The sequence below is a fragment of the Panthera pardus genome, unplaced genomic scaffold (genome assembly GCF_024362965.1).
Source record: "Panthera pardus isolate Hobbes unplaced genomic scaffold, ASM2436296v1 HiC_scaffold_25, whole genome shotgun sequence".
Classification (NCBI taxonomy): domain Eukaryota; kingdom Metazoa; phylum Chordata; class Mammalia; order Carnivora; family Felidae; genus Panthera; species Panthera pardus.
The window spans coordinates 26,870,054-27,013,246 of record NW_026526821.1 but is presented as its reverse complement, the minus strand read 5'-3'; the positions used below and the strand labels follow the sequence as shown (position 1 = coordinate 27,013,246).

The 143,193-nt window shown below is 44.8% G+C and overlaps 3 protein-coding genes across 16 annotated transcripts in view; 2 read left to right on the top strand and 1 right to left on the bottom strand.

Moving 5' to 3' along the window:
* Nucleotides 1-44,370, bottom strand: part of BCL2L1 (BCL2 like 1) — a 51,113-nt gene extending 6,743 nt beyond the window's left edge. Inside the window, exons 1-2 of one of the 6 annotated variants that reach the window (XM_019458858.2) lie at nucleotides 44,261-44,370; nucleotides 42,026-42,719 (exon numbers count right to left, since the gene is read on the bottom strand). In XM_019458858.2, coding sequence (XP_019314403.1) covers nucleotides 42,026-42,589 — 564 coding nt within the window. In that variant the 5' untranslated portion in view covers nucleotides 42,590-42,719; nucleotides 44,261-44,370. The other 5 variants (XM_019458860.2, XM_019458857.2, XM_019458859.2 and 2 more) reach the window with 5 other exon arrangements.
* A 12,359-nt stretch (nucleotides 44,371-56,729) lies between these two features.
* Nucleotides 56,730-114,506, top strand: TPX2 (TPX2 microtubule nucleation factor). 9 transcript variants are annotated; one of them, XM_019458847.2, is made up of 18 exons: nucleotides 56,762-56,839; nucleotides 60,080-60,213; nucleotides 72,049-72,217; nucleotides 74,138-74,260; nucleotides 79,775-79,901; nucleotides 86,552-86,680; nucleotides 87,542-87,670; nucleotides 89,202-89,323; nucleotides 90,427-90,578; nucleotides 92,786-92,954; nucleotides 96,010-96,151; nucleotides 97,444-97,660; nucleotides 106,522-106,617; nucleotides 107,884-108,060; nucleotides 108,494-108,640; nucleotides 111,120-111,231; nucleotides 111,935-112,122; nucleotides 113,685-114,506. In XM_019458847.2, exons 3-18 carry the CDS (start codon nucleotides 72,112-72,114, stop codon nucleotides 113,793-113,795), a joined length of 2,247 nt encoding a protein of 748 aa, XP_019314392.1. In that variant the 5' UTR covers nucleotides 56,762-56,839; nucleotides 60,080-60,213; nucleotides 72,049-72,111; the 3' UTR covers nucleotides 113,796-114,506. The 9 variants fall into 9 exon arrangements, with proteins under 9 accessions (XP_019314390.1, XP_019314392.1, XP_019314399.1 ...); XM_019458854.2 differs by having other exon boundaries at nucleotides 72,046-72,217; nucleotides 111,956-112,122; XM_019458846.2 differs by having other exon boundaries at nucleotides 72,046-72,217.
* Nucleotides 114,507-129,490: 14,984 nt separating this feature from the next.
* Nucleotides 129,491-142,940, top strand: MYLK2 (myosin light chain kinase 2). The gene is made up of 13 exons (XM_019458841.2): nucleotides 129,491-129,595; nucleotides 129,692-129,791; nucleotides 130,262-130,790; nucleotides 131,709-132,010; nucleotides 133,572-133,677; nucleotides 134,278-134,371; nucleotides 136,604-136,713; nucleotides 136,798-136,939; nucleotides 139,448-139,518; nucleotides 139,663-139,791; nucleotides 140,585-140,737; nucleotides 140,930-141,062; nucleotides 141,975-142,940. Exons 2-13 carry the CDS (start codon nucleotides 129,740-129,742, stop codon nucleotides 142,053-142,055), a joined length of 1,902 nt encoding a protein of 633 aa, XP_019314386.2. The 5' UTR covers nucleotides 129,491-129,595; nucleotides 129,692-129,739; the 3' UTR covers nucleotides 142,056-142,940.
* Nucleotides 142,941-143,193: the final 253 nt, after the last annotated feature.

Below are 143,193 nucleotides of genomic sequence, written 5' to 3'. Positions count from 1 at the left end.
TGAGGCTGTCTGCATTCTCAGCTGAGGTGACAGCAACGTGGGGGACGTTTTCTCTTTGTAGCTGTGACCGCTGCCATGGGATTCATGCAGGAGTTTTCAGGGCCACTGGGGATAGGCAATGGCTAATGACTTCCATGGGAGGATCATGGACTCCCCCGCCAGCCAGATCCCCCACAAGTTAGTAAGACCAATGCACCTGCCCATTCTATAGTTTCACACGGCTAGTTTGTGGTAGAGCCTGGACTAGGAACTGGTGTCTCCCTAATTGGCATCAGGACCCTTTAGAGCAGTGAGCCAAGAACCAGGGTCCCCAGGAGAAGCCAAAGCTGGGACCACTTTCAAGATCCTGCCTCCAACAGTCCTGGCCACATATATGGAAGGGCTCCACCCAACATACTCCAGGGTGCTTTTCACCCGTGTGTCCTCTTAACTGGTCACTCTCCCCGTATCATCTTCCTCAGCCAACCGCTACTCAGCTTACGAGACTCCATGACAAAGGTCTCCTTTGTGCTTCCAGGGTTTTTGGACTTTCATTTACACCATAAATATGTCTTTAAAAAAATTTTTTTTTAACGTTTATTTATTTTTGAGACAGAGAGAGACAGAGCATGAGTGGGGGAGAGTCAGAGAGAGAGGGAGACACAGAATCTGAAACAGGCCCCAGGCTCTGAGCAGTCAGCACAGAGCCCGACGAGGGGCTCGAACTCACGGACCACGAGATGATGACCTGAGCCGAAGTCGGACGCTTAACCGACTGAGCCACCCAGGCACCCCTTTCTTTTTTTTTTTTTAAAGTGAGCTCTACACTCAATGTGGGTCTTGAACTCCCGATCCTGAGATCAAGAGTGCATGCTCTCTCTACCCACTGAGCCAGCCAGGCGCCCCACACCGTAACTATTTCTTGTGTGCTAACCATGCTCCAAGCCCAGTACTGGAGACACAGCAGTGAACAAGACAAAGAAGATCTCTGCTTTTATGGAGCTTCTGTTCTAGTCTGTGTGTTCTCAACGGGAGGGCTATCACTCCCAGTGGGGCAAAGCAAAAAATTCTTGGATATTACAGTGGTTTGTGGCTTTCCACGGGGTCACAGCACATAAAGAGATACGGAGTACAGCTGTGGTATTCAAATGTCACGGGAAGGCAACAAGGACAAGAATGTCGAAAAAGATGCCTGAGGCGGATGGCAATAGGAAAAAAGGTTGAGAAACACTGTCCTGGTGGAAAGCAGACAAGGTAAGAAGCAAGACAATTTCAGAGATAATGGGGTTTTGAAGATAGTAAGTCACGGGGTGGTGACAGAGAATAGCTGGGGGACTGATATAGGTGGAGTGGTCAGAGAAGGTCTCCCTGGGGAATTTGAGCTGAGAGCTGAATGGCAAGGTGGAAGTAGCCAAGAGAGGATAGAAAACCTGGGGTAAAAAAAGAGCCTGTTTTGGCAGAAGCAACAAGTGCAAAGGCCCTGAGGCAAGAATGAGAGGCAAGGTGTCCCTAGGCTGAGCCCCATTTGTGTGTCAGTTCCCCCCTCAGTCAGCGGGCTCAAGTCTGACATACGTCTGAAGCCAGGCCCATCCAGACAGGCACAGACGGACTAAAGCTAGATCTCTGCCCAGAGGCCAACTGAACAATGCAGGTTACCCTGCAGCCATCTGCAACCCTGGTGAAGTGAGGAAAAAGGCTGGCACAATGCCCCTCAAGCAGCGGCCCATCCACCCTGCCAGGGGCTGAAGTGCAGCACCCACCTGAGACTGATCAATCCTCTGATGCCCACCCTTCTCTCTCACCTCCCACGTTTCCATCCTTCTTCACAGCGGTGTGACTTTGAGCAGCCCAGTCCTCACTTGTTAAATAACAATAAAATAATAACAACTGCTAATATGGCAGCTGACCTTTATTACACATTTGAATGTTTGCTGTGCCGGGCACTGAGCTAAAGCACTTCACCCAGACTGGGCCATACTCCCTGATTACATGCACAATCACATACAGTTGAGTGACTATGTTTTGTCCTGTCTCCTCCACTAGATTGTGTGTGGTTTTATCCCTTATACCTCTAGAACCTGATGCTGTACCTGGAACACAGCAGGTGCCATTCTAAATGAATCTATTATATATATACACGTAGATTATATATATACACACATATATATACACATGATGTACACATCATTAGATGAACAAATGATTACTTTCGTTTAATCCTCGTACTATTTATCAATAGCCTCATTCTACAGATGTGAAAATGGAGGCTTCAGAGTTCACCTGGGATTTGTCAGAGTTCTGGCCTCTTGCTCATTCTGATATCTGATTCTGCCTTCTTCAGTCCCTGCTGCCCCTGCCCACAGAGAACCTGACCTACACAGTGGCAGTGGTGGGAGAGGATTCCTGAGCACTTACCCTGCAAGAAGGCACTCCTCCTGGTCCTTTGTGTGGATCAGTTCACTGAATTGTCCCCACACTGTCAGGCAGTGGGTACTGTTGTTAATTCATCATACAGCTGATGGCCCTGTGGCCCTCAGATGATCTGTGACTTGCCCAAGGTCACACAGCGGCTGGGTTGACTGCACTAGCAGTCTGGCTGCAGTATCTTTGCTCCCAACCTCCATACAGGACTATGCTTACTTTCAAAAGGACAATACTTTTCAAGCCCCATCATGGTCCAGGTGCATGCACTTGTATTACTGAAGGAGGACCTCAATCTACACCCAGGTAAACTGAGGCTCAGAGACACTGAGAGACCTGCCCAAAGTGGGTATGTGGGGAAGTTGGTTGCAAGTTCCAGCATGTGCAGCAGCAACCCCATTTCTGGGCCAGAGTTATAGTCCTGAGTCCCTCTCGGAGGGGGAAGGTTGCCCGAGGCCACCAGCTGAATGAATGAGCTCTGGCCCCCAGCCAGCTGAGGGGAACTGGGTGCCACAGGAAAAGGATGTGACGAAGACCAGGAGGGAAAGTGAAACCCTTCCGTCCTGGCTTCAGTGGGGAACAAGTGCTTGTGCCAGACGGGCCCTTCCTTCCTCTAGGGTGACTCTGGAAGGCCCAGGCCCACCACTTCCTTCCTGCTTGGTTATTTTGGGAAAGAGGTAGGTGGAGAAGAGGAAGGGGCTCCTAGCAGCCCAGAGAAAGTGCCAGAGACATCAGCACTGTACCTTCCCTTGGCCTCATCACGGCCCAGCATGGGCAGGCCAGGGATCCCTTGCAGAGTCACTTTCTGCTGCTAGCCTCAGTTTCCCTGAAGGAGAGGCTGATACATGTCTGCTGAATAGATAAATGAGGCCTTGTTAGGAGATCCCAGGGAGATGGCAGGAAGGGGGGATGGGGCAAAAGGAGAGGCCTTATCACTCTCTTGGCAGGGAGTTGCAGGCGGAGACTCGGAAGAAGTGAGGTTTGTGGTTGGAATCCACTTCCCTTGGCTTTCCCGGGGGAGCCGTTGGGGTCAGCAATGTGAAAGAAACACGGCCTTTCTCCTCTACTGGGAGTGGGCAATTCAGAGAGGCAGCTCAGGGCAGAGGCAGAGACGGGTGACCAGATTATGCTAGGGTGACCCCAGTCTAGCCAGCCCAGTTGTGGGCACCATACAAACCTCTGTACTTCAGAGCCTCAGTTTCTCCTGTTTTGACCTCCCAAGACAGTGGTGGTGAGATAAGGGGATAAAAGCACTTAGCACTTACTAAAAAGCAAGGTGACCTCGGTGTTACTGGCACAACAGTGTGTCATGGGGGGGGGGGGGGGGCGGGGGGGAGAGGAGGCTCAAGCCATCTGGGCTTCAGGGAATATCTGGAGGCATCCTTGCAGCAAACTTCACGTTAATCTTTCTCCAGTTCTGCCCCTGTCAGCTGCCAGCCTCTCCTCCCCCGCCTCCTCCCTCACCATTAGTTCTCAGAAGCTAAGCCTGACAGATGTGCTCATTTCTCAGAAAAGGAAGTGGTTGTGCCGGGAGGAGATAACACCTCCGCTGGGGAATTGAGAAAGCTATCGGGCCTAGCACTGCAAGCGTGGGCTCTCCACCTCCTCAGCTCAGAACCAGGATGCTAGTCTTAGAGGCAGAGACGTTTACTGGGGGCACAGATGCTCATTTAGAGGCTTACAACCTCCTTCCCTGGGATGACTGATATTTACTGAGAACTTACCGTGTACCAGGCATGGTGCTAAGAGCTTCATCATGTATATGAATTCACTTAATCCTAGCAATAACCCCATGAAGTGCTATTGTTACTTTCCATGTTACAGATGAGGAAATGGGCTCAGAGGTCAAGGGACCCTGCCAAGGACGTACGGCTCATATGGCAGAGTTAGGGCTTGTATGCGGCAGTCTGGCTCTAGAGCCCAAGCACTGAATGGCTCCTGGGAGGCTGCTGCATGTTCATATGCATTCGTTCCCTGGAAATCCAAGACCTCCCTCACTTTGCTGTCTCTCATCCCACCCCTGCTAACCCCCTACTGTCTCATGAGTGGATGGCCATAGCTTTTCATTCTTCTTCCAGTGTCCTGGGAGATAAGGTTCACCCTTGAAAAAGAGTCGGAGACTCAAAAGTGACCTCATAACATACCTACCCAACCTCTCATGTGATGCTGAAGCTCATCCCTAACATCCTGATTTCCCAGACAGGTTCAGAAAGGTGGAACATCAAGGTCATGTGGTAGGTGTGTTTCACTCCCGACGGTCCATCCTCGTGGGAGTTCGCAGTCATCTCTAGGGCATCTCTGCTTATATACTCATGGAGCACTTCACTTTTGGAAAGCTCTCTTTGCCTCTTTTCCTCTATCTCCCCCCACTGGCTGGCATCAGATATGGTCCTCTCTCCTCTAGCTCTGTCCCGAGGGCTGCCCAAGAAATCACCAGGGGCTGGCAGAGGAAGCTTTGCTGGCCTTGCTCTGGGCCCTGGACCAGGTTGTGCTCCTCTCTGAGTAGAATTTCCTCATTGGTAAAGTGGCAGTGCTATCTGGATGAGGCCAAGGCTCTATTTCTATTTCTTCTATTTCTCTACCAAGTTGGGCTGCCAGCACCTTACCCACTAAGTCTTGCCATTAGACTTGAGAGGTGTTAGCTTTGGACATTGTCTATAAAATGGAGATTAAAGATGTGCTTATTTCACAAGAACACTGTGAAGATTTAACAGTAATACACATAGAATTAGAATTCTGCATGGTGCAGAGCAAACTTTGAGTACATGTTGGCTATTACTACTAACAGTAGTACACATACTCTTAGAATTCTGCATGGTGCAGAGCAAACTTTGAGTACATGTTGGCTATTACTACTGGTCTTATTATTAGACCAGGGCTCAGCTTGAGTGTTAGAGCCTTCTCTGTGGTCTGCAAGACCCTGCAGGATTTCCTCAGCTTTGTCCAGGGCTAGGCTGCTTCATTCTTCACATACCATGTTCTCTTCAGCCTCAGGACCTGTGCCTATGCTGGTCTCTCTGCCAAGGTCTCTCCTATCTCTTAAGTCTTCACCTACAGGTTCCTTCTTCAAGGAGGCCTCCTGCTTTCTGACTCTAAGTCTCCTTCAGCTCTCTTACCAATTTGTTGTGCTGTTCATTTTTTAATTTAAATTCCAGTTAGTTTACAGTGCAGTATTAGTTTCAGCTATACAATTTAGTGATTCAGTGCCTATATACAATACCCAGCGCTCATTACAACAAGTGCACTCCTTAACCCCCATCACCCAGTTCCCCCATCCCCCCCACCCAACCATCAGTGTGTTCTCTATAGTTAAGAGTCTGATTCTTGGTTTGCCTCTCTTTTTTTCCCCTCTGATTGTTTCTTAAATTCCACATATGAGTGAAATCATACGGTATTTGTCTCTCTCTGACTGACTTATTTTGCTTTGAGCTGTTCATTTTTCACCATGAGCTCTTTCAGGCCTAGCCCAGCCTGGTCCCAGAGAAGGTGCTGATGAGTATGGCTGACTGGTGGACAGTGAAGAGGGTAAGGAAGAAAAGGCCAGCTCCCTCTCTTTTTATCCCCATCCTAACTGCCTGGTGAAACTGGAAGGAAGCCCCGAGACACCAGGTGATTGGGCAGGGTGACCAGAACTCCCTAGATAACCAAGTTCTTCCAGGTTCAGGAAGGATGATGAAAGTTTATGGGAAGGTTCTGGAAAAGACATCATCTGAATTGTGTTGAGGCAACAGGCAGGAGGGACCAGGGTTAGCAACCTACAAAGAATAGGGGCTTGGTCTCTGGGGCCAACCCTTTCCCTAAAACTCCTTCTTCTGGGATCTATGCCTCAAAGTACTCCACGGTCCAAAGCAGCCACCCCCCTCTTATTTCCACCCAAAGCTATCCCCACTACCTTGTCTGGTGCTGATCAACGCTGTGTGCTGTGAAGAGACACCAGGCCAAGAGTCAGCAGATGTGGGTTTTGTGTTCCAGCTCTATCAATGGCTCGCTTGGGTTGAGTCTCTTCCCCTGTCTGGGATACTGGGAAAGTCTGGGACTTTCCCCATCTGTAAAATGAAGGGGCGGGGGGGGGGGTCATCCTCAAGGGCTCCTACTGGTGCTACAGCATGAAGAGGATGAAAGTAGCTCACACACGGATGGATTAGTAACTACCTGAGTTCTCTCTGACGGGTATTCAGACGACCCAATAATTAGTGTGGAAGGTGAGAGGCAACATTCTGGAGTAGAAGGACTTGTTGCCATAAAAGAGTCTGATCTTCCTCCACCTCAGAGCCTGCTGAGTCTTGCCCTCTAACCTGTAGGATTCTAGGGGAAAAGGGCAATGGGCACATCTGTGACCCAGGGCAAGCTCCTCAGAGAGGCCAGATCTTGCCGGGCTTTGTCCCTGTGGCCTCAACCTCTTTCTTCACCCTAGCACTACCTCTGACTAGTCCAAACAAGTCAGGGTATTTTCAGCCACCTTTATCTGATCGGAAATGTTTGGAATTCCACAGCAGAAGGCCAACAGCTCCGGAGGATTTGAGGATGGGAGAAATCCCAGTAACACCCTTCCCTCCCCCCTATACATATGAATGCTCACATATACACTGCTTGAAACCAAAAACTCAGAGCTGAAGGCTCCCGCTGAGTTGCATTTCCTACATTCTGGTTCCTTCTGGTCTTCTCCTCAGTTCATTCTCACCCCAGTCCATGGGTTGCCTCAAGGTACAGAATAGCAAGATGCCTGAAATAGTGCCAGGAGAGCCGGACTACTGCCTCTGCAGCGGGGTGACACGGGGTGGGGGCCACCAGGAGGTTTACTGTTCACAGTCAACACCCAGAGCACCCATAAACTGCAGAAGAGCACCACCACCAGGAGGCCCCAAAGCAACTCGCTGTCCCACCTGATGTGACATGTGGATCACTCAAGAATTCATGTGTCATGATCTGTGGCTTACAGAGCTGTATACTTCAACTTCCTCCCTAAACAGATGGAAGACTGAGACCCAGAGGAGGTAAAGGGACTCCCCTGCAAGGCCTCCTGACCCTTGGAGTTGGACAGTGTGGGTTTTGGCTTCAGCTCTATGACTGCCTACTTGCGGGACCTAAGGCAAGACCCATTACCTTCCCAAACCAGGGTTCCTCCCTGAGAGCACTGTACTTAACATCACAGGCTTGGCAGCAAGAAGAAAATGGTCCATAGAACTCAATGAGTTAGCTGTTTCAAAAGAGGGGCCTCATTTGTGTTTCTCATGGTCCATCTCATTATTTACAGCTACAAACAAATACACAAAAACAGCTAATATTTACCGAGTTCCTGCCTGAATTCTCAAAATCTTACAAAGTAGGTGTTGTCCTTATTTTACTAAGGAAGCAACTAAGACTCGGAGAGGTGACAAGGCTTTGTCTGAGATCACCAGCTGCTGAACGAGGGGGTCTGACTCCAGGGCATATTAAATTTGCGAGTGCAATGGGGCAGATGCATGGGGATGTTACTAAGCTCTTCTTCCTTCCCCCTTTAACCCACATAGCTGCCTGCTATTTAGTGAAGATCTGCTACTCTTAGGCCATATGAACCAGAAATTATTTTGAGGAGATGGAAGAGAAGTAGCATGCTTCCTGGTGCCTCGTGGATGGGAAAGGGAGAGGTGTGCTGTGGCTGCTTAGAGCCCCCACCCCCCCCAACCATCAACCCATCCCCCGCAAGGCCAGTCCCTCCCTTTATCTGGCCACTATCTTGGAAACAAAAGTGATGCCAAGTAGCTCTGGCAGCACTCTTATATGAGTTTTCTTTTCTTTTTTAACGTTTATTTATTTTTTTTGAGAGAAAGACAGAGAGAGAGAGAGGGAGGGAGAGTGCGCGAGCACGACCATGAACAGGGGAGGGGCAGAGAGCGGGAGACAGAGGATCTGAAGCAGACTCCACACTCTGAGTGCAGAGCCCACAGAGCCCGATGCAGGGCTTGAGATCATAACCTGAGTCGAAATCAAGAATCGTTCTCTTAACCAACTAAGCCATCCAGGCGCCCCTTATCTGAGTTTTCTAAGACAGATCATGACCCCTTTGTGGGTTGAGCTGTGAGGTTTCAGGAAGGACCAGACAAGCTGTCCTGCTGGCTCTGGACATTCATTCACTCCATAAATCTTTATTAAGTGCCCACTAAATGCCAGGCACTATGCTAAGTACTGGGGATAAAGCAGTGACTAAATCAGATGAAAATTCCTACCTGCATGAGTTTACAATTTAATGGGAAGAGACAGGCAATAAATAAATGTGTCAGATGGTAGCAAGTGCTAAGAAGAAAAATAAATGAGAAAAAAGGGTTAGACAGAAACGTGGAAGACAGGAGAATTAGAACCCATAGTCAGGGAAAGCTTCTTGAGGAGGTAACAGTTGATCAGAGCCCTGAATGAAGTGAGGGTACAGGCATCACAAGGATGTGACGAAAGCAATGGGGACAGCAAACGCAAAGGCCCTGAGACAGGAACATACCTGGGCACTCTTGAAACAGGAGACACCAGTATGGCTAAAGGAAAATGAATGAGGGAGAATGGTAACAATGGTGTCTGGCAGTAGGCAAGGGTCAGACTGTGCAGGGCCTTGAATGCAATTCAAGAACGTGGTCTTGTCCTTTGAGTGACAAGGGAACACTGCAGGGACACAACCTAACTTTGGTTTTAATGGAGTCCCTCTGGCTGCTGGGTAAAGACTTCCAGGGGCAAGGGTGGAAGCAAGAGGTCTGGTGAGAAGGTGATGTAGTCATCCAAGAGAAATATGATAGTGGTTTGGCCAGGATGGTGCCAGGGAAGCCGGTGAGAAGCAGTCAGATTCAGAGTTTATTTTTAAAAGTAGAACTGATGGGCACTTGGCTGGCTTAGTTGGTAGAGCATGCGACTCTTGATCTCAAGGTCATGAGTTCAAGCCCCAACTGGATGTAGAGCTTACTTAAAAAACAACAACAAACTAACTAAAAAAACAACAACAACAAAGTAGAGCTGAAAGGATTTGCTGATGGATTTTGTGGGCTAGGGGAGTTGCTAGTCTCTCTGGCCTTGTTTCTCACCTACAACAGGCAGGGAAAGAGGCCTTTGAGGATGTTTTTCCAGTTTGATAACTCTGGGAACCCTACGGGATGAAGAAAGAGACAAAATCATTTCTGCCCTCATGGAGGCAAAGCAGTTTGCTCTCCAGGCCCTGAGGGCTGGATGGCAATGACAGGAGGAAGGCAGGGGCTGGACAGAGACAAAGGAAGGACAGGGTCTGCCTACACTGTGGCCTCCCACTTTCAGCAGACACATCAATCACCCAGCTACTAGGGACCTGCAGGGCCACGGAGTAGCCAGGCCCAGGCTGGGGTGGAGGTAAAGGGAGCTCGCTTTACATTAGGAGAGCAGGGGCAGCAGACCTGTGCTGGGTCCAGGGCGTACTAGACAGAAGGTGCTCAGTAGGTGAGTGAGTGAATGAGCAGTGCCTTGGGCCAGGATGTGTGTGAGAACTTCCCAAGTCGTTCCAAGGGGTGAGCCTGACCCAAGGGATTCATCTCCTGTCATTCCTTCTGCATTGATGACATTCTAGACGGAGTCTCAAGTTCCCATTCTTCATGAATGGCAGACCGTGAGGTCTGAAATCACCAAAGCAGCATTTTAGAGCTGAAAGGGCAGACACATCTGGTCCAGTCTACCCACAATTTCACCATCACTGTTTTGGCCTTCTCCGTGTATCATTGTTATTATTAACATTCCTATCAATTGACTCACTTTTAAAAACTTTAAATAAATGTATTGAAAACTCTCAATCCCTACTCTTCCCCCCCAAAAAGCCGTTCTTTCTGTAATCTTTTCCCTTTTTATTTATTTACTTATTACTTATTTTTTAAAAAGATTTTTTTTTAAGTCATCTCTACACCCAACATGGGGCCCAAACTCACAGTCCTGAGATCAAGAGCTGCATGCTCCACCGACTGAGCCAGCCAGGCGCCCCTGCAATCTTTCTCCTTTTTAGTAGCTGTTTTACTCTTCCAGGTGCTGAAGCGTGGGACACCTTGGAGTGAAACGGTAGCTGTTTCACTCTTCCAGGTGCTGAAGCGTGGGACACCTTGGAGTCATTCCTAAATATCCTCCCTAGTACTGATCTGTCAGCAAATTCCTTTGAAACTATATTCAGAATTTATCCAGAATCCTACTACTTCTCATTAACTCCACCACTGTCATTTGGTCCAGACCAACACCATTTTCTGCCTGTACTGTTGTAACAACCTCCTTACTGGTCTCCCAGCTTCTTACCCCCTGGCTATGGTCCTTTACCAGAGCGTCCACAGTCTGTCTGGTCAAAACACTCCACTGCCTTCCCATCTCACCTAGAGGAGCCAGAGTGTCCCGTGGTGGCTCGCACAAACCGTTACCTTCTACCTCTGCTCACTCCGTTCTAGCCACACTTACCTCCTCTGCTCTTCCTCAAACACGCCAAGCACACCCTTCTCAACTTGGGGCCTCTGTACTTGTTCCCTCTGTCTGGAATGTCCTCACCACAGATTGAAAGCAATTCAATGTATCACAGATCGATACATGGTTTATTCCCTCAAATCATGTAGATCTCTGTCCATGTGTCTCCTCCTCAGAAAAGTCCTTCCCAATCGCTCTTTATTTAAAAGAAACAGAAACCAAAAGAAAAAAAAAACAAACCAAACAACCCCCCAAACCCCAAATGCTGCCTTGCCACTCTCCATTCCCTACCACCACTCTATCTTTTTAGAATATAAACTCCATGGGGGCGCCTGGGTGGCGCAGTCGGTTAAGCGTCCGACTTCAGCCAGGTCACGATCTCACGGTCCGTGAGTTTGAGCCCCGCATCAGGCTCTGGGCTGATGGCTCAGAGCCTGGAGCCTGTTTCCGATTCTGTGTCTCCCTCTCTCTCTGTCCCTCCCCCGTTCATGCTCTGTCTCTCTCTGTCCCACAAATAAATAAAAAAACGTTGAAAAAAAAAAAAAAAAAAAAAGAATATAAACTCCATGAAGGCAGATATTCCCAGTAGCTAGAATGGTGCTTGGCACAGAATAGACACTCAGTAAATATTTGCTAAGTGAATAAACGAAATGAAAAGGCAACTTAAGTTATTACTACTATAACTCGAACACTAATATCATTTGCCGCACTGGAAATCAACATAAAATAAAAACACTATTAAAAGAATGTCCATTTGCTTATCACCTATAAGTTACCTTGAAGGTCAGTGATACATGTATCTATTGATCTTGGGCTCACACCTTTACAAAAGAGACACAGGAGGTCCAGAGCAGGAGAAAGCTCAGGACAGAAGCAGCCAGCCAGTTGGAGATCAGTCCAGAAGAACCACACAGGTAAACCCCTTAGTGCCTTAAAACCACAGCCCCACCCCCCCAGAATGTACACAAAGCAACTAAGTCTTGGGAAAGGTACAGCTAGGTTGAAGCAACAGAGCCTGTGTGAGGGGCCGGAAAAGTTCTCCTCTGGACCAGGCACAGAACTGGAGGCTCTGCTGGAGAGAACAAAGACAAAAGAGAAGCGTGCCAGGCTACAGCAATCTCATGGGGCTGCACTGTGGGGGACGGGCACGCACAAACCTGTAGGTGAGGTCCATGGAGACCAGACAGCTGAGAGCAAGAAATGAAAACAGGCTGGGTCCCAAAGGGTGGCAGCTTCAATCCTGTAAACACCAGACAGGCGTGGGGGTTCAGGTGCAGGCCTGGGGCCCAGCTGAGCTCAGGGAGTTGGATGGGACCTTCCCAGCCTCCTCTATCCCTGATGATAAGCTGAGTGGAGAAGAGGCACTGCCAATCCTACCACTAGGCACACACAGCAGACGTTCAGGGGGAAAGAGACAGAGAGCTACCCTCCTAGTCCTCACATTCCAGATGGTCTTCTCCAGCACCCTCCTAAGTCCCAGCCGGCTCCACCCACACAGGCCCTTGAGGATTCACTATCTGTGTGGAGGGGAACATCCTTTTCCCATCCTCATGGGGCTTAGCAAACATGGCTGCAGCTGCAGGGAGTAAAGCTAACTGCCAGGCCAGCAATGCTTGACCTACATCTCCATGGTTGGTTGCATGCAAAGAAAAATACCAGGGATTTCCGTTGGTGTTCACCAGATGCAGCTGCCAAGGGAAGGCTGGGCCTTCTGAAGGCCTGTTGTGAGGAGGGCAGGGCAAGTGGTAAGCTGGCTGGGAAAGATGATGGGGCTGGCCTCTAAATTATTTCCTGACTTTGAGGACCTCCCTAGATTTCAGAGACTCTATCAAATGTTCATCTTTTTTCTACCAAATCTTCCACTGAAGCTTTTTTTCCCTCCTATTCTAGCATATTACCCTAAGAATTGAGAGAAAGAGAGACACAGATAGAGGGAATGAGATTCTATTTGGAAAAGAACTCCCCAAACTAAACAGTTGTTCCAACTGTCAATTATTGGCATTGGAGGGAGGCTTTTCGATCTACACAGAAAAGAAGCAATTTGGAAGTTTTGCATGGTAATGTAAAAAGGGCTTGGGACTTTAGAGTCAGGACACATGGGTTTACTCCTGCTCTGCGGTGGTTCCATCTGGCTGCAGACATGTCAACAGAGCATCCTGGGCCTCACTTCTGTCATCTATCAAGTGTAGACAATGGACCAGATGATCTCTCTGGCTCTAGTAGTTTCAAGGCCGTGATTCTATTCCTAGGCCTTCCCCTTGGGCCCCCTCAGAGGTGCAGTGTCGCATAAGGGAAAAGCTCTCTTAGGAGACAAGAGACCTGAGTTCTAATCCCCAGGTTGCCTTTCATTAACTCACCGTGATCTTGGGCAAGTCACTTCACTTTCTTCATATGTAAACCAAATACTTGAAAGTGCACTGAGAAAAAGCACTACAAGAACTTTAGCGTTATTGTGTCTCCCTTGTGTCATTCATCCCTTAGCCATCTGCCTGCCTCCCTGGGGGCTTGTTCTTTACTTGGAATTGCCCCAATTTGCAAACCTTAGGATCCTAGAGACAGAATGGAGGAGGTAGGGATTCAAACCCAGGTGTGTCTGATTGCTGAGGCTAAGTTCTCTGACTATAGAAATGTGGAGGTGGCATGGATGGTGGAAAGGACTTGGGACTTAAAGTCAGAAGACCCCAGTTCTCTCCATGGTAAGACCTTCTCTGCTTCCTAGCATAGTCAGAGAGAGGCTCAATGAGATAATGTATGGACACAAAGAAACACTAGACAAACCTTAGTTAATGATCCTGCGCCGTTACTTTATGACCCAAGCCTGGGTTTCCCCACATTCAAAAGGAGAGCTTAAAGTGCAAGCCATAATATCTTAGGAATATAACAGCCCTATTTCTCGGCCTTTCATCCTCCATCTTGACCTCCCTTCTCATCCATATCAGGCCCATCCTTCCAGACTCCCATTACCTGGCCACCCAGCACAGAGCCCACAATGCCCTCCCCTCAGAGGCCGTGGAGGGTTCAGAGTCCTAGCTCTGACGCTTATTTGCTGTGCGACTCTGGGCTTATCACTCAAACTCTGAGTGTTTATAAAATGGGCAGAAGCCCTACCCCCGATAGTCTTCCATGAATGTTTGCTATTAATTATGTTATGCTTCCTCTTTCCTGTGAACCCTTCTGATTCTTTTAGTCTGTTCCATTTACTTTGGTACTTGCAGTCTTATGATTTAAGTTATTGAGAACTAGGCCTGTACTTTATACTTCTCTCCCACTGGAGCAATACATGACAGGTGTTCAAAGAACACCTGCTACACAATTGGTCCTTTCTAAGCCAGTATGGGGGGGGGGGGCATCATCAATCCTCAGGCATCACGTGGCAGCCTGCTCTTTGGCTACCCTATGCTAAGTACCCTATACTGGGGTAGGAGTTGGGTGTGGGGGAGAGGGTGAATGGAAGCTAAAGGGCACTCTTCTCTAAAGCATTCAGTGTGAGCCAGACTCACCCTCCCGAGAGAGAACCAAATGATATGGACAAGTGGAAGAGGAAGAGAGAGCCAAGGGAAGACCATGGACACCAGAATGACTGATTGTGAGTCTAGCGGATTGGATCTGCATTCTGTTCTTATTAGCATTTGACCTTGGGATTATTACTTAACTTGTCTTATTCTCAGTTTTCCAATTTGGACAATGGGAACAATAATGTTTCCCAAGCAAGATTATTGTGAGAGTTAAAAATACAACACAGGGTACCTTTTATATAGCATATTACACACAATAGGTACTCAATAAACAGCAGCAACTATATTGTCATTAGTATATTAATCATAGATGGGTTTTGTCTATAGGCACCTCTAATGGTCAACACATGCACATAGAGAACCAGTGATTTATGGCTCTCTATAGCAACTGGAGCTCTGGATGGAGAAAGTTCTCTTCATGGAATCCTAATGAGATTGGACATTCTTTCCATGGAAAGAAGGGAGGCAGCTCAGTACAGACAGACCATAGGCCTCAAATGGACATATGGGGGTTCCCCCTTGGGGACTCCATAGTTTCCTGGCTGTGTGTTCTTTTGGCCAGTTATTCTCTCTGAGCCCAATTCCTCACCTGTGTTAGACTCTAAGACCGTATGTTATTCCTCCTGAGAGGCAGTCAAGGGTGTTCTTTAAGAGCATAGGTGTTAGAGGATTTAAACCTGGGGTTAAACTCTGCTCTGCTACTTACTAGCTTGGGCCAGTGACTATGGCACATTATTTAACCTTTCTGAGCTTTATTTAGTTTTCTCATTTAAAAACCTTCCTTGTTGGCTTCCTTGTGGCTGTATTTGCCTGTGCTTGACACATAGTAACCATTTTACTTGATACATGAAAGTGTTATCTTTGTATCCAGGACCCAGCACTGTAAGGCACTCAAATAAACCTGCTGAATCAAACCCAGCCTCAGTGGAAGGGGTGCATAGAGAAAAGATGCTCCTGTAAACTGGCACCACTGCCATATTCCCACGTTGGCAATATCTATCAAATCATAGGTGCACCTATCCTTTGACCTTGCAATTCCACTTCTTAGGAATTTATCCCCCACAGATAACCCCATATTCATACATGGATGGGCCAAATGACAAATATGACAGGGCTATTCACTGAGTATCACTATTATAACTGCAAGAGACTGCAAAAAAGTGCCCACTAATGGGAACTAGTTAAATAGAGTAGAGGGGCACCTGTGCGGCTCAGTCAGTTGAGCCACTGACTTTGGCTCAGGTCATCATCTCTAAGGTTCGTGAGTTCGACCCCCTCATTGCGCTTGCTGCTGTCAGTGAGGATCTGCTGCCCACCCCCCTCCGAACCTCCCATGCTCAAGTGCATGGATTTGCTCTCTCAAAAATAAATAAACATTAAATAAATAAAGTCGAAGATAGTACCATGTACAGAATACTATGCAGCTATTAAAAAGAATGAGAAAGCTCTCGATAGACTGATATGGAATGACCTCTGAGACACTGCTAAGTGAGAAATCAAGGTACTGTGTGCATAGCACACGACTATCTGTGTAAAAACTGGGTGAAACATATGGGCATTTGCTTGTGTCTACTGAGTCTATTCTCCTAGCAAGGGAACTGGGCAGCTAGGAGACGGGTGGGAGGGAGGCATTTGTTCCTTTTGAATTTTGAAACACTTGAATATATTACCTATTCCAAGAAAATACATCAAAATTAAAGAGTGGGAGAGAAAAAATTTGATTCTCCCATGATATGCATTTGGGGCTCCCCAGAGACTGACGCTTTGGCCAGTTATTACACTATGAGAAGAAAAATGACAACTCAGGTATTTGCATCCTAGGATGCCAAAACAGCATTGCTACTATGTGATTAACTGCACTAGGGTTGCCACCATCTCTGACCCTTTGTCTCAGGGTCCTGTTAAGATGAGGGAGGACCAGCATCTGTGAGGACGCTCCTTTATCCCCCGGGTTAAGGCTATCCAGGTAGAATAACAGGGAAAGAAGGCTCTGGTTAAAATAAAAATTATCCCTAATAGCTCTGGAAGAAAAAAAGGAAGGGAGGGAAGCTAGTCCTGGAGGGAGTGGGGGTGGTCAGGCTCTTGGTGCATCCCACCTTCATTCCCAGTCCCTCCTGTTTTTCTTAACAACTAATCTCCTGCTTTCCTGCTGAGAACACTACTGGGGACTCCTGGTAGTATATGGGAGACCCAACTGGCTCTGGAAGAAATACAAATGGCTGATAAAGTATAAGAAAAGATGCTTTACTCCATAAGTAACTCTGGAAATAGTCCTTGGATATTTCATTATGAGAATATTTATACACGTACAAAAGTAGACAGAATGATAAAACGAACCACCATGTACCCATCACTCACTCAGCTTCAACAATGATCAACTCAATACCAATGTGATTTCATCTGTTCCCAAACACTCTCTTTCACCCTGGTATTATTTTGTAGCAAAGTCCAGACATAGGTCAGTATGTATTTCTAAAAAAGAAGGAATATTAAAAAGAAAAAAAAAAAAAAAACGCAATACCATTATATCTAAGATCTGAAAAATCAAAAAAATCTTGGAAGGGCTTTAAATGTGATCAAAACTCTTTTCCAAAGAGGGCACCTTTGTTCAATATGAAATTTTAATGCAGTGTACATAATAAGCTCCAGGTACAACTCAAGTTATAAATAATTCAGATCTGTAGATGTTTAAAACCCACAGAAATAAAGGTATCCCGCCAGCAAAAACTTTAAGGTGACAAAAGAGTCAATTCTAGATCTATTAAGGACTTAAATGTGAAAAGCAAAACTTTAAAACTTTTGGAAGAAAATATAAGCACATGTCTTTAGGACCACAGGTTAAGGGAAGATTTCTTCAACAAAACATGAAAGTATAAATCACAGAAGAAAAGACTAAGCTGCATTAAATTAAGAAAGTCTAACAATCAAAAGACACATATAGAAAGTGAAAAGACAAACTATAAACTGAGAATCTAGATTTGTAACACATGTAGGCAAAAGATTAGTATTTAGAATATATAGAGAGTTCCTACAAATCCCTAAAAAAGCCAATCAAAAGAAACAGAGCAAAGACTTAAGCAGGTATTATACAAAAAAAGGAAACATGAATGATCAATAGAAGTAAGGAAAGCTTCTCCACCCCACTTGTAATCTGAGAAATGCAAATTAAAACCACAAGATACCATCTCATACCCACCAGGTCTACAAAAATTTTAAAGTCTGACCATATCAAGTATTAACAAAGATGTAAAGCAATGGAAACTCACATGCTGCTGGTGGCAGCGTCAACTCTCACCAACACAGAGCTAGGAAAGCAATCCAGGCATGACCTTCCATCAGGCAATTCCACTGCTGGGTGCATTCCCTACAGCAATGATGCTCAAAGTGTGGTCCAGGATCCCAACCCAGACACACGGAACCAAACACTGTGGGGGGTGGGGCCCAGCAACTTGTGGTTTAACAAGGCCTCCAGGTGATTCTGATGGGCAGTCTAGTTTCCGAACCACTGCACTGGAGAACATGTGCATGTGGAGGAGACATACACAGGGCATTCAAAACCGCATTTGAAATAGCGAAAACAAGGGAACAGCCCAAATAACCACTGCCAGTAGAATGGATACACGGACACATAATCATACAAGGGGATATGAAAGCGAACCAACTACAGATGTACACTTAACACTGATGGATCTCACCACGTTGAATAAAAAAAAGCGAAGTACAGATGAATACACACATAGTATGTTTAAATGAAACTTAATAGCATGCAAAATACTCTCTATATAGTAAAACTGTTTTGTTTTTTTTTTTTAAATGCAAGGGAATGGTAAATACAACTCTCAAGAGAATGGGAGGAGATGGCTGTGACTAGAGACAGCAACACAAGGGAGCTCCAAGGTGTTCATGAATGTTTGAGTTCTTTTTTTCCATTATTTAAAAATATTTAGGGGCGCCTGGGTGGCTCAGTCGGTTAAGCGTCCGACTTCGGCTCAGGTCATGATCTCGCGGTCCGTGAGTTCGAACCCCGCGTCGGGCTCTGGGCTGATGGCTCAGAGCCTGGAGCCTGCTTCCGATCCTGTGTCTCCCTCTCTCTCTGCCCCTCCCCCGTTCATGCTCTGTCTCTCTCTGTCTCAAAAATAAATAAAAAACGTCAAAAAAAAAATTTTTTTTTTTAAATAAAAATATTTAAAAATTTTTTAAGTTTATTTTTTGAGAGAGAGACAGCACGTGCATGTGGGGGGGGAGGGGCAGAGAGAGAGAGAATCCCAAGCAGACTCTGCACTGTGAGTGCAGAGTCCGACACAGGGCTCGAACTCAAGAACCATGACCTGAGCCACAATCAGGAGATTCTTAACCGACAGAGCCACACAGGTGCCCCAATGTTTGAGTTCTCAAACTGGGTGATGAGTTTACAGGTGATCATTTTTCCTATTCTTGAAACCTTATATACACATTACATACACTGTTGTATTTACAATAACTTTCTTAAACAAACAAAAATGGTGTGCTGGAAAATAATGCAATTCTCAGTGAGAACTGCAACCACTAATTCTCACTACATGTGTGGTGTCCAAAGGGTTAAGCCTATTTCTTGGCCTGTGGGTAGGAGGGCAGGCAGCAGCTGGGGCACAATGGGAGTCCCCGGCTCCAGCTGGCTCCAGGCTGAATCCGCCTGGATCAAGCACCACGCCCAGGAACTGGCACCTGGGGAGGGAGGCGGATGGGGCTCTGGACAGGTGGCACCTGAAGCCCTTGGTGACCTGATACATGTCAGGGACTCGGTTCAGTCAGATAGATGGCAGTTTCCTCCTACTGGAGCCTCTCCATCTGGTAAGGAAGTGTGTTGGTGGCAGTTGGGGCTGGTGAGAAGGGGAAGAGGGTCTGGGACTCACGGTGGGGGTGGAAAAGGAACTGGGTGGGCTGGGCTCAGATACCAAGGGAGGCTGCTGGGATTAGCACCTGCTGAGAATGAGATTAAGTTTCTTGGGAAGGGCTCATCTATCTAATGCCCCCTGAAAGCTGTCTCCCTGTGGCTTTTCTCTGCTGGACAGATGGTGTCTGAGCTGCCTCTTGGAGGGTGGGCTCCTTGAGGGGGTGGCGGAGGTGGGGTGGGACCTGCTGCCTGCTCGGTCACGGGATTCCCTGCCCTGCACAATAATAATCAGAGCTAAAATCTTACTGAGGACTTAGTGTATGCCAGCACTGTCCTAAACCCTTCAGAAACATGAAGTTTTCGCAGCATCCAACTGCCTAAAGCCGAAACAGGTTTACATTTGAGGAAACTGAGGCTTGGTGAAGTCAAACACTTGCCAAAAGTCAAACAGCAAGCAACCTAGGACTTGAATGCAGGCAGTCTAACTCCACTGGCCATGACATCTTCCCCTTCTCATTAAATGGCAGCAAGCTCCTTCCAGTTGCTCAGGCCAAAAACTTGGGACTCCTCTCTCACACCTCTTATCCAATCATCAACAAACCCAGTTGGCCCGACCTTCAAATTATACTGAAGCTCTGACTTCCCTACTCACTACTTTTGCCACACCTCCATCCTGATACAAACTCCTACTGTCACCCAGCCAGCTTCTTACTGGTCTCTTGCTGCTGTCCATGCTCACCTGCCCAATTTCTGATTAGTCTCTTGCTTCTGCCGTTGCTTGTACAGTGAAAACAGAGGCTTTGGTTTGTTCACTCTGTGTACTGAACCTATAGCTCAGTGCCTAATGCATGGCAGGCATTCAGTAAATACTTGTTGATGAACAAATGAATGAATGACCAACATCTCTCAGGAAATGACTCAGATTCAGAGCGGAGGAGTGCCCTTAGCTTTCCCAGCCCTGATGACCTTCAAGAGCCCCAAGGCAGTGGTCAATGTCCTGCCCTATTATGAAATGTCCTGGGTGCATAGCATCATCACTGTGTCATTCACTTGTGCCTGCACACACGCACACACACAGGGACACAGGAGCAGGGCTGCTTCTGAGAAGGAATAAGCCTAGGCCACTTATTTCTGGGGGACTGTCCTCCATCTGTCCCTGCACTGTATACACTTCAGTTTTTACTCTCACGAATGATGAGTCATTGGAGGGTCTTGAAGTGAAGAATGACAGGACCTGATTTCTATTTTAGAAAGATCACTAGTTGTGGGGAGCCTGGGTGGCTCAGTCGGTTGAGCGTCTGACTTCGGCTCAGGTCATGATCTTATGGTTCGTGAGTTCAAGTCCCACATCTGGCTCTGTGCTGACATCTCAGAGCCTAAATAAAGCTTGCTTTGGATTCTGCGTCTCCCTCTCTCTCTGCCCCTTCCCCACTTGCGTGTGCGCATTCTCTCTCTCTCTGAAATAAACATTAAAAAAAAAAAAAGATCACTGGTTGCTATATAGATATCAGATGGGGGGGGGGGGGGGGGCGGCAGGCAAGGGCAGAAGCAGAGAGACAGCTGATCCAGTTACCCAGGTGAGAGAGGGAATGAGCAATAGCTGGGCCTTCCCACGTCCCATTTCTAGTCTTTACCCAGGCTAGTTCCCCTGCCAAATTAAGAAACAGCAATAGCACATACTGGAGAGGGACTCTAGTCAGTGGTTTCCACTATTAATTTAGCACTTAAAAAAATTTTTTTTACATTTATTTATTTATTTTTGAGAGACAGAGAGAGACAGAGCACAAGCGGGGGATGGGCAGAGAGAGAAGGAGACACAGAATCTGAAGCAGGCTCCAGGCTCTGAGCTGTCAGCACAAAGCCTAACGCGGGGATGGAACTCACAAACTGCAAGATCATGATCTGAGCCGAAGTCAGATGCTCAACCGACTGAGCCACCCAGGTGCCCCATTAATATAGCACCTTAATAACCCCTTCAATAGCCCCGTGAAGTGAGTTCTAACAGGACCCATGTTTTACAGAGAAAACAGAGGCTCCGAGAAGTAAAAAGTCAACTGTCAAAGACTACACAGCAGATGATCAGCATCCATCCACAAGTGTATCCAAGCTCCAAAGTCCAGTTCTAAGCCCACCTTTTCCCTGACCTTAACCCAATGGGCTGGCTCTCTTTTGAGAACCTATCTAAAGGGCTACCATTTAATGAATACTCCCTGGGTGCTGGGTGCACTGCTGAATGCTTTCCATGTGTTACGTAATATTCTAATGACCCAAGGAGCCAAAACCCTGGTGAAATCCATTTTACATGTGAAAACAGTAAGGCTGAGAGAGGCAAAGTCACAGCACAAAGAAGCCATCTGTTGTCCTACTTACCTGGCACTGAGCCATCTTTTTATTACTTTCTTTTGATTGTTTTCCTTTCTTAAATGTATTTCACTTATCTTTCTCCTTTATGACCACTGGGTCAAGAGGCGAAGGCAGGTATTTCAACAGATCTTAGTGTGGCGGCTGCTCTGTTCTGAAATCTAAGGTTTTTGTCCCCTTGACCAGACTCTAAATGCCAGAAGGCTGAAGTCCACAAATAACATTTTGTTTGCCCATCCTACAGTGCTGGGCCTGGACCTTGGACTTAGGTGAAAGAGATCAGAAGGGTCCGGAGTTCTTGCCGAGGTCACAGGGCTCAGGGAAGGTGGAAGAGGGGCACCTGGGTGGCTCAGTGGTTAAGCATCTTTTTTTTTTTTTTTCCCAACGTTTATTTATTATTGAGAGACAGACAATGAGCATGGGAGAGGCAGAGAGAGAGGGAGACATAGAATCTGTAGCAGGCTCCAGGCTCTGAGCTGTCAGCCCAGAGCCCGACGCAGGGCTCGAACTCACGAACTGTGAGATCTCATGACCTGTGAGAACTCATGAACTGTGAGATCATGACCTGAGCTGAAGTCAGACGCTTAACCAACTGAGCCACCCAGGCACCCCAGCATCCGACTCTTGATTCTGGCTCAGGTCATGATCTCAGAGTTGCGAGACTGAGCCCTGTTTGGGCTCCACACTGGGTGTGGAGTCTGCTTAAGATTATCTCTCTCTCCCTCTGCCCCTCCCATTCCCACACATGCTTTCTCTTGCTCTCAAAAAAAAAAAAAAAAAGAATTAAAATTAGAAAAAAATTCCACACTGACACAGAAATAAATAAATAGATAGATAAATAGATAGATAGATAGATAGATAGATAAATAAATAAATAAATAATAGAGGTACTACAAACATTCACCCTCCTGTGAATCCTTCTATTCCCCAAGAACACTGATCCTTTAGCTTGGGAAGCTTTGAGGACAGCTTTCTCCAAGAAAATGAACCTTCCAGCTCTCTAAAAGTGGAAGCACTGTTCCACCCAACCCCCTGCAGACAGGTGGAATACCTGTACCCCAGCCTCATTCTGAAGAGACTTGCAGAGCAGAAAGGAAGGAGCAATGACTTTCAGTTCCTGTTAAAGTGTCTAGAAGCAGCAGCTGATTCAGCTAGATGATGTCACCTTCCCAAACCTCCTGACCAGCAGCTGAGATGGTAAAAGCAGGAAACTGGGGGATACTCAGCTGGTTAAGTCCGAACATGCCTCTGGCAAAGGCCAACAGTAACCCCAGGCTCCAAAGGCATCCTCAAGATGAGCAAAAAGAGTCCTCTCAGTTGGCAAGGATAGTAGGTATCATTCAAGACCCTTATCCCAAGCTTCTTCCACTACCCTGTTTTTGCTAAGTGGCTTTCTGCACATCCTGAACTAACAATGCTTCATTCATTCCAAAGGTGGGGCAACGGAAAGAATTCTGGTTTTAGAGCCACACCAATCTGGATCTGAATCCAGGTTCTACTGTGCACAAGCTGCAGGATCCTAGGCGTGGAACGTTACCATTCCAGACCTCAGTCTCCTCACTGGAAGAGAAACTGGGGCCAACAGACCATGTACCACACAGGCTGGGTGGCAGAATTAAATGAGAAAATGCACAGAGTACCTGACACGGCTATCGACAGGTGCTCGATAAATGGCAGTCACCCTTATTCCCCTTGGATGTCTGTGAGGGAGGTGTGAAGAACATCTTCATCTACAACATTTCAAAAGGAAACAAAGGCCCAGACTGGGCACGCCGCTGTCAGAGCTGAGTATCTGCACTGGCCCAAAGCTTGGATGAGCCAAGTGCACCCCTGCCTTGCTTTTCTGTTTGCAAAATCTTTGCTTCAAATCTTCCCAGGCTGCTGGCTCTTTCCCCTTAACCTAGGTTAACTCGGGTCAACTGTCACCTCCTTAAAGAGGCTTTCCTTGATCTCCCTGCATAAAGTTGCTTCCCTAGATACTCCATTACTCAGTTTCATTTTCTTTACATTGTTTAACCTTCTATTTGAAATGATTTTATTTGTTTTACAGGCTGTCTTCCCCACTAATATAAGAGTTCTGTGACAGCAGCGTCCTTGACTGTCTTGCTCATCACAGCACCCCCAGCACTTAGCACAAAGCCTGGCATGTAAATGGTGCCCAGTGAACATTTGCTGAATCACCAAAATGAAGGAACGCACCCAGGATGGTCAGAGTCTCACCTGACAAATGCCCCACACTTACTCTTCTGTTCACTGTCCGTTCAAGGTCCTGGCTCCCATTTCAGATGCTGGCACTGCTACCTGGGAATCAGTGGACCGACAGGCAGCCAGGATGGGCATCTATGCCTGGCAATGACTCATCTATTGGGATACCAGGGCTGCCGAGGAGGGCCTCAGAATCTTTTCTTGGCACTTGAAGCTTCCACAAATTTGGCTCCAACTGACCATTCTGGCTTTATCAACTAGTAAGAGAGGGGCCAGTCCACACATACTTCCAACTGGACTACTGCTGCTCATGGGTCTCTTCTCAAGAGTCCATCCCAGTTGGCACATCTTAGCTCACATGACCCCCTGCTGGGAGCACCAGTTCTTCTCCCTCTCTATGGTAAGCTCCAGCTTTAATGGCCCCTCTGCTGTGATGTGCTTCTTTTACTTGGCATTTAGCATTTACTGGTGGCTTTCACAACATCTCTTTTCATGTGATGTCTTCTCTCTCTAATTTGGTTCAAAGTGTCTTAAGAACTGGGTCTTCAGGGGCGCCTGGGTGGCGCAGTCGGTTAAGCGTCCGACTTCAGCCAGGTCACGATCTCACGGTCCGTGAGTTCGAGCCCCGCGTCAGGCTCTAGGCTGATGGCTCGGAGCCTGGAGCCTGTTTCCGATTCTGTGTCTCCCTCTCTCTCTGCCCCTCCCCCGTTCATGCTCTGTCTCTCTCTGTCCCAAAAATAAATTAAAAAAAAAAAAAAAAAAAAAAAAAAGAACTGGGTCTTCAGTTGGGTGATATCTCAACTAATCTCTTAGGGAAAAGGCTCTCTTTGAGACAAAGTTGGGGTTGAGGCAAGGGCCAGGCTCCTCCCTGCTGGACTGGCTCTTTTGGTAAATGAGAAGGAAGAGATCATGCTGCCTTAGTCCAGGAGTCCAGCTGATGAGGTGGTGAGGAAGCCAACAAATCCTGGACTATTATATGCAGTCGGGACAATCTCAAGGTCAAGTGTGTGAGAGGATTTTATTTTATTTATTTATTTTTAATTTTTTTTTTTTAATGTTTATTTATTTCTGAGACAGATCATGAGTGTGGGAGGGGCAAAGAGACAGGGACACAGAATCTGAAGCAGGCTCCAGGCTCTGAGCTGCCAGCACAGAGCCTGACGTGGGGCTTGAACTCACAGACTGTGAGATCATGACCTCAGCCGAAGCCGGACTCTCAACCGACTGAGCCACCCAGGCGCCCCTGGGATTTTATTTTTAAAGTAGGCTCCATGCCCAATGTGGGGATCAGCCTCGTAACCCCAAGATCAAGAGTTGCATGCTCCACCGACTGAGCCAGCTAAGTGCCTGGTGATTGGATTAAAAAATAAAAAACCATTTTCAAGAATCTGGGCATAATTTAGTAATCAATCATAACAACAGTAGAAAAACTGCTCAGTTCAAAGAGACTCAAGTATCCATTTCTGTGGACCCTATTTTAGTTCTGGCTCTTGTTTTCTTACCCATACTTTTCTTTCACCTGACATCTCTAGCTAAATCCTTCTAGTTACATGAATTTTCCTAAGTTGCATCCAGCTCTTTGTAAAACAGAATGGGGTTCCAATAAAAAAAATAAGAGTCTAGGTTTTTTTTCCCCTTTTTTTTTTGAGAGAGAGAGAGAAAGAAAAAGAGCAGTAGTGGGAGAGAGGGGCAGGAGAGAGAGAGAGAGAGAGAGAGAGAGAGAAAGAGAATTTTTTTTTATTAAAAAAAATTTTTTTAATGTTTATTTTTGAAAGAGAGGGAGAGACACAGAGCATTAACAGGGGAAGAGCAGAGAGAGAGAGGGAGACACAGAATCCAAAGCAGACTCCAGGCTCTGAGCTATCAGCACAGAGCTCAACACGGGGCTCAAACTCACAAACTGAGATGATGACCTGAGCCGAAGTTGGACGCTTAACCGACTGAACCACCCAGATGCCCTGAGAGACACTCTTAAGCAGGTTCCACACTCAGTGAGGAGCCCAACATGGAGCTTGATCCCACAACCCTGGGATCATGACCTGAGCTGAAATCAAGAGTCAAATGCTCAATCGACCAAGCCGCTCCTCTAGTTTTCTTGTAAATGCTATAATAGTGTACAAAAAATGATGTTCCAAACAACTCATTATGAGAAGCAACAAAGATAATGCAAGTAAATCACTAAACACAGTGCTTGGCACTTAGCATTCAAAAGATGAGCTGAAACAACACTCTCAATTCTTATTGGCTTCACTTCTCTGGGCCTCAGTTTTCTCATGTGTAAAATGAAAACAACATCTCAAGTTTGTTCATTTGCTCAGTCATTAGTCATTTGTTCCAAAATCATTCACTGAATGTTTACTACCTGCAAGGAACAGTTTTAGAGTTTTAGGAACTACAGATAAAATAATGAACAAACCAAAGTCCTTATAATCATGACACTTGTATTCCAGTGGAAGAAACAAAAACCAAGTAAACACACAAAAGGAAAATGTCAGAGATCAGTGCTATGACAAAAAATACAAGCAGGTGAAAGACTAGATAATGTAGCAGGTAAAAGACTAAACAAAGTAGCTCAGCTACTTTAGACAAAAGGTCAAAGAGAACCTCTTGGAGGAGGTGACCTGGGAGCTGAGTCAATGGAAAGAACCAGCAAGGCACACACCAGGGCAGAGCATTCTAGGTAGCGGAAACAGCAACTACAAAGGCCCGAAGGCAGGGACAAGTGTGACGGGAACAAGGAACAGCAGAAGCCTCTGTGGTCAGGGTACAGAGAGGGAGTGGAGGAATGGATGGAGGATGGGAGAGGCAGCCAGGACCAGATCATGCAAGTCTTAGCAGACTTGGTAAGGACTGTGGGTTTTATTCTAAGTGGGTAGAGGTTGACAAGCAAGAATGTGGTAAGATCTGGACCTGGTTTTTAAAATTTTTTTTTCAGTTTATTTATTTATTTTGAAAGGGAAAGAGTGTGGACACGCATGTGCACACACACGCACACACACAAACACACACCAGTGGGGGAGGAGCAGAGAAAGAGAGAGAATCCCAAGCAGGCTCCTCGCGGTCAGTGCAGAGGCAGATTCCACTCGAACTCACAAACTGTGAGATCAGACCTGAGCTGAAACCAAGAGTCAGACACTTAATCAACTGAGCCACCCTGCCCCCCTCCCTCCCCACCCCCCCCCAACCTGGTTTGGCAGTAGTGTTTTTTTTAAGGTCCCTTCCCAGCTCCAAACTTCTGATTCTTTCCCTGTCATTCTAGGCTCCCATGAACTAGCTGCATGAGCAAGAAAGATGCACCCTCCTCACTGGAGAGGGCGCAAAGAGAAGGAGTGCAAAGAGAAGGAGAGGTTTCTGCCTAGGGCAGTAGTAGGGAATCTGTGCCACCTTGTTCTGCAGAAGATGGAGGGAGTGGCCCAGTCAGGGAGGGGTGGGAATCCCAGCTTGCAAAACATCCCCAAGCCACCTGTATTGTTTTTGCCTCCTGTGTGGAAGTTTCTGCCAATGACACAGTGCTCTGGAATGCTTCCCCCTCTCCCCCCCAACCATACACACACCCAACCTTCCGTTTACAGAGACACAGTTGTACTTTGCATTCCTCCCAGGATTTAGTTCAAATCTAGCCTACAGGAAATGGTCGATAAAGAGCTACTGATTGATTAATGAAGATGGGGAATATTCTCAGCCATTAAGCACATATTAATGAGTACTGTGAGTACTATGTTGGTCTTTGGGGATGGAAGGTGATTAAGATGGGTTTCTTGCCTTCACTGAGCTCACAATTCAGCAGATAGGCCAAAACCACAGACAGCTACAATGAAGGATACAAGAGTAACAGCAGCAACATTTACTGGGCCCTCCTTATCCAGAGGTAGAACACGTGGGCTTTGGAGCCAGCAGGCTTGGGTTCAACTCATGACTTCACCACTTAGTAGCTGTGTCTTTGGGCAAATTCCTTAAACTTCCCTATGCCTCACTTTTCTCCTCTGTAAAATGAGAATAATAAGAGTACCTACCTCAGTGCTACTGTTTTGAGAATTCAGAGAATTAATACATATGAACACTTAAGTGGAACTGCACAAAAAATACTATTGTTAAAATTACTCTAACATCTGTGTTGAGCTTGACATGTATGATCTCATTTCATCCTTATGAAAAACTGAGGCAGGTATTATTATTTCCACTTTTCAGAGGCTCAGAGAAGGGGAGGAATGTGCCCAAGGACAAGCAGCTGGTACGTGATGGAGCCTGGATTCAAATTCAGCTGTGTCTGACTCTATAGCCCAGACTGGGTGCCAACGGCAGGCTTTGCCCTGGAGCTCCATGGGCTTCCCTCACTGAGGTTTGGAGTACTGATTTCGAAAGCCAACTTCCACCACTAACTCAAACCAGAAACTGCCCCCAGGTGCCCACACACCTGCATGGACAGGCAGGCAGTTTCCTCTAGGTTGGCTTCTTGTCTGGCCCTATACATCTCTCAGTTTCGTCACTTAGCCACCAGCCTGGGGCCTCATGCCTGCACCTGCTGCTTGACCCAGTCCCAGGAGACCCTGAACTTAGACTTGGGCTCCCTCACTAGACCCTGCCCCAAAGGGCTGTTTCTGAGGACTCCCTGAAGATTTCCTTGATATGGTAACCCCTAGGGTTTCATATGAATGTGGGTGCTGTGAACAAAGGGAAATTTTTCTGGCTGAGTAGCAGACGGAGAAGTGGGTAGAACGAGGGGTGGATGTTCTTGTTCTGAATCAGAGGTGAGCGTGGGGTGAGGCCCACTGTGCCTCATGGTTTTATGTTTAAGCAGTACTGATCCTGGCTGGGTCAGATCTCCCACTCAGCAGTCCAGCCGAGGCAGGCGAGGACATCCTGGGGTTAGGAGGGAACACTCATTTCTACTTCCCATTTGAGTCACACTCAAGAGTTCTGGCCTTGTCTGGTAATTTGACTACAGAAGGCAGTAATGGCTTAATGTCACTAAACCCTCAGCCACCAAGTGCTAGGCCTCATCATAGTTGATGACAGCGAGAGAGACAGTTTTCAGCCTCGGTAAGTTCAGGGGGCCTTGCTTTCGGCTTCCTCCCAACAATCCTGTGAAAAGAGTATTATTTCCATTTTATGGATGTTCAGACTTAAAGAAGTAAAGTAACTTGTCCAAATTCGTGAAGCCAGATAAGCGAGCCAGCTATTGCTTCCACTCAAAACATGCTTGTTGGCTGAATGAATGAACGAATGAATGAATGACACAGCTATGGCTGTGACCTCGTCAAGGAACAGCAACAAGACCAAATATTTATAGTTCTCAAAGTGCTTTTTCATCTATCGTCTCCCTGGGCCTCACAGCTAGCCCACGAGGGAGGCAAGGCGGGTGTTATCTTTCTGCAACAGATGAGGCAACGGGCAGAGCTTGGGCAAGAGGCTTATGGCCACACAGCAAACAAGGAGTGGAGCCATCCTGGAAAAACTCAGAGGCCTCACAACACTTTGTTTAATCGTTCAAACATGTCACACACCTACTATGCGCTAGGTGTGCTTCTCTGCACTTCTATTTTTATTTTATTTAAAATATTTTATTTTTAAGTACTATCGACACCCAACGTGGGGCTCAAACTTATAACCTCAAGATCAAGAGTCACACGCTCCAGATGGAGCCAGCCAGGCGCCCCAACTTCTATATACTTTAAATATTCAACTCACTAAGCCTTCCACTCAGTCAACAAATAATGATTGAGTGCTTTCTATGTTCCAGGTTCTGTGGCAGGTTCTAGGGACACAGCGGTAAATAAAGCAGAGGAGGAGGGCCCTGCCTTCCTGGAGGTACTCAGCAAAGATCAAATACGCCCTATTGCCAAATGCCAGGTTAGCCACGATTACTGTGAACAGAGCATGACTTGGGGCACTTGTGGAGGAGGTGGAGGACAAGGTTATAGACCACTGTCCTCAGCTTCAGGATCTTAAAATCTCCAAGCTCTTGGTTCAAAGGATATCCACATACTCTCTCAACCTAGAAATTTTCTCTTGGAGAGTAGCGCCAATAGTGACCACAGCAACTTGACCACCTGTGAAGACACTCTGATAATAATAGCAGTAATAGTAGCTGTCATACTTAGTATATTTACTATATGCCAGCCCCCATGCTAAGTGTTCCATGTATCTTACCAGTTATTTTCATGCTCCCAAGAGTCTTTCAAGAAAAGCACTATATATTATTACCTCTTTCTTATAAATGAGGAAACTAAGGCTAGGGGAGATAAGTAATTTGTCCAAGGATAACTATAGGGCAAGTAGGCTCCAGTACTGGTTTGCCAAATTTTGTGCCTCTTAACAGTGATGAAATTTGTCTGAAGGAGGCCATGGAGAGGCAGACACCAGGAACACCAGGAGCAGCTACTGCCTGGCAGGGCTGGAGCCTCCAGAGCCCCCAAAAGATTCTTCTTCACCCCCTTCCATCCAGCCTTAACAACACACAGATGAGAAGGTAAGGAGGAAATGGTTAGGTGTGCTCAAGCTATCTCCAGGGGCATAGGAGTCTCCCTCTCTACAGAACCTCCAGGTAAGAAGTTTGTGACCTTTGTTTGCCACCCATCAACCCCCCAGAGAGAGAAAGAAGTGGGCATGGGTGGGGGCAGGGGAGTCTTTTCTCCCTTGGGTGGGTGGAGGGCACATCAAGGAAGAAGGGAGAAACCTGATTGGTTCCTTCCTTTCTTGGACAAGAAGCCCGTACATGTGATACAGTGCATATCCTTCACATGGAACCCCCTTGGGGGAATGCCAGGGCACCTTTTGGACCTAAGAAGCCTCAGAAAGGAGAGACTGGTACAGCCCTAAATTGCAAGCTAAGCTAACAATTTCTAAGCATTGTAACTAGGTCATCAGGTTCCTAGAGAAGCCAGCTGTGGCTGGGGGATGGGGAGGGCAATTTTGTAGTCTACCAAGATCCCTACTTCCCTTCAGGCCCCGCCCTCCCTGAAATCTGCACCTGCTCCCAAACTGATCCCTTCCCCCAGCTGGGCCCAGCTGTCAACGGCTCCCAAAGCCCTGCCCCTGCCTTCCATGGGCCAGAACCATGGAGGCCTCTTGGGCAGGAGGTATCTTATTGCCACCTGAGCCCTTCAGAAAGGGGGTTGTACGACAGGGAAGAAGTGGCCTGTCATGGTGGGTATTTCTTGCTCCATGAGGGCAGCAAAAAAGTTGGGCCCCTTTGGGCCTTCCTAGGGTACCTTCCTGGCATTGTTGCCACAGGTGGCAGGAGACAGGTGATGTTTACCCTACTGACACAAGAGTTGCCAAAAGGCTTCAATCAAGCCTTTGAATCTGCACCTGCCCCAGAGCCCCAAAATAACAACCCGGGCAGCCTACCTGATCCACAGGTCACAGGTGCCTCTGGCTTTTATCTCCCTGCAGTTTTCCCTGCTGTGTCCCAGCTGGCAAGAGATTCTCTTTCCCAGGCGTCACCGGAGACCTGGCTGCATCCCTCTGGTATTGGGCCTCTCCCCACTGGGCCCACCTGTACTGTCAACCATCCCTATCCCTCTGCCCAGAGACTTCTGCCATCAGTCACTGCTCCCTTTTCCCTGACCAGCTTTACTCACAACCCAGACCCTCTTCAGCCAGTCTGCCCTCTCGCTACCTCCCAAACGCATCATACACTTTCTACCCTCCAGATCTGCCCGAGTGGTTCTTATCTACCAAGGCTGCCCTTGCACATTCCTTCCAACTACTGAAAGCCTTCATGGTCCACATCTTCCTAATAGGTAATAATGATGCCTAACATTGACTGAGTATACCGCGTCAGGCACTGTGCTAGGTGGGCTACAGGGTCACTCACTCATTTAACAAATATTTGCTGAGTGTCTCCTACATGCCAAGCACTCTGCTAGACGCTGGGGATGAAGGAAAAAAATGAGACAAAACTCCTACACTCTAGGGGACTTAGATTTTACTGGAGGAGACAGACGGTAAACATGTAAACATGGGTGGCTTCTCCAGAGGTGATAATTTCAGTCGAGACTTAAATGGTAAGATGACAGCCCTGATCAGATCTAGGAGAAGAGTGACCCAGGCTGAAGAAAAAGCAATTCCATGAGAAAGACATTACTACTATTATCTTCATCAAGGGATGACTCTTATCTTCACTTTACAGCTGGGGAAACTGAGGATTCAGTGTGCATTGCATTGCACAAAGCCACACTGCTGAGAAGGCTATTGTTCAAGCCTATGGTGATCTTTCCCCTCCTGACACTTTCCACTATTGGCGCAGGAGAGGGTCTGGGTTGGCAGTGCAGTTGGCAAGGGAGAAGGCGCATATTGATGATGCAGCCTGGGAGTGGAGGCCTCTGGACCGAGTCATCAATTGAATAGCTGATGGTGGAAGTGGCCTGGTTTGGCAGAGTTCCAGGGCATCTGTGGGATGCAGCCAGTGGGTCTGTCCTCTTCTGCTTCTGGAAACGACAGCACAGATTTGGCACAGTTTGCCTGGAGCCATTCACCAAGTGTTTCGGGTCTATTCCTCCTGCTGCAAATGAGTTTGCTTCCTTAGGGACAGAGACATTTTTGTCACCTAACCTGCATCTAATAATAACCTCATGTTCATTGAGCAGATGCTGGCCAAGCCCTTACCCAACCTCAGGCCCTGTGCCAGGAACTCAGGGTAAAATAAGCCAGTCCAGACCTGCAAAGAAGCAATGACGCAGTGGCTTGAGGGTAGGCTTTGGCACCAGATACATCTGAGTGCGAGACCCAGATCTGCCTCCTGTAAGGTATGTTAGTGTGGACATATTATAGAGCCTCTTTTTTTTTTTAATTATTATTATTTTTCAACATTTTTATTTTCTTTTTTGAGAGACAGAGACAGAGTGCTAGCTGGGGAGGGGCAGAGAGAGAGGGAGACACAGAATCTGAAGCGGGCTCTAGGCTCTGAGCTGTCAGCAGAGCCCGACGCGGGGCTTGAACCCCAGAACTGTGAGATCGTGACCTAAGCTGAAGTCAGACACTTAACTGACTGAGCCACCCAGGCGCCCCTATAGAGCCTCTTGAAGCTCTGGATTCTCTGTCTTGACACAGTTGTGAGGACCAAACAAGATGATTAACGTCAAGGGCATAAATGTAGCACTTGGCACAGAGCAAACACTCAACACACAGTATCTGTTATTATTATTAAAAAGCACTTTTAAATTTCACTTTCTTGCTTAAGCCTCCCTTACTCTGATGAGTTGGTATTACTTCTCTCAGATTTAAGGGTGAGAACTTGAAACTGATATGCCTAGTACTTATGTAGTAGAGCAAGAAATCAAGCTAAGCTTCAAGTCTGAGTCCGGAGTTTTATCTATGGGTGTGTGGAAGGTGATCAGTACACACCAACTATAATGAACCTTGCCTGGTGTGTCTGGCGATAGAGGGGGTAGACGGGTGATACATATAGCCTGACTCAGATGGTAGAAGGATACTAGCAAGGCCCCAGGTGTGGGGCACGGAAACAGACCACTGAGGGATGGGACCCAGGTCTACTCACCCCAGTACCCACAGTATCCCCAGCACTTAGCACATGTAAAGCATTCATCAGTACTTGCTGCTTTAACAAATGAAATCAAACTCTAAGGACAGCTCCAAGCAATGAACAGCCTTAGGGAAGGCAGACATTATATATAACATTCAGGCCTTAAAAGCCAGAAAAAGACTTGTAAGACTGACGCTGCCATTAACTGTGGGACAAGACTCCTGGCCTTAGTTTCCTTCCTGAAATGGGTCTAAACATACCCACCTCACCTACCTCGCTGTGAAATGATGTATACAAAGGAGGCTGGTAAATGACACAGCGTTCACACGCACATAAAAGCTACTATCATCACGCTACAGACTACTAAGGCAGTAAAGTGTTAAAAGTGTCACCTCGAGTTTGAAGCCCAGGTCGCCCTGGTATTAGCTTATGAGGCCCAGAGCGTGTCACTTTTCTCCGAGCCTCAGTTTTTCTCAACCATAGAATGAAGATAACCTTGTAGGGCTTTTAAGAAGGGTAGAGAAAAAGAACACAGGGTTTGGAGTAAGATCGTCTTGGTTTCAAATCCTGACTCTGCCTCCTGCTAAGTAAACCCTCCAAATCTCAGTGTCCTATAATGGTAAAGTTGTCAGGACAGTAACAAAGAGATGATGTTGGTAAAAGGCCTGTCACGTAAGTGGCACTGGATAAATACCCACCATCGTCTAAACACTGGTACAATGGGGGGCAGGGGCCGAGTACTTAAAAGTGGGAGCTTGGAAACTACTCTCCCAGGCTTTGCCACTTACTACCTCTACCTGTGCTACCTTGCGTAAGTTGCTTAACTTCTCTGTACCTCAGTTTCCTCACTTGTAAAATGGGGTTAATAACAGTACCAACTTCAAAGTGCAGCTAGACGAATGGAATAAATAAATACATATAAAGCCCTCTGAACAATGCCTGGCATAGAGTAAGCACTTGATAAATGTTAGGTGCTATTAATAGTAATGTTAACAATAATATTAATCACCAAGTGGAATAAGAGGGAGGGACTGTTTAATCCTGGGATGTGGGCATCCCATGGAATAATTCCAGGGAAGTCCCTGGACAGCTCTGTAGTCAAGTTTTCAGCTGCTGAGAGAAAGACTCTTCCATGGAAAGGACAGGAGGCTGGGGGGCGGGGGGGGGGGGGGGGTTCCTGAGCAAAAGTCTCAATCCTGCTGACCAGGAAGCCAGCCTCTGGGGAGACAAGTCAGGCTCCTTGGAAGGGACACTGTGTTCCTGGCTCCGCCTGGCCTGACCGGGGAACAAAGGCACGTGTGTGTGGCCAGGGAGGAGGGAGGGGAATGTTTCCCTTTCAAGAGCGGAACAAAGGATCTGAGGCATAGTTGAGTGCGTTCCAATCCCCTCCCAAGCTAGCTCCCATTCCTCAGATGATTGTCCAACAAGGTTTTCAACCTTCTAGCTTCCTCTTGAAAGGTGAAGGGGGGAGGGGCTGACTCCACTTCACTCCATCCTCTGTCATCAGTCTCCAAGAGGCAGGATTTATATGTGCCAAACCTCTAAGATCTCTCTTAGGAGTCTCCATCCTGTGCAGGGGGGATGGAGTGGGGGGGGGGGCGGGGGGGGGGTAGGGACCTCAGGGGAAACTCGGGGTTAATGGATGACACAAGGCACTGCAAGTGACAGGCTTAATGTCCCTCTAGGGGGAGTCCCAGACTGAAACTGCTACTGAGTGATGGAGCCTGGGAGAGAGATGGAGTTCTGGCCAGCCCCCAGAACTGTTCTGACAGAACTAACTGGAAATGCATTTTCAAATCTTAAAGGGTTGACCAAGGGCTGGGGAGAGAAGCTAGGTGAAGGGTGAAGGGGGAGGGAGCAAAGAAAGTAACTGACAAGAGGAAAGGGAGGGACACGTCCAAAAAAAGTAGTTTGTGGGGAGGGGGGAGTCTTTAGGGACATTACTTTCCAGTTTCTACACTCTCACCAGCAGGAATCGGCTGCAGGGCTGGGACAGGAAGCAGTCCATGGAAGTCATTGCAATGGCATTTCCTGAAGAGCGAGAGAAAAACCTCTAGTTCCGAGGGGAGCTCTGGAGTCTGCCCAAAAAGCCTTGTAGCTTGGAGCTAGCTGTAAGGCTCCAGCTTGGCCTGAGAGTCTCATCAGGGATGAAACCAAGTACCAGAAGGTCCCAGAGGCAGTTTCTTTCTGCAAAAACACTATTTGCAAAAATCAATATGTAATAAATGGGAAGCCAGAAGGAGCCCTAGGATGTGGCTGCTGTTTGCTGCTGATACTGACAGTCACTACTCTGAGAACATTAAGAAGTGGATTAACTCACTGAGTCTTCAGAACAAGGCACTATTATTGCGGCTATTTACAAGTTAAAAGACTTGTCCACGGTCACACAGCAAGTAAGTGGTCAAGTGATCCACAGATCCAAACCCTGCCTCTTCCTCCCGATGTGTAACCTTGGGCAAGCCATTTCACCTCTCTCAGCCTGATTTCCCTCCGGCTCACCCCGCTGCGTGGCTATATGCATCAAAAAGGCAAGGTGGATATGAAAGCGCTTTGGAAGTTGCAAAGTGCTACATAAATGTAGAATATTATTACTGTGGGGTCAGTGACAAAGTACCCTGTATTGACACTGGAATTACTTAATTTTTATAGCTCAAGTGCTGTAGCTGTTGATAGGAAAGAGCCATCCTCAAATGTAATTAATATGCCTTAATGGTGGAATTGGCCACAAGGCTTAAGGCCAGTGACAACCAGATTCCTACCTAGACTGTCCACTTCAACCCTCTGTCCTACAGATTTGGGGGAAACTGGAGCCTGGGGGTGAAGTGAGTTGGCCAAGGAAAGACAGTGAGTCAGAGCAGAATGACAGAACAAGGATCCTGACTCTATGACCAGTGCTTGTACCACCACAGCACAGAAACACCATGGACTCCTACCATGACAAAAACACTGCTAGGACCCTGCCCTGAGGATGTGCTGGAGGGGCATGGAGCCCAAAAAAGGAGAATGCATGCTGAATGGGTTTCTGACTTGAGTTCTGGGGTAAAAATGATAGGAATTATGCTAACAACATGTGCCAGGCTCTACACATCTTGGGCATGCCTCATAAGGTCTTTGTCATGACCTGATGAAGCAGATATCATTTGCCCCAAGGTTCAGAGAATTCAAGAAGCTTGCCCAAGGTCACACAGCTAGATGTGGGTGAGCTACGACCTAGGCCCAGACAACATTTCAAACAGAAATATTGCTAGAATGGAGGAGAACCATTCAGGATACCGCATTTGGACAGAACTATCGCTGAAGAACATCTAGCTTATTTAGCCTTGATTTCATGACCTCCTAGCGGTTAAAAAATGTGGCCTCCATCAACATGCCATGTGCAAGCTTGGCCATTTGCTCTTAGTCCCTTCTTACAATTCCCACTTCCGTCTCCTGATCCAAACCACTATTCTTTCTAACCTGGCAGTTGCACCAACCTCATCACAGGGTTCCTGGCTGCAGCCCTTGCAGAATTCAGATCACTTTACCCGTGCTCCAAACTTTTTTCTGGTCTCTCACTCATTCAACCACAGCCAAGTCCTCATCGTGGCCTGTAATGCCCTGTGCAATCTGGCTTTTGGCCACCTCTCCCCCTTCAATCCCAACCACTCTCCCTCTTGCTAGTTCTTCTCCTGCCACTTTCTTCAGGTTCGGGCTCAAATATTACTTTTTGGTGAGGCCTTCCCTAACCACTCTTAAAACTGCAGCCCCACCTCCCTTGCTAGGCATGCCCTATACTTCAACCTGCTTTATTTTCTTCACAGCGCTTACTCTCACTTGATATGTTATATACGCATAACGACATGTTTGTTGTCCGTCTCTCCCCGCTAGAATGTGAGCATCACAAGGGCAAAACTTCATTTTACTTAAGGCAGTACCCCTAGTACCTAGGACAGCCTGTGCATAGAAGCTCAATAAACACTGTTTGAATCAATGACTGAACCATCAGGTAAAGGAGTTTCCATTACTATTATTCTGGTTTCTGGTTTGATAGCTGTGTTTCTTCAGAAATTTAGTGGGCATCTCTTTCATTAGGTGCCTGCTATGCCCAAGACCTCTGGTCAGTGCTGAGGAAACAAGTATGGGCAAGACGCAGACTTGACCTTCAGGAAAACTCCTAAATCTGGCAGAGATGTGATTGTGTTAGAAATGTCTTCTTTACACTCATTTAACACTACCACTGTTATTTTTCTCTCATTTATTCGAGTTCTGCTGGGTATTTTACCAATAAAAAAAGGCTTAGGCCCTCTTCCCAGATATTTGAAACTGGTGATCATATTCTCCTGAGTCTTCTCTTCCCCAGGCTAAACAAAAAGACCCAGTGGGATTGTCTGACTCAGGTCTGCCAACTGGGAACGGGGAAGACAGACTGTCGGCTATAGGGACAGAAGAGAAGTGGCTCCAGGAGCAGAGTGACTCCTTCAAAGAAAAAAGAGGGAGTCCCGAGGGAGGACTCTGTGGAATTAGGTTGGAGGTTGGGGGTGGGGACAGGGCCCTGCTAATTAAGGTAGTAGGAGATTATGCTTCTGTCGAAGAGCAGCTCACTGGGAATTACCCCTAAATCTATCCAGGCTAAACCCGGACAAGACCATAGTTGCTGAAAGAAAGCCCCATGATGGAAGGCTGTGGCTACTCAAAATTGCTGAAGTCCATCGGACTCAGGACAGATACCTGCTGGGGAAAGGACAGCTGACAACCGCTGCTTCCTGCAGCCCAAACAAATGTGGTGACTGTCCACACAAAAGAAAAGAAAATCTTCTGGGTTCTGTCGAGACCCCCTGAAAAAACACCTGGGTAATTTTCTAGCAGAGGCTGAAGGGCTCCATGGGACCACTGGGGAAATTAGTCCCAGGAAGTCTGGAAAATTCTGTGATGGTGACAGAATTTTAAAAGCAACGTCAAACGCACATCCAGAAGAACTGGGTGTTTTGAGGTGGAGTCCCTGAGATATTTCTACCTCACTTTGGGACCTGAATGAGATTACTAAAAATTTCCACGTTTGGGGTTTCTAATGGGGTTTCCCCAAGAAAACCGCAGAACTGCCAACAGCTGCTGAGATCTGCAAAGGTCACTGAGGTGCTTCAGCTAATCATATACCCATGCCAAAGAAGCCAGAATAGGCAAGAAGAAACCTATAGAAACTAGAAGACCACAGAGCCATGCAACCTGGGAAAGGCCAAATTACGCTTCCTCTCCCCACACACTGTTCATTGCTCTCAGCAATGGTATTTCCATCAGGCTTAGGGGTTTCCCAGGCACAGAGATCCCAAAATGGCCTAGTCTACCTGGGTCCTCACCCTAAAGCTGTCCACATTCCCACTGAAAGCCCCAGAAACACTCTGTCCTACAGAGAAGGTCACACACATCATATTCCAATCTAGATGATTATCTCAGGAGCTGGCTTTGTTTCTTGAGAAACTCTGAGGCCAAAGTTCAGTTTTCTGAGGAAGAGAGCCCACTCATTAAAGAGGTGCTTCTTCTATCCTACAATTAAAGGCCAGGAAGGGCTTTTGTTCTAGATCCTTTACTAGAGTCCAGCTATGGCAGGTGGCTATCATTATTCTATTTTACAGGTGAGACAGACGGATGGACAACAGAGACAAACAGGTTCAGCATATTGCCATGTGACTCCAGTAAGGCCGTGGTGTGGCTATGACTGAAATTCCAGTCCTTGGAACCCACCCACAATTAAGTAGACAGATCTGAAGCAGGCCACCTTCTCCCCACATGCACACGATTCTTATCTAAGCCTGAGAGGGCTTAACAATGAAAAAACTAACAAGAAGGTCACTCTGGCTAGGCAAAACCTTTAATGCCCACTTGAGTTTTACCAGTGCCAGAATCAGACTACCTGGGACCTGCTATGGCCAACAAAGGCACTGTTCTACCTGCACAATGCCAGCATCACAGACCAGAGTGAGTACCTCCACAGGCATGTTTTGTTTGGCCTTACTGCATCTCTGGCTTTCTGTGCCAGCATGTCTGGGTCACTTTATTACTCCCAGGACAACCTGATATGGGATGGAAAAGACTTCAAGCTTTGGAGTCAAGCTGACCTAGGTATAAACTCTCACTCAGTCACTTAACTGGTTGAGGGATACCAGGAGCCAGTCATTTAGCTATCAGGAGTTTCACATGTCAACTGGGAATAAACCCCCCTACCTTGGAAAGTTACTGTGTGGGTTCTATGAAATAGCATGTCATTTCCACGAGGGAAGATACCACGTGCAGCTTATGGCCAGCACAGTGCCTGCCTCATGGTAGATGCTCAATAAATTTTGGTTGCATAAATAAAAGACCCAACACAATGCCTCATACATAAGATGTACTCCATAAAGGTTCATTTCCTTCCCCTTTCCGGTAGGGATGCTAAATTTAGAGCATACCCCAAGGTGGTAATGGCCCATAAGTCCTACACTCGTGGATCCACCACAGCCTCCAGGAAGGTTTTGAGATGCCACTGCAGCAGCCAGTCTGTGCAGCTCAAACAGGATGGGTGGGTAGCTTCTATCCAAAGGATCCCCAGCCAAATGTTCTTTATGTCCTGGCCTCAGGGAGCATGTGTGCTGAGAAATGGTGCTGACATAACTTGCTCTTCTGCACACAACCCCTCTGTTCACCAAGAGGAAGTAACATACGGTATGTTGTCTAACGGGCTCTGAAAATCCTTGAGCAAAGAGACAGAAGATGGAATTTCAATCCAGGGGCGATCTGATGAACTCACCCTATGCTGCTGTGTCTAAAACCTCTTTCTACGTACAATACCGGGTGACTGGCAATTCTCTGATCCACGTAGCCCTCTGCAGAGGCTGGCCGACGGAACAGGCTCCTCTCCCAGACTGTCTTTTGTTAATAGCTGGCAACAACCCACCTGGTATTAGCACCACTGGCCAAAGACAATAGTTGGGCAAGGTGGGCATAAGGCCCAAGTCTACTAGGAGATGCCTCAGAGGGTGTGTCTAAAGCGCTGGAATCCCATCCCTCCTGGAATCAGCTGAACAAATATTTGCCCCCAAAGAGAATCAAAGCAGGAGGGAACGGCGAGGTCATCACACAAACCAACAGGAACTATTTAATCATTTATCCCCCCAGGGAGTTCATTTACAGAATGGCTTTCAAGTCTGGTCGGCCTTAGCTGGAGAGCTCTCCACCTTTACCTCCCCAACCCCACCCCAGTCATCTGACCTCTACTGACTTGACCCCTTTGTATTTTACAAGAACTAGCAGCAGGAAGAGTTAATGAAGTTGCAAAGAAATGGGAAATAAGACGGGGGAAGGGTTCCAGGGCAAACTAGGAGGTCTCTTGCTCAGAGGTAAACTGAAGTGCCACGCCCTAGGCCCAGCCTATGGATAATTTGCATTCTTGACATTCCAGAGTCCCCGATGCAAGGCCCCTTCCACCTCAGCTCCTTCAATAGATGACTTATTTCCTAAAGCCTGCTCAATTTTCTGGGTATTCTGAGGGGACCAATACCTCTCATAAGCCCTGCACCTCCCCTACGCAGGGAGAGAAGCAAGGAAATTAGGACCCATCTCACTGTGGAAGAGCAAAAACTGCCTACGATGACCATTGGTAAAGAACCTCTCACCACTGTCTCCTCCTAATTTGGTGATGGGCAAGAGAGTTCTTCCTCCCTAAGAAAGGAATGAGGCATGACTCCTGGGCCTAGAAAGTGCGTCTGGAACCAGTAACAACTACTACTATGGAAACTTGCTGGTGCCAGTCACTGCGCACATTAGCTCCGAGATTTACAATATCCTACAAGGCAAAGAGGGCTTGCCACATTTTTTTAGTGGAAGAAACCGAGGCTCAAGGTAAACTGGCCTGTCCAAGGTCACACAGCTGGTTAAGTGACCGGGCTGGCACTCAAGCCTAGGTCAGTCTGTTCCCGAAGCCTGTCACTGAATCTCAATGTCCTGAAGACCGGGTTCTTGCTTTGCCAGCACACAGTGCTCCATGAAGAGGCCCCAGGGCCCTGGCCGGAAAGCAACAGGCAGAACAGCTGGAGCTCCCCAACCGACCCCAGGCAGCGAGGTGCAAAGTCCCCGGGCTTAATGCGTGACACAGCAAGAGCTCGGCAAACAGGCCAGCCATGCAGAAAGTTACACACTTGGGAGCAAAGGAACATAGGGGAGCAGCGCAAACACGGCCAGCCCCCTGGCACAGCTTACATTGCCCTAGAATCTGACCATCCTCAGCCATCCATGCCAGTGGGAACTTCTGCCTGGCCGTGCCCTGTTCTGAGAGGAGAGGAACATGTATGCAAACTCTGAAATAAAGGGGAACTTGAGTTGTGGGAGGGAAGCCCAGGACAGGACTGACATCCCGGGGGGAGTAAGAATGGAGGAGCTCACAGGCGTTACGCTCAGCAGCCCTTTCTGTGGTGAGGGGAGCACTGACTGGACTCACTTCCCACTCGCAAAGATTTGGGGCCAAATAAACACACAGGCTGTTTTCTTCCGCTGGGAAACTGGAACACGAGTATGAAAGAGCGGGGCCGTGAGGGTAACCGGAATGAAAGCTGCCTGGTCCTTCAAGATCTAGGTCATCTGTATTTGAGAACAGCTAACCTCTTGTGGTGCAAGGAGGCCGGTCACATCTCCTTAACAAACAATACCTCCAATAATCACCCGGCACGACAGTATGGAGAAGCAGGGGAGAGGCTGTTAGGGATCTCTCTGACCAGAAGCCAAGAGAAAGGGACACACAAGGGGCGTGGTCCTTACCCAGCCGCCGTTCTCCTGGATCCAAGGCTCTAGGTGGTCGTTCAGGTAAGTGGCCATCCAAGTTGCGATCCGACTCACCAATACCTGCATCTCCTTGTCTACGCTTTCCACACACAGTGCCCCACCGAAGGAGAAAAAGGCCACAATGCGACCCCAGTTCACCCCATCCCGGAAGAGTTCGTTCACTACCTGCTCAAAGCTCTGATATGCTGTCCCTGGGGTGATGTGAAGCTGGGATGTCAGGTCGCTGAATGCCCGCCGGTACCTCAGTTCAAACTCATCCCCGGCCTCCCTCAGCGCCTGCTTCACCGCTGCCATGGGGATCACCTCCCGGGCATCCAAGCTGCTGCTGTGGCCAGTGGCTCCATTCACCGCAGGGCTGTCCGCCAAGTGCCAGGATGGGTTGCCATTGATGGCACTGGGGGTCTCCATCTCCGATTCAGTCCCTTCTGGGGCCTCAGTTCTGTTCTCTTCCACATCACTAAACTGACTCCAGCTGTATCCTTTCTGGGAAAGCTTGTAGGAGAGAAAGTCAACCACCAGCTCCCGGTTGCTCTGAGACATTTTTATAATAGGGATGGGCTCGACCAGTCCATTGTCCAAAACACCTGCTCACTCACTGAGTCTGTTCTCTGCTTGGTGGTTCTCTTCTGAGATCCAAAGCCAAGATAAGGTTCTGATGGAAGAGAAAGAGCTTCAGGAAAAAAAAAAATTAATATGCATGCCATTTACCCTACAATATCCCATTCCCCCTGGAGGTACCAGAACTGGTTTCTTTGTGGCTCTTAGGAAGGTCTGGGTCTAGCTTCCAGGAGACTTCAATGAAGTCAAATTGAAAGCACCAGTGGGCTCTTTCTGAATCATCACACAGGCTTTTTTTTTTTTTTTTTTTTTTTTTTTTACTCCAGCCACCCCTTTTTCTCCGAAATGCCTTCCTCAGAAAGTCACCCGCACGGGCAGTCTGCCCCCCATCCCCACCCCCGCACCACCTACATTCAAATCCGTCTCAGGCGACCGCAGGCAGGTGCAACCCCCGGAAGATCTTTTGTAACATAGGTCGGGAGAAGAGGTGGCAGCCGGGATGCCGGCAACTCAGCCGGCCTCACGGCGGCTGGCAAAAAAAGGAGCTCTGGCCGGAGGGATCATGCGACCCGGCAGGCTGGGAGCCCAGAAGGCGATACAGGAATTACGAAGCTCAGGAACCGGCCCCCTCGCTTGCTTCCTCCTCCATCGCCCGGATCGAGGGCGGCCACTCGGCAGCGGCCTCCTGCCACCCGAGAGCCCAGCCCCCTCGCTCTTGCACGCCCCTTGGCTCTCCGCCTACTGGGAGCCAGGAGAACTCTCCCGGAGGTGGCTGGTGTGGGGTTTAGGTTTTTTGTTGTTGTTGTCGTTTCTATTTAAGTACCAGCCCGGGGTAAGGCTTCCGAAACCCTGAAGGTACTTCTCAATGGGGTTCAAGGTTTCGAGAAGGGACAGAAGGAGGGGGAAACTGCCTCGGATCTGCGGTCTGACTTCGGAAAGGCCATCCCCGGGCCTTTCCGGGAGGCTGACGGCCGGGGACCCCCCAGAAACACCGCCGATTTTCTTTGAATTCCCCAAAGGCCCTGGACGTAGCGGCGGTGGTGGGGGATTGCCGGGTCCTCCATTCCCCGCACGGACACAATGGCCGCCGGCGCCCTGCACAAAGAGGGGGTGAGGGTGAGGCTCCGGGCCTCTCCTCAGGTCAGGGAGAGGGCCTGAGGCCTGCTCGAACGTCTCCCCCCCACCCCCCGCCCAGCTGAGACCACGTTTTCCTGAGGACAGGCCCAAGGTGGCTTCCTGGCGCCCCCGGGAGGCCTTGGGGGCCGGGGGCTGCACCTCTCCGGAGCCCGGGGCGGGTGGGCTGCGGCCTGGTGGCTTCTCCCGCGCGCTAGGCCGGGTACCCGCCGGGCCACCGCCCCGTTGCCAGGCAACCGCTCTCCCTCAGGGGCGCCCCCTAGCCCTTTCAAGAAGGAGGGGTCTCGCCCCCGGCGGTCCGCCCCGGCGTAGCCAATCTGTAAGTCCAGTCGGCACGGAAGCGGGACGGCGAGGGCTCCCATTGGGCGCAGCGCCTGCCACGCACAGGGGAGGCGGTGCTCTCACCTGCGAGCCCCGCGAGCCGTGGGGGGCCACGTCCCCCCTTCATCGGCCAGGTAGTTTCCAGACGCGAGGGCTCTTCGTAGCCAAGTTCCGCGCTGCGGACCCGGGCCGGCCTACCTGGCTGACGGCTCGTGCTGTCTCTTCCGAACGAGCCGGCCTCAGTTTCCCCTGAAGAGACCGGGGGAACTTGCAAGCTCAGTCACTTCCGGTGCCGCGGCAGCGCGCGCGAGCCCGAGACGCAAAGGGAGTGCGCGCCTTGAGGACTGGCGTCAAGACCTGGGAGGGAGCGCCCCCTTGCGGCAGATCTGGGGAATATGGAGACGCAAAAAAAAAACAAACCCAAAAAAGTCAACGTTTATATTCACATTTCGGTGCGTTCACTTAGTCAGTGTCCTCTATCTGTGTTTATATATCTAAAAAGCGTCGCGTTATAACTAAGAACGTTGTGTCTGGGATTCCAACTCTGTCAGCTGGGGAAGTTATTCAACTGCTCTGTGCCTCAATTTCCTTAACTGTAAAATAGGTGAAAACACAACCTCCCTCATTGAGTTATTGTGAGGATTGAAAGAGTTGTTGTTTGTAAAATCTGTAGCACAGTGTGTGGTCCATAGTATATGCTGCATAAATGTATTCAACAAATGTTTATTATTTGGGTTGCTGAAGATAGAAACAAGACAAGACATGATCCCTGCTTTCATGAAGACTTAAACCCTTGAGCTGGAGACAGTAAACAACTAAGAAAATACACAAACAAGGAAATTTCAAATAGTGACTAGTGCTATGAAAGAAGTAAATCAGGTTATTGTCATAGAGTGAAGGGAGTGTGCTGCTTTAGACTGGGTACCCAGGGATGTAAACCCTGCCCTGCCAGCCCAGTGAGAGAGGCATTTGTTCAACAATTGCTTATGTGGGATGGCCAGGGGTGGCCTCTTGGAAAAGAGACCTAGAACCCAAGACTTAAAATATAAGAAAATGATGACCCATGGTGAGAAACTAGAGAACAGCAACCTCGGTAGAGGGAACAGCTTAATGCAGAATGTTCTTCAGAACAGGACGATGTTGGCATGTTCCAGAAACTGGAGAAGCAAGTTGAGGGAGGAGAAATGTGGCATGGCAGGAGGTTGGAAAGTTGACCATAGAAGTGAGTTAGACTTGAGTCTAAACATTGAGGGGCTCCTGGGTGGCTCAGTCGGTTGGGCGTCCGACTTCGGCTCAGGTCACGATCTCGCGGTTCGCGAGTTCGAGCCCCGCATCGGGCTCTGAGCTGATGGCTCGGAGCCTAGAGCCTGCTTCCGATTCTGTGTCTCCCTCTCTCTCTGCCCCTCCCCCGTTCATGCTGTGTTTCTCTCTGTCTCAAAAATAAATCAACGTTAAAAAAAAAATTAAACATTGAGAGGTGTTTTGTGTTAAATTAATTAATTAAAAATAGGTATACGGGAACACTGAATATTAGAAATATACAAAGGGCTCCTGGGTGGCTGAGTTGGTTAAGCAACCAACTCTTCATTTCGGCTCAGGTCATGACCTCATGGTTTGTGGGATCAAGCCCCACATCAGGCTCAGCGCTGACAGCGCAGAGCCAGCTTGGGATTCTCTCTCTCTCTCCCTCTGTCTCTCTCTCTCTCTCTCTCTCACTGCCCCTCCCTCTCTCTCTCTCAAAATAAATAAATAAACTAAAAAAACTACTTTTAAAAAATAAAAATATACAGAGAGCATAGAATGAGAAAAGTAAGTCCTCTTCCCACGTCTGCTTTCCAATCCACAGCTCCCCCCACATCAATCACTTTCTTCTGTAGTCTTTGAGAGATGGTCACTGTATTCACAAGCAAATTATGTGTACAGATTTTTTACACAAATGCTAGCTTGCTATAGACACTTCTACATCTTGCTCTTCTGGCTGAGCTCTACATTTTTCGTCTGCCTCGATTTTTAAAAAAAAAAAATTTTTTAACATTTTATTTATTTATTTATTTTTTTTTTTTTTAAATTTTTTTTTTCAACGTTTTTTATTTATTTTTGGGACAGAGAGAGACAGAGCATGAACGGGGGAGGGGCAGAGAGAGAGGGAGACACAGAATCTGAAACAGGCTCCAGGCTCCGAGCCATCAGCCCAGAGCCTGACGCGGGGCTCGAACTCACGGACCGGACCGCGAGATCGTGACCTGGCTGAAGTCAGACGCTTAACCGACTGCGCCACCCAGGCGCCCCAATTTTATTTATTTTTGAGGCAGGGAGAGACAGAGCATGAACAGGGGAGGGTCAGAGAGAGGGAGACACAGAATCTGAAACAGGCTCCAGGCTCTGAGCTGTCAGCACAGAGCCCGACGTGGGGCTCGAACTCACGGACCGCGAGATCATGACATGAGCCGAAGTCGGCCGCTTAACCGACTGAGCCACCCAGGCGCCCCTGCCTCAATTTTTAAAATTAACACACAACTTTATATAAATACCTGCCTTAATTTACTTGCCTAATAGTCTCTTTGGGTACATTTGGGTAGTTTCCATTCCTTTCTTATTACAAACAATACTATAACTCATCCATTCGTTATTTTGCGTACGTGGGAGTTTATGTTAGGTACATTCCTGGAAGTAGAATGCCAGTAAGTGAGTACACGAACTTGTTTTTGTTTTGTTATAATGGATATTGTCAAAGTCCTCTCCCATCAGTTGTACCAGTTTGTCCTCTCCTGTCAGTGAAATATGAGAGTGCCTGTCCTCACATCCTGAACTGCAGCGTGTTGCCACTGAGATAGATAAAAACGAAGAGGCACTTTTATTTTTCTTTCTTCTTTTTATTTTTTCACCAAGAGTGAAGTCGAGCAATTTTTCGTATTGATGAGTCTTCTTCTGGGGGGAGTTTGTTGTGGTGAATTCTCTATTCATTTCATTTGCCCTTTTTTTCAGTTGGTCTTTCCATTGAGCTTTGTCTCATTGATTTATAGGCATTTTTATCCTTTTTTTCTACATCTAAGCTGTAAATATTTTTCCAGTTTATTTATTACCATGGACAAACTTTTACTTCGTGTATATTTTAATGTATCAGTCTTTTCCTTTGTGGCTTCCAGGTTCTATGTCATTCTTAGGAAGACTTTCTTCAATTCAATATTAGAAAAAAAATTCTCTGTACTCATCTAGCTTTTACTTGGCTTCATATTTTATATTTCAATCCTGTGCCATCATAAAGTCACTTTGGTATATAGGCTGTGAGGCAGGAATCCACAATTTTTTTTTTCCAAATAATACCCAGTTACCCCATGACTATCATCTTTTCCCAACTCATTTGATATGTCTGTATTATCATAATCTACATTCCCAAGTGTATGGGGCCAATTTCTGAACTTTCTATTGTGTTCATTGGGAGAGTTTTAAACTGGGGCAGGATGTGATCTGCTTTCCTTTTTGAAACCTCCAGTGTCAATATGAAAATTATCATCATGGAAGTCTATGATGTGCTTTGGGGGTCCAGCAGAGGGCAGATCAACCCAGCCCAGAGACATGGGCTTTATTGAACTGGTCCTTAAAAGGAGAATAGGATTTTGCCTGGAATAGAAGGGAGGTAAGGGGCATTTTAGGCAGCAGGCACTGCCTGAGCAAAGGCACGGAGGTCTAACCTGAGAGTCAATGGTGTGTTCTAGAAATAAATTGGGATGGCTGAGAAGGGAGTGGTGGTAGCAGAGACTGAATGTAAATGTGTAAATGCGTGTTCAGGACACTGCATAGACACTGGAGGAGCCAGCCAGGAAAGGACGTGAAGAGATTTATATTTTGGAAAGATGGATAGAGCCTTTTGGGAAGGGAATTTTGCAATATTTACCAAAAGCCTTAAACACCAGTCTGGGAAGATCATTGAGAAATGATCTTTGATTGGAATTGAATTTAAGAAGTGAAATGCATCCAAAGATTTATCCACAGAGATGTTTGTGCAAGGTTATTTATTTATTTATTTATTTTTAATTTTTTTTTTAATGTTTATTTATTATTGAGAGAGACAGAGACAGAATGTGAGTGGGTTAGGGGCAGAGAGAGGGGGAGACACAGAAGCAGAAGCAGGCTCCAGGCTCCGAGCCGTCAGCACAGAGCCCGACGCGGGGCTCGAACTCACGAGCTGTGAGATCATGACCTGAGCCGAAGTCGGACGCTCAACCAACTGAGCCACCCAGGCGCCTCTGTGCAAGGTTATTTATAACACCAGAAAGAAACATTAAAACTAAGAAGGGCAATAAATAGGGTGACGGTTTGCATGGGTTAAATTCCCACATTAAGATTGTTAACTGAGGTATATTTAATATAGTGGGAAAAGGCTCCAAACATAACACTTAAAAATTACAAAAATTGTGATTTATAAAAATATATATTACATGCAAGATGTAGTAGAAGGAATTATACCAGAGTTCAAAAGGTAGTTATTGTTGAGTAGTCAAATTATGGGTGATTCTCTCTTTTTTTAAATACTTTTCTGTGTTACCTAACATGACTACATTGTTTTCATTGGAAAACACTGTTTTTTTAATGATTAATTTTTTAATTTTTTTAACTGTTTATTTATTTTTGAGAGAGAGAGAAAAACAGAGTGCGAGCAGGGGAGGGGCAGAGAGAGAGGGAGACACAGAACCCTTAGCAGGCTTCAGGCTCTGAGCTGTCGGCACACAGCTGCACGCAGGGCTTGAACCCACAAACTATGAGATCATAACCTGAGCCAAAGTCAGACACTTAAGCCACTAAGCCATCAAGGCTCCCTGGAAAACATGTTTTTAAAAACATGTTTGCTGAGATTTAGATGATGAGGTAATGCTTGTGGTGTAATGTTAAGTGAAAATAAAAGTATACAAAATTAGGGGCTCTTGGATGGCTCAGTCAGTTGAACATCCAACTTCAGCTCGGGTCATGATTTTGCAGTTTGTGAGTTTGAGCCCCGCATGGGGCTTACTGCTCTCAGTGCAGAGTCTGCTTCAGATCTTCTGTCCCCTTCTCTCTCTGTCCCTCCCCTGGTTGTGCCCTCTCTATCTCAAAAATAAATAAAACATTAAAAAAACTTTTTTTTAAGTACACAAAATTAGATATGTGATACAATCTCATCTCTAAATACCATGCATAGGAGAAAGGCTAGAAAATCAATGTGATAAAGACAAAACCTTACACAGATGCGAAAGAGAAATGGAACAGAGTGGTCAGTAAATCTGAAAAGATGCTCAACCTCACTAGTTGTCAAGGAAAATGAAAACTAAGACCTCAGTGAGATACCATTTCACACCCACCAGACTGGCAAAAAGGAGAAAATCCAATAAAATCAAGTGTGGTTCCAAGAATATGGAACAACTTTGGGGGAAAAAATGGATTACTACCTAATAGAATTGATGATGCCCAGCAATTCTATTCTTTGATACGTGCTCTAAAATAACCCTTGCACATGTACTGATTCAAGTATAAGAATATTTATAGCATCTGAATGCCTGGCTGGCTCAGTTAGAGGAGCATGTGACTTGATCACAGGGTCGTGAGTTTGAGCCCCATGTTGGGTGTAGAGATAATTAAAAAAAAAAATTTTTAAAAGAACATTTATAGCAGTACTACTTATAATGGCAAAAATTTGGAACTACTCAAGTGTCCATTATAGCAAAATGGTTTAACAAATAGTAGTATATTTATACATAGTAATATGATACAATCAGAAAATAAGTGGATTTAGTTACATACAGCATGAAAGAATCTTAGAAACATGTTGTATGAAAAAATTGTAAGAGAATAATGAAGTATGATTCCATTTATACATAGTTTGAAAACAGGAAAAACTAATCTACATACTACGGAGGATTTGTGGTAGCCAGCCTCATCCAAGATGGCCCCCAAAGATCCCTCCCTCCTGGTATTCACGTCCTTGTGTAGTCCCCTCCCACAATATATCAGAGCTGTTCTATGTTACTGATGGCAAATGGCTGAGGTGATGGTATGTCACTTCCCAGACTAGGTTATCTCCTTCTCTCTCTCATCACGCACTCTGGGGGTAACCAGCTGCCATGTTGTGAGCAGCCGTACAGAGAGGCCCATGTGTGGTGAGGAACTGAAACCTTCTGCCAACAGTCATGTGAAACTCCTCCTGCCCCAGCCTCCAGGTGATTATAGCCAACAGCTTGACTACAACCTCATCTGAGACCCTGAGCCAGAACCACTCTGTTAAGCTGAATTTCTGACCCTAAGAAACTGTATAAAGATAGTATTTGTAATTTTAAGCTGCACTGTAGCTATAGATAACTAATACAGGGATATATACCTATGTGGTAAAATTATTAAAAAATGTAAAGGAATAAGAAACACAAAATTCAAGATAGCCATTGCACATTAACAGGGGTGGGCTCAGGATGAACTGGGGAATCAGATACGATTCAAAGTTTGAAAGATAATGGAAATGTTCTTATTCAATTGAATTGTATATGTATATTCAGAATTTGTTGCCTCATTTTTTATACATACATATATTTGTATTTGTACCTACTCAATATCTCATACAATCAATTTTAAAAATACTGGAAGGATGGGGCATCTGGGTGGCTCAGTCAGTTAAGTGTTTGACTCTTGCTTTCTGCTCAGGTCATGATCTCGTGGTTTGTGAGATAGAACCCTGCTTCAAGCTGTGTGCTGGGATTCTCTCTCCCTCTCTCTCTGCCCCTCCCCTGCTTGCATGCTCTGTTTCTCTCTCAGAATAACTAAATTTTTTAACAAAATCTTAAAAAAACTAAACTAAAAAAAAAAGACTGGAAGGAAATATATTACAAGTAAGAAAGCATTAGTTTTAAAATGAGAAATTAAAATAAACATATAAAAATACAAAAATACATAAATATGTGCATGTAAGGATATAGATATGAGGATTTGCTATATTTATGAAAAGATCTCTGAAAGATACGTACTTATCTTTTAACACTAATTTTTTAACTGAGGGAGAGGGATTGGTGATGGGGTGTGGTAAGAGGCATAGGGCTTTTTCACTTTTACTTCATGTATGTTTATGAACCCAGATGGATCTCGCTGCAAATCTTAACTCTGGTATGTGGCCTTGGGCCGTTCATGTCACCTCTCTTGAGCCTCCGTTTTTTCCATCTGGAAATTGGATATAATTGCACCTACCTGGCAAGGTTGTTGCAAAGATTAAGTGAAGTCATGGATGTACAGCACCTTATATATACCTTCCACTCTGTCATAAGCATTTTTTTTTTTTTTTTTTTGTAATTTAAAAACCTATTTAAACAGAAAAGATCTCACATATTGAAGTATCTGGCCTACGGACCAAGCCAGTGGCCACTACAAATGAAGAGGATGGAATTTCAAGGGGTTCTCTCTCTTTCCTCTTCCCAAAAGACAAAGGCCCCACTTGAGCCTGGCTACCACTGATTTTACATGAGCTTACTGAAAAGAAACCCTTGCATCAGCGGTCACTCCCTCCCCCCCACCCCCAGCACTAGCAACCATCAATCTACCTTCTGTCTTTATGGATTTGCTTCTTCAGGAAATTTCTTGTAAATGGAGTCATACTGATTTGTCCTTTTGAGTCTGGCTCCTTTTACTTGTATGTTTCAAGTTCATCTGTGTTGTAGTATGTATCAGTACAACTGATTTTGTTAAAAAATACTACTCCTTTGCGTGGATTTACCACCCCTTATGGATCCATTCATCAGTTGGTGGACATTTGGGTTGTTTCCTATAGTCTGTTGTTTTTAATCACAGATTCCTAAGATCTCTATAATCCTTCCCCAAGAGGAATTCCACATCAGCCATGAAGAAAAAGACCAGGAAACACCTGTAGAGCTCCCTTTGCTTGGGTGGATGGGAACTATGGAAGACAGAGTGGTGCCCCCTTCTCAGGGATCCTTTGGATGGCTGTCACCAATGGCTCACGCTTGCAACTTTCTCCAGGCAAGTGTTCTTGGGTGACTGTAGCCACTCTGCCTGGAGGTATTTGAGAGTTAGTCACCACCCATAGCCAATGACTGGCTGGTGTCTATTCTCCATGAAGTAGGAGGACTCCATCAAGCCGGAAGGCAAGTACAGATTTTTGGTTTGGTGACCACTGGTTAGATGTCGGAGGGACTGACATCTAATGGCACAGAATGAAGGAGCAGATTTGGGGAGGCAAAGGTAGAAGTTGGTTGTTTTCTTCTCTCTCACTTTCAAAAAATAAGAGTTTGAAGAGTCTGAGTAACTTTCCACCCCACTGGCTCTTCCTCCTCCTCTCTCCTTCGCAGACTTCTCTCCCCTACCATACTTCCATTATAAAAAACAATAAATTCAAATCACACAAATAATACATGGCCACATTCTTTTCTAAAGCAAAGATAAAACCCACATTATCTATCCTTTCTGTCCACAATCCAGTTTAATTCCTTCCCTCTGAAGTTCCCACATTTGTCAGTTTGTTGTGAATTCTTTCATACCTTTCTGTCATATATACATCTGTGTTTAATTTTTTAAATTTTTATTTATTTTTGAGGGGGGGCAAGCAGGGGAGGGGCAGAGGGGGGTGGGGGGGACAGAGGATCTGAAGCAGGCTCTGTGCTAACAGCAGAGAGTCCTATGTGGGGCTCAAACTCACAAACTGCAAGATTATGACCTGAGCTATAGTTAGATGCCCAACCAACTGAGCCACCCAGGCGGCCCATACATCTGTGTTTAGAAGAGGCAATGTAGGGCAATGGTTAAGGGTTTGGCCTCTGGAGTTGGACTTCTTGTGTTCAAATTCTGGCCTGTCACATTCAAATCGTGTGACCTTAGAGAAGCTGTCTACCCTCTCTGAGCCTCAATTTCCTCAATCTATAAGGCGAAAATGAGGACATTACCTACCTCATAGAGTTATTATTAGGATGAAATAAGTTAATAAGTATAAAGTACTTCAAACAGTGCCTGGTATATGGTAAGTGCCAGGTAAGTGCTAGATGTCATTATTTATACACACCCACAGAAAAAGTACAGCATTGTTTTGCATATTTTTTTTAATTCAAATTCAGGTTAGTTAACATACAGTGTAGTATTGGTTTCAGGAGTAAAACCCAGTGATTCATCACTTACATAGAATACCCAGTGCTCCTCCCAACAAGTGCCCTCCTTAGTGCCCATCACCCACTTAGTTCATCCCCCCCACCTACCTCCCCTCTAACAACCCCTAGTTTGTTCTCTGTATTTGCATGTTTTTAAAAAACATAATGGTTTCAGGGGGGCCCTGGCTGGCTCAGTCTGTGGAGCATGCGACTCTTGATCTTGGGTAATGAATTGAAGCTCCACGTTGGGGATAGAGTTTACTTAAAAAAATAAATGTAACAAAACCATAATGGCTTCAGAATGAATTCATATCAATCAGCAATTTGTTTTTTAACCAAAAATGTGTCTCAAAAATACTTCCCTGTCAGTCCGGATCAATCGAACTCTTTTTGAACTGATGCTTAGTATCCCATGTTATACCCAGTTCATTAAAATGCCTTCCTACTTACGGACATTTAGGTGGTTTCCAATTTCTCACAACTACAATGCAGTAGCCTACTAATTGATTTCCCTTTTTCCATTCCTGTTCTCCTTCCCTCTGTTTTCAGCACAGTAGCCAAAATTATCCCATTAAAAGCAGAGAGCTGACCAATGCTCAAAACCCTCCCAGGCCTCCCACCTCATTCAGAGTAAAGATCAAAGTCTTCACAATAGCCCAGTTGGTCTGCCAGAATATCTCCTGACATTCTCCTCCTTGTCCAGTTGATTCAGCCACCCTGACTTCCTAGCTATTTCTAAAACACGCCTGCTATGCTCTTCCTTCAGCTATCTGGATGGCTCACTCTTCACCTTCTGCAAGTCTTTGTCCAAATGTCCCTGAACTACCCTACTTAAAATTACAACACTCCTTCACATGGAGGCCAAAACAGTGACGGTGAAATTGTGGGTAGACTGGACCAGATGTGTCTGCCCTTTCAGCTCTAAAATGCTGCTTTACTGCTTCCGATTCTGTGTCTCCCTCTCTCTCTGACCCTCCCCCATTCATGCTCTGTCTCTCTCTATCTCAAAAATAAATAAACGTTGAAAAAAAAATAAAATGCTGCTTTGGTGATTTCAGACCTCACAGTCTGCCATACAGGAAGAATGGGAACTTGAGACTCCGTCTAGAATGTCATCAATGCAGAAGGAATGACAGGAGATGAATCCCTTGGGTCAGGCTCACCCCTTGGAACGACTTGGGAAGTTCTCACACACATCCTGGCCCGAGGCACTGCTCATTCACTCACTCACCTACTGAGCACCTTCTGTCTAGTACGCCCTGGACCCAGCACAGGTCTGCTGCCCCTGCTCTCCTAATGTAAAGCGAGCTCCCTTTACCTCCACCCCAGCCTGGGCCTGGCTACTCCGTGGCCCTGCAGGTCCCTAGTAGCTGGGTGATTGATGTGTCTGCTGAAAGTGGGAGGCCATAGCGTAGGCAGACCTTGTCCTTCCTTTGTCTCTGTCCAGCCCCTGCCTTCCTCCTGTCATTGTTATCTGCCCCTTGGGGCCTGGAGAGCAAACGATTTTGCATTTACCACCTCCTAATATACTACATCATTTATTTACCTTGTTTAGAGTCTATCTTCTCTAGTGGAATGTCAGGTTCCCAAGGACAGAGATTTTGTCTGTCTTTTCACTACTCTATCCTCACATTCAGTACAGTGACTGACACATGGTAGGTGCTCAATTCATGCTGTAGTAACCGTGCCTCTGTACCTCTATGTGAAAGTAGATGAATATCTCTTGGAACTAAACCTAGAAATACAAGTCCTAGGTCACAGGGCATACATGTTTGATATGGGTGAAAAATGGTACCTTCTTGCTTAAATTAAATTTAAATTTATTTTAAATTTCAGTATTACTAGTTGAGGCCAACCACCTTTGCATGTCTTTTCTTTTTTAATTTGAAGGTCCAACTGGCTTTATTTTTAAAAATTTTTTTTTCAGTGTTTATTTATTTTTGAGACAGAGAGAGACAGAGCATGAATGGGGGAGGGTCAGAGAGAGGGAGACACAGAATCCGAAACAGGCTCCAGGCTCTGAGCTGTAAGCACAGAGCCCGACGCGGGGCTCGAACTCACGGACCGTGAGATCATGACCTGAGCCGAAGTCGGCCGCTTAACCGACTGAGCCACCCAGGCGCCCCCCAACTGGCTTTATTAAGGGGTTCATGAATCTGGCAGCATCCCATCTACCAAAGAGAGGTAGTATCCCTTTGCATTATCTTTAATGGCCAATTTTGTTTCTTCTTCTAAGAACTGCCCATCTTCCTCATTTTTTTTTTTTTTTTCCTGTTGAGTTTTGGTCCTTTTCTCACTGATTCATAGGAGATTTTTTTATTTATATATTGGGTTCTAATTCTTTGTACTATGTGTTGGAAATATTTCACTCAGTCTTTCTTGTTTGTTTTCCTTTTGTCAAACAGAATTAAACAATTTTTTAATGTTTATTTATTATTGAGAGACAGAGGGAGATAAAGCACGAGCAGGGGAGGAACAGAGAGAGAGGGAGACACAGAATCCAAAGCAGGCTCCAGGCTCTGAGCTGTCAGCACAGAGCCAGACGCGGGGCTCAAACTCACAAACTGTGAGATCATGACCTGAGCCGAAGTCAGATGCTTAACCGACTGGGCCACCCTGGTGCCCCTATTCAATATGAGTTTTAGACTCAACTTGGCAAGTTCCATGACAAAACGTTTTATATTGGAAATTTCATCGGAATTGCCTTGAACCCTTCATATGGAAAATTAAAAGCTTTACAATATTGGACCTCCCCACCCACTAACAAAGTATAAAATTTTTTACTTATTTTTATAGTTATTCAACCAAGCTTTACAGGTTTTAATTTTCAGATAAAGGTCTTAGGTATCTTTTCTTAAATGTTGTAGTTTTTATTTCAGCGATCTTCCCCCCTTTTCGCTTCTATTATTTTCTAACTGATTATCGATGATCTTTAGGACCAGATGTCCTTAATTCAAATTCCACCTCCTCCATTTATTGATTTTTAGACACATTCACTCAACTTCCCTGAGCCTTTGTTTTCTCTTTTATAATACCAGGATGACAAAGCAAGGGACGTAAATGGAATTAAAAGGGAAGGACCAAGCAATCATAAACGGCGAGTTTAAGCCAGTAACGTCAGGGCCTGGACTTAAGGAAGACTTTGAGAGACTCCTCTCCTTGGCAGAGAAGCTGAGGGCGAGTCTATGTTGTACACAGGGGACTTTATGTTAGAACGAAGAGAATTTCGATGAACATTCAAGGCACCATACACCACTATAGGGAGAATAATAAATATTTTTCTTCGGTTAAAGTTTTGGGGAGGTCCAGGTGCGCGCCGTTCTGTTACCTGAAGCGACTCCTCATCTCCTCAGTTGGTACCACCTCTCCCGAATAATTTGTAGTCGAGCATTCTGGGCTTTGTAGTAATTTCCTTATTAGAGTTGTTCCACGGGGCTCGCGCAGTTGCTTGAGACTACATTTCCCAGGAGGCTCCCGGGCCGGTTGTTTGCTTGTCCCTCAACATGACTTCCGGCGTCCCGGCGCACTGCTGGGCCAATCGGGAGGCTAAGACTGCCCATTCCTGGCCCTCTGATTGGTGCATTCGACCAGAGAGCCTGGGTTCAAATTTTCAACGGTACTGAATGAGGCCCGCGGCGGGTGTTCCGGACGCTCGGTTGTCAGAGCTGAGGTGAGGTGAGCCTTGGGGAGAAACGGGGAGCAGCTGGGGGTGCGGGGCTGCTTTCTCTGCTGCTGTCTGCTGCTCTGCCTGGTTCTCGAACGGCTGGAGGTGGCTCGCCTCTAAGCCCGTAGTGCGGCCCGAGCGTCTTGGCCCGGGCTTCACAGGAGGCGGCGGTGGTGTGTGTGGGCTCCGTCTTGGCCGGGCCGAGAGGGAGCTAGACTTCGGACCACCGCTTTCTTGGTGACAGGATTTTCCCGTGAAGTGTGGCCGGACCGAGGCTGGCGGGCTGCGTCTCGAGGTAGAGACGGAGGCCGGCCGTGGGAAATAGGGGGAAGGAGGGTTGGTGGGAGGTTGTAGGCTAATAACGGTAACGACCATTGTTACCACGAAGGGATGAAATAAGCATTCACTGGAGTGAGCACTCTGCGTGCGTTTTCTCGTTCAATTTTCGCACCAAGCCGATGAAGCAGGCGCTGTTCGTAACCCCCACTTTATAGAGGAGAAAACAGGCCCAGATTTCAAGAAATGGGTGCAACAGTAGCCCCGCCCTCAAGGAGTGTGGCTTGGGTGGAGGAAAACTGATGTCGGCACAGGCAACTGCATTTAAAAACTATTGTGTAAGAAAGAAAGGTAATAGATACGGTGTGAGAATTGCGGGACAGTTTAATTGCAATTGGAGTTGTCTTTCTGTTTGGGGTTTAAAATTCATCCTGTTTTATCTGTATCTGCTTAGCCCTCCCCCTTTGTAACGAATAACTTAGGTATTCTTTCCTTTCTAATTTTCTATCCTAGAACGTTTATAGGTTGGAGAGGAAAGGAAAAGTGTGAGCCAGACTATAAAAAGCAGCCCCCCCCCTTTTTTTTTTTTTTGATGTATGGTTTCTTTGTCTCACATACAGTTTTCTAGTAGTTAAGTACCCAGGACTTTCCCCAATCAGTCTTGCTTAGGACCAGACAGCGTCCATCGCTCTCCTGATCTTACTCTGAGGTCATTGCTTTATGTACTCCCAGGTTCATTCCGTTTTACCTTGTCTTGACATCCTATGACCTTTCTTTGTATTTGTCTCACTCATCGGATGCCAGAATTTGAATTATTTACTACTATGATAAGGATATTCTTCTGTTGTGTCGTCAGTGTATCCTATCATAACCCCTGTCCAGCCACCCCTAGATCAGCCTTGGTTGTTTTGGAGTAACACTGTTGGTGTGGTGTGTTAGCTCAGCGTTAAGTTGCCACTCTCGGGATAAAAGTTACTGTTGCTCCCAGCTCACTTAGCTAATTAATTGACTTTTTGAGGGTGTACCGTGTGCTCAGACTGGTATTAGATGCTATGGGTATTCAGATGTATGATGTTCTCGTGGGTTTTCTGGTATGTTTGAGGACAGAAGACTGATCCAGATTGACACGTGACAATCTGAACAAGACGCGACCGAATTGGAGTCCTCTAGTGTTATGTATCGTAGGCGCCCTGGCAATGTAGAGGTGAGGGAGATCAGTGAGGCTTCAGACAAGCAAGGCGTGTCTTTGTGAAGCAGAGAGGACACATACTGGCTCTTGGTAAGCAGAGTGTGGTTAGACAAGAACTAGAACAGTCTTGGTGCACAGAAGTTGCCCACTTAATATCTGCTGTATTGGATAGGCAAGAGGGCATTATCTAAATTGACTACACAACTGCAGATATGAAAAACTGGATGACTTCAGCTAGGTCGGTCAATTTGTTTAAATTTTAAAATTATTTATTTATTATTATTTAAAAAAAAATTTTTTTTTTTAACGTTTACTTATTTTTGAGACAGAGAGACAGAGCGTGAACCAGGGGAGGGGCAGAGAGAGAGGGAGACACAGAATCTGAAACAGGCTCCAGGCTCCGAGCTGTCAGCACAGAGCCCGACGCGGGGCTCGAACTCACAGACCGTGAGATCATGACCTGAGCCGAAGTCAGACGCTTAACCGACTGAGCCACCCAGGCGCCCCTAAATTTTAAAATTATTTAAATGATGCTTAAGTCTGTGTATTCCAAAGTTAATAAAGTTGACTTATCCTGCATTTGCAATTAAGCTTCTCCGGGAGACAGGATTAGGTGAGAAAGTCCTTCTTTTTTTTTTTTTTTTTTTTTTTTAATTACTGATTTCACGGTGAATCACACCTTTACTCTTTTTTTAAATTTTTTAAATTTTTTTTTTTTAACGTTTATTTATTTTTGAGACAGAGAGAGACAGAGCATGAATGGGGGAGGGGCAGAGAGAGAGGGAGACACAGAATCAGAAGCAGGCTCCAGGCTCTGAGCCATCAGCCCAGAGCCCGACTCGGGGCTCCAACTCACAGACCGTGAGATCGTGACCTGAGCTGAAGTCGGACACTTAACCGACTGAGCCACCCAGGCGCCCCGAAGGTCCTTCATTTTTTGTTTAGGTGCCAGGAGATGATGAGTTCTTCTATGTCCCCTATATATTTTTTCCTTTCAGCCTCTCCTGGGTCTTTTCCCTAATCCTTTTTGAATTGCTGGTGAAGGAAGGAAGAGGAGAGGCCTAAATGCCCTTTGGCAAACTGAATTGTCTTTGCAATGAGTAAAGTTAGGAAACAGAATTAATTGACTACAGGGAGACTGAACAGCCCATTCAGTTCTGTAAATAGATCTGTATATGAGACAGACATAGAGCTCAGAGGTTTTAAGGTACTTGGTGCAAAAAGTATAGATAACTGGGAGGGGTTCTGGGTTTGTTTGCACAGAGAAACTTGATTGGGGAGCAATTAAAGATTAGTGAGAAAGGAGCTTACTTTGGAAACATATAAAAAATACTATATCTACTCATTTAAATAGAAAAAGGTAGTAAAAGTTTTTTTATAAGTGTGCCTACTTATAAGTGCCTACTTTATAAGTGTGCTTACTTACTATAAGTGTGCCTACTATTTGTCCTGAGGTTTGAATAGAAATGCACTCTATTACTCCTTGGTGTCAGTGTTCCTAAATTGCAAGATTTGGAAAGGTAGTTTTAAAGTGGGAATATATAATGTCAAAGACCCCAGAAGACAGCAAATGTATACTAAAATTTAAGCTGAAATGACAAGTTAAGAAGTTTGGCATTTGGGGTAGATTTATGCTATTTAGAACTTAGCTCTCAGAAGCACTCTTTGGTTTGGAGAGTGGCTGGCTGTCTCTGGTGTTATGCAGCCCCTTCCTATTCTCTGTTAACCATCTTTACTACAGAGATCATGAACCTGTTATATCACCTTTCTGTTTCTTCCAGGTTCTTGATAACAAGTACTTGCTAGACTTCAGGACTTCAGAAGAGAGGTGAAAGAGTACGTTGCAACTCTGAGTCAAGTCTATAGGCAGGTGGACTGACTGATGGATTAAACCACAAGTAAAGCTGAGTCTACAGTGAGTTACATTAAAAAGGAATAAGAGGTAGGGCGCCTGGGTGGCTCAGTCGGTTAGGCATCTGACTTCGGCTGAGGTCATGATCTCGTGGTCTGTGAGTTCGAGCCCCGCGTCAGGCTCTGTGCTGACAGCTCAGAGCCTGGAGCCTGTTTCAGATTCTGTGTCTCCCTCTCTCTCTGACCCTCCCCCGTTCATGCTGTCTCTCCCTGTCTCAAAAATGAATAAACGTTAAAAAAAAAAAATTAAAAAAAAAAAAAAAGGAATAAGAGGAACATTAATATATTAGCATCAAAAGTGTTTAACTTTAGGGGCGCCTGGGTGGCTCAGTCAGCTAAGCATTCAACTTCGGCTCAGGTCATGATCTCACAGCTCGTGGGTTCGAGCCCCACATTGGGCTCTGAGCTGACAGCTCAGAGCCTGGAGCCTGCTTCGGATTCTATGTCTCCATCTCTCTCTGCCCCTCCCCCCTTACGTTCTCTCTCTCTCTCTCTCTCTCTCTCTCTCTCTCTCTCTCTCTCTCTCTCTTTCTCTCTCTCTCAGAAAATAAATAAGTATTAAAAAAAAATTGTTTTAAAGTGTTTAACTTTAGGGGTGCCTGGTTGGCTCAGTCGGTTAAGTGTCCAATTTTGGCTTAAGTCATGATCTCATGGTTTGTGGGTTCCAGCCCTGTTTGGGCTCTGTGTTGACAGCTCAGAGCCTGGAACCTGCTTTGGTTCTGTCTCCCTCTTTGCTCCTCCCCTGCTTGGTCTCTCTCTCTCTCTCAAAAATGGGTAAACGTTAAAAAAATATTTTAAAGGTGTTTAATGTATCTTAAAAAGTAACATATTTGGGGAAAAATTATTTTTTCTAAGTTTATTTACTTAGAGCGAGTGCAAGTTGGGGAGGGGTAGAGAGAGAGAGGGAGAGAGAGACTCCCAAGCAAGCTCCACACTGTTGGCACAGAGCCCGACCCAGGGCTTGAGCCCACAAACCATGAGATCACGACCTGAGCTGAAATCAAGAGTCGAATGCTTAACTGACTGAGCTACCCAGGCACCCCAGAAAATTTATTTAATATGGAAAAGCAAAAGAAATAAATATGATTCACTATTCTACCTCTTAGATAAACTATTGCTAACATTTGATAGATTTCTTTCCAATTTTTTTTCTGTGCCTGTATTTGGTTTTAAAAAGTCATACACTAAAAACTTTCATTATTTTTTTTTCAACCTGATTAGGTTATGAACATTTTTTCATGTCAATAAAATTTGCTACAACATAATTTTAATGGCTACATGGTAGTCCATTAGATGGTTCTACCATAGTATTTTATGCAGTGAAATCCTTGGTGAAAAGAATGCATATTTTCAAGACTTTGGTACATAATACCAATTGCCTCATGGGAGAATTGTGCTGATAAACATACCCACTTAGTAGTGTATATTCACACAGGCACAAATTTATATTTTTAAACTATGTAATACATTCACGTGGCACAAAAATAAAAATAATATAAAAATATTTATAGTTAAAAATCTTCTGTCACTGTCTGTCTCACTTCCTGGCATTTAATAGGTAATCAGTTTTTGAGGTTCTTAGGTACATGTGTATCTACATCCCAAGAAACATACCCTTTGAAGGATGTAAATCTTTACAAGACTGAGTGACTGAGGTTTGACTAGGATTGTAACCTCCTGTAGCCCCACTGTCAACCCTTACAAAACTCAGCTTCTTGTGTTGGAACAGCAGAATACTTGGATATTCTACAAAGATTTCCTTTTAGTATTCTACAGAGATCTGTGTTATTATTTGGTAATAATATTGCCATTATTTGGTAAATGGCATCATTGATTTTTATCAAGGTCCTATTAGTTGTATAAGAGTAGATTAGGGTTTATAAAGTTCTGTGGATAAATTAAATAAAGCAGAACTGAGTTTGTAATCCATAACTCACAAGTTTGGGAGAGAGTCGATAAAAAAAACTACATTTGCTTGAGGTTTCTGGACAGTGATGAATTACAACAAGTGTCCATGTGTCCTGTGCTGACTTCTGAGTGCTTAGACAGTGAGGGATTGTCATTGGATTTTAAATTGACCCAATTTTGGAAGCTTCATGGATCTGTTTCGGTAAACAGATCCAATTTCAACGTAGAAGTTAGCAAACATAAATGTGGAAACACAAAGTCCATTTACTTCCTTCAGACTTAGTTTGTGACTTTGATTAACAGTTAAAATGACATGCTGGATTATGTTGCCATTTACTGACTCCTGCTAATCCCTTATGTACAAAAAAAAAATGTAGGTAAGATGAAAATAACTCAACTCTATTTAACTTGTGGTTTGGTAACAGGATCTCTTTTCCCTTGTGAAAGTAGGAGAGGGTGTCCCTGGGGGAATGGCACCATTTGGGATGGGACCATTTACTAGCTACGCTTCTAATGAAGTCTTGACTTACTTTGTTTACTATGTTACCAGTTGTTTAAGTCATGATTTTTCTTCCAATAGGAATAGGTTAAGATGCAGCTCCCAAACTGGATAGTGAAGTGCTTGAGAGCATCTGTCACACCAAAGTCTTTGTTTTATTTAGGAGCTGCCAGTCCACTGTTCCAGCTTTCCTTAGAACTTACCCTTTTGCAGTTTTCCCCCACCTCCCCTGAACCTGTGCTTTTTGATTTATAGAGCTTGTCAAGGCTAGTTATTTTTGGTTTGAGAGTGAAGAGGGACAGGACATGATCGAGGTTAATTTCAGGCGAATGTGGAAACACATTGCTTCTTTTGCAATCTTCCTCGGTTGTGTGCTTTTTCCCTCATTTGTTTCCCTTTTCCATTTATCTCTTCCCTTAGAAAAAGTCAGTATCATCCTTGTAGAACTCTGTAGGTCTGTCTGTATCTCCTTATCTTGTTGTTGCTGTTGTTCTTTGTGCATTTTTTTCTTTCTTTCTTTCTTTCTTTCTTTCTTTCTTTCTTTCTTTCTTTTTTCTTTCTTTCTTTTTTAAAATTTTGATTTCAGTATAGTTGACACATAATGCTACATGAGTTTCAGGTGTACAACATAGTGATTCAACATCCCTGTAGGTTATGCTATGCTCACCACTGTTTGTATCTTTTATGCATCACTTCCACCAGGTACCCTTCTCTGACCCTCCTGTTCCCCTTCTCTGCACTTCCATAGTGCCTTTGGTTTTCTTCTGTTATATCACAGATCACCCTGTATCACAATTGTCTGTATTTTCCACTCAAATGTGAGTTTCTTAAGGGAAGAGACTCTTTATATGCTTTTAGTCTTTGTTTTTTGGAAACAAAAATGAGCTATGTGATATGATGATGGCACTTAATAGGCAGTTCTAAAAGGAAGCTAAGTGGTTCATAATATGGGAGAGGCTTTTTCCTCAGTTCTGTTGCAGGATTATTGGTCTGAAAGAGCTATTCACTCAGATGGTTTCTAGTTTTGCAGGAATCTAGAGCTGTGGTAGATTCAGATAATTTTGAAATGTGAAGCTGATTCTCTTCCTTGGCAGTCTGATTTGTTTGGGAGAATGTGGTTGACGCATGTGCCTTTTTTCTTTCTTTCTTTTTTTTTTTTCTTCAGTGAGACCTGTTGACAGAAATTCAATCTTGATAAAGGGGTGCAGGAAGGCATCCAGTTCCCATCATGCCTAGGTCTCTTTCATTTAAACAGTTGGCCCAGACTCTGGCCTGTTCCATTTCCCACTAGGCCTTGTGCTTTTTAATTTTTGAAGGTTTTACATCTTAATTTTATTATTTATGGGAGAAGCAGTGTGGTAAAACTGGCATAGCCGAGTAGTTACTTTTGGTTTTGTTCATGTGCTTGTGCTATCACCTTTTATTGAAGAGTCAGACTTCTCAATGGATTTGTATTTTGCTTACTTTTTCCCCTTTTTGGGGGAGTTGGGGAGGTGGGAATGGTCTCCTGAGTTGGCCATACTGGACCAAAAATAGCTTTTAAAAGAAGCCTCTTTTTTTTTTTTTTTTAATTTATTTATTTTGACAGAGAGAGAGAGAGAGTGTGCACAAGCAGGGGAGGGGCAGAGAGGAAGAGAGGAAATCCCAAGCAGGCTTCACCTATTGTGGGGCTCATGCTCATGATCTGCAAGATCATGACCTGAACTGAGATCAAGAGTTGGATGCTTAACTGATTGAGCCACCCAAGCATCCCAAAAAGCTTTTTTAAAAAATGGTCATGTTAGAAAAATAGTATTTCAGTTTTAAAATTTCACCAAAATAAAGATTAAGCATGTTTAGGTTTGAGCCCCTTGCCTTTTGACCCCCATCAATCAAATGCACTCCTAGACCTCAGAAGACATTTCTCCTTCTGATGCTTAAATACTGTATTCATGGTTTCTTTTACTCTATAATATCCACTGAGAGGTTCAGACTAACTTCCGTCTTATAAATAGCAAAAACTTTATATGCAAGAGTACAAACTAATAAAAGAGAAATTAAGAGGCGGTGATTTACTTTATGGGATGATTTTAGCTCAGAGCTTTCCCGGTGTATGTATGTATTTATTTATAATTTTTTTAATGTTTATTTTTGAGAGCGTGAGCAAGCACACAAGCAGGGGAGGGGCAGAGAGTGAGGGAGATACAGGATCCGAAGCAGGCTCCAGGCTCTGAGCTCTGAGCTGTCAGCCCAGAGCCCGACGCCGGCCTTGAACCCATGAACCATGAGATCATGACCTGAGCCAAAGTCGGATAGCTAACCAACTGAGCCACCCAGACCCCCTATCCAGTGTATTTAGAATAGGGTTTTTAATTTAGCAGTGTTCTTCTATGAACAGCTTCTCAGGATGCTTAGTTTTGTGTAAAGCAGAGTTAATTTTTGCATTTGACTGACAGTATGATTTGGTTATCTACCTCATCTTTGAAGGAATATTGTAGGAAACACCTGTACATTATAGCGACCTGAGATTTTGGAATCCCACAGACCTGGTCTTATAACTTAACACTGCTACATACTAGTTGGTGATCGTGGAGTGGCTTAATTACTCTGGGCCTGTTTCCTTATTTGTAAAAAGGTGATGATGATATCTACCTTGTATATTTTTAATGCACTTTAAATGTGATGGTTTCTTAATTTTAAAAATGTATTTATTTTTAAATTTTTATTTATTTAAGTAATCTGCACACCCCCTGTAGGGCTCGAACTCATGACCCTGAGATCAAAAGTCCTGTGTTCCTCCCACTGAGCCAGCCAGGTGCCCCAAATGAGATGATTTATGTAAAGTGCCTAATAAAGTGGTTGGCCTGTAGTAAATAGTATTTGGAAGTTATTATCTATAAATGGTTTTATCCTTTGTGCCTTGACATTTCACTTTGATCTACATAAATCTCTATTTTTTAAAATAAATATGAGAGGAAATAAATAAATAAATAAATAAATAAATAAATAAAAATATATACTCACACGCACACAAAGAGGCACCTGTCTGGCTCAGTCGGTAGAGCACACAACTCTTGAGGTCATGCCCTACATGGGGCATTGAGATTACTGAAAAAAAAAATTAAGTAAATAAGAGAGGTTAGTGGATAAGGACACATCCTTTAGGGCCTACTTGAATGCAGATGCTGGCTCTGCTCTTTCTTAACTGTGTGATCATGAGTAAGTAGTAAATCTCTCCTTGCCTCAGTTTCCTTGTCTATAAAATGAAGACAATAATAGTACCTACTTCATAGGATTTTTGTGAGGATTTAGTGAGTTAATTAATACATGTAAAACATCGCCAGGAGTGTCTGGCATGTCATAAGTACTCAGTAATTAATAGCTATTATTATTTTTTTTTTTTTTATAATTTTTTTTTTAACGTTTTATTTATTTTTGAGACAGGGAGAGACAGAGCATGAACAGGGGAGGGTCAGGGAGAGGGAGACACAGAATCTGAAACAGGCTCCAGGCTCTGCGCTGTCAGCACAGAGCCCAACGCGGGGCTCGAACTCACGGACCATGAGATCATGACCTGAGCCGAAGTCAGCCGCTTAACCGACTGAGCCACCCAGGCGCCCCAATAGCTATTATTATTTTTAAGTTTATTTTGACAGAGAGAGAGAGAGAGCATGAGCAGTAGAGGGAGAGAGAAGAGAGAGAGAGACAGAATCAATCTTACTTAAGTAGGCTCCATGCTCGGTCCGGGACCCAGACACAGGACTTGATCCCACAACTGTGATCATGACCTGATCTGAAATCAAGAGTCGGATAGATGCTCAACTGACTGAGCTACTCAGGTGCCCCATTAGCTATTATTTTTAACTTTTTTTTTTCAAGTTTGTATACTTAAAAAAATTTTTTTTTTAATGTTTATTTTTGAGAGAGAGAGAGAGAGAGAGAGACAGAGACAGAGACAGAGCGTGAGCGGGGAGGGGCAGAGAGAGAGGGAGACAGAATCTGAAGCAAGCTCCAGGCTCTGAGCTGTAAGCACAGTGCCACCTGATGCTGGGCTTGAACTCGTGAACCTCAAGATCATGAGTCAAAGTTGGAAGCTTAACCGACTGAGCCACCCAAGTGCCCCACAAGTTTGTGTACTTTTTATTAAGTCAATACTCAGGAGCATTTTGTTTTTATAAAGAAACATTAAAAAAAGAAATAATGTGTAACATTTGGATAAGTGAAGTTAGTAGCCAATTTCAGACCCTGTAAATGGGAAACTTTATTTCCAAAAATCAATAGACTTAACAATTATTGCTGGATTACCAAGTGTACTTAATAAAAATCCCAGAAAGTGCAGTGACTTATGGACTGTAAATGCCACTTTAGGGGGAAATAAGTACTGCTTAACCAGTTCTATAAACTGAAAAGATATTCATTTATATAATAAGATGTATTCAAAGAGTTCATATAGTGAAAAGTCTTCCCCTGACTCAGAACTCCTAGCTTTCTTCCCAGACCCAAATACTGTTAACACTTCTGTGTCTCCTTCCACAATAATCTATGTATGTACAAAAGTATACATGAGTATATATTACCCCTTTCCTTCTTTTTAACATGAATGAGAGTATGCACTTATACATTTTACTTTTCTCACCTAATAGCCCTTGGAGCTCATTGTGTACATATGACCACATACGCAAAGTTATCTAATATTAAATTCTCTAATATTTTATTATAGGATTGTACCCTAATTTATTCAAGCAGTCTTCTATTGGTGGAATTTTTGTTTTTAGTTTTTTGGCTTTTATGAACAATACTATCGTGCACTTTCTTATACTTACGTATGCATAAGTACATATCTGTAAGATAAAGTTTTACACTTGGCAAGACCTCTCAAAAACATGCACTTGCTCTCCAAAGAGGGTAGCCATGTAGCTCCATAATTTAAAAAAGAAAAAAGAATGTGAGGGGTTATATTTGAATACTTTCCAGGTGGTTTTTTCAGTGGCATGCTTTGGTGGAATCATGGTTTTTAGGAAGCTAAGTGGGGTTGTTGCATATTACATTCCTGCCTCTTCCCTCCCCCAGCTTTAGTTGTCTTCATTGCATTACTGCCTGGGAAGTGTTCCCAGTGACCTGGGTTAGGCATTAAGATCATGGGAATCCAAGATTTTCCCATGTCTTCCAGCATGTTTGTTCACAAGAACGGGAAAACTTCCTTGCAACAGGGGAATTTTAACCACTGTCCGTCACTGGGGAATCTTTCAGTGAGGGTCCTTTGAATAAAGATATGGTCAAGGGGAGGAGAGGCAGTGATATCTTATAGTAGTGCATTGTATAGTACTTGAAGTGCCTTCTCATGTTTATGGGAAGTAAGTAGGCAGAAAGATACAGTGCCTCTCCTGTTGTTCTATACATGTAGTAAATGTCAGAGACAGGTCTAGAATTCTGGACTTCTTTGTTGGGATTGTTTTGGGCTATAAGTGACAGAAAATGTGACTGTAATGGCTTATTCAAAAAGAGTATTGTCTGGAGGTAGATGGTTGCTGATATTTGATCAATGGTCAGTAGCTCAGCAATATCAGGGCCAGTGTTACTTTTTTGGCCATCCACTTGTATACGCGATAGCTGCTCTATCTCTAGCTATTACATTTGCCTTTAAGGCAAGAAGAAGGGTTGAAGGGAAAGGGCAAGAACAAGGGCTGTGGCTATATCAGGAAAGTAAGTTTTCCTGTAAATCCCTCAGCAGATTCCTACTTCATTCTCATTGGCCAGAACTGTTCTGGCTACACTAAGCTTAAAAGGTGACTTTTGTTATGGTGTGCTTCCTACTATTTTGATGATGTTCAATGAAACATATTTAATCAGTTTGACTTAAGTGATATTAATTTCTAATTCTCTTTTTTTTTAACGTTTATTTATTTTTGAGACAGAGAGAGACAGAGCATGAACGGTGGAGGGTCAGAGAGAGGGAGACACGGAATCTGAAACAGGCTCCAGGCTCTGAGCTGTCAGCACAGAGCACGACACGGGGCTTGAACTCACGGACCACGAGATCATGACCTGAGCCGAAGCCGGCCGTTTAACCGACTGAGCCACCCAGGCGCCCCAATTTCTAATTCTCTTTATATTTAGAGTTTATAATTTAAATATTGTATATTATCTTATTTTTTGAGTGCACCAGAACCTTAGCTCCTATCTAGATTTTAAATTCCTTTGTGTCTGAGACTAGATCTTCTACTTTTTGTGTAAGACATAGTCTCAACTTGAGTATTAATGAGAAAGGAACTCCGGTATCATTAAGCCCATATTTAAGGCCCCTAGTGAGTGTATAAGAGTGGACTGCTAACAAATAACTTAGTGAGTTAAATTGATTAATGAAGGTAGACATAGAGAGTGAAAACTTTAAAATGAGAATAATAAAGACTCCTCTATTCAGGGCAAAAGACTATGGAGAATGGATTTACTTGGATATGCAGTCCTCTTTTCTATGCAAATAGAGGCCATAACTATGTTAATATGCCTCTTTAGTTCATAGGGTGAGAGGGCAGAACAATGTGGAAAGAACATTGTGTTGATGTTAGGAGCCTCAGTTTTGGATCTAGTTCTGCCTTTACATAATTGTATGATACTAGGCACATCATTCTCTCTTCAGCTTCCTCTTCTAGAATGGGAATAATAATTGCTGCTTTACGGGATTGTTGGAGAGTATTTGAAATACTGTGTATTTACTACTTCATGGCACCTGGCATGTATAAGTACTTTTGGTAACTGTTTTTACCATGATCATTAGTATTATTGTTGTGTTGATCTTGGAAGAGCCTTTTTTGCTGTAATTAATCCTTATCTATAAACTGCAAAAGTTAGTTATTAAGATTCCTTCTGATTCCAAAATAATCATGTTTCTACACTAAGTACCTCAACTGGGGCATTGTTATAAAGGTATCTGTGGAGTTCTGGCTGCATTGAGTTCATAGGAGAGACCATGGAAAGATGAAGTTCTCTGGTGTACGGATTGATGTCACTATGTAAACCAAATAATTATTAGAATAAATGTTTCTCAGGCACTCAAGTACCTTCTGAATTACCCCAATCCACTGAGAGAAGCTAACGAAATACTGGCCAAACCACTGAGCAATGAAGTTGGGTGTAACTACTCTTATGATTTATCTCAGAGCATAGGTATAGTTGTATACTATAAAGACAATGAGTGCTGAGGGTTATTAGTGCCCAGAATTGGTGACATTGTGGGGAACTGGCATAACTCTGGTGATATAAGTTCCTTTTTAGGAACGGTTTTACAGTTTGTATCAAGAGTCAGCAATTCCATTTTTAAGAATTTCTCTTAAGGGTAGGGGTGCCTGGGTGGCTCAGTTGGTTGAACGTCCGACTTCAGCTCAGGTCATGATCTCGTGGTTCATGGGCTCGAGCTCCGCATTGGGCTCTGTGCTGACAGCTTGAAGCCTGGAGCCTGCTTGGGATTCTGTGTCTCCCTCTCTCTCTGCCCCTCCCCCAGTCATGTTCTGTCTCTCTCAAAAATGAATAAACATTAAAAAAAAAAAGGAATTTATCTTAAGGGCATACTTAAGGATGTGTACAGAAATTGAACTACAAGGATATTCTTCTAGTAGTATCTTTAAAGTGAAAATATTGAAAAATGCCTAAAAATAGGGGATACGTAAATTATAGTATCTGTCAGTTGACAGCTGTCATCAAGCTGTCAGTTGATGAAATATCTGTATATATATATATTGACATGGAAAATGCTCACAGTATGTGAAGCAGATTTCAAATATATGTGTGTATATAGAGAAAAAATGAGAGAGAGAGAGGGAGACAGACTGGAATAGTGTGGTATTATAGATTATTATTTTTTATAGAAGCTTTTTTTATGATTTCTTTAACGAGCATGAATTTTTATAATAAAATAAAGGCTTAAAGGTACTTAATTTAATAAATGTGTATGCAAGTAATTAGTGGTATCTACTTCTCTTCCAAGATACAGAATACTTTAAAGTACATGTTGTTCCCTGGATGAAGACAAATGGCTCATTGGATTTCATAGGGAAATTATTTGCCAGTGAGTGTGTCCTTCAGACTGTTTTTGAAACTACTTCCAGATATTTGCTTAACCGTAAATGGCTAGAGTGGGGGCTGACTTTAAACCTACACAGGTTTCTACGGGAGAGTGTAAAACTTTGTACACCGGAGCAGGGATGGGCCCATACCTTTGACTTGTTTCTTTGACCTAATTTACATGTCGTGCCTTTTATGTGTGTGTGTGTTTTGTTTTTGTTTTTTTTTTTTTAAGATTTTATTTTTAGCAATCTCTCTACCCAGCGTAGGGCTCAAACCTACAATCCCGAGGTCAAGAGTGGCATGCTCTACTGACTGAGCCAGCTAGGTGCCTCCTTTTATGTATTTCTTTCTTTTTTTTTTTCAATTTTTTTAATGTTTGTTTATTTTTGAGACAGAGACAGAGTGTGAGCAGGGGAGGGGCAGAGAGAGAGGGAGACAGAATCTGAAGCGGGCTCCAGGCTCTGAGCTCTCAGCACAGAGCCCGACGTGGGGCTTGAACTCACAAACCGAGAGACCGTGACCTGAGCTGAAGTCAGACACTTAACTGACTGAGCCACCCAGGTGCCTATGAAAATATTTCCAGGGAAAGAAAACCTGTAGTTGGCAAAACGTACTAAGTTTTTACTAGGTATAAGATACCGTTCTGAGAACCTTGATGGATGAGGTATACACAAGTGAATAAAATCCGTCCTTGTCTTCAGGAATTTACGGTCTACTAGGAGAGGCATTTGCATAGTTAACTAATATAAAATTGAATGGTAAACAAAGCATTATGGCTTTGGAGAGGTAGCAATTAGTATGATAGGTAGAAATTGGGGAAGTTTGTAGAGAATTGAATTGGACTTTGAATAATGAGTAAGATTTTAGTTAGTAGGTGTAAAATTTAATGGTGTGTTTCAGAAATTGGGTTATTCAGGGCAGAGAAAGAGTAGTGGGATGTGGGAGAGGCTAGAAATGAAAAAATGGTAGGTTGAGGGAAAATAAAATAATGAATGTCAAACACCTAGTATGGTACTTTGCCTGGCATGTTGTAGGCACTTATCAAACTTTGCCTCCTCCTAATTCCAACACATTTATCTTCAGGAATATTTTCAAGTTACCAAAAAAGAAAAGTTAACTTTGGGGCACCTGGCTGGCTTAGCCAGTAGAGCATGAAACTCTTGATCTTGGGGTTGTGAGTTTGAGCCTCATGTTGGGTGTAGAGATTGCTTAAGAAAAAAAAATCTTTGAAAAAGAAAAGTTAACTTTTAGTTTGGTTTGAAAAATAAGGTGTCTTGTCCAGGTTATTTTCAGAATTGCAAATGTGGTAGTAAAATCAAAGTAATTGCTGGGGAATCAGTACCTTAGATTAATGCACAACCAAGTTTCTGAACCATTTCTTTTCATTAGAAGGTGATCTGTTGAGAAGAGTGAGTACTGGGAAAAACCTGCTCTTCTGTGCCAAGGCAGGGGACAATGTCACAAGTGAAAACTTCTTATTCCTACGATGCTCCCACGGACTTCATCAATTTTACCTCTTTGGATGATGAGGAAGATACCCAAAACATAGATTCTTGGTTTGGTAAGTGTCTGCTTTTTCAGGCCATTTTAAGGGTTAGTAGCTTGGTTTGTTCTGAGTACCTTTCTTTTTTTTTTTTTTTTTAATTTTTTTTTTTTTTTTTTTTTTTTTGTTCTGAGTACCTTTCAAAAAAATAGTAGGAATTTCAAGAAAATAACTAAAATATAAATTACTTTCTACACCAAGATATTTTATCATTTATGATATGATAGAAATAATTGAAATGCCCAGTGTCTTAGGAGTGGGCTATCAGTGTTATTTTGCAGTTAGGAATAGTAAATATTTAAGCATTAGGGATATATGGAAAAATCCAGATGAAACAAAGTTGAGTGAAACTCTAAGATTCAAAACATGTCTGTAGTGATAGCAGCCACATAAAAACTTGCTCTACTGTCATTGGGCATAGAATCTAGTATTACAGTTAGGATACTGACATTGATACAGTCTACCCATCTTACTCAGATTTCCCCAGTTTCACTTGTACTCATACTCATTTCTGTAGTAAGTTCTATGCAATTTTATCACTTGTGTAGGTTTGTGTATCTACTCCCACTGTCAAGATACTGAACAGTTCTAACATCACAGGCATTCTTGTGTTGCTTTTTTATAACTACAGTTACTGCCCTATTGCTTCCCCTCACTGATTCATTTTTAGCTGGAGGGATTATGCTACTCAGAACCCAATCCCCAAACAGAAATGGGATTGCCTGGTGTTGAGTCATATGATTTGATGCAAACCCTGACACCAGGCCAATAGTAAATAAGGATGTGATTATGTTTTTATAGTATTTTGGGATAATATGGTGAGACCAGTGATATGTCAGGCTAGTAGTTGCTAGGGTCTCTTCATTTTATTCTTTCTCGTATACTTATCTTCTGTATTAAAAAAAAAAAAAAATGTGATGGGAGAAAAAAAATGAGTCCATTACAGCTGCACTTATCACTTACAATGCAGTGTCCACGTGTGGTGGCACATGCCCTTCTCTTGCAAAAGGCCTTTAATGGTATCCGTTGGAGAAGGGGTCTGTTGGAAGTGGTGTGGAGGAAAGGTGAAGAGGACCAGCTGCCCTCTAAGGATCTTCTCACGTCCTTGCATTACTGAAACCTTGAGGAAGACAACCCTGGGTTGTCTATCTTTTTTTCTAATTTTCTTTAAAAACAAGATAGAAAATATTTGTACAGCGAAACTGGTAAATACAATGTCGAAGAAAAAAATTAATCCTACCATTCTTTCAAAACCACCTTAGTTCTAATACATTATTTTCTAATTCTCTTCCAAATAATCATATCTTTTTATACAGTTGCACTCTGATTGTACATGCACAGTGTTATTGCTGGAGCTCACCACATTCCTGAAGCTTCTGTTTGTTGGTAGGCAGTTGGTAGAACGGATGTTTCACTGCTTTGCCCTCACTTTTGGGCACAGGAGAACCTAAGGTCAAATCCCTTGGGAGAGCCTAGCTCTGTTCCATCCTCACACACCCACTTCTTACCAACCAGTTGAAAGAGAACCTCAACTCAAATAGACCATAAGATGTCTCTTGTAAGCCCTGCAGATCTTAATAGCTACAGTTTCCTTTAAGAGGAACATGGTGTATTTAGGTGGTAGATTAGGCCAGTTCATGCTTATATGGTCCTAAATGTGTATCAAACAAAGATAAGTAGCTATTCACAATGCAGAGTCTGCACTTCTCCTTTTCTGTAATACATTGTTCAGTGTTGCCAGTGTTACAGTGATAGTTTTTATAGTCTCTATCTCTGACGTATAATGTGTACTCATTTCATTTTGATCACAAGAACTTTGTACTTGCCAAATGTGCTGGAAGCGTACTAGTAGGGGCTTTAGGCCCCATTTACAAGTGCATAGGACTGATTTATTTTGCTTCCTTGCTGATTGTTTAAATGATGCTCTTTTTTTCACAGAAGAGAAAGCCAATTTGGAGAACAAGTTTCCTGGGAAGAATGGCATAGGAGGGCTTTTTCAGGGCAAAACCCCTCTGAGGAAGCCTAATCCTCAGCAAGCTATTGTCACACCTTTAAGACCAGGTAAGAAAGAACATCTTAGGAAAAAGCTCTTTGGTAGAATGGTGGAACAGTGTGTTATGGGCCTGAGGGATCTGGGGGAATTATGTAAATGTTGTATCCTTTGGTTTATTATTGGTGAAATGGGCCAGTTTCACTTTATGGTGAATGTGACACTAATGATGTACTACACTTTTTTTTTTTTTTTTAATTTCTTGGAACTTAAGCTAATATAGACTTTTACTGCCAGATATAAAACTCTTTTCTTTTTATGACAAGATTTAACATAACATAACCTGAGTCTGGCTGGGAAACAAAGCAGTAGGAGAGAAGAATGTACTGCTTGTCATTGCACAAGAATTCTTTGAGTCATGTATCTGATTCTAAAAGATAATTGGCATTTAAACTGGTGGTTACTAAGTCTGCAGAATATTTTCTATTTGATCAGAACAAAAGAAGCATTTTTAAGAGATCATAAATCCTTAAAAATTACTTTTTTGAAGTAACAGCCATATTTAGATATGATTCACATGAACAAATCACCCAAAGTGTACATTTCAGTCTTAAAAAAAAGTTTTTTTTTTAATGTTTTATTTTTTGAGAGACAGAGACAGAGCGCAAGCAGGGGAGGAGCAGAGAGGGAGGGAAACACAGAATCCAAAGCGGGCTCCGGGCTCTGAGCACAGAGCCTGATGCAGGGCTCAAACCCACGAAAAAGAGATCATGACCTGAGCCAAAGTCAGACACCTAACCAACTGAGCCACTCAGGCTCTCCATCAGTGTTTTTCACAGTACAGTCATAGAGTAGTTGTACAACCAATACCACAATCAATTTAGAACATTTGAAAATTACTCTTGATGGATGAATCTGAAACTGGCTCCAATTAGACCGTTAAGTAGAGGAGTCATACCAGGAAATAGCTGTATTTCTAGCAAACTTTTGTAATTTACAAAGTCTAAGCTGCTAGGATGACTTTCAAATAATTAACTCATGAGTACAGATGATATCTATTGAATTTGGGATTAGGGCAGGGACCCTGAACTTTTGCATCCATTGTCTTAATTGCAGAAGGGGTTAGAACTGTATGGCATGTTTCACTTGCCATGCTTGGAATGCCTGTGGCCTCAGTGTTGCATCCTCAGGTAAATTACATTAGTTCATTAGGCATGGCAGATTTTCTGTTGCCTTGGTGGTCTTTGTGCTCTTCTTGAATTGAAAGAGTATGTACTGTTACCTAATTTGTCTGGACCACTTTCAGTTGAAGACTGTTTTGTCAACAGTGTGCCCCAAAGCAAGAAACTTCTGTTGGGTCTGTCATGTGGCAAAAACCATGCACATTGCTTACGTGCATGCCCCTTAGGCCCCTCAGAGTCTGTGTTCTTTCATATTACATATTTTCACCTGTCTTATGAGTGTTGTTGCCTCTGCATTCAATTCCTAACGTAATTGAAAAGTTCCTATTCATCATTCAAGGTCCAGCTCAAATACCCTTTTTTCTCTGATTCCTCTTACTGTGTTCTCAAAGCACTTTTCATACCTCTATTTTAATTTCAATTTTCTTTTGTGTTGCTAATACAAAAAAAATAATTGATTCTTACATATTAATCTTTTATCCTGCGACCTTCTAAACTCACTAGTTTTAGTAGTTTTTTTTTAATAGATTCCATCAGATTTTTACATAGATCATATCATCTGCAAATATGCCTTTTATTTCTTTTTCTTGCATACTGTACTGGCTAGAACCTTTAGTGGGATGTTGGATAGGAGTGGAAAAGGTAGACATGCTTGTCTTATTCCTGTGCGTTCAGGCTTTTACCATTAAATATGATGTTAACTGTAGTTTTTTCATAAATATCCTTGATCAGGCTGAGGAAATTCCCATCTATTCCTATTTGCTGATAATTTTTTATTTGGAATGGATGTGAGATTTTGTCAAATGCCTTTTCTGCTTATATTGAGATGATTATATGATCATTTTTCTTTTTTTGGTCTGTTACTGTGTTGAATTACACTGATTTTCCAACGTTAAGCCAACCTTGCATTTCTGGGATGAACCCCAATTGGTCATGATGGTATTTTTTCTTTGTATGCATTTTTAGGTTGTTTGCTACATTTTTGTTGGGAATTTCTGTATATATTTTTCATGAGGTATATTGGTCTGTAGTTTTCTTTGTGATACCTTTGCTTGTTTTGATAAATACCTTACTCTAAATATTCCCTTCTCTTCTTTTTTTTTTTTTTTTTTTTTTGGAGGAATTTGTGTAGAATTAATATTAGGTCTTACTTAAATGTTTGGTAGAAGTCACCATTAAAGCCATCTGGGTCTGGACTTTTCTTTGTACAAAGGTGTTTTTTTTTAATTTTTTTTAACATTTATTTATTTATTTTATTTATTTATTTATTTATTTATTTTTTAACGTTTATTTATTTTTGAGACAGCGAGACACAGAGCATGAACAGGGGAGGGGCAGAGAGAGAGGGAGACACAGAATCTGAAACAGGCTCCAGGCTCCAGGCTCCGAGCTGTCAGCACAGAGCCCGACGCAGGGCTCGAACTCACGGACCGTGAGATCATGACCTGAGCCGAAGTCGGATGCTTAACCGACCAAGCCACCCAGGCGCCCCAACATTTATTTATTTTTGAGACAGAGAGAGAGAGAGAGCATGAACAGGGGAGGGTCAGAGAAAGAGGGAGACACAGAATCTGAATGAAACAAGCTCCAGGCTCTGAGCTGTCAGCACAGAGCCCGACGCGGGGCTCGAACCCACAGACCACAAGATCATGACCTGAGCCGAAGTCGGACGCTTAACTGACTGAGCCACCCAGGCGCCCCTGTAGAAAGGTTTTTAACTACAAATTCAAATTCTTTAACACTCTCATCTTGAGTGAGTGTTGGTAGTTTGTATCTAAAATAATTTGTCCATTTCATCTAAGTTGTTGAATGTTCATAATGTTCCCTTATTATCCTTTTAATATTTACAGATTCTGTGTGGTATCACCTCTTTCATTCCTGATCTTGGTAATTTGTCTCTGTTTTCCTAATCAGCCTGGCTAGAGATTTATTAGTGTTACTGATTTTCTGAAAGAACCAACTTTTGGTTTCGTTGTTGTTGTTTTTCTATTGCTTTTTCTATTTCATTGATTTTCATTCTGATCTATTAGTTCCCTTCTTCTACTTACTTTGAGTTCAATATGCTCTTTTTTTTTTTTTTTAAAGTTTCTTAGATGGCAGCTGAAGTCATTGATTGGAAATCTTTCTTCTATAAATTTCCCCCTAAGTACTGCTTTAGTGGCATCCCACAATTTTGGTGTGCTCTGTATTCATTTTCATTCCATTCAAAATACTTTTAATTTCTTTATTGCTATCTTCTTGATCCATGTGTTTTTTTTTTAATTGAGATATAATGGACATACAACATTGTGTAAGTTTAAGGTGTTGATTTGATATGTTTATATATTGCAACGTGACTGACACCTCTATCATATCACATAATTATTTCTTTTCTCTCATTGTGAGAACAATGAGGATCTTGTCTCTTAGCAACTTTGAAGTTTATAATACAGTATTGACTATAATCTCTATGACTATTATTGTTGACTGTAATCTCCAGGATTTATCTACTAGTTCCAAGTTACCTAAGTGTTATTTAGAAGTGTGTATTTAATTTCCAAATACATGTGGCAGGGGGTGGCAGTTCCAGAAATCTGTTACTGATTTCTCGAGGGATTTAATTCCATTTGGTTAAAGAATATATTTGTGTGACTTGATCTTTTTGTATTGAGACTTGTTTCATGGCCCAGAATATGGTGTGTCTTGGTAAATGTTCCGTGTGCACTTCAAAAGAATGTATATTCTGCTGTCATTGGGTGGAGAGTTACATAAATGTCAATTGGGTCAAGTTGGTTGATGTTGCTCAAGTCTTCTATTTCCTATTGATCTTCTAAGTGTACTATCCATTATTGAAAATGGATATTGAAATCTTCAACTATTATTGTTGAACTGTTTTTCCCTTTAATCTTGTCAGTTTTTCCTTCATGTATTTGGGGCTTTGTCATCATGTATGTATGTGTGTGTGTATATCTATATATACGCATACCACATATGTATGTATGTTTGTAACTGTTACATTTTCTTGATGAGTGGACTGCAACATATTTTTGTTAATGAAGTTTTATTGGAATACAGCCATGCACATTTGCTCATATATTAAGACTACTATATTCTTACCGATTTTTCTGTCAACTTGTTCCATAAATTAGAAGAGAGAGATTGAAATTTCAGACGACATTTATGGATTTGCCTATTTTTCCTTGTACTTTCTGCTTTTTGTATTTTAAAACTCTGTTATTAGGTACGTAAATATTTCAGTTGTTACCGCATCTTGAAGAATTGACCATTTTATCATTTTGAAATGATTGTCTTTATCTCTGATATTCTTTGCTCTGAAATCTGCTTTGTCTGGTACTAATATAGCCATCCCAGCTTTATTTTGATTAGTGTTAACATGGTGTGTTGATATTTTAAGAACATTTTTTGTAGGGAGAATATAAATTTTTTTATTCTATTTTAAGATTTTATTTTTGAGTAATGTCTACACTCAACATGGGACTCAGACCTACAACTTTGAGATGAAGAATCACATGCTGTACCTACTGAACCAGCCAGGCACCCCTATAAAATTTTTTATGTTAAATATTTTATATTAAATTTTTAAAATTTAATCCTCTCTGATTTTAAATGGGGTAAGTGCCTCTGTTATAGCCTTGACACAATATATTATCATTTTTTTGTTTCTTTTTCTCCCCTCTAGGAAAAAATTTCTTTAGGCGATGAGCCAAATGATTGTTCTCTGGAATAAATAATGCATGAAATGTGTTTTCATAGCCTGACTTTTCTTCCCTGTTATCTGGTTGAATTTTTTGTCTTTTGTCAAGGCTCTCAGTTCATAAGCTATACTAGAAAATGCTGTTTCTTCCATGAAGACTTTTTTTTTATTATTCTTGTCTCCTTATTCTTATAGTACTTTTTTGTTTCTGTTTCATGATGGCCATAGTAACATCAGAATACGTTATGATAAAATATCTCCTTCCCCTTTCCACCCTTAGATTCCCTTTTCCCAAATGCTGTATTTTTAAACTCTTAACTGTTTTTAATTTGTGGAGGAGAGAAAAACCAATGGTTATACCCATAATGCCTAATAATATGATTATATCAGCATTAAAAGGCAGAGATACTTTTTTCTGAGGTGAATGACTTAGGCTGGCAGATAGGCCCTGGATACTTTGTTTCTGCTTCAAGCAAAGTAGATTTTATAAATTCATCTTCTGTATAAGATTTCACTGGAACTAAAGGTTCCACTGCTTAGAGGGGCTTTATACACACACACACACACACACACACACACATAATTTTAAGTCTAGAATTCTATGTTGTCATACACACACACACACACATGCACATACATATAGATGTGTCTCTCATATCTAGCTTACTTCCTTGGAATTTGAGTGCTGACTAGTTTTTGCTCTTCCATAGTTGACAACACTTACTACAAAGAGGCAGAAAAAGAAAATTTGGTGGAACAGTCCATTCCATCAAATGCTGCTTCTTCCCTGGAAGTCAAGGGAAACACCTCAAGAAATACTCCAGCACAGCCACAGAGGTAAGACTGTTTTAGGGCTCCAAAGTGGTTTTTATGTTAATAATGTTCACAGAATAGTTACTGTCAGGGTACCTACTATGTGTCTCATACTATATTAGGCTCTTTATTTTACCTCATTTAATCTTCATAACATTTATGAATTGTAGGTAATATGCTTAACTTATTGATAAGGACTTAGAGGTACTAAGTTGCTTAAAGTTTACTGGTTCCAGAACCCTTGCTATTTGCACTATCAATGGATTGCACTTTATTTGTGTGGATATATGACAGACTTTTTTTTTCCTATTTATATATTATAAGTAAACTTCATAAGGGCAAGCATTATGTATCCTTACTGTGCCTAACAGTGTCTGGCAGGAGCAGAAACTGAATATTTAAATGCTTGATGAATGAATAGATGGGTGGGTTAAGCTGCAATCTTGGCACTGGTGAACTTAAAACATTTAATGTCTTTGAATGTTGTATTTGTGTCAGTATCTTTTTTTTTGATAACAAAAATACCATGTTTGGGAGCTGTCAGTATTAGTTGCCTTCAGATGGCACTCATCAGAAGAATATTCAGGTTAGGTTTTTTTTGTTTTAAACTTTCAACATCTAATAATTACCATCCACTCATAAAGTTTAAATTGTAAGACCGTTTATTGCTTTATACTTTGATGTTACCTAGAATATCCTCAAGGAAGAAGGATGACAGATAATATTATTTTATATTCAGAAGTGATAAAACTACCATTTGCAAAGCCTCATGCTGGTATAAAGGTATTACCTTTTGAGATTGGTATCATACAAGCTTATCCTAAACTTTTTTGGTAAAGAAGCCCATTTTAATAAAAAGAATTCTATGAAATTTCAATGAGCTAGGCATATATCACAAGAGTCTTAAGAGATTGCTACTGGTTGATTCTATGGTTTCTGTTCCATGTTTAGATTGTAAATTGAGGCCTACAGATTCTTATAGATTGCTTCAGAATCCTGGAAACTGTTAGTGTCTTCACTTCTCTCTTCTGTATATGTATATGATTGCTAAAATTGTCTTTCATCCTGATTGAATGCTGAATGCGTTTTGGAAATGACAGTGTGAGAGGAAGCCAGCTACTATTAGAGACCTGAATGGTTTTTTGTTTTATTTTTAAGGCAGGTACTTCTACCACTCAAAACTTCAGTTTACTGAGAATAATCATATCCTCCAGGCTCCTTGTAAGAAAGGGCCAAATAAGATGGCATGTGACAGTACTTTGTAAATGATATTGCATTATGAAAATGCATAATAAGTAAAACATTAGTGCCATTAATCTCAGATCTCAGATTTATCTGAGTCCAGAGTTACCTAATCGAGAAAGGAATGGCAGATGGAATAGGAAGGTGTAGATAGTCATACAAATTCCATTTTATTTTATTTTCACATGGTCTCAATGGATAGGCTAAAACATGTCCAAAACTTCTTTGACACAGAATAGTTAAGAGTCAGTAAGGCCTTAGTGTGTAATAATAATTTTTCCATGGAGGTGTTGCTTTACCATAAATACATGTTTTAATTTTTGGCATCTCATCCCTCAGTCATTTCTCCCTAAAGACACCCAGCAGTTCTTCTCTTGACTTCATTAACATCATTGCTGAATTTAAATAATGTCCAAAATGGTCGTGTGTTCATGTGTTTTGCCTTCTTCCTTTCTAATTTGTATGATTCCCAGTCCCGTTTTTAAAAATTAACTAGTTTTGGGGTGCCTGGGTGGCTCAGTCTGTTGAACTTCTGACTTCAGCTCAGGTCACGATCTCACGGTTAATGAGTTTGAGCCCCGTGTCAGGCTGTGTGCTGACAGCTCAGAGCCTGGAGCCTGTTTCGGATTCTGTGTCTCCCTCTCTCACTGTCCCTCCCCCACTCGTGCTCTCTCTCTCTCTCTCTCAAATAGATAAACAATAAAAAAAATTTTTTTTTAATATTTATTTTTGAGACAGGGAGAGACAGCATGAACGGGGGAGGGTCAGAGAGAGAGGGAGACACAGAATCTGAAGCAGGCTCCAGGCTCTGAGCTGTCAGCACAGAGCCCGACGCGGGGCTCAAACTCACAGACTGCGAGATCATGACCTGAGCCGAAGTCGGATGCATAACCGACTGAGCCACCCAGGCGCCCCTAAAAATTTTTTTATAAAAGGTAAAAGTTAACTAACTTTACTGGGTAATAATTTGCATATAGTAAAATGTACAGATCTTGGGCGTACGATCTGATTAGTTTTGATAAATACATACCGCCATGCAACCATAACACCACAATCAACATATATAGTACGTCTTCATCACCTCAAAAGTTCTCTCATCCTAACCCTTTATAGTTAATTCTTACTGCTTTTTCTACCTTCTCACTCTCTCACCTCCTACCCAGAGGCAAAACTGTTCTAATTCCTGTCACTGTAGATTAATTTTTTCCATTCTAGATGTTTTTATAAATGAAATTTATGGTACTCTTTTATATATGACTTCTTTTCACTTAGCGTGTGCTTTTGAGATTCATCCATGTCCTTTCATGTTAGTAGTTTGTTCCTTTTTTTTTTTTTTTTTTTTAATTTTTAAATTTACTTTTGAGAGAGACAGAGAGACAGACAGTGAGCGGGGGAAGGGCAGAGAGAAAGGGAGACACAGAACCCGAAGCAGGCTCCAGGCTCCGAGCTGTTAGCACAGAGCCTGATGTGTGGCTCGAATCCATGAAGCGTGAGATCATGACCTGAGCCGAAGTCAGATGCTTAACTGACTGAGCCACCCAGGCACCCCAGTAATATGTTCCTTCTTATTGCTGATAGTAAGTTCTGTTGAATGGATATGCCACAATTTATTTATCCATCCACCAGATGATGGACATTTGGGTTGTTTCCATTTGGGGGCTATATAGAGCTGCTCTGAGTAGTTTTGAGGACGTATGTTTCTCCTGAGTAAATACTTAGGACTGCAATAGCTGGGTCATAGTGTTAAATGTATGTTTATAAGAAACGCCAGAAAGTTTTCCAAAGTGACTGTACCATTTACATTCCCACTGGCAGTATATGAGAGTTTCAGTTGCTCCGTATCCTAGCCAACATTTGGTATTGTCCGTCTTTTTAATGATATTTCATTGGTTTTAATTTGCATTTTTCTGATGACTAATAACGTTGATCCATATTTTCATGTGATTATTGGCCATTCATATATTTGCATACATAGCTGGCTGCTTTTTTAGTCTGGTTCCCTGCGGTCTCCCCCAGACCTGTGAAAGTTAGAAGTCAGCCAAGACTTTGAGTGGAGTTTAAGTGTTCATCCTCAGGTTTAAGTGTTCATCCTCTCTGTGGTTCTCTTGTTTCTGAGATTTTGTCTCTAAATTCCTGCCAGCTCCAATGTTTGTCTATTGACACCTCAAGCAAGTAAGATGTTAGTTTTGTGCCATCTTACTATATGCACAGTGGGGGTTACATTTATTAAAAAAAAGCAGCAAACTCACCAGTCTTACGTGGTGTGGTTTTATTTTTTAAGGATGGACACCTCACCAGTTTCTGCTTGCCTTTTTGCTGGGCTCCATGGGTGTCTTCTAAACATACATGGTTTAGCATTCAGGCAGGAATTTGTGCAGAGGTTTTGCTCAGATTTTGAGTGACATTTTTTCTGTGGCTCTTTCACTTTCAGGATTTTCTTCTAAATTTCTAGGTGTTATACTGGCCTTGAATTTTTATCTTCTATTATCTCTAGCCAGTGAGACTGGAATTTTCTGCTGTTAGAACTGCTACATTTGGGGAGTACCTCGGGCAAAAAAGCTACCAACTCATAATTTTTACCCTTTGCAGTTGTTTTTCATGGATAAATGTGCCTCTGTTTTCTGCCTGCTTTTGGTCACTTTCCAGTGCCTTCAAATGGTTGTATTATTGTATCTTGTCTACATTTTGTAATATGCACTCTTCATTACTCATTCAATACATTCATTTCTTCATTCCTTAATTCAGTAAATTTGCTCTTCATTACTCCATGTAATTTTTTTATGAGTACTTTCTTTTAGAGATTATGAAATATTTGTAGATGAAAGGTAGACATTTAGTTAGGATTCGTTTCAAAATCCAATAGAATGGATGGAAGGAAAATTGATACATGATTGGGATTGGCTGTGAGTTGATAATTTCTGAAACTGAATGATGAGTACTCACTAGTCCATTTTATTCTCACTTTTAGTTTTTTAGTATTTAGAGAGAGAGAGAGAAAGAAAGCACATGTGCATGGGAGAGAGGCAGAGAAAGAGGGAGAGAGAGGATCCCAAGCAGGCTCCACACTTTCAGTGCACATCCCGACATGGGGCTCAGTCCCACAAACTGTGAGATCATGACCTGAGCTTGAAATCAGGAGTTGGACATTTAACCAACTAAGCCACCCAGGCACCCCTCTCCTTATTTTAAAAATATGCTTGAAATTCTCTGTAATAAAGACTTAAAAATTGGTACTCTGTGCAGTAGCATGAAAGCCTGAAAATGTAATAAGTCTTTACAGTGTTTAGGACTTTTATAAAAAAAAGTGTTGAGAGAAATTAAACAAGATCTAAATAAATTGTAGGACATACCATATTTATGGATTGGGGGATCAGTATTAAAAAGATATTAGTTCTCCCTAACTGATCTATAGATTCAATGTAATATTCGTTAAAATCCTAGTGGTTTTCACTGTGGACATTGATAAACTGATGCTAAAATTTATTCAGAAATGCAAAGGTCTGAGAATAGCCAGATACTTTCAAAGTGCTAGTTGATAGCAAGACATATTATTATGAAGCTGCAGTAATTCAAGCTTTATGGTATTATCCAAGGATTAATGAGATCAGTGAAATCAAATAGAAATTCATGCACCCATCTATGGGCATGATATATGACAATGGTGTTACTGTAGACCTGTGGGGAAACAGTGCTCCCCCCCACCCCACCCTTTAAAAACAATGCTTTGCTAGTGGATATCCAGATAGAACAGAATGAAACTTGGTCCCCCTTTGCATATAAAACAGTCAGTTCTTTTTTTCTTTACATCCAGTGTTGGGGCTCAAACCCACAACCCCAAGATCAAGAGTCGTGTGCTCCTCTGACTGAACCAGCAGGGGCCCCTAAAATAGTCAATTCTGGGTGGAATTGTAGATCTAAATGTGAATGCTAAAGCTCATATAATGAAATATTGGAGAATATCTTCATGACCTTGGAACAGGGAAGGATTTTTTTTAAAATAGTATACACACAGAAAAGCACTGACCATAATGGGGAGGGGTATTGATGTATTTGAGACATTTATCTAGTCAAATGGTACCATAAAGAGAGTAAAAAGCCAACCCCCAAAGTGGGAAAAGATATTTGTGACACATAAAACCTACAGAGGGCTTATGTTCATAGTATATAAGGAATTCTTACTAATCACTCAGGAAAGGATTGACAACCCAATGGAAAACAAACAAGAGACTTGAACTAGTACTTTATCAAATAGGATAACCAAATGGCCAGTGAACATGTGAAAAGTTGCTCTGTCTCACTGGGAATCAGAAAAGCAAATTAAAACCACAGCAAGGTTTTACTGCCTACCGGCTAAATTAAAACATCTGACAGTACCAAGTGTTCAGGAGGGTGTAGAGCAATGCAGACTATAATATCAACTCGCCAGTGTAAGTAAGCATAGATTGGTACAAGCACTTTGGAAACAACTTTTAATTGATATAACCAGCGTCCTGTGACCTAACAAACGGTCTTAAAGCCTACACCCGCCAGCAACATGTGCACCTGTGCAGTGGACTGGATAAATAGTGGTACATTCCTACAGTGACTGTTATTCAGCATTAAAAATCAGTGAATTAAAGCTACATGACTCAATGTGGCTGAATCTCACAAATATAATGTTGAGTGAAATAAACAAGACAGAAAAACAATACTTGCAGTAGTCTGATTATATTACCTGAAGGTTTTTTTTTTTTAGTTTTTTTTGATGTTTATTGCTTTTGAGAGACAGCACAAGTTGGGGAGGGGTAGAGAGAGAGAGACACAGAATCTGAAGCGGACTCCAGGCTCTGAGCTGTCAGCACAGAGCCCGACATGGGGCTCAAAATCACGAACTATGAGATCATGACCTGACCCAAAGCTGGACGCTTGACCAACTGAGCCACCCAGGCACCCCTGCCAGTGTTCTACTTCTTAGCCTGGGTGGTGATTTCATGAGTCTTTACTTTGTAATCATTTAACTTAATTTTTGTTTTGTGCACATTTTGGTATGTGTTAAATATTTTACCAAAAACGGGGGCGTGACTAAAAGGAGAAAATAAACACCTTAGCTACCAGGAGATCTGATCTCAAATTTCAAGTCTGATAGCAATTTGCTATGTAACAGGGTCAAGTCACCTCATCTTTATCGACTTTCACATTTAAAAGGAGGGAGTTGTATTAGGTGATTGCCTGTGTCTTAAAAGAAAAAAAATCCGTTGCATTTAAGTACCAACATTTTATGATGAGGTTCAAAAGCTATCAGTAAGGTAAAAAGTTTTTAGAGTGGAAATAATACCACAAAACTCTTTGTAGCCATTGGCAGTTTGACATACTTTCACATTTCTGGGGCACAATTGCATATCTGTAGTAGATACATTCATTTTGGATAAATTTTGTCAATTCCTGTACCATAGGCGATCTACTAGACTCTCTGCTCAGAAGGATTTGGAACAGAAAGAAAAACATCATGTAAAAATGAAAGCTAAGAGATGTGCTACTCCTCTAATCATCAATGAAATTCCACCCTCCAAAAAAATGAAAGTGTAAGTAGCCACAGCTTCTGTCGGTTGGCATAGGTTTTACTCCTGTTTGCTCCTGTGGTTAACAGCAAACAGAATATATGGTGCTTGTTCTTATTTTTTATCAGTTAGGAATGTATTTTGCTATAAGAAATAGCCTATTCACCTCGAGTGGTTTAAAGAATAGTGATTTATTTGCTTCACAGAAGTTTGCTGTTGGCTTTGGTTCAGTGACTGAACAGTGCCAGGGCATTGTTAGCTTTTCTTTCATACTTGTTACTCAAGGTGGCAGCTCTGTGTTTCTTAGCTTCTTCCTTGTGCTTGTTGCCTCATTGTCACAAGATAGCTGCTATATATCTAAGTATCACATCCATGTTTAAGAGAAGGAGAGTATGATGAAGAGGGGCAGCACCCATATCACAAAAGTGAAAATTTTTCAGAAACCTTGGTTATACCTCAGTTGCCCTACTGTGTCGCTTGAATTCTCCCTAGTGCAAGAGAAGCTCTCAAAACAAGTACAGCCTTTGTACATTGCCACCCCAAACAAAATTAGAATTCTGTTGATAAGAAAGAAAGTGGAATAGATATTGGGAAGGCAGCTAGCTATCTGCCGTTTGTGCATTTTATGATAAGCAGTTGGAATCTCTCCCCACCCTCCTGAACCATCATCAGACAACTCTTACCTTGACTTCTGTTGGCGTTCTCAGAGTTTACTCATTTTATCCATTGGTACATACTATTGAAAGAATCTTGCAATTGAGACGTGCTTGTTGTCCGAATGAGAGAGAAAATTTAAGCCTTATGTGATAGATTTGGGGAGGAGAGTACAGCAGTGTATGCTTTAGGGAATTGAGAATATTTATTGTTTGTTCTTTTGAACTCAAGTTCTAACAAAAAAAAGAAGCCAGAGGAAGAGGAAGAAAGCAGTGCCCATCAAGATACCTCTGAAAAACATGAGTCTTCCCCAGAGAAAGCCAAGGGCCGACATACTGTGTCTTGTATACCACCTGTGAGGTATGTTTCTTTCCTGAATTTAAACTTTAGAGTCAATAGAGTAAAATTATAAGCAGGTACATCTGTAGTGTGGAGCACATGGAGCTTGGGAAACTAATAAAGCTGTAACTATGGTGAGGTGTATTGTTTTATGTCTTGGGGGATGCTCAAGTCTTAAACATTGAGGAAAATATACTATTAAAGCAAATTAAAAGGAATATAAAAGGAAAAAGTTAGTAAAAAGGTCCTTACTACCTGAATTGAACAGTTTCTATTTTACCAAGCTCCCTTCAGGTCTTTACGCAAGTAAAAAATGTATTTTTACAATCTGTGTATAAGTAACCTTTGGGATTTGTTTTCTTTGCTTGCCACAAGACTATTTCTTTTTTCTTTTTCTATACTATACTATAAAATCTTCCCATTTATCCTTTTTCAATAGCAAATACTCTATCAAATTATATTTACCATTTCCTGTTGAAAATGTAGTTACCAGTTTTTCACTATTAGAAATAATCAGCGAACATCTTTATTGGTAGGGACTTTTTTTTGAGTAGTTTCTTCAGGCTGAGGAAAGAGAAATTCCTTGATCAAGCCTAGTTTTATGGCTGTTGATATTGCCAATTTTATTTCTGAAATAAATGTATGAATTTACAATACCATCAGCTTTGAATGAATATTTTTATTTCCGTGTACCCTGTCCACATTGAATTTGTTTTTTGCATTTAAAATTGTTGAAATTTACTTGATAAAATGTTGATGGCATCAACTTATTTTAATTTTTATTTGATTGCTGATAGGATTATATTACTGTTATTGTGAACATCTTTTCCATATTTCCTCTTGGGTGGATTGTCTATTTCCTTTTCTGTTTATCTGTATGTGGTATTAGCGATAGTCTCATTGTTAAGAATGATTACTCTAAATTGAACTTTTGCTATGTGTCAGGTACTTGGGAAACACCCGATTTAATAGTCACCAAATATTCTGTGGGGATGAATATATTCCTCATTTTACAGTGGAGAAAACTGAGTCTCAGAGGGATTAAATATTTTTCTCAAGAGCACATAGGTAGAAAATGAAATGACATGGTTGGGATTTGGACTCTAGCTGGTTTCACTCCTAAGTCTCTCTTCTCCATCACAGAGTATATTTTACATATGTTAGTCTTTTGTCATATTTCTTGCAAATATTTTCCCCATTCTACTGGTATTTTAATCCTACTTTTTCTTGTGGCCTAAAAGCTGATCATTGTATAGTCAAATTTATGTCTTTTGTAATATCTTCTATAGTCAATTTTAGCTTTCTTTTTGAAAAATTTTCAATATCGTTATAACTTGTGCATCTTGGTTTTTTGTGGGTTTTTTTTTTTGTTTGTTTGTTTTCATACTGTTACATAATTAAGTCAGTATCGATTTATCAGATAATCCTTTTTGGCTTTGATGATTATTTTATCACAGGTTAAAAATCTTGTCTGTAATACCTTTAGACTGTTTTGAATCAGGAGCCTCTTTCTTCTCTCCTCTCTTACCTCCTTTACTGATTTTCCCTTTAGGCAAAAGATTCTAAAAAGTACTGAGGAGCAAGAGTTGGAGAAGAGAATGAAAATGCAACAGGAGGTGATGGAGATGCGGAAAAAGAATGAAGAATTCAAGAAACTTGCCCTTGCAGGAATAGGTCAGCTTGGCTCTGGTTGATTCTGATTTATGAGGGGTCCTTCCCATAATCTTGGTAGGGTTTTTGAAGTCTCTAAAGGATAAAAGTCTTTATTGGTTAGTAGCCAGTAGAAAAAGGTATGTTTGTTAGAAAGCTGGACATGGATATTCTTTATATCCCAATGATTGTTTCCTAGAACGTTTTATATACACCAGACTAGGGCGCCTGGCTGGCTCAGTTGACAGAGCATGTGACTCTTGGTCTCAGGATCGTGAGTTCAAGCCCCCATATTGGGCATAGAGGTTACTTAAAAAAAAATGGGGGGGGGGTATTATATACATACACCAGACCTTTTTTAGAGCGCACTGTTACTCTCTGTCTCTAACTGTAGAACTCACACCCATCTTTTGAGGCCCTTTTCCATGAAAATTTCCCTCATTTCTTCAAGGATAACTGATTCCTCTCTCCTTTTCCTTTCTAATTCTTTTTCTTTGTATTAGAAAAAGAAGGAATTACGATTGAGACAGAAGATAAAGCCATTGGGCATGCCAGTTTTTTATTGTTGTTTTCCCATTTTAATTTTAGACAGGAAAAGACAGCTGAGCGAATCCACTTGTAGCTACAGAGGACAAGTAGGACTGAGGGAGCGAAAGGGTCAGAGTTCTGCTTTGCTCTGGCATACATAGAGTTATTATTGGTGGAGTCAAAGCTATAAAGCCCTGAATACTGAGTTGAAAAAGCACCCCTGGAGTTTATAGGATTTCCTTCATAGACATGTTAAGTGTGCTTTTTAAGACAATTCATAGCCTTTCTTGTCAAAAGTATTCCAGTTACTGTGTGTCCAGAGCTATAACTACACCTAGGAGATGGGATTCTTCTCCCCTGTTCTACCTCTTTGCAGTTTGCCTCTGACCAGAGGTCCTCACACCAGTAGTGCTCAATGAATAAGGTACATATAGTAAGTAGTGTCCTTGAGCACTGATTCAAATTTGGGGCTATGTGTAGAGAGTGAACAATATTAAGATCCATGATGATAGAAATATCAAAAGGACTGGATAAAGGGGATTTACTGATATTCTCTATTCTTAGTGTTACCTGTGTGTTTTACTCTGCTTCTTACTCAGGGCAACCTGTGAAGAAATCAGTGAGCCAGGTAACCAAATCAGTTGACTTTCACTTCCGCACAGACGAGCGAATCAAACAACATCCTAAGAACCAGGAGGAATATAAGGAAGTGAATTTTACATCTGAACTGCGAAAGCATCCTCCGTCTCCTGTAAGTTGATGGGCTAAATGGATATTCTTGTTACTAATTCAGGGAGGATTTCGGGTGCAGTACTTGTGGTCACTATAATTGAGAGAAGCGTGTTTTTGAGTTAAGGTAGCTCTAAACCCTCACTTTGCCCCATTAGCTATGTGATCTTGGAGAAGTCATGTGGCCTCTCTGGGAAGCATCTTAAGTTGCTGTGAAAACTGATTTAAGGATGTACATATGGAGCTCCTGGTAACTCAGTCATTTAAGCATCTGACTCTTGATCTTGGAACAGGTCATGATCTCACATTTGTGAGATTGAACCCCTCACCAAGCTCTGCCTGACAGTGCGGAACCTGCTTGAGATATTCTTTCTCCCACTCTCTTTCTCTGCCCCTTCCCCACTTGTGCACACATGCACTTTCTCTCTCTGTCTCTCAAAATAGTTAAATAAACTTAAAAAAAAAAAAAAGAAAGAAAGAAAGCGGAGTGCATGGGTGGTTAAGCATCTGACTTCAGCTCAGGTCATGATCTCACGGTTTGTGAGTTTGAGACTGCGTCAGGCTCTGTGCTGACAGCTCAGAGCTGTAGCCTGTTTCAAATTCTGTGTCTCCCTCTCTCTGCCCCTCCCCTGCTCATACTCTGTGCCTCTTTCAAAAAATAAACATAAAAAAAAAAATAGAAAAAGAATGTACATAAAGCACTTAGAATTCTGTGTGGCAAATTGTAGGTGCCAGCTTGCTACAGCTTGTGCTCTTACAAAATTCTTGAAAAAATCTTGTGTTAACAAAGTTTTGTGCAATATATGACAGGGCTTATGGAAGAAATGGGGTTGGGGCAGACCATTTAAATCTAACAAAATGATAAGAATCCTACTTAAAAATTCTAAAAAATATTTTTTGTAAGTTTTATTTATTTGAGAGAGAGAGAGGGCACACAAGCAGGGGAGAGGCAAAGAGAAGGAGAGACAGAATCCCAAGCAGGCTCTGTACCATCAGTACAGGAACTGATGTGGGGATGCAGGGCTTGAACTCATGAACCGAGAGATCATGACCTAAGCCAAGATCAAGAGATGGACACTTAACTGACTGCTCCACCCAGGCATCCCTAAAAATTCTAATACTAAGAATGTCTTCTTGCATTTGCAGTAAGCATCATTACTTGTTGAAGTCAGTCCTTTGCAGTCTTAAAGCCTGGTGTTGTGCTTCTTCCTTTGAGATGTAGGTCCTTAAAGAGTTTTGTTTCTAATCAGAGACTAATGTTATGAAAGTTAATCATCCAAGGACTAGACTCCTTCATCACTCAGTTTTGGGGAGGATGTCTGCAGAGATTCTGATTCAGGCAGTTGCCTGACCTGATCCAGACCCAAAACCCAAATCAATTTTTTCTTAATGGGATTAAGGGTGAGGGGAATTCCTTTGCAGCTTTTTTTCCCTTCTAATTTTCAGAAAACTTGTTCTTGCTGGCTTCAAAACACTGACATGCTTGGAGAAAAAAAATCACCTTATTAACTATTACAGAACAGATAATTTGTTAAGCCCTAGATCCTTTCTCCCTTCTTTTTAATGTTTATTTTTGAGAGAAGAGAGTGAGCATGCACAGGTGCTTAAGCAGGAGAGGGGAAGAAAGAGAGGGAGACAGAGAATCCTAAGCAGGCTCATGCTGTCAGCGCAGAACCCATGAACGTGGCTTTGAGCCACATGGCTCAAACCCACAAACTGTGAGATATGACCTGAGCTGAAATCAAGAGTTGGACACTTAACCAGCTAAGCTCCCCAGGCGCCCCCCCAGCCCCTTTCTCCCTTTTTTAAAAGGTGGGAACAGACTAGTTTTAACCTTTGCTCAAGGACTGACAAATTTAGGAATAATAAGCTTGACTTTTTATTTTAAAAAAAAACATTTTTTTTTTTAACATTTCTTTATTTCTGAGAGAGAGAGCGAGAGAGCATGAGCAGGGGCGGAGCAGAGAGAGGGAGACACAGAATCCAAAGCAGGCTTCAGGCTCTGAGCTGTCAGCACAGAGCCTGATGCGGGGATTGAACTCATGAACTGGGAGATCACGACCTGAGCTGAAGTCGGACACTTAACCAACTGAGCCACCCAGGCGCCCCATAATAATCTTGACTTTACCACAGTCCTTTTTTCTTTTGATCCTCTGTGTTGAATATGTGGCTTATGGTAGATCTGAGCTCTTCCAAAACACTTCATTTGAGGACCAACTTTCTTTACAGGCTCGAGTGACTAAGGGGTGCACCATTATTAAGCCATTCAACCTGTCCCAAGGAAAGAAAAGAACATTTGATGAAACAACTTCTACGTACGTGCCCCTCGCACAGCAGGTTGAAGCCTTTCATAAACGAACCCCTAACAGATATCACTTGAGGAGCAAGAAGGATGATAGTAAGTTTCATATCAACATTATAGCTGGTTGGAGCCTCCCCTAGGATTTCATTTGCTTACATAAATTTGCCTTTAGTTGAAATCCTAGCTTTTGAACTAAAGTATGGCATATGCCTACATGCAGACAAGAAGTGCACAGTTGAGCATCTTTGTACTCCCCGCTCTGGCTATCTGTCTACTTATATACATCAACCACCTTGATCCTCCTGGTCAATAATTGGCCAGGTATTGTACCTTTGCCACTTGTCAGGGTGTATTGGTGCAGCTACTTAACTATAGAAAATGGAAGCAGTCCATTCATTCAGGGTTGTGTGCTTTTTGTTCAACCATTCAACAAATTTCACCACTATAAACCAGGTATAGCAGTGAACAAAATGGACTTGGTGCTGCTCAACATTAAGTTTCTAATTCAGTGAGAGAAACAGAGCACTATAGATTATGGTAAGTGTAACGAATGTAGAGGGACACACAAGAGTGAAGAGATGTGGGAGATAGGTAGAGCATGTCTGTAAGCTGAGAAGTCCCTGGCAGTGAAAAAAGTTGAAGAACCAGGGCAGAAAGGAGATAACCAGTGATTGACCCTGTGCCAGCAGGTGGAGGAGGGATACTTAGCTCAGGTGGAGTGCTTGTTCTTTGAAGGGAGGGTAGAAGAGAGAAGAATGGGTGCAAATGCCAAAGGGTTTGTAGGTTTGGGATGAACACATGAGAGGATTCTAATCTCTTAGCTTTTGTCTTTATGAAAATAATTACTGCAAGAAGGAAAGTAGAGAAGTTTGAGAAATGGAAGTCATGTAAAATAGTTGTCTAGAATGTAGGACTAGCATTCTGGATAAAGCAGGATTTTGTTGTTTTGCCTTTGAAGGTCTCAGTGTTTTCTGCCCTTGCATTGGCATTGTTTAGTGCAGCCAGGCAAGCTTCTTTAAATACAGCATTAATATTGTTATTATATTCCAGGGGTCATTTGTCAAACTTTAGATTACAAAAATAGTGAAATGTCTTTTTTTTATCCTAATGGAAATTTAAATATTAAACATGACTTTCCAAATAATATATGACTTCTAGAGTCTGATATGCCCTGCTTTTAGAATCTTGGTCCTGGCAAATAGAAAAAAAATTATTTCCTGCAATTAAAAAAATTTTTTTTTTAATTCCAGTATGGTTAACATATGGTGTTGTATTAGTTTCAGTTATAGTGATTCAGCAATTCTATACATTCCTCAGTGCTCATCATGATAAGTATACTCTTAACTCCCTTCACCTATTTCACCCATTTCCCACCCACCTCCCCCCAGGTAACCATCATTTTTTTTTGTCTATAGTTAAGAATCTGTTTTTTGGTTTGTCTCTTTTTGCCTTTGTTTTATTTTTTTTAATTCCATATATGAGTGAAATCAAATGGTATTTGTCTTTGATTTATTTCATTTAGCATTATATTCTCTAGATCCAACCATGTTGTTGCAAATGGCAAGATTTCATTCTTTTTTATGGCTGAGTAATATTCTGTTATATATATATCCATTCATCTGTCAGTGGACACCTTGGGCTGCCTCCATAATTTGGTATTGTAAATAATGCTACATTAAACATAGGGGTGCGTATATCTTTTCAAATTAGTGTTTTTGCATTCTTTGGGTAAATACCCAGTAGTGGAATTACTGGATCACATGGTAGTTCTATTTTTAATTTTTTGATGACCCTCTGTACTGTTTTCCACAGTGGCTCTATTAGTTTGCATTCCTACCAACAGTGCACAAGGGTTCCTTTTTCTCCACATCCTTGCTAACACTTGTGTTTCTTATGTTTTTGATTTAGCCATTCTGACAGGTGTAAGGTGATCTCTCATTGTAGTTTTTTGATTTGCGTTTTCCTGATGATGAGTGATGAACATCTTTTCATGTGTCCCTTGGCCATCTGTATGTCTTTTGTGGAGAAATGTCTGCTCATGTCTTTTGCCCATTTTTAGATTATTGGGTTTTTGTGGGTTTGTTTGTTTGTTTTGTGTGTGTTTTTTTGGTGTTGGTGTTGAGTTGTATAAGTTCTTTATGTATTTTGGATACTAACCCTTAATTGGATATGTTGTTTGCACGTATCTTTTCCCCTTCATAGGTTGTCTTTTAGTTTTGTTGTTTCCTTTGCTATGCAAAAGCTTTTTACTTTGACATAGTCCCAGTAGTTTATTTTTGCTTGTATTTCCCTTGCCTTGGCAGGCATATTTAGAAAAATGTTGCTGCGGCCAACGTCAGAGAAATTACTGTTTGTGCTCTTTTCTAGGACTTTTATGATTTCAGATCTCACATTTAGGTCCTTAATCTATTTTGAGTTTATTTTTGTGAATGGTGTATTTTCTGCAATGATTATTTAAAACTTTATGTAGTTATAAATAATTGTTATACGTATACTTGAAGGCTGACTTATTTCTAAAATTAATAGATTTGGTTTGTATCTCCTGCTGTTATGTGGCCAGATCTAAATTAGAGGACTCATTCTACGTAATTATGAAAATTGACAAGGTTGCCTCTGGTCAGGTAATCAATATTGTCTATGAATGGTAGTGATGGTCTTAAGATTGATGCTTTGACGCAGTCTTTTTACTTTCTCTATTTGACTTTCTTTGAACAGGTCGTGATGTTTTGATGTAGACGCATTTAGGAAATTCACAAAATTGGGAGTCATTACTTGATCTTTAGAAAGGCCTTATTTTAAAGCTGGAATAAACAAAAGTCTTACGTGTCAGTAATAAGCAAAATAGTTGGCATTGTGAATAGAAAGGCAGTACATGCCTGTGCAGTGATAAGGAATCCATCAGACACAAATGGATTTTAAGTTCAGAAGATGATAGTAGAGTTTAACCAAAGACTACCTTCATCATACCCCTCAGTAAAGAGTGACAGGGAAGAAGGGGCTGCATGTTTGTCAGATTGACTGACATGAGCTGAGCTGAGCGTGGAGGGCAGCCTCTCTGATTTGTCATCTCTGGGCTGCCTAGTTGAGTCAGCACCTAGAGTGTGCTGGGAGTCTTGGGAGCTAGGTGAATGTCTGTGATCTTGGTTTACAGCTCTGTTACCCTCCAAGTCTGCTGTGGTCAAGATATCCAGAGACCCACAGACTCCTGTGCTGCAAACCAAACAGCGTACAAGGCCAGTGACCTGCAAAAGTGCAGCGGATCAGGAGGCTGAGGAGCTTGAGAAACTGCAACAGTAAGTCCAACTGGCAGTATTTGAGGAAGAGTTCCAAGAATCTGCCTGCTTTCTTTTCAATCATATATATGTGCATATATATGTACATATATATGTACGTTTTGGGTTTTTTTTAGTTTTATTTATTTATTTTGAGAGAGAGAGAGTGCAAGTAGGGGAGGGCCAGAGAGAGAAAGGGAGGGAGAGAATCCCAAGCAGGCTCCATGCTGTCAGCGCAGACCCTGATGTGGGGCTTGAACTCATCAACCATGAAATCATGACCTGAGACAAAACTAAGAGTCAGACGCTTAACTGATTGAGCCACCCAGGCGCCCTTGGCTGCTTTCTTTTCAGTTCTATAATGGGGATAGTTGCTGTTTTTCTTGTCATGGGAATTTATGGCATTTGAGTTATAGGCTCTGTAGTCTGTGCCCCTGCCTCTGTGATTAAAAAATTAGAAGGGTATGGGGCGCCTGGGTGGCTCAGTCGGTTAAGTGGCCGACTTCGGCTCAGGTCATGATCTCGCGGTCCGTGAGTTCGAGTCCCGCGTCAGGCTCTGTGCTGACAGCTCAGAGCCTGGAGCCTGTTTCAGATCCTGTGTCTCCCTCTCTCTGACCCTCCCCCGTTCATGCTCTGTCTCTCTCTGTCTCAAAAATAAATAAATGTAAAAAAAAAAATTAAAAAAAAAAAAATTAGAAGGGGGGGGGGGTGGGGGGCACCTGGCTGGCTTAGTTGGTAGAGCATGGGACTTTTGATCACAGGGTTGTATGAGTCCCATGCTGGATGTAGAGTTTACTTAAAAATAAAATATTAAAAAAAAAAAAAAAAGAGAAGTGGGAATATGCAGATATCCTGGAATATAAAGTGGTAAAAACGAAGGGGGTAGGCAAACTTACTCAGGATTCCAACTAAGGAGTGTCCTCTGAACTTAGTTGAGGTAGATCCCACCCTTTATGGCTACCCAAGGGCTCATTACAGCTATTATTGGTGGGGGAAACTGGAACAAAGTGTGGTTAGCACTGGAATTTGTCTCCTGTATCCTTCTTTCATTCCTTTTTGTACTTCTTTTGAGGAGGGGCAGCTTCCTCTGGGAAGAGAAATCCCAGTCTTTAAAGTGGTAGGAGTGTTAGGATTGGCTCCTTTATTCTTTGTTCTGGAGGTAGAGACAATGGCTGTGGAATGAGTCAAAATTTTGCTGTGCTTGGGTAATCATAATAATTATTTTTCTGTTTTAGACCTGCTTTGTTGTTTGTGTAATTTTTATTTTATTAAAAAAATTTTTTTGTGGTGTCACTTAAACTCTTATCTTACAGATACAAATTCAAAGCACGGGAACTTGATCCCAGAATTCTTGAAGGTGGGCCCATCTTGCCCAAGAAACCACCTGTGAAGCCACCCACTCAGCCTATTGGCTTTGATTTGGAAATTGAGAAAAGAATCCAGGAGCGGGAGTCCAAGAAGAAATCTGAGGATGAACACTTTGAATTTCATTCTAGACCTTGCCCTACTAAAATCTTGGAAGATGTTGTGGTAAGAATGGTTAAGGCCCTGTATGCTGGCAGAAATATCCTGCTCATGACCAAATATCTCCCTGTTCACAAATGTTTGAGTAGATACTATGATCAGGGCATTGTATTAGGAACTGTAGGTGATAAGAGACAAGTCAGAGGTGGATTTTGCTCTCAGGAAACTTAAAGTCAAGTAAGGGAGACAACATGTATAAATAATATAAAATTAGAAGTAGTCTAAGAGCAGTGACAGTTAATAGTACTGTAGGAACTCAAAGGAGATAATGATTTCTTCCAGACAGGAGGTTCAGGGAATGCTCTGTGGAGGACAGAGCATATGACCCGAGTCTTCACATCGTCCTCATCATGTGTTGTCACTGTCATAGTAGCTGACACTTTCACTATGTGCTAAACGCTCCTCTAAGCCCCTTCTGTGTATTAACCCATTCATTTTAACCACAATGCCTTCAGGTGATTTACTGTAATTATCACTGGTTTCAGATGAGGCAGTTGAGGCACAGAGACGTTAAGTGGCATTCCTAGGCCATTCAGCTAGTGAATAGTGGAGCAAAGATAAGAACTCAGGCACTCTGCTCCAGAGTTCATGATCTTAATACTTCGTTATATTGCCTCTCCGTTGTATGGTAGATTTTGGACTCGTAGAAATACAAGTGAAATGGACTGGCAGAGCATTCCAGGCAGTGGAAGTAACGTAAAAGCCTAAAGGTAGAAAACACAGGGTAGCTACTGGGAAGCAGGTGGGTGGCTCATTTAAGCTACAGAAAAGAAGTACAGTATATCAAGAGGAGCAACTGGAAATGAGATTAGAGAAGTGGGTTATAATGTGATGGTGGGCATATAGTCAGGAATTTAGGGAAAACATACAATTAGGAAGAGATGCCACAAAGAATTAAAGAATCAATAATAGGGTTCATCTACATAAGTGCAAAGATGGTTTTTAGATCTATTTCTGTGCAGGTAGGGAAACACCTTCTTCCTGTATTGGACTGACTTATATCCAGGTACTAAGAACTCTCTTTTTCTGTTTTCTTTCTTTTTGCTTGCCCTTTTGAGTCACCATGGTTTTAAGTGAAACTGCATCAAAATATATTATTACCTTGGTCCGTGTACTTAGTTTTGTTGTTGTTGTTTTTTTTTTTTTAAGATTTTATTTCTTAGTAATCTCTACACCCGTCATAGTGCTTAAACTCACAACCCCAAGATCAAGAGTCGCATGCTGCTCTGACTGAGCTAGCCAGGCACTTCTGTTTATTCCATTTTCTTAGCACTAAGTCAGAAGCAATCCAAAGTTATATTTTCCAGGCTTTAAGAAAGCACAGTAATGCTTAGAAATAGTTCTTCCCCTCTTCCCACCTTTATGGCTTACTGCATATGAGACCTCTTTTCTATTCACAATGCTTTTTCCTTTTCCTTTTCTTTCGTTGACACACAAGTACTATAGGCCAAACTCTGTTGCACAAACTTCTAAGAAACCTCTTTCCACACAAGTGATCATTCTCCAAGTCCTATGCTGTCATTTGCCCTTTGTCATTACCCACTGAGGAAAATGCTCTGAATGTAACAAGGGAAATGTAGGTTATATGCAAACTTCAGAATCCTAGAGCCTAGCAGAAGGGTTCAATGTTTTCATTTTACACACTAGAAAATCAAGGCCCAGAGAAGAGAAGTTACTTCTTCAAGGCTTTTGTAACATGCATTTAGTACCTTGCTTTTAGTAACATCTTTTTCTCTAAGCTCCTGGCTTTCCCCCCTGCTACAAAGCTTTGGTTTTTATTTAATTCACTTTTACCCTTTTGATTTTTACTATATCCTTGTATCTCATATTACCAGTATTGACTTTATATATTCTTTTTTTTTTTTTTTTTTTTTTTTTTTTAAATTTTTTTTTCAACGTTTTTTATTTATTTTTGGGACAGAGAGAGACAGAGCATGAACGGGGGAGGGGCAGAGAGAGAGGGAGACACAGAATCCGAAACAGGCTCCAGGCTCCGAGCCATCAGCCCAGAGCCTGATGCGGGGCTCGAACTCACGGACCGCGAGATCGTGACCTGGCTGAAGTCGGACGCTTAACCGACTGCGCCACCCAGGCGCCCCTTTATATATTCTTAAAATTGACTAATTTTTAAAGTAATTTTATTTTTTTTTCAATGTTTATTTATTTGTTTTTGAGAGAGAGAAAATCCCAAGCAGGCTCTGTGCTGTCAGCAGATCGACCCGGGCTCAATCTCACAGACCATGAGATCATGACCTGAGCTGAAATCAAGAGTCAGATACTTAACCGACTGAGCTACTCAGACGCCCCTAAAGTAATTTTAAAGGGAGCATATAAATCATTGTGTAAATGGAAAACCAGTACTTTTTGCCATGAATAATAATACTAACAGCTAATATATGAAGCTTATTATGTGCCAAGTTTTATTCTACGCTCTTCAATTTATATAATAACTTACTTAATTCTCATAATTTATATAGTAACTTAATTCTCATAATAACTCTTGAGGTAAACACTATAGGTCCTATTATCAGTCTGTTTTATAGTTAGGAAATATAATAGTTAAATAACTTTCCCAAGATCACTAACTAGCCAGTGGCAGAGCTGGATAGATTCTAGGTATATGGTTTCAGGGTCTGTACTCTTGTATTAAAATAGAAGGTACCTTTTTAAATAGAAAGGTCTTGGGAAATATGTGACTATTAAAAAAAAAATAGTCTGCATCCCACTTAACATCCTCTTCCATGACATCTCTCTTACCTGAACTTTGATTTTAGAAACCCTGATTTAGGAAATTGGGCTGGCAGTTTGTTGTACTTTGGACATGCTAGGGTGAACTTGTATGTGGGGAAGGGTGCCTAGAGTTCGGTAAGATTTAGTTAAGTGAGATCTTAGAGTAGCCTTGTACTAGTTTATGCCTTGTTGAGAATTCTAGATAAACATATCAGCAAAGCACTAGGTAAGTAAGATGCAACTGAATTGATGTGGTACGCTCCAGGGAAGTGTTTGCCAAATCCAGCTGGTTCTCAGAATCCTCTGGGGATCTTATTACATAAACAGATTCCTGGGCCCCACCCCTGGAGTTTTGATTTGTTATGTGCAGCATAGATTAGAGAGAGCCCCAGTGAGAAATTAGTGTCTGACACACAGTAAGCAGTTATGTTGTTAATAGTAATAACTGTCATTTTCTCACATGCTCTCCTCATGCCGAGCGTTTTATGTAGATTGTTGTCTTCTTGCAACAATTCTTAAGAGGCAGGTTTTATCTTTATTCCTGTTTTTCAGATGAGGAAGAGACAATAGGAGGTATCTAGTATGCAGAGCCAGGATCTGAACCCACCATCTCCTTGAATACTTTCTTATTCTACTGCACAGTGCTAACTTACCATCATTTATTTTGGCAAACTCAGTTTTTGAGTTTGATACTGGCCATTTGCAACTCTCCCTTCTAAAAGTTCCAGTGATTGCACTTCAACTCTTGGTTTCTAGAGAAGCAAAGCATAGGAAGCATTAGGTGTATTCTTTCACCCTCTTCATTTTTTAGAAAGAGAGGCTTTGAAAGGGGAATGTAGCTTGCCCATAGGATCATTTTTAAAAGTTGCTGGTAGAATTGAGATTAGGTCCCTTAACTTCTACTTCTGGACTCTCAGAACAGAAGAGCCTGCTTCCCAGAGCCCAAATTCATCTGGTCTGTTCACCACTGTTCTTCATCCTTGCCCCTCTAGTGCTGAAGCTCTTTTTGTGTGTCCTTACGGTGTTTCTTGTGCTCTTAAACTTGTGGTTGATAGGTGGCAAGGAGACAATGGGGCTGATGAGAGATGGGCTTGGGCAGCAGTGGGCTGTGAGGCAGAGATGAAAAAAGGGCTCTTGGGGCAGAGGTGGAGTGATGAAAACCTTGAGCTCAAGGGTGTGAAATGTGAACTTGGTGCCGACATCTAGTGGGGAACCGGGGCACCACAGAGGTGGATGTGTCGGTGAGGCCAGGGAATAATTTTAGCAGTGATATTTTAGGGATGACTTGGGGAGACCAGCAGGCTTTTTTTTTTTTTTTACACCCCCCCCCCCCATACTCCCTGAGATAATATTGCTTCATAGTAATTTCCTAACTGCTCTTGTGGCAGGGCATTTGGGGCCATATCCTGCCATAGGGAGAAGTGCTCACCCCTAATACCTGCTCCCCTATCCTGGGCTGCTTTTCCTAAATGCGCCTTCTGCCTACTCACATTGCGTACTTCTAACACATATCACTTTACAGTACCTTCCCAGAGCTTCCTGTTAGGAACTTCCCCTGTTATCCTTTAGCTCCGCATTCTGCCAGATTTCCTCAGAGCACTTGTGAAAATCAGGGAATACCTGATTTGTTACTTTTTCATTGTCTCTTTCCTCCATGAGAACGTGAGCTCCCTGAGAACAGGGACTGTGCATGTCTGTCTTGTTCATTTTTTATTCCCTTGCACGTAGCATCCAATGTTGGATAACTGAGTAAGAGTAAGAGCTGAAATGCACCAGTCTATATTCTGGGAATTCAAAGATGGGAAAAACATAGCACACATCCTCAGAGCTTTCACAGTTCAATCAACATATGTTCATCGAACAATTACTACTTCTCGTAGGTACTGTGGAGAATGCAAAGGGATGTAAATGAGGACATCCCTGCCTTCAAGGAGCTTACAACTAGGAAAACTTAAAATAGTAAAACAAGGGGTGCCTGGGTGGCTCAGTCAGTTAAGCCTCTGACTCTTGATTTTGGCTCAGGTCATGATCTCATGCTTTGTGAGTTTGAGCCCTGCATCGGGCTCTGTGCTAACAGCACAGAACCTGCTTGGGATTCTCTCTCCCTGTCTCTCTGCCCCTCCCATGCTTGCATGCATTCTCTCTCTCCCTCTCTCTCAAAATAAACATTAAAAAAATTTTTTTAAATAGCAAAATAAGATGACTGTTGTTTTTAGAAACCCAGTATATGTTTATTTCTGATTGAGCCCCCAGTTGGTTGGCATTGATTGCAGTGGAGATGGGGTGTGGGTGGGTATTTGCTGCACAGTTGATATCCACAAATCACCCTTTCCTCTCCCCCAATTAATGAGGATTGAGCCCACTCATAAATACCTCTTTCGAGGCTTATTTGTTAGAGATTTCCATTGCTCTTCTTTTAAAATGCACATCTTTGGGGGCGCCTGGGTGGCTCAGTTGGTTAAGCGACCGACTTCGGCTCAGGTCATGATCTCGCAGTTTGTGAGTTCGAGCCCCTGTGCTGACAGCTCAGAGCCTGGAGCCTGCTTTGGATTCTGTGTCTCCCCCTCTCTCTACCCCTCCCCTGCTCATGCTCTGTGCCTCTCTGTCTCTCAATAATAAATAAATGTTAAAAAAAAATTAAAAAGAAAATAAAATGCACATCTCTGCTGGGTGGATGGAAAGGGTGGGGGGAAGGAAAAGAGGGATTACTTTAGAACTAAATGAATTCTCAGGTATTTATTTCTATTACTTTATGTTATGAAAATTAAAAAAAAGCATCCCAAGGCCTAGAAGGCTATCTCGTGTGCCCCGGGTTATGCAGTTGGAATCAGAACTGGGCTAGAACCAACCTCTGGCTCCTTCCTTCACATTCTTCCTGCTCCCACATACCCTGGGTGTGCTCAAGTAAGAGAGGCTGGTGGCCACCTGTCCAGGGCAGTAAAGAACAATAGGCTTTTGCTGTTGTTTTACAGTAAGCATTATTTGAAAACCCATTTCGCAGACTTTTGTCACTATGATTACAAGTTCTGCTAAATGAGATTTCACTGTGCTAGTGATCCCGGCTTTCTTTAGAAAACAGAACTTCCACAGCAGAATGAGCATTCTCTTTACAATAGTCACCTTGGCAGGGTATACATTCTTTCCAGTGATTGATACCGTACAAAGCTTTTTTGGGAAAGCTTGAAGCTTGTGGCTCATAGTCTTTTGGATCTCTTTAGCAATGGCAGGTGTTTTTATTTTAAAGATTAATTTGCTTTTAGGAGCGTATTAAATAATTTGGAACTAAAACTAAATAGTCCAAGATAATAGAGTGGAAAGTTTTGCTTAAAAGATTGGGTGTATACCTCGCATTGCCTAAAAACTGACTGTGAAGGCCATTCCAAGAAAGACATTCCAAACATGGTTTGAGCAGTGACAGCATTGTTGAGATTAAGAATAAGTCTCTTTCCCAAGTTATAAATTAGAGTCCAAGAGTTTCATTTTATTTTATTTTATTTTTTTGAGTCCAAGAGTTGTAGAGTCCAAGGTATAAATTCCGTTTTCATTTTTACTGTATTTATTCAACATTTACTGACTGCTTTATACTTGCTATGATCTTTGTTAGGTACTAGAGATTGATGGCATAATAGTCCCCACTCTCAAAGGCTAGCAGATGAACATCTAAACACACAAGTGCTATGAAGTTTCGTATGTATTGTCATAGAACCATGCACAGGGAAAGAGAGAGGTCAGTTCATAGGTTCTGGGAGTGGAGAGATCAATTGAAAGCCTTTATAAAAGAGGAGGTGCTTCCATGGAGGCTTGAAAAGAAAGCTTAGGTGTTTCCAAGCAGCTGGGGCATTTCAGAGATGACACAAAGGTGTTGAGAGAACCAGCATTAACATTTTGGCAATTGCCTGTAGTGGTTGGAGGGCAATCTGTAGGGAAGGGTGAGAGATAAGGCTGGGGAATCAGAGCACCATATTGTGAAGCGCCTTGTACTTCATGGCAAGGAACTTGTTATACTGCTATAGGTAGCATAGGAGCCATTAAAGAAATTTAAGTCAGGAAGTTATTTGATCCAATGTGTCTTAGACAAATAATTCTGACTGTATATAGAAGATGGATTAGAGGAGTGAGATGAGAAGGTGAAAGACTTACAAGGCTAGTAGGGTGGCACAGGCAGTAGGTGGTGTGGCTGGTGGAGAGGAAGCAGAGCAGAGGGCGGGGGGTGGGGGTGGGCAACATACACATGTGAATGTAACAAGGAGTGATTGAGGATGGCTTAGGGTTTTGATTTTTTTTTAATCATTTCATTTTTTCATCATTGTAAGTGTACTCTTTAACCCCCATTCCCCCACTTTCTTTCCCTCTGGTAACCATCAGTGTATTCTCTATAGTTAAGTCTTTTTCTTGGTTTGTCCCTCTCTCTTTTTTCCTTTGCTTGTTTGTTTTGTTTTTTAAATTCTACACGTGAGTGAAATCATATGGTATCTGTCTTTCTCTGACTGACTTATTTCACTTAGCATTATACTCTCTAGCTCCATACATGTTGTTGGAAATGGCAAGATATCATTCTTTTTTTGGCTGAGTAATATTTGTGTGTGTGTGCCACATCTTTCTTATCCATTTAACTATCAGTGGACACTTGGGCTGCTTCCATGGTTTGGCTATTGTATATAATGCTGCAGTTTTTATCTTTTTTTTTGTTTTAAAGAGCATGGTTTTGCTTTTTGTTAAAGTTTATTTTGAGAGAGAGAGAGAGTACGCACACATGGGCACATGTGAGCAGCGGGTAGGGGGTGAGGGTGTGCGCAGAGAGAATCCCAAATAGGCATCATGCTCAGTGCAGAGCCTGACATGGAGCTCAGTCCCACAACCGTGAGATCATAACCTGAGCCAAAATCAAGAGTCGGACGCTTAACCAGTTGAGCTACCCAGGCACCCCTTGATTATTTTTTCAATTGATCTGGTCTTCATTAAAAGACCACTTCATTAAAAAAAAAGACCAAGAGAGAAGCGTGGGTCATGATATTATGATTCATGAGTTTGAGACCCACATTGGCTCTCTGCAGCGTGGAGAAATCCTCTGTCCCGATTTCTCTCTGCCCCTTCCCCACTCATGCGCTCGCTTTCTCTCTCTCTCTTTCTCTCAAAAAATAATAAATAAACATTAAAAAAAGAGACCAAGAGATACCATTTTGTAGTTAGGATTAATTGCCAGATTTGCGATAGAGTATAAATTCTGTGAGAATTAGAAAATGGTTATGAAACGACTTTCTAAAACATGTTAGTTTTGAATGCTGTGCAAAGTATGGTACATATAATTCAGTGTGCAAAGACTTGAAATGTTGGCAGTGTTTTGGAATCTTGAAGGGAAAAATCCTCAAAGTAGTTGAATATATTAGAATTACGGAATATTGGGGTTTATAGTCAGTTTAGCGTCCGACTTCAGCTCAGGTCATGATCTTGCAGTCTGTGAGTTCCAGTCCTATGTCGGGCTCTGTGCTGACAGCTCAGAGCCTGGAGTCTGCTTCAGATTCTGTGTCTCCCTCTCTCTCTGTTGCTCCCCTGCTCATGCTCTGTCTCTCTCTCTTGAAAATAAATAAGGATTTAAAAAAAAGAATTATGCAATATAGAAAATTCATTGCCTCTCTTAATCCACTCTCAAAGAGATGTGTGAGTTAACAGTTGTTCTTCCCAGATTTTGTTTTTTATGCTTAACTTATATATATTTTTAAAAGAAAAAATAATATATTAAAAAAATAATATTCTCTATTTCAGCAACCTGTCCCTCCTCTCTTCTCAACATTATGAACACTGTAATATGTCAGGAACAGATTTATTTCTTTTTCATGGCTGTATGATATACTTTTGTGTGGCTTTACTGCAATTTAAAAAAGAATTTAAAAAAAATTTTTTATCGTTATTATATTTTTTATATAACATAATATGTTTTTTATATTATTTTAGGCCACCTTTGGAGTGCCACTGTGTTCCAGTATGCTTTTGTCTTACTTGGGTAGACAGCAACATAATACTAGCCTTTGTTTGATTCCTGGTCTATGAATTCCCCTTTAAGAAAGGGATTTAGTCTTCTCACACAGCCTAGTAGATCTTATTCTGGGATGTCTAATTGAATTGCTTACTCCTTGCAGGGTGTTCCTGAAAAGAAAGTACTTCCAATCACTGTCCCCAAGTCACCAGCCTTTGCATTGAAGAACAGGATCCGAATGCCCACCAAAGAAGATGAGGTGACTCCTGGGATGGAGGGTTTTTCTTCCTTCTGCACCATCCATCTAAGCATTCCTCTTTCTTAAACTTAATAGAATTCAAAGGCAGTCACTCTTATCTGGAGTTGTCTTTAACAGTGGCAGATCATCTTTTTTGCTCCCCCTCTAGAGCAAAGTAGTTGGTAAGGGTATGAATGTTCTGGCTTTCAGTAGTAACTGGTTGCAACTTATTGGAGGCTTGTCCTTTTCTATAGCATTGAAAATCAGCCTGTCATAACTTGAATCAAAATTTGCCAAGCCTTGTATTTTATTTTGCCTGAGCTATTGTCACCATTCAGCGAGGGACTCTTAAAATCCACACTAAGCAGTTACATCCGCCCTATCCAATCTCCACCAACCCAAGGGTTGTTAAGGTTACTTACTGTGTGGTGATGATGGTTCATGAAATTGGAATACATGAACTGTCATTGATCAGGCTAGTTTCTTGTTACATCTCCCATTTTATCTATAAATATCCAGAGTTAGGGTAATTTTATAGCAGATCTCAAGCATAGGCCTTTTTATAGGTTCATTTGAAACTAAAATACACAGTAATCTTATGTTACCAGCTTGAACCCAAACAACTTACTTGGTCCTATTCTGGGTTTGGCAACCATTAACTCCCAGTCACATGTTTTAGTGGAGTCTGGAGGCTGGGTCAAAGAAGAGGCCAAGGTATATGCTTGGTTAGTACCTCTCTTCTGTTCTCCATTTTGTTCACGTTGTTTGATCTCATTTCATTTTTACAACCTTCCTTTGTAAAAACGTGAGATCCTTTAAGAGTAGTAATTGTGTTAGTCCTTCATCAAATGTTTCCACACCGGTCTCACCCCTGAGAAGTGGTAGGTAACTTAGGTATTATCCCTCTTTGATAGAAAAGGAAGCGAGGTGGGGCAACTGGGTGGCTCAGTCGGTTGAGTGTCCGACTTCGGCTCAGGTCATGGTCTTGCGGTTCGTGAGTTTGGGCCCTGTGTCGGGCTCTGTGCTAACAAACAGCTCAGAGCCTGGAGCCTCCTTCGGATTCTGTGTCTCTCTCTCTCTCCCCCTCCCTGCTCATGCTCTGCCTCTCTCTGTCTCTCAAAAATAAATAAATGTTAAAAAAAAAAAAAAAAGAAGAAGAAAAAGAAGCAAGGTAACCTAGGGGGTTGAGTGACTTGCCTTAATGCCTCTTCTCTCATGTAGTGTTTTCTGACTCTGTATTCTGAGGAGGTGAGAGAGAGCTTGTGTCTAAACTAGTTTTTCCCTTAGGAAGAGGAGGAGCCGGTGGTGATAAGAGCTCAACCTGTGCCACATTATGGGGTACCTTTTAAGCCCCAAATCCCAGAAGCAAGAACTGTGGAAATATGCCCTTTCTCTTTTGATTCTCGAGACAAAGAACGTCAGTTACAGAAGGAGAAGAAAATAAAAGAACTGCAGAAAGGGGAGGTAGGTGTTTCCATTTTCTGCAAGTAACATAATACTATCCTTTCATCTGTCAAAGATAATCTTTTATGTTGCACTTTTAACTAGAAAATCACTGACTTCCTTTGATCCCCCAAAGAACCTTATGAAGTATAAATAGGGCAAGTTTTTAATAACCCTTCTGCCACAAGGAGATTAAGTGACTTGCCCATGATTGTGCTACCAGTTATTGGGAGAATATTAGGAGAATAACCTAGATTCTCCTAGGTTATTCGAGAATAACCTAGAGCCCTAATGGGCTCTTTTGAGCCCATTACTCTTTCTGCTGTTCATACCATACTGCTTTGAAAACCGTCCTTTCCTATTTTTCAGATTCATTCAAATATTCTGGAGGAGTTCTTGCTTTCTAGCTAGAGAGACCTTAGGATTTTAAATCTTATGTTTTCCTTTCTATTAGGTGCCCAAGTTCAAAGCACTTCCTTTGCCTCATTTTGACACTATTAACCTGCCAGAGAAGAAGGTGAAGAACACAACTCAGATTGAGCCTTTCTGCTTGGAGACTGACAGAAGAGGTGCTCTGAAGGCACAGACTTGGAAGCACCAGGTGGGGGATGGGAAGAGCAGCCAAAATGTTCACTGCTTCATTGTTGGTTGGTTAGAATACATAGACCCACTACATTGAAATTCATTTGGGAGCTAACATCCTGAATTATTTCAGGGGCTCTCACTCTAAATCAGAGGTCAGTAGCCTTCTACTGTAAAAGACCAGATAGTAAATACTTTTTTATTTTTAGTATTATTATTATTTTTTTTAATGTGTCTTTATATTTGAGAGTGAGAGAGAGATAGAGTGCGAGAGACAGAGGGGCAGAAAGAGAGGGAGACACAGAATCCAAAGCGGGCTCTAGGCTCTGAGCTGTCAGCACAGAACCTGGTGCAGGGCTTGAACCCATGAACCGTGAGATCATTCCCTGAGCCAAAGTTGGACTTTTAACCAGCTGAGCCACCCAAGTGCCCCAAATTCGGATAGTGAATATTTTAGATGTTGTAGGTTGCATATGGTGTGTGTGTGTCTGTCTAAACCCTCTGAAAATGTAAAAACCAGTCTTAGCTCAAGGGCTGTACAAAAAGCAGTTACAAACTAGATTTAGCCTGTAGGCTGAAGTTTGCTGATCTCTGCTCCAAGTGATCGTCTGGAGAATGTGAGAACCGTCAGGCTTTTTTTGCATCAGGAGTTTCTTTAAGATCTCCTCTATTCCATCTATTAGACTTGTTCACTACTTGTTCACTCCTTTCTGTTGGTGCTTTGATAAGAATCGGTATGGTGAAAATAGATCCTTAATATGATATGCTGTTTCCTCAACATAGTGTACTATTTGCTCTTTGTAGATGGCAGGTGATTAAAAACAATTAATTGATTGTTGGCTGTTATAATTGGGATCTAATGCTGCCCTATTGGAAAACAATTCCCCTGAATCCCTAAGTTTGTCACTGTTTTTATATCATGATTTATCCTGGACTCTGTCCAAAAGGATCTCTGGGCTAATCTTTTTAGGAAGTCACCCCTCTTGAAGCTCAAGAGATGTGATTGCTTATATGACTGCACATACGTCCCTTGTCGGTGTTGTTCCCTAGGAAAACTTAGGACTGTTGTTTTGGAAGTAGTAGTGAATCTCTCTTTCAAGGACCACGACACAAAATGTCTGTGTGTGGCATTTACTATAATAAAAAAAAAATTTTTTTTAAGTTTTTCAGACATACACAGAAGTAGAGAGAATAGCTTAATGATCTTCCATGAACTTGTCGTGTGGTTCTATAATGATCAAAACATGGAAAATCTTATTTCATCTATATTTCTACCTACTTACCTCTACACTGGGTATTTCTACCAACAAAAGATTAATTTGAAGCCAATTCTAGGTATCACCGCATTTCATTCACAACAGCAAGTAAATATACTTCAGTGTGTATCTTTACAAACATAAGTATATTTTTAAAAAGATTAACAGTAATCCCTTAATAGTGACAAATAGTGTTCTTATAACCCCACATCTCTCATAATTGTTTTAGACAGTTGAATTGTTCAAATCAGGGTCCAAATAAGGTCTACATAATGGATTTGTTTGATGAATCTCTAAATCCCTTTTTCTCTATAGGCTTCTCTACTTATATATTACTTGTGGAATAAACTGGATTTGTCTTATAAGTTTTCCACAATCCAGATTTTGGTCATTGCATTCCCATGGTGGTCTTTAATACGTTCCTGTATCTTCTATGTTTCTTTTGTTGTTGTTTAGTTTATTTATGTTGTGAGGGGGGAGTAGGGGCAGAGAGGGAGAGAGAATCCCAAGTAGGCTCCATGCTGTCAGTGCAGAGCCTGGCTCAGGGCTCGATCCCACGAACTGTGAGATCATGACCTCAGCTGATATCAAGAGCCAGATACTCAACTGACTGAGCCACGTAAGTGCCCCTCTTCTGAGAATAAAAGTCTCATGCTCTACCGACTGAGCTAGCCGGGCAGTCACCTCTTCTGTATTTCCTATAAATGAGTAGTTAGATCTAGAGGCTTGATTAAATTCTAGTTAGATTCTTTGGGGGGTTGAAAGGAAGAATACTTTATAGATGATCACATCCAAGGGTATATAATATCTACATGTTTATTTTTGTGATGTTCAGATAGGCCTTAAAAGTACCTTAAAGATACTTTCTAGTTCTCATTGGATTCAGAGGTTGTTAGTCTGATCAACTCATTGTAAAGGGTTGTTTTTTGTTTTTAAAGTTTATTTATTTATTTTGAGAGGGAGAGCGAGAATCCCAAGCGGGCTCCGCATTGCCAGTGCAGAACGCAACACAGGGCTTGATCTCACGAAGTGTGAGATCATAACCTGAGCCGAAATCAAGAGACGTTCAACTGACTGAGCCACCCAGGCACCCCTATAAAGAGGGTTTTAACAGGTTTGGATGAAGCCATCTGCTATCTTTACTTAGATGAAGCAGTTTAGAAACATTAATGCTTGAATCACTGAGGAGGTAGTCATGGAGAGTTGTGTTGTTGCTTATCTAATAGACTCTCTTTCTTGTAGCTGGAGGAAGAACTGAAACAGCAGAAAGAAGCAGCATGCTTCAAGGCTCGTCCAAACACCGTCATCTCCCAGGAGCCCTTTGTTCCCAAGAAAGAGAAGAAATCCGTTGCTGGTAGTAGTATATGTACTCTTGGGGGATCGGGGTAGAATTGTCAGACTTCCCAGGGAGGATGTTGGGATTCAATTATGTCAGTATCAGCTGTGTCAACCAGAAGCCTTTGCCTAGTAGAGGATCTAGTTGTTCTCCTTTTAGAGTAGTTTTTTTGTCTTTGTTGAACACATCAGCTGTGTTGAGTTTGCAGAATGTGTTGGGGTCAAATTCATAGAACAAGAGCCTGGGAAGAGGCAGCTGGCATTTTCAACAGCAGCTCTACTGTTTTACAATAGGCTTTACTCATCCAAAGAGTCCTAAGTGAGGGAAGAAGGTCCAGGATTTCTTTCTGGAGTTCACCATGAAGCAAGCCTTAGATATAAAACATTTAATTCCTTTGCACTGGGTAGAGTGTCAGAAAATTGGATTCTCCTCCTACATCTGTCTCAGAATCACTATATAGTTTTGAGCAAGCTGTTTCATCTGTATAAGTCTTGCTTTTCTCCTAATAGGTGGTTTCCAAGAGGTTTTCCAACTGTTAGAACTTTTTTCCAGATTCTAGGACTTTTTATATGTGGTTTACTCCACCTTCCTGCTAACAGGGCTTCCCTTGAGCTTAGCCTTTCTGTTGCCTTGCATGTCAGTACCACTTGCTGCGTCCTTGCAGGCTAAGTTTATGCAGGTTCTGCTTGTGCACCAATATTCTCTCTGTTTCTGTACTCAGAGGGCCTTTCTGGTTCTCTAGTTCAGGAACCTTTTCAGCTGGCCACCGAGAAGAGAGCCAAGGAGCGGCAGGAGCTGGAGAAGAGAATGGCTGAGGTAGAAGCTCAGAAAGTCCAGCAGTTGGAGGAGGCCAGGCACCAGGAGGAAGAGCAGCAGAGGGAGGAGCTGGCCAGGCTACGGAAAGAACTGGTAATTGAGCAGCACGAGCACTCACTAACCCACAGTTGTCTCTGTTTTGTGTTATCTGTACCTTGCCTTGTTCCAGGAAGAATCTAGGGTGGCCTACAAGGACACATAAAAGAAGAGTGAAAGCAGGAAATCACACAAACCAAGAAGGGTGACTAAGTTGTGATGTGAACAGTGCTAAAGGTGTGCACATTGTGATCCATGTATCGAAGTTTGAGCCATAATTTTGGCCCTTTTTAGGAACCAACTTGTTGGTTACAAAACTCACTGTTCATGAGATATAATGTGCTAGTTGTTAAAAAAATACATTTATTCTTGATACTGAATTCAGACAATTTCCTCCAGGGGTCTTCATAAGGAGGATATCATGTAGTATAACATGCACAATGATGCATTTCTAGGACTGTTTATTTATTTATTTTTATTATTCCCTTTAGACTTAAGAAAATCAATGTGGTTTTATAATTAGACAAGAATACATAGGTAGGGAAGGACGGGAATAATGTGGCAACTGTATTTTCATTTTCCTCTTAATACTGGACTCAAATTCCTTGGGCTCATAGCACATGTTGGTCCATGTGACCCTCCATGCTAACACTAACATAATGATTTAAATATTAAGTTATTCAGAAAGAAAGCTTAATTCACAGGACTTTTTCACTAGGAGGGGCAGCAAGCGGCATTCACTGCATTAATGAGGAAGAAGAGTTTCAGATGGAAATTCATATGATTAATAAAAGGAAGAATATAGAAATATATAAGTTGTTGAGGTTTTGCCTAAAAATGCTAGGCCAGCTGCTGATACAGCTGTTGGCAGAGAGGACTTTGGCTTCAGGAAGTCTCTAGGGACAAGTTATTAAAGGGACTAGCTCTTTGGCAAAATTTAAGCTGCCATTTGCTGATTGGATGAAAAACCATACAGTCCCTGCTCTAGAAATACACACAAAACCAGCCTTTTTTTCCAGTTCTTTGGTTTTTTTCTCAACACTAGGTACTGCCTCTTGTGTTTGTGCCTATCATAGAGGTGTTACAGCGATTCTCAGTATAGGCTGATGTCAGCATCCTGAAGCACAGTTCAGTCAATGTTCTCTCGACTAACCTGACTTAATTCAGGATTGATTTTAGACTATCCAGGAGGGAAGATGGCCTTCTCCCAGCAACCCTTCCTGGTTATTGGTTTGTTTGTTTTTTGTCCATGGTTTTGGTGAATATTAAGACTGAGTAAGCTTAAGACTGTACCCTGGCAGGTTCTTAACAGGTATCTCTTCTCTGCTGCAATTGTGTGCAGCCCTGTTAACACCTGAGTAATAGACAACCAAGCTGGAGATAGACTTGATGTTCTTTAGTGCAAGCTGAGAGACCCAGCAGGACCTGAACAAAACTTGCTTGGGCTCCAAAGCACATGTGCTTTTCCATTATGCTGTGTTGCCTTCTTTTTTCCCCTCTTTGACTTGCATCTGTAAGATTATACAAGCATTTTCTCAAGAAGGAAAAATAAAAACAACTATAAGCATAGTTCTGTAACATCCTTATCACTGGTAACTTTATCTTTCCTCACTCTGCAGGTGCACAAGGCAAATCCAATACGCAAGTACCAGGGTGTGGAAGTAAAGTCAAGTGACCAGCCTCTGACTGTGCCCGTTTCTCCCAAGTTCTCCACTCGATTCCACTGCTAACTTCAGCTGTGAGCTGCAGACACCACCTGGGAACAGAAGCTGCTCTTCTCATCAAACCAGGAGCCTTCTTTCCTTGCCACAGGGCATGAAGAGAATCTATTTCTCCAGACTTTTACCTGCCCATACCAAACAGAGCATACCTGACAAGTGTGGACTCCAGTTTTGTTGAGAATTGTTTTCCTACATTATTGAAGCTAATAATGAGACTCAACTCATGTATGTCATGCTCTGACCCCATGTAGTTATTTCCTGTGAACCATCAGTAGACCTTTGATAGGAGTCTTAACTCTGACTAGACTTTAAAGTCTCTGTATCAGCACAGTATAATTTCTATTGCTTCTTTGCCCCCCTCCCCCTTTTTTCTATTTTAATCAGAAAATAAAGATAGTTAAATATTAAGGTAGGATTTAAGTCATGGCTTACCTGAGGAACAATGAGTATATCAGGTTCTTTCCTCTTCTCTGCACAAAATGAATCTAGTGTTACAGAACCCGTCACTACGAGGGTAGAAGCCTCAATAACACAACCATGAAGAAGACTGCATGGACTGACAGGGAACCTCGTGGCAGCCATCGGCAAGCTTTGGGACAGGACTGCTGTTAAGGCACGTTCTTCCCTCATCAGTGCTGATAATAACAGGGAATGCTGTGCAGGACACGTTTGAAGTCCTCCAATAAACTGGAGTAGAATAAATATGTTTGTCTTCCCTTCCCTGATTTTGTCACTGGATGTTTTTAATTCTGTCAAGCCCCTTTGGAGGTCACACCTTACTGGGGAAATGAGTACTTTGAGAGGAAGGAGGTCCAGGAACTTTGGAACATTGAAAAGCACAGGCTCTGTTCTTAGAGGAAAAGGCTTTGTAACTTTTTTCTGTCCTTCCATATTTTGTTAACTGCCTCCCAGGAACCACTCTGGAAGGCACTCATGTTTGTTATTATGCCTTCAGACAGTCCTGTGCCTTCTTCCCTAAGTGTGCCTTTTCTTGTCTGGTAAACTTCCTTATAAGACTCAAGCAAAATCTTCATAAATCCTTCCTTGACCACCTGACCTCCTCAGGTAAGGATGATCACTTCCTTCCACCCAAATACTTCTTGTGTATTTCTCTAGTAGAACAGTTTCTTGTACTTGTTCACAAACTAGTAGAGACCCAGATACCTAAAATTTTCTTAGTCCTCAAAGACAAAAATTACCTTCGTCATCTCTGTATTTTTTGTAGCTGGCACAGAATTCACTAGGTCCTTGTTAGGTAGTGTATTTTCTTTTAGACTTGATACTGTTTATGAATTCTACTAGTTATCTACTCCTGTGCTAAGGAATATAAAAGCATCCATATTCTGCCCCAGGCCAGTCCTAGGCACCAGGAAGACAGTAAACCTATTTTATATTCCTTTTGTTTCTTCATTCAGTGAGCATCATGAACAGGTCATTGTAGATTCAGTGATGGACGAATTGATGACAAAGCCAAGACGTGATCTGCAGATCCCTAAGCCTCCTGAAGACCCACAAACTGATGCAAAATACAGTTCCTCTACTCATTTCCCAGAAGTCTAGTATGCAGGTCCATAATGACTTCTGTAATTCATTTAATAAATATTTATTTGGTGCTAACTATACATACCTTGGGACTACTTAGTCTCTGGGAATACAGCATGGAACAGAAATAGAAGAACTTGCCTTCATGGAGCTTACCTCTTAGGAAGGCAGACAGACCATAAGCAAGTTGCTGTCTTCTCTTCTGTCACATGGTAAATGTTTCTCTGCTGTGTGGAAAGTAGACTGGGGTCGGATGGGGGGCATGTGAGGGTGGAAACAAGACGGTGAGAGCTAATAGGAGGTTGGGCTAGGTGGTAGCAGTGGAGGTGGTGAGAAATGGTTGGGTTCTGAGTGTATCTTGGAAGTTGTAACTGGCAATCTGCTGACAGATTGGACGTGGAATGAGAGAAAGAGGGTCATTAAGGAGGGCCCCAGAGACCAAGTTCTCCATCCTTTGTCCTGTGAGAAATCCAGTTCTACCGCGGTCCTCATATCTCTTGTGGATCCCTGGAGGGCTTTCATTTTTTCTGGTCCCCTCTTGTTACGGTATTTCTCCTTCTGTTCATCTCTTGGTCCCCTCTGTGTCTGTCTGTCCTCTGTAGCTTTCCCCCCCTCTCACGTATCAGTAGTTTTTTGACCGTTCACAATCATTCACATATTTCCGTCTGGTATCAGTTTTTTAATATATTTTGCCCATTTTTTTTGTTTTTTTTCAGGTACGAGAATAAATCCAGCCCTCAAGCTGAGGGTCTGGAAAGAGGGTTAGTGACAGTTATGGACCTTTAGGGGAGCCTTCTACCCCATACGCTCCAGTCTGGATGATCCCACCCAGACACGCCCATTTCGGGGTAGTAATGTGTGACAGTCTGTAGAGGTAACAGAGTGGGATTATAGTACTTTAGAGCAAATAGCTTAAAATTGAGACACAGACATCCATTGCCTCCTGCTTCCCAGAATTCCCCAGCTTCCCAGTGGCTGTCTACTTCTCAGGACGGTCCGCCTAGTGTTGAGTTCTCTCTGGACCACCTCAAGTGACCTTCATTTTTAATACAGCTTCCCATTTCCTCCAAAGCTCAAAATCTCCACTTCTGTCTTACAGAGAAAGTCTAGTTCTTTATCCCTTCAGGCCATATTCTAGAGGGAGCTTCTCTTTCAACATTCAGAGGTCATTCTGAGATTTTCCTAAACAAAGAACCTGTCCTCTGATAGGAATTTACTGAGTTTTACTGAGAAATCTGGCTGTCACACTTTGCTTGGCAGCTTTGCAAATCTCCTAGCTCATGCACACAGGCAGCTTGTTAGAATTCCCACAATTTCTGGGAAGGACTCTGTTTTCAATGTTATTTTGACTTGGTCATAGTTTCCCATTGCTAATAGTCCTGGGATCATTAACATACTTGTAAGATTACGGTTCACTCTTACTTTGGTTGGTCGCTTTGTCCTTGTGTGATTGTTGTGTTGCCATCTTGACTGCTGTTTTATTCCTTACCGGTTCTTTATCCCTGGAAAGTGGAGCTTGAGTGGTAGACTGGCTGAGGTTGCAGCTGCCCCAGAGTTTAAAGGAGATGGGACCCATGCACAAGGCATCGTAACACAAGATAAGATGTGACTCGGTAACGCCAGACACAAAAAGGGGGAGTTTAGACACTGCTTTTTGAGGTGAGATTGCAGTTCTTAAACATGTTTCTTTTTTTCTTTCTCTTTTTTAAGTAAAAATTGCCAAAGTCGAATGTCTTTTGGAAACAATTAAAATACAAACCATATAAAATAAACCATGCAAGTCTCCTTATTTCCCTACTCTCATGTTCCAGGAGTACCTCATTGACAACAGTTGCATATTCTTCTAGAATGTTTTTATGTGCACACACAGATTTCTAGAGCATTTTTCTTTTTTTGTAACAAGAAGATTATAGCATTCTGCATTTGTTTTTACTTTTAATTTGTCCTTTGAAACATTATACGTTCACATGGTGCAAAATTCAAAAGCTACAAAGGTAAAGTTCTCCGCTTTTCTCCCAGCTGCTCGGTTCCCTCAGAGATCGTGCTGCCAGGTGTGCTCCTTTGCAGAGATCGCATCACCATATGCATGTTTCTATCCCCTCTTTCCTTTTATTTTTATGCAAATAGCGTCCTGCTTTTCTACACTCTGTACCTTGCTCTCTTCATTTGTGTTCTGGATTGAATGATGTGTTTCAGGTGCTAACGTGGGCATGTCTGCCTGGCTTCCTCTCAGACTGGAGTATGAAGCCTCTTAGGAGAATCTAATGACATGGAGTTTGACCTGTAGTGGGGTCTAGGTCCTCTGCATGATATCCTAGGCTAGTGACCTGAGGTCCCAAGGACCCAAAGAGAGGTCAGCAACACCTGGTCTTTTACTTCCTTCTGGCTTAGCTGAGCCTGGGGGTGCTTCTTGGCTTGAGTATCTGGTTAAGCCTGTGTATCCCCTTTGATAAATCTTGACACTGCTTCCTTTTCAGTTTCCTTCTGAGGTTTGTCTGCTGAGGAGGTTCCTCATTGCTGAGAGTAGCAGTTAAAAAAGCTGTTAGCCACGTGGCTGGGCTCCTATTTCTGCACAGGCAGAGGCTGAGTTACAGCGCGGTGGTGTGGATCCAGGTAGGAATCAGTCAACATTCTGAGTCCTGAGCTGCCATCTGCCTTGCAGCCTGCTGGGATGCTCAGTTTAGACAACATATAAAGTTTCCTGGATACGGGACAAACCCAGGCCTATGGAAAGAGCAGGAAGGTTAAAGCGTGTGGTACTTTGAGTGGTGACGAAGGCGTAACCAGGGAGCTGACATGTTTGCACCAACGCCAAGAATTCCAGGACAATTTGTTATCCAGCTGAAGCCAGTGTGGTTGCTACCAAAAAGAAGCCTGGGGACAAAACATACTTTTCCCCTGTTTCCTTAGTCTTCTTGCATACCCACTCTATTTTCTAGTGCTGTAGAGAAGGTTACTGACATTGAAAATGTTTCATGGTATTTGTCATTTTCTTTCTTGCAAGAGAGTAAGACACGGGGCTCAGGTCAAAGCAGGGCTCTTATGTGCTGAGGGTATCAGCTTCCTGAAAGGGTTTTGGCAGATGCTGACTTTTCACCCAGAGAAACCATAGTTGGAGGGGTAGGGAAAAAGCCTTAGAAAACACTGGGTTTTATCAGGAATATTTCACCAGCCTAACCTTGACCTGAAGGCATCCATTACCCTCTCCCTTTCCCTTAAAACTTTATTAGCCAGAAAGGAATAAAAACCTGGCCTGTCTGCTGTGCTGAGACCCATGCAGTTACGGGACTGGTATCCCAGAACATCCCAGGCGAGTATGTGAGTGTGCTAAGATTTGTGGCCAAGTGCCGTTGCTTGGTCTGTTTTGGCACCAAAGCTATTACCAGGTTTTCTTTCAGGAGCAGGGGTGGGAGATCTAGTTTTCAAGTGGGTCAAGGTGCAAAATAGAGTCAGTGGTCATAACTTGTAACATGAAAGCAGTTTGGGGCAGCATTGTTCAAGCTTGCTTCGTGGTAAGAGTTGAAAAGTCTCTAGCCTGACACCGACATGCTCCCCCTCGGAGCACACATACACACACCAGTCAGTGTCCTAGAGATAACCTGCTAAGTGACTCCAAAGTGACTGAATTTGCTCTATGCAGAAAATCTTGAGTGGGTTTTATAATTATTTTTTCAGTTTTTTTTTTAAATATTTATTTATTTTTGAGACAGAGAGAGACAGAGCATGAACAGGGGAGGGGCAGAGAGAGAGGGAGACACAGAATCCGAAACGGGCTCCGGGCTCTGAGCTGTCAGCACAGATCCCGACGCGGGGCTCGAACTCGCGGACCGTGAGATCATGACCTGAGCCAAAGTCGGCCGCTTAACCGACTGAGCCACCCAGGCGCCCCTATTTTTTCAGTTTTTAAGGTGGGGTTTATTATTAATTATATACCATTCAGAAAATACCTGGTAATAGGAGAAAAGAAAAAAAAATCTATGACCCACCTTGAGCACTGGTGCTTCTTTGTATAATGTTTTTTTTTTTTCTTATATAAAACTTTAGTCTGTTTCTCTACATTGAAGGATATATACATATATATATTCATTCTGTTTTTCACTTAGCATAGTAGTAACTCAAATGTATTTCCGTATTACTGCATACTTTGTAAATGCCAATTTTAACAGTCACTTATTGTTACATTGTTTTGAGTTTGCTTCTCCCCCGTTGAAAATGCTTGTTTTGCAAAGGATTTTCCTAGAGTCTATTTATAGGACAGATTTGTTTGTGCTTCCAATGTATCATGTCTGGCTCTAAACTTGAAATGGCTGTTTCAAACCATTTTCAAGCTGTGTAATTAAAATATTAAAAGGAAATAACAAACCCCTCTCCAAAGCATACTTAATGGCATTATTCTGGCATACACATTTGCAAAATGGAAAGCTTTTTTTGGCTGAGGTGATGTCAATGTTATTGGCACTCATGCCCAGAGAAAAAGTTTACTGGCCTTTGGCAAAGCCTTTCTGGAGACAACTCTCATTATGCTATTTTAAAGTCTTAAAACTCTACATTTGCAGACAGACTTACAAAGTTAATTGGTATCTCCAAGCCTGTGAGATCAGATTCAAAAGAAGAATACCCTTTGTCTTTCGTGACTCTGAAAGACAAAGCTGTGATGTGTCTTTTGGGAAGAGTAAGAGCAGGGAATATAATCTCACTTCTGTTGTTGACATGCTGGGTGATTTGTAATAAGTCACTCTCCTTTTCTGGACTTCAGTTTCCACATCTGTCAAAGGCGGAGATTGAACTGGAAAGATCAGTAAGGCTCTTTCAGCTCGAGTATTTTCAGAATTTTTAACAGGCTGTCTGTTTTAACCACACCAGACCTACTTTCATATTCATATTTTTCTATAGCCACCTGCTCAACCACTGCAAAAGGGCACCTCTAGTGAGCTCTCCTGCCCCTGGATTGCCATTTGAACTTCAATGAAGTATGTTGGAGACCTGTGTGCTATCTTGTTGAGGACTTTCCAAGGGTTGTTCTGGAAGCGGAAATCTAGCCCAGATCACTCCAGGGGACTAATCCCTGAATAATGTCCTCTGACACACACACATATTTTCTGATGTTTCTCTTGACCTTGGAACTGGTTAAAGACTGCACAGAATGTTCACTGAATTCTTACAGACTACTGCGAGGAAGTCCCTCCCATCCTTGGCTTTTCCAAGATGTGAGGATATCCAGTAGTGGTTTTTCTATTGAGGCAGTTTAAGGACATCACAGTGAAACCAATGATCTTGCCTTGCTGCTCTTCTGTTTCTCTCCATAATTCAGTTTTTACAGTGTTCGTGGTCAAGGGGATTTGGATTGTTTTGGGATAATTGTCACAGGCTTCAGGAAGAACACAAAATTATTTAGTGGAAAAAGTCCTAGATTAGGAATTGGGAGAGTGGCTTCTGGCTTTCTGACCTTGAGCATGTCATTTGAATTCTCCAGGCTCAATCTCCTCATCATAGAAGTTAGAATGATGTTTCTAGAAAGGACTTTCCTCCAGCTTTTCAGATGACAGTTTGCTCCCAGTTTTAACGTGACCCAAAGGCACTCTGAGCAGCAATGGTGACTGTCACATTGGGCACTTATTCATCCCTGTTGGCCAATGTGACTCAGTGTGACCATGCAGGAGTCATATGCTCAGTATTAATTATCAGTGGGTATGTGTCACCAGGGGTTGCCAGAAGCCCCTGCTGTTTACCCAAAGCTAACAACCTAACAGGACAGGGCTAGCAGCTGCTGCTTAACAACCAGCAAAGGGAGCAGGGAGACCTCTCAGAGAGAGACTCCATGGGAGTTTGTGCAGGCAAGAAAGGAGAGGGGTTTGAGTTGAGCCTGCAGAAATCACCCTTACTGGCTGGAGGTTGATGTCTGCACTGTAGGCTCACTGATTCTCATTTGCTCATTAGCCTTTTTTCTCGTGGTGATTTGTTACTGCAGCGATAGAAAACCTGGCACGAGCGTCAGAAGGGGCTGCCGGTACCCACTGCCCTTCACTAAACAGCTTTGCCTTTTGTGCAGCTCCCTCCCTTGCGACATTCGCTGTACTGACAACTGGGTCTGAGTGTTTCTGCGTTTTCCTCACACACACACACACAGAACACTTCTATTACTCGGAGGCCTCATGAAAATGGGTAGGAATTAGGCCGGAAGCTCAGCAACTTGGGCTGGGGGACTTTTCCCCGGGATAGTGGTCCTCAGGGTGTGGTCTGCGGACCGGCAGACCAGCCTCATCAGGACTAGACGTGTGAATTCTCTAGCCGTTCTGCAGGCGTCCTGAGTCAGACTCTGGATGTGGGGCCCCTCCGGGGGACTGAGGCACTCCCAGGCGGGAGGACAAGTGCCGGGAGAGAGACCTGTAGGTCCTGATAGACAACAGGTTTCCCAACTCAAAGGTCCCTATGGGCCAAGGAGCCAGCAGCCATTCTCCCCCGTGACCCTCAGTGCTGAGGCCAAACAAGAGGGAATCTGGAAGGCAAGAACACTCTTCCCCTCTGGAGCTCCTTGGGGAGACACGTTTGTGAAATCCGTTCGTGCGACATAGGAGAGCTGCTGAGTTTGTTGAGTAGGTATTTATCTCCTTAGCCAAGGCTCCATTACCAGAATAAAGGAGAGCAGAAGGCTTGTCCATAGGGCCTTCCAACAAGTCATTTGACAGATGAGGAAACTGAGGCTCCAAGTTTAAGTTGGAGTGTCCCCAAAGTCACACTGCTAGTAGGTGGCAGTGTGGATCCGGGTCTGTCTGCCCCCGGGTGCTCTCTGCACCACCCCGGTTGCATCCCTTGAGTAGAGCCAGCTGCAGAGGATGGACATTCTCAGGAGCTCCTGGCTCTTTTTGGAATCGGGTGACACTTGACCAGACTCCCCTGGGTGAAGAAGAGGTTGTGTCTGTCAACCTCCAGGGCCAGCAACTTCACTTAGGACCTGGGAGCAAGTGTCTTATGAAGGCTGCAGCTCGGGCTGGAGCCCTCACTCAGCTCTCGCACTTGCCGCAGGAACCTCCAGCTAAGCATCCCAGAGGCCGGAGGCAGGCGCCCCCTCCTCCCTTTCACCCAGCAGGCATCTTCTCAGACCGTGCTTGGGTTCCCGTCAGGGAGGTGGCAGCTGCCAGTCAATTAAGTCACAAGCCTTAGCAGGACAGAATGGTGGCCAGGGTGGTCAAACTGCCAAGTGACCGCTGCCGGGAGGTGCTTTGCCCCGGCCCACTCCCCATCCTTCGTCTGGATGCCCCCTCACCATCCCAGGCAGGGCCCTCTTCTCACAGCGGTCGCTCAGAGCTTGCCAAGCACCCCCTGGATCTTATGGGAACCCAGTTTAGCAAATGGACCTCGAGTTTTATAAATAGCACAATGGTAGGCCGGGAAGCCATCCTGTGCAACGGGACAGAACATGCATTCCCCGCTTTTTGAGCCATTTCCTGGGATCGTGTGGTGGGAGCGACTTCCTGTGCAAAGTTGAATTACTTTCAACTCCCAGGTCTGTACTCCGTACTTGGGTCTCGCTTCTACTCTTTTATGTGTCTGCAATTGTCCCCCACCCCCACTGGCCCTGCCTTCCTGAAGTGGTGCTTCCAACTCTGCTCCTGGGACGTTTCCTGTTCTTGGAACAGCTGCACCAGCCTGGGGTACCCTCCTGCTACTTGATCCTATAGGGAGGTGTCCAGTGGCCCTGGGTAATTTTCAGATGACCTTGTTCCTCTGACGTCATTACATGGCTATTTTTGGCTTTGCTGTTTATTGCTGCAGAGTTGGGCTGAGATGGGGGAGAGCGAGAAAGTGAAGGTTTCCCATTGTCCCGGGGCCCCGCCAAAGTGGGAACATTTACTCTTCAACACTTACCGAGCACCTACCGAATGTCAGGCCCTGAGCTACCAACCTGATGACATAGTCCAAGCATTCTTCACTCGCTCACAAATTCTTTGTTCTGCGGGCATTTAGTGATACGAGTAGGAATTAAGCATGGGGGCCCTGGAGCCGTATGGCTTGGGTTTAAATTTCAGCACCACTGGAACACTGTCTCCGATACCTTGGGCAAATGACTCTTCTGTGCCTCAAGTTTCCTCTTGGAAATGGGAGTCATAGCAGTATCTACTTCATAAAGTTGCTATGAAGATCAAAGGAATTAATACGGCACATGGTAAATACACAATAAATATTCGTGGCTATTACTGTTAACAATGGCACCACTTTTTGTACCAGATCCTTGGGATACAAAGTTGACTGACCTGATCCCTGTCCTGAGCTGGATCTGGATCCAGACCCCCAGAGCCCCAGTTACTGGGGACAGGGGGCACCGTGCATACAACAAGTCAGAAGGGAACGCCTGCCTTGTGCGCCATCGTATCCGAAGCTGTGTGTCTTTTAAGTTTATTTATTTTGAGAGAAAGTAAGTGCACAAGAGTAGGGGAGGGGCAGAGACAAAGGGAGAGCGAGAGGGATTCCCAAGCAGGCTCCACGCCCGGCACGGAGGACCCCAACACGGGGCTCGATCTCATGACCGTGAGATCATGACCTGAGCTGAAATCAAGAGTCGGATGCTCAACCAACTGAGCCACCCAGGTGCCCCTGTACCCTAACTTGTAAGGGCATTTCAAGGAAACGAGGTGAAGTTCTTGTCCTGGGAGAGCCTCAAAGCAGTGGTTCTTAACCCTGACTGCACATCAGAATATTCTGGGGAGATTTAAAAAAACACCAACATTCTGGGCTGCACCTCCCCGATATTATGATTTAATTGACCTGAACTCAGGAGGGGCTCAGGCTTCGGGAGTTGTAAAAGCTCTCCAGACACCCCACTTGCATCAGCGCTGAGAAGCATGGCCCAGGCTCTAGAGGCCTCTGAGAGCTCATCAGCTACACCAGTGGTGTTCTCTCAGGAGCGCCTCAAAGCGGGTCCTCTGACTTGGGGGTTCTCGGACTCAGATGCGCATGCTGGCTATAGAGACAGAGTCCCGCGCTCCCTGCTAAGGTGGCTTCATCTGAAACCAACTCTGGAGCCTGGGTACTGAAAGCCCGTTGGAGCCAGGCCTTCAACTGAGAAGTCTTCCCTGACCATCAGTCCCAATCTGTGTTGTCTTTTTATCTCATATACAGCTCATACCACTTTCTGTCTTAAATTGTAGAAACCTGTGTCCATATTGCTATGTTTCAAATTATTTATTAAGCTGTTTAGAGTCACCAATGGTCACTTCGAAAAAAACTTGGAAAATCCCAAGAATGAAAACCATCTCTACTCCCATACCTATTAAATATGTATACTTACATCCCTCTAGACATTTTGCCATTTTTTAAAAATTTTTTTAATGTTTTATTTATTTTTTCAGAGAGAGAGAGAGACAGAGCACGAGCAGGGGAGGGGCAGAGAGAAAGGGAGACACAGAATCCGAAGCAGGCTCCAGGCTCCGAGCCGTCAGCACAGAGCCCGACGCGGGGCTCGAACCCACAGACCATGAGATCATGACCTGAGCCGAAGTCGGACACTCAACCGACTGAGCCACCCAGGCGCTCCTGCCATTTTCTTAATAAATGTTTTTAACAACAAAAAAGGATCCTACTTCATGAATGACTTTGCAATCAGTTTTCACTAAAAATGTGCTATGTGGTGATTCTATAGCTATTCTTCAAACATCTGTGTTCCCAAAGTGGCCACTTTAGTCTTGAGCATTCAGTATGTAATCTTAGCAATGAAACTACGTTTTTGAGATGGATCAGTGTGCCATTGGAGCTTCCAGAGGGATCTCTGTTCAGTCTGCCACACGGAGTGTCCATAGATGCTGCTTATCAGCCTCAGAAGGAAGAACAGAGTCTGCTGTAAGGACAGCCTCACCCAGGCCTCTCCCAGAGGCCTGAGAGGTACTCTCAGAGTGCCAGGCTTCGGGGCCCGAGGTGGGAGAGGGCAGGAGAAAACCGCCCTGAGAGGCTCCCATGTCAGGACCACAGGAAAGTTGGAGGGGAATTGGCCGTTCTCTTTGGAGTCAGAAAGGTTACTCAACTCCCTGGATTTTCCATCACAGCCAGGCAGGGAGAGGGTCAGGCTGGGAAACGTCTTCTCTGAGCAGGGCCTTTTAAAGCCTCTTGGCTGGGTCAATTTCCTTCCAGGAGCCAGGGGAGCAGTGCCCGGGTGAAGTTAACCCCTCGACTCCCAAGCAATTCTCCCAGGGATGGGTGAGCCTGGGAGCCCAGGCTTCTGGAATGCAGAGCCATCCAGGGCAAGAGGCCTAAGGAGCCGTGAACTCTGGCTGGAGAAACCTTCCTTCTGGCCTTGTTAAATCCAACAGGCATAATTGCATCCTGCTGACCTTAATTCCCCTGGCGGGTTTAATTGGTCCTGGCATTGCCCCACTTCCTGCCCTGCCCCTGTAGAGGCAGAGAGGGCGGTGGCCCAGCTGGTGCAGGCCGGGAAACCCCCTTCTTAAGGGTGGGCAGGGTCTCTGGCAGCCCCCCGCTGGGCTGGGAGGTTTCCCCGCACCCCTCCCCTGTGCCTGCAAGAGAGCAAATGAGAAGAAGCCCGGGGACTCCCAGGGCACAGCTGGCGGAGCTGAGCTTAACCCTGGGCGAGCTGCAGGCAATCCCGCGGACCCGGAACCAGGCCAGCCTCTCATCCCAGCGGGGGAAGGACTGTGGAGGAGCCTGTGGAGGAGCCGCAGGGACAGCTGAGCCCTCTACCTGGGCGTCCACAACATTATCACGCTGCCAGCACCGTGCCAAGCGCTCTACATACCATGTGCTCCCTAAAGCTCCCGGCCACCCTGGGAGAGGCAATGGGGCAGAGGGGTGATGCGCTGAGCCTTGGCTTAGATGGATCAAACCCAACTCTGTGAATCTGCCCCGTGACTCAGTTTTCCTGTCACATCTGAGAAATGGGGATAGAAGAACTGACATTTATACAGCACTTAGAATGTCTCCTCCCCATGTTCTACAGGCTGTATATACCTCTCCCTATGAGGGAGGTGCTCAAACGCGACTGCATTTGTCCACGCCTAAGTGGCTGATCTCAGAGCTCCTAACCATTGTCCTGGAGATGTGTTGTCACAAAGTTGCTTACCCAGGGGGCCTTACCCGCTTACCAAGAGTTTAAGAGATGCCAGTTATTTGGGAAGCATAACAGTAACAAATGTAGCAAATAAAGCCGCTTATGTTGTCCCAGCTCGGATTTTGGTCTCGACAGGAGGTGGTGCTGGATTCAAATTTGAACAGTTTGCAGCTACTCAATGGCTGTGTGACTTTTGGGAAGAGTCTCTTGCCTTCTCTCGGCATCAGCTTCCGCACCTTTTTTTTTTTTTTTTTTTTTTTTTTTACGTTTATTTATTTCGAGAGAGCCAGCGTGGGTGGGGGAGGGGCAGAGAGAGAGAGAGAGGGAGACAGAGAATCCCAAGCAGGTTCTCCGCGCTGTCAGCACAGGGCTCAAAACCACGAACCGAACCGTGAGATCGTGACCTGAGCGGAAACCAAGAGTCAGACGCTTAACCTACGGAGTCACCCAGGCGCCCCCAGCTTTCGCACCTTTAAAATGGCCTGATCCTTGGCCCTGGAGTCCTTTGTGAGGATCCAGTGAGCTGGGTAAAGCCCTTGGCAGAGTCAGGCCTGGCACTTAGTGTGCACCGACTCAGTAACTGATCAGTACCGACAACCAGTTAGTAACACGGGAATGTCAGCAAGGGCCATCATACTAGAGAGATCCCACAGACCCCGTCCAGAGCCCTGCTAGTCAGTCACTTACTCACCAAACACTGACTTGGCAAGTACACTTTGTGCTGGGGACACACATGAGCACCATAAAGCCCCTGCCCTCGGGGGGCTCCCAGAGACTGTCAATGGTGGGATCAGCCTGGAGCTGAAGGAGGCCAAAGCAGGAGCGTCCAGCGTTTCAAGCTAAACCAGAACATGCTGTGGGAACCACCAAGTAGGGTGCCAGGGGCTCCCAATAACAGACATGGAGAGGAAGCATTTCAGGGGCGCCTGGGTGGCTCAGTCGGTGAAGCGTCTGACTTCAGCCCGGGTCATGATCTCACGGTTCGTGAGTTCGGGCCCCGCGTCGGGCTCTGTGCTGACAGCCCGGAGCCTGGAGCCTGCTTCGGATTCTGTGTCTCCCTCTCTCTCTGCCCCTTTTCCTCTCTCTCTCTCAAAAATAAATAAACATTAAAAAAAATTAAAAGGAAGCATTTCAACCTTCAGGACGCCATCAGACCACAAAGGGGATACCTGGCAGGGAGAGGCGGGCAAGACACAGGCCGGGGAAATTTTAGGGAAGAAAGAGGACTTTGGGCTTCGAGGAAGGACATTTCTGGCTCTACTCCTTGCAGAGTGACTTTGGGCAAGTTACTCTCTTGATCCCCGTCTTCTATTCTAGGGAATAGGATGGCAGTGCCCCACAGAGTGATCACGAAGATGAAGTTTTCAGACAACATGGAGACAGCTAACCGCAGGCCCTCAAAAAAAACCAAAAAAAACAAAAAAGAGAACGCCTTTCCTGGGTTCAGATCCTAATGCAGCCCCTGACAAGCCATATGGCTTTGGATAAGCGACTTAACTGCTCCGTGCCTCAGTTTCCCCATCTGAATAGTACCTAGCTCATTGGGTTGTTCTGAATATCACGTGAGTGAATCTTTATAAGAGCACTGGGAACAAGGCCGTGGGACACTGCTGAGTACTAGACAGGCATTCGTGAGGATTTTTGCTTCCCAGAAGAGGCAGACTTTCACCTGGACCTCGAAGGAGGGAAACGGAGGACAGGTGGGCCAGGAAGGGCAAAAGTCACCAAGACTGGAGAAGGAACTCCAACTTCGGTCTTTATTAGTTTCTGCCAACAACCCCAACATTTGCTCCCTTAAAAAAAAAAAAAAATCACTCATTTTGACTGGTATTCCGTTCACATACTTCACGGTCCAAATAGAAAAAGTGAAAGGGTGTGCAGTGATGTCTCCCTCCTACCTCCGATCCCCCGTTTCTTCCTTACTGCCCCAAAGACATTCTTACCTGAATACAGTGAAAGTTTGTGTGTTATTATAGAGATCACCCTCTTTTGCCCCGATGATAGCATATTCTGCACATGGCTTTAATCGCGCCCCCCCCCCCCCCCCCATTTTGGAGATGGCTTCGTATCATTTCGTTCACAGCGTCCTCGATCTTTTTTACCGCTCCGTGATCTCCCCCTTGCTTAGACGTGCTGCTTGCTTCGGTCATTTCCGCCCCCCTCCCTCCGAGGGCAGGGGTGGTTTCCTCCACGTGGGAGAGCATGGGTGGAGGGACAGGATGGTCGCCACAGCGAGGACCTGAACCCAGACGCCCACTCCAGGGCTATTTCCGGGACACTCAGCTCAGCCAGTTCTCAAGGTCCCCCTCAGAGACAGGCTCTGGGCAGGCAGCCCCTGGATGATGGAAGGCTCTTTGGATACCTCTCCTCATCCCATCTCAGCTTGATTACCTCGGGCCTGAGTGGCCCCCAGGTCACCACCGCACTGGAGGACCCTTGCAAAAGGCTCTCCAGCAGCCCCCTCCTTCCAAACAGGCTTCGGGGGAGAACGAATCTGCTTGGTGGGGTGGCCCTGAGCACTGACCGTCTCCCAGCCTCTGTCTCCTGGGGAGCCCAAGAAAAACATATCTTCAAAAGAAAAGGCTTTCAGGCCCATGGGCATGTTGAGCAAATGTCCCCGAGACAATTTCTTACCCAAAGATGCCCCAAGTAGGTCTGGATGCCAGGGGCAGGGATCATGGGCGCAGAGCTGGGCAGGGGGGTCAGGGTGAATAGCCCCAGCCTGCATGGCTCTAACCAGCTTCTGGGAAACCCCAGGAGACGTGGCACACAGGTGGGCAGAGCCAGGGCCCTTCCTGAGCATAGCCTTGTCCTCCAGCCCCGCCCAAGACCCCCTGGTGTGCCAGGCCCCCTTCCTGATCCTGTCCAAGCCGGTGACACCAGACAAGGCCTGGGAAAAGGCTGCTCCCTCAGGGCCCCAGATGCCCCCCTCCCTTTTCTCTTCCTGCTTCTCCCAACACTACTCTCCCCCCAGTCGGTCTGTGGGAAGAATGCTGTGTCCTCTGAACGGGGGCCAAGAGTGACAGGTGGTGGCAGTCCGAGCTGCATGGCCCCTGGTGTAAGAGATCCTCTCCTCCGTCCCCGCCTCCCCTGCCCGCGCCCCTGCCTCCGCCTCTGCCCACCCAGCCCAATCCCTTACAACTGCCCCAGGACTGCTTCTGGGCAGCCGCTGCAAGTCAGACGGCCCTCAAGTTGCCCCTCTCTGCTCCAGGTACCTTTCTCCCCTCAGTCAGCTGGCCCTGGCTCCTCTCGGCCAGACAAGAGGAGGAATCTGACAGCCTGACACACCTCACTCTTCTTTCTGCAGCTAGAAAGACTTGAGTTAGACAAGCAGAAGCACACGCCTCCCTACCTCATGGCGACAGCAAACGGAGCAGTCGAGCTGGGAATCCAGAGCCCATCGACAGGTGCCAAGCTGGGGCAGGAGACAGAGGGAGGAGCCTGGGAAGGGGCGTTTGAATCCAGGGCTGGGCCCGTTCCTCAGTGGGAGTTCTGTGCCCCAGGCCTTTTTGTATGGCGTATGAAAGACCCAGAAATTACAACTATCTCTGGGTGACGTTGGGCTGGGTTGAGGGCCTGCATGAAGCCCTCCCTGGAAAGAACGGGAAGATGGGAAGCCCCCATGCATGGCATCTAAACATCCTGGGCAAGGGACGGTGGGGGCATCAAGGCGCATTAGAGGACCAGAAGTCTCCCAAAAGGGCCTCCCAGATCCCGGCAGCCCATCTCTAGAGCCCATCAGATGGCCCCAGAGGCTCAGTGGGACCAGCATTTGCAAATTGCTGCCTAGGTAGGGACCTGGGCCCAGAGCTGGTCTCTGGCCAGCCTGGCTGGGGGTGGTGGGTGGATCCTGACTGGTGTCTCACTTCCTTTGCAGACAAAGCACCTAAAGGTACAGCAGGTGAGGGACCCCCGGCTACGGAGAAAGAGCCTGGTCCACCAGATCCAAAGAAAGGTCCTGGGCCGCCAGATGGGAAGAAAGAACCTGGCCCCTCAAACCCAAAGGAAGAAACCAGTCCCCCGGATGCAAAGAAAAAACCTGGGCCCCCAGACCCAAAGAAGGAACCTGTTCCACCCACCCTGAAGAAAGACGCCAAAGCCGATGTCCTAGAGAAAGGGGGCGGGTCCCCGGCCCAACCCTCAACGAGCAGCCAGGGCCCCGAGGGAGAAGGCGACCTGGGTGGGGGCCCCGCGGAGGGCAGCGCTGGGCAAGCAGCAGCCCTGCCCCAGCAGACCGCGACAGCGGAGGCCAGTGTCAAGAAGCCCAAGGCCAAGCAGGAGACCTCAGGCAGCCAGGGCCCCGGAGAGCCCAAGGTACACAAGAAGGCAGCCGAGGGCCAAGCAGGGGCCAGGAGGGGCTCCCCCGCCTTTCTGCACAGCCCGAGCTGTCCTGCCATCATCTCCAGGTGAATGCCCCCTGTCCAGCAGTGGGGACGGGTCTGAGGCTCTGGCCCCAGAGGTCATGCGTAGCTCCTCTGTTTTGGGCATTGTTGTCACCATGTTCAGTGCTAGATTGGGCGGTTCTGAGACAGTCTAGCATCTGTCCTGGGCATTGGCTCTACTACCTTGTGCCCCTGCAGAAACCAGGATGTGGTGAGCGTTCATAGACACCAGGAATGTCAACACAGAGAGGTCCTCAAAGACCTCTTCTCTAAGCATCTGGAGTCCAGAGTTCCCCTTCCTCCATGAACTTGGTTCTAGCCAAGGGCAGGACTGAGATATCGGGGTGGGGGTGGGTGGGTGGGGAAGATAACTTACCTTCTTACTATAATGCGAAAAGATGACTAATAATCGGATTGATAGATCATTACTAATACTTTCATAAGCATGATATAGCACCAGTCTTCGGCAATCTGTTAGACTTACCTGAATGCTAACCACATGAATGATATTAGAGATGTATTATAAACCACAGTAGTGACACCATATCAGTCAGAATTATATATTAATATCAGTTAATACCGTGATATCATTGATACATGATCTATTGAATTACCACGGTCTTCGTGAATCAAGAGCCACACGCTGTCCCTAATTGTAGCCACATAACAATTAACCAAAACAACAATCCTGTTAGTAGATATTAATGATCTATTAGTGCATTGATAGTCAAGATAGTGACCACAGACATTTATGGTATTATTAATGTCCCTTGACTTCATTCATAGTGAATTTGGATGCATCACCCCATGCATTTGAGGGAGCGGTGGGGGGTTGTGTTAGCTCCAGATTGCAGGAGAGGCTCTGGAAGCATCGAGACCTCCCAGAGGCCAAAGCACAGCTCTGACTGCTAAAGGCATCGTCTCTGCATCGTCATGTTCTAGGCCTGAGAAGCTGCCAGCTGAGAAACCCCCAAATGAGGCATCAGAGCTCATCTTTGAAGGGGTGCCTGTGACCCCCGGCCCCACGGATCCCGGGCCAGCCACGGTGGCAGAAGGAGGGAAGGACATCCCGGCAGGCAGCCAGAAGGAAGCAGGAGAGAAGGCTCCGGGCCAGGATGGCCAGGCTAAGGTGCAAGGGGACACCTCCAGGGGGATCGAGTTCCAGGCTGTTCCCTCGGAGAAATCGGAGGTGGGGCAGGCCCTTGGTCCCACAGCCAAGGAAGAGGACTGCTTCCAGATTTTGGGTAGGCCAGGGGCAGGTTGGGGGCTGGGGAGGGAGAGGGGCTCCCCAGATGTCCCCATGTCTCTCAGTTTGGAGCGCTGAGTGTCGTATAACTCTAAGAAGTACAAGTTCCTGGTCCCTTCGGATGGAGAAACCGAGGCTTGGGGAAGGGGAAGCGTAGCGAGTGCCCCAAATCCACAGCCAGGACAGGATCTGTACCTGTCCAAACAGCCCCACTCCAGAGCTCACTTTTTGCACTCTCTTCTACTTTGTCTACAATGGGGTTGCGGGGCGGGGGGGGGGGGGGGGCGGATTAGGCAGGTTTTGGAGCAGCACCAACTCTCTGGACAGTGGAATTTAAACTCAGTCTGTAGAAGAGCTCAAAGGCCAAGCTTTGGTAGTTCAACTGCATCCTGGAGGGGGTAGGGAGGGTCATGAGAGCCATAGAGGGTTCATGAACTGAGGAGCACAGGTGTATGTGTATGGGAGCAGTGACCAAGGAAGCTGGGCACGTGAGATGGGGCAGGACTGTAGAGTGGCCTTAACTGATGGTCAGACAAGGAGCTGGGGGGTTAGTGGTTTATTAAGGAGGAGACATAGAGCATGAGCGGGCTTGGGGATCAGCTGAGTAGGGAAAAGGCCTGGGCAGGGGTGCAGCAGGGGTGGGGGTGGGGTGAGATGGGGTCAGGAGAGCCCAGAGTGTCCTGACACCCCCCTCCTCCAGGCTGAGGTGCCATGGAAGCCCAGTCAGCCCGCCTGGTCAGCGGCACGGTGCCACCCAGACAGGGTGGGAGGGCCTGGCGGCTGGGCAGCGGCCAGGAGCACTGCCTCCTCCCCCAAGCAGCGGCAGAGCCTCTGCCCCGCCCCCTTCAGAAATCACATCCTCGGGGTGACGGGACCTGAACAACCTCCAAGGGCCGTCAAATGTATCACCAGCCCGGCTTCCCTGCTGCCTCTTGCTATTTATAAAGAGGTTTCCATTCCCGATGACTCAGCCTGTGGGCCGCCAGGGCCCGCTGTTCCCCGTCGTCACCGCTAGGTGGCAGCCTCTCCCTACCAAACACCGCCTTCCCTGTCTCCTCCCGCCCTCGCCCTGCCCTTGGGCGGTGCCCAGCTCGGGGCAGCTTGTGGTGTTATTACAGGGGATGGTAGGCAGGTCCAATCACCTACCCCATCATTCAGACATAGTAACGCTGATCTGGTCCTCCTCCATTATCGTCCCCACCCCACCCCGCCTTTTTTTTTTTTTTTTTCCTTTAATGGAAATGCAGATAGCTTGGGATGGAGACTTCCTACCTTATAATGTGGGAGGGCCCAAGAAATCCAATCAGCTGTCCCCATTGTTGTGCCAGGAGAAGCTGAGCCCCCTCTGACAGAGTCCCAAGGCCATTTTGTGTGTTGGTGGCAGAGCTGAAACTGGAAACTGGGCCCCCTAGCCCCTATCCTGGAGCCAGCTGTCCCCCAGGTATCATCACTTGGTGAACTTTGCTGGATGGGGCCCAGGCCAGGCAGGAGGGGGTGGTGCCGGGGTACATCCTCAGCAGCTCCTGCCACCGACTGATGGCTCTGTTCTGCCTCCCCAGATGACTGTCCGCCACCCCCAGCCCCCTTTCCCCACCGCATCGTGGAGCTGAGGCCTGGGAACATCCACAGTCAATTCAGCCTGAACTCCAAGGAGGCGCTGGGCGGGTGAGAGCTGGGACCCAGAGCCCCTGGCCCACAGGCAGGAGCACATCGAGCACCCAGGGCCTCACGTCTTTCATGTACAAGGCCCCCCCCACACCCCGATTGGACGTGATCTCTGTGGACACAATTACTTCTACGTGGTTAATAACCCCCATCGTATGCAAGCTGTCACATGGGTTGATATGCACTCACGCCCCCGTCTCTCACACAGATACACCATCGGCCATTCAGTGTTGCCCATAGGAGATGAATGGTATTTTCCTGGCTGTTTCAGTTTTAGGCACCACCCTGATCCCCGCAAGGTGCTTCATAAAAAACCCCGCAGGTGACTTGCCCAGGGCCCCAGGGCCCATGCTTACCACAAGCCTGTGAGCTATCACACCAGGGGCCATCCTATGGATGAGCCGACCTGTCCTGTGCCCGTGGTTTTTGTGGCTCAGCTCCTGTCCCTGCAGTGGAGCTCATAGCTTCCGAATGGAGCCAGGCTGGCTGGGACAAGCGTACTGTCACAGAGGGGGATCCAGACGGGAACGGAACACAAGCCCCCTACCTCAGCCCTGTGTCCCCGGGAACCCCTTCACTCCCAACCTCTTCTCTCTTCAGTGGCAAGTTTGGAGCAGTCTGTACCTGCACGGAGAAAGCCACGGGCCTCAAGCTGGCAGCCAAGGTCATCAAGAAACAGACGCCCAAAGACAAGGTAGTAGGGGCTGGCTGCATGGGAGTGTGAAGGGGTCCTTGGAGTGGGGAGTGGGTACCTCTCACCTCCCTCTACCCGTATGTCTGCACCAGGGGTTTGTTGTGTGGACCTTGATGTTGCTGAAGGGGTCACTCAGATAGACAGATGGACAGGCAGACAACCCTGCCACAGGGCCTGAAGCCCCTACCCATAAACAAGACACCTCAGTTAGTGAACTTATCCTTGCGACTTCCCCTTCTAGGCACAGGACATTCAGGCCTTCTGTTTGTTTCAATTCAGCAAACACTCATGAGTGTGGGCTCTGGGCCAGGCCCTGTGCTAGGCCCTTGGGGTCCCCAAGGGAAGTGAATGTGGTTTCTGCCTTCAGGGAATGCCGAGGTAATCAGGCCCCGTCTAGAGCTGTGCCTCCACACCCAGCCCGGCCCGGTTCAGAGGAGGCCAAGGGCAGTGTTTATTTAAGGAATGAGTGAATGAGTGGATGAATGAATGAATGTGGGCAGAGGCTCACGTGAAGTGAGGGAGGGAGTCAGGTGTGTGAGGAGGTGATGACCGTCTAACAACCTGTTGTGGTGAGGACTGGAACTCAGGAAAGCTAGGGCGGGGGGTCAGGAAGGGGCTGTGGAGAAGGCTCCTGATTCAGCTGGCGGGTCTCTCTAGAACAAAGGCTTGAAGCAGAAGCTGATTCTGGTGGCGGGGCAGGGGAGAGAGTTTCAACCAGAGGGGAACCGTGAGGGGAAAGGCCTGAAGGCCAGAAACGGCAGAGACCTGCTGGGGACCCTTGGGTTGAGGCAGGGGAGCCGAGAAGTGAGCTGATGGGCATTCGAGGCAGAGACCCAGCACCTGAAGAGGCCTGGAGCCTGGGAAAAGCATGAGAAGGAGCTCCAGAGGCCTGCAGCCCTGCCCCTCTGTCACGGCTCTATGCACGCTGGGAAGGAGTGTAGTTTCTACGTGACTCTGCCTTTCTCCAACTCCCCTACTTGACTGCCGGGTCTCCAGGCCTCTGTTATGGACCTGGCTCGGCCTAGACGCTCAAGACACATGTGCTGTGGACATTAATTGGAGTCAGCTCTTGACTGCTTTCTTCCTGAGTACTTTTTCTGCGCCATTCGCTGTGCCAGGTGCCGGGGACACGGTGGCGAAGTCCGTGGGTCCCTGTCCTCATGGGGTGACAAGCTAGAGAGGAGGAGCAGACAACTAAAAACAAGCACAAAGCATGGTGTCAGGCACTGAGATGCGCTAGCAGGAAAAGTAAAGCGAGGCAGGGTACAGGGAGTGGGGGGCCAAGGGGGCCATAAAGATAAGGTGGTGAGGTCAAGGCCTCTCAGGGGAAGTGACGAGTGCAGTGAGAGACGAATGAAGGAGTAGAATCACAAGGAAAAAGGGAAAAATTTGGGCAGTGACGTGATGCTGGGGGGCAAGGGGGCGGGCAGGGGGAGAGGCTTGATTTGTGGCATCTGGCAATTTCCCTGGTGTAAATATTCCTACCATGGCTGATATCAGCTACCGGTGTGACAGGTGGCTTTCAGCCTCTCTGAAAGTGACAGTTTAGCAGCCTCGACTAGGAAGGCAGTGATGGAGCAGGTGAGAAGGCACTGACTGGGTTTGTAATCCAAGAGGGTTTCCTGATGGCGGGTGTGAGGGAGTAAGAACGCGGGGAAATCTGAGATAGCCTCTAACTTTCTGTCCTGCGCACCTGGGCCAGGGGTCATGCCCTGTTGCTAACAGGCAAGCTGAGGGCAGCTCAGTTGTGGGGAGGGGGCCACATCGAGGGTTTCATTTGGACCTGAGAGACTCCGCATGTCACTTGGACATCCAAGGGGAATGGCAGTTAGGCATTTGGAGCTGTTGGTGCCTGGAGTTCAAGGGTGCAGTCAGAGGTGGAAGTACGTATTTGGGGATCAATTACATTTGGATAGAACGGCAGGTACTGGGGCTTGAGGAGGATGCCCGGGGAGAGTGGTGAGCGGAGGACTGGCCCTCGGGCACCCCCGTGTTCAGGCGGGAGGAGAAGGGGAAGATCTGGCAAAGGAATGGTGTCCCAGCAGGAATGACCAGGGGTAAGGACACAGTCTCGGGAGTGGGGAGAGACAGGAGGCAGGGAGGCCAGCAGGGAGGAGGCCGGGCAGTGGTCCGGACCAGGCCCAACAGGTCCGGCCAAGGGCAGAGGGGTGGAGGGTGGAGGACAGGGAGTGGTGACACTCAGGTGGGGCCCCTGGCTTCCCTGGTCCCCAGGAAATGGTGATGCTTGAGATCGAGGTTATGAACCAGCTGAATCACCGCAACCTGATCCAGCTCTACGCGGCCATTGAGACCTCGCACGAGATCGTCCTGTTCATGGAGTAGTGAGTGCTGGCAGTGGGGCAGGGGACCGGGTGGGGGTGCCAGCCGGCCCGGAAGCAAGCTTGTAGAGGGGTCTGTGCACACAGCATCGAGGGCGGCGAGCTCTTCGAGAGGATTGTGGATGAGGACTATCAGCTGACTGAGGTGGACACCATGGTGTTTGTCAGGCAGATCTGTGATGGGATCCTCTTCATGCACAAGATGCGGGTTCTGCACCTGGACCTCAAGGTACTGGAGCTGGGGCCTCCTGGGAGGGGTCAGGAGCAGCATCCGACCACCTGAAACCTGGTGGCAACCAGCTATCCCTCCGCCCCTCCCGTCGGTCCTTCTCTTCCTCCCTCCATCCTTGTATCTATAGATCCCGAAGGGTTTATTGAGTCTTCACTAAGTACCAGGAGCCAGGGCTACAAGACAGAGTGAAAGAGACTTGGTCCTAGCTCTCAGGGTGTCTAGTCTAGTGTTAAGTACACATCTCTTACAGTCCTGGGAGCCCCAAGCGCACCGTCTCACGCAATGAACTTGCTAAGTGTTGCTAATGCGTCCACCTCAGTGCTGGCCCCTTGTAGGCGCTGCGAGTGTTTATTGATTCATCCCACAAGTATTTGTGGAGGGCCTACTCTCTGCCAGGCAGTGTTCTAGGTGGTGGAGATCAGGAATGAACAAAGCAGATAAAAACGCCTGCCCTCTGGGAACTTATGTTCCAGAAGGGGAGTCAGAAAAACAAATCAATTACGTAGAGCATCAGTGCGGCAACACACACGTGACAGGCACTAACAAAAACGTTCAGTGAGAGGATATTCACATCCCTCCTCTGACCCTGCTCAGTAACTTGCAGGTAGGGGGTCAGGGACAGAGCGAATCGGGTTTATGGATCACGCCAGCTGTGGTCAGCTGGAGCTCGGCGATGCGGGCGGTGGTGCTGAGTAAGCAGGGGCAGCGTGAGTGCTGGGTGTCACGTTTGCAGGATAATCGGCAGGGCTGGTGGAGAATATGGAGCATGACCACTGCGGTGGGTTAGCACCCGCTGGCCTCGTGGATAGTCCTTTCGCTCATTCACTCGACAAATATGTATCGAGTACCTGTGCCGTGCTAGGCTGCTTCTGTGCTGCTGTGCATGGTGCTGGGCACGGGCGTTACCATAGGGATGGCGAAGGACACGCCCCTTTCCCCTGGGAGCCTACAGGTTAGTGGGGGAAACGGACCTTCCTCAAATAGATCATCTGAAACCGGAAAAGCGTTGTGAAAAGTACATGAGAGTAACGGGGAGACATACGAGGTGAACTTGGGAGGAGCATGCAAAGGCCAGAGCAGGCCCAGGGCTGGCCAGCACCTGTACCGCGGGCTCACTTGGGGTCAGAGCTGTTTGGGGCGTATGCGCCTTCCGACAGCCCGCCAGGCGGGTGTGCTGTGAGCATCCGCCCTGACAAGTGAAGCCAGGAGAGTAAGGAGATGGGTTCCAATGGGCCAACGTGGCGGCAGGGAATCTGAGGGGTGGTTGTAATGACCAAGGGCCCAGAGGGTGGCGGCCGGGACCAGTGGCAGGGATGGAAGGTGGCCAGACGGTGGCTACATTCTGAAGCTAGAGCCAGTCTGATTTGCTGAGGGTTTGGATGGGGGAGGGGGCAGAGGGCAGGGAGAGGAAAGAGCAGGGTGACTCCTGAGTTTCTGGCCAGAGCTGGTGCCTGCACGTGGCATTGGAGGCCTCCCGTTACCCCCGTGAAAGCCACTGCCTCTGGGGTAGAGCAGGGTCACCAGTTAAAATGAAGTGCCCTGGGAAGAAGCTCATTCTGAAGCCTATCCTGAAATGTGTTTTTTCAGGAGAGCAGTAAGTTTCTCCTCAAAGAGGGGTTTCGTGGTCAAGTAAGCTGGGTGACCCATGGCCCGACGGCCCTTCCCAGGGCTCCTCGGGAACTCTCAGACCAGGAGGAGGTCTGAGTCTGTGTCACTTCCCCCAAAAGATCGCACCCTGGGACCTTTCTTTTCTTTCTCTGTTTTGTTCGAACACCAGGTGAGCGGGTGTCATTATTCCTGCTCTGAGCGGATGCCTCGGTTCAGAAAGCGCCTTCAGAAAGCATGCTGTCAGGGTGCTCTAGTCAAACGCCCACAGAGCCCAGATGTGTAACAGGGGCCAGGCCAGGGCCGTGAAGGCCCCGGGGGAACCAGAGGACTAGCACCCGTCGGGGATCACTGACAACTCACCCCGAGTGGTGTGTGGCCATGAGGCGAGGGCTTCTGTTGTTTCGGGAGGTGCAGAAGATCTGGAAAGCAGGGTTTTTGTGTGAAGTCTCCTGCCTTTGAACCATTGTTAACTACCAAAAAGGTTTTTGCCTTGCAATCTCAGATTAGCCCTCTGTCCTCGGGTTACAGGAGGAGAAAATGGAGGCCCAGAGCGGGGAGGGACCGGCCTCACAGGAACTTCACTCACACACTCACCTGTGCTGGAGTCACAGGATTCCCAGGAGCCTTGGCTGAGCACCTACCCGGTGCCTTAGTTAGACATTGGTGGGGGGAACAGGGAGGCAGGGAGGGGACAGTCCCTGCCCTGGGAAAGTCCTTCTCTGGGCTGCGGGGTCCTCATCTGTGCCTGGAACAGGCAGGCCCGGGGGGTCACTGATCGGCGGCCCACACCGGCAGCCTGGGCCTCTGCTCCAGAGAGCCCGAGACATGGGTGGACCTGGGTGGGGACGAAGGGTGAGCCAGGTCAGAGGTCAATCCGGGCCACCCCCTTCTCCTCAGCCAGAGAACATCCTGTGTGTCAACACCACGGGCCATTTGGTGAAGATCATTGACTTTGGCCTGGCACGGAGGTACCACCTCAGTGGGGGCGCGGGGGGGCGGGGGAGGGTAAGGGCAGGGCAAGCCTCTGAGGTGGGCAGGGGGCAGGGGAGGAGCGGAGGGTGCCGGCACGAAGGCTGGGGTCTGCACTCTGAGCTCTTGCTCTCACCCCCAAGGTATAATCCCAACGAGAAGCTGAAGGTGAATTTTGGGACCCCAGAGTTTCTGTCACCTGAGGTGGTGAATTATGACCAAATCTCCGATAAGACAGACATGTGGAGTATGGGGGTCATCACCTATATGCTGTGAGTCCTGAGAGAATGTGGTGTCTGTGGGACTGGGCATGTGGGTGGGCAGCTGGGGCCAAAATTGGCCTTGGGGTCCTGGTGGGGTGGGTCCCATCTCTCCACTCTCTCAGGAAGGGGGTTGCTGGGGTTGGGAGTGCTAGGGAGAACCAAGAGAAGGGAACTTTGTACCCGTTTTGTAGATGGAGAAATGAAGGCCCCTAAAGGCACAGTGTCCTAGCCTAAGGCTCTGGACAGCAGACCTTTATGACTCAGGGTGGGGGCAGAGGGGCAGCAGACATCTTTTATGCACTCATCATTCCTCTTCTCCATTGTAACCTGTGAAGCTGGGATGATTATGCCCATTTTACAGATGAGAAGAGTGAGGCTCAGAGAGGGGAAGTGACTTGCCCAAGGTCACCCAGCCAGTCAAACCCAGGTCTGTCCCACTCAAGAAGCTGGGGGTCGGGGCACCTGGGTGGCTCAGTCGGTTGAGTGTCCGACTTTGGCTCGGGTCATGATCTCACAGTTCGTGAGTTCGAGCCCCGTGTCGGGCTCTGTGCTGACAGCTCAGAGCCTGGAGCCTGCTTTGGATTCTGTGTCTCCCTCTCTCTCTGCTCCTCCCCCACTCACATGCAGTTTCTCTCTCAAAAATAAATAAAGATTAAAAAAGAATAAAAAAAAAAAAAGAAGCTGGGAGTCTTTTCAGCTCATGGTGCTGCCTTCTAGGATCTGCCTCCATCCCCTGAGCCCCCAAAGGTGACTCAGGGTCCCCAATTTCATCTCCCTGCCCCCTGACATCCCCTCTCTCCAGGCTGAGTGGCCTCTCCCCCTTCCTGGGAGATGATGACACAGAGACCCTAAACAACGTTCTCTCTGCCAACTGGTACTTTGACGAGGAGACCTTTGAGGCCGTGTCCGATGAGGCCAAAGACTTTGTCTCCAACCTCATTGTCAAGGACCAGAGGTGAGGCTCACCCCAGGACACAAACCCCGTGTGTGCAAGCCCACTGCGTGCGTCCCTGCATGTGTGTGTGTGTGTGTGTGTGTGTGTGTGTGTGTGCATGCACTGCAGGGCAGGAAGAGGGCCGGGCAGTGGCTGGGCTCTGGTGTTTCGCAGGCATTCTGCCCATCCTCACCGCACTGCCCCCTCCCACAGGGCCCGGATGAGCGCTGCCCAGTGCCTCGCCCACCCCTGGCTCAACAACCTGGCAGAGAAAGCCAAGCGCTGTAACCGCCGCCTCAAGTCCCAGATCTTGCTTAAGAAATACCTCATGAAGAGGCGCTGGAAGGTACCACTGGACACGGTGGGGAGGAGGGAGGGGCTGCAGGCGGGAAGAGCTCCTGGCACCAGATCCCAGGCCCCACCAGCCCTGCCTTGGCAGTTTCTATCGACCAGGCCTAGCCCTGTCTGGAAAACAGGGTTGGCTTTTCTCTCTCTCTGTCCCGGGCTGGTTCCTCTCCTGGAGTAGTGACCCTCCACCCACCCCCTAGAAGCGTCTATCACTTCTAGGCATGGGGAACACGCCAGTGGACAAAAGAGACAAGGATTTTAATTTTTATGGACTTACTTTGGGTAGGGGGGGGGGTATTAAAAGAGGTTAAGGAAGGGCTCTAGAAAAGAATGAGGATGCTCAGGAGTGCCAGGGGAGAGGTTGCATTTCTTAATAGGGTGGTCAGGAAAGGCCCACTGTGAGAGAGCATGTGAACAAAACACCTGAAAGCAGCGAGGAGTAAGCCATGCTGGTACTGGGGAGAAGAATGTTCCAGGAAGAGGGAATAGCCAGTGCAAAGGCCCTGAGGCAGAAGCGTGGTTGGCAAGTGTGAGGAACAGGTGGGGTGGGCAGTAAGGCTGGAGGGGAGTAGGCAAGGGGTTAGGGAGATGAAATCAGAGAGGGATGGGAGGCAGGGGGTGGAGGGACTTGGCCATAGCAAAGGGCTTATGTTTTACTTGGAGCGAAATAGGAGCCACCGAAGCATCTAGAGCAGAGAGGTACCCAGGTTTGGCTGCCATACCTGTTGAATGAAGGACGGTGTCCTGGAAGATAGGTATCATGGCACCTCCTGTGGCCACTCTGGGTACTGCACCCTCCCTCCACCTGGCCTTTGGGGAATGAAGGAGACCTACTTAGGGGACGCTCTGCTGGACCACAGCTTCTCCTTTGCCCCGAGGCTGACTGGGACATTTCTCCCTCATCCCTCAGAAAAACTTCATTGCCGTCAGTGCTGCAAACCGCTTCAAGAAGATCAGCAGCTCGGGGGCACTCATGGCTCTGGGGGTCTGAGCCCCGGGAGCGCCTGAGGCCTGGACGCAGCTGCACAGTGGCCGGGGCTGAGGCCACACAGCCCAGAAGGCCAGAGAAGACGGGCCAGATCCCCAGGGTGGGCTGGCTAGGACAAGACTGCGCCAGGCTGGGAGGCTCGGGGCTCCCCACGACCCCGCGCAGCGACTGCTTCCCCGACGTGAGCCGCCTCAGATGTGGCCTGAATCGATCCTGCTAACGCCTCCCCAGACAGGGCCCTCCCCGGCCCGTCTGTCACAGCCCAGATGCCACAGGCCCTGTTGTCCCCTCCCTGGCTCCCCCTCTTGGAATTGCTACCCCGGTGACCCCTGCTTGGCCTCACCTGGGGCATCCCTGGCCGGGGCTTGCTCCTAGCTGGAACGGGAAGGCTGGGGGTCCCAGCACGTGGGGCTTCTGCGGTTGTGGATGGGAGGCCCTTGGTGGGGCAGGAAGGCAGCGAGGCCAATTCCTGAGGCCCAGCTGCCAGGGGAACAGAGCAGGCTTTGTGAAAGAGGACCTCCATGCCCCCGCCCGCCTCCCCGCTCCCAACAGATAAGGCCTAGTACACACCATCTGGCCCGGCCCGGCCCGGCCCCCGCCCACCTTCCTTACGACCACCAACACACAGGAACTCCGTGTGAGAGAAGGACACCCAGCCCAGGCCTGGCGGAGAGTGAGGGGAGAGGCCTGGGGGACAGGGAGACCACCCCCAAGCGTGCCTGAGGGCCAGGCTGGCCCAACCCAGCCACTCTGGACCCTCATCCCAAGGGTCATCCACGGCTTCAGATGATGGGGTCAGCAGGCCCAGGAGGAGGGGGAAAGCCATTGGGCAGTCCCCAACCTGCTCTCAGCTTGTGCCTTGTAAATAAATGTACAGGTTGGATGTGGCTCCCTTCCCTGTGTGTGTGTGTGCCCGCACTCGGGTGAGGTCAGAGAAGACTGCTGTCCACCGAACGCTGCCACGTGCCGGGCACTCTAGTGGCACTTGAGTGCATGGCGGGGTGGTTACCGGCGCAGCCCTGGGAGCCACACTGCCCAGCCCGCGATCGGGGCCAGGGGCTTCCCTACTTTGTGCCTCGGTTTGCTCATCTGTCACAGCACCATTATTGGATGCTTACTGTGTGCCAGGCTCCAGTCAAGT

Bases quoted from the DNA above. Each gene is read 5' to 3' on its own strand.
- TPX2 (XM_019458845.2), top strand. From the start codon at position 72,112: ATGTCACAAGTGAAAACTTCTTATTCCTACGATGCTCCCACGGACTTC. The intron at 72,218-74,137 runs GTAAGTGTCTGC...TTTTTTTCACAG, and splicing joins AAACATAGATTCTTGGTTTG to AAGAGAAAGCCAATTTGGAG. The intron at 106,618-107,883 runs GTGACTCCTGGG...TTTTTCCCTTAG, and splicing joins TGCCCACCAAAGAAGATGAG to GAAGAGGAGGAGCCGGTGGT.
- MYLK2 (XM_019458841.2), top strand. From the start codon at position 129,740: ATGGCGACAGCAAACGGAGCAGTCGAGCTGGGAATCCAGAGCCCATCG. The intron at 130,791-131,708 runs GTGAATGCCCCC...GTCATGTTCTAG, and splicing joins TGTCCTGCCATCATCTCCAG to GCCTGAGAAGCTGCCAGCTG. The intron at 141,063-141,974 runs GTACCACTGGAC...CTCATCCCTCAG, and splicing joins TCATGAAGAGGCGCTGGAAG to AAAAACTTCATTGCCGTCAG.